At 46.8% G+C, this 144,179-nt stretch overlaps 4 protein-coding genes across 5 annotated transcripts; 3 read left to right on the top strand and 1 right to left on the bottom strand.

Moving 5' to 3' along the window:
* Positions 1-8,109: 8,109 nt before the first annotated feature.
* LOC122929049 (F-box only protein 42-like) lies at positions 8,110-34,942 on the top strand. The gene is made up of 10 exons (XM_044282491.1): positions 8,110-8,255; positions 12,334-12,591; positions 19,666-19,782; positions 21,497-21,631; positions 24,622-24,775; positions 30,490-30,600; positions 30,827-30,923; positions 31,002-31,058; positions 31,148-31,264; positions 31,469-34,942. Exons 1-10 carry the CDS (start codon positions 8,117-8,119, stop codon positions 32,525-32,527), a joined length of 2,244 nt encoding a protein of 747 aa, XP_044138426.1. The 5' UTR covers positions 8,110-8,116; the 3' UTR covers positions 32,528-34,942.
* Positions 34,943-48,683: 13,741 nt separating this feature from the next.
* LOC122927043 (ciliogenesis and planar polarity effector 2-like) lies at positions 48,684-51,769 on the top strand. Of its 2 annotated transcripts, XM_044278596.1 has the most exons (5): positions 48,684-49,054; positions 50,482-50,634; positions 50,916-51,040; positions 51,148-51,284; positions 51,418-51,769. In XM_044278596.1, the coding sequence occupies exons 1-5, from the start codon at positions 48,937-48,939 to the stop codon at positions 51,686-51,688; spliced, it is 804 nt and encodes a 267-aa protein (XP_044134531.1). In that variant the 5' UTR covers positions 48,684-48,936; the 3' UTR covers positions 51,689-51,769. The 2 variants fall into 2 exon arrangements, with proteins under 2 accessions (XP_044134531.1, XP_044134532.1); XM_044278597.1 differs by lacking the exon at positions 50,482-50,634.
* Positions 51,770-70,569: 18,800 nt separating this feature from the next.
* LOC122926335 (claudin-8-like) lies at positions 70,570-71,283 on the bottom strand. Its single transcript, XM_044277709.1, has one exon. The coding sequence runs from the start codon at positions 71,281-71,283 to the stop codon at positions 70,570-70,572; it is 714 nt and encodes a 237-aa protein (XP_044133644.1).
* A 7,386-nt stretch (positions 71,284-78,669) lies between these two features.
* On the top strand, positions 78,670-140,490 carry ANO7 (anoctamin 7). The gene is given in 23 exon segments (XM_044278595.1): positions 78,670-78,861; positions 78,915-79,029; positions 81,909-82,084; positions 82,444-82,551; positions 88,882-89,018; positions 90,299-90,356; positions 90,443-90,553; positions 90,878-91,043; positions 92,420-92,510; positions 92,597-92,693; positions 92,768-92,911; positions 93,104-93,241; positions 93,465-93,563; positions 93,913-94,015; positions 96,697-96,808; positions 96,950-97,004; positions 97,249-97,346; positions 128,541-128,677; positions 128,848-129,053; positions 129,141-129,283; positions 129,410-129,500; positions 129,742-129,876; positions 139,677-140,490. Coding segments are annotated over 23 exon segments (2,739 nt in total). The 3' UTR covers positions 139,704-140,490.
* The last annotated feature ends 3,689 nt before the right edge of the window (positions 140,491-144,179 follow it).

The following is a 144,179-nucleotide window of genomic DNA, read 5'->3' as shown; positions in this document are numbered from 1 at the left end:
TTAACCCTACTGCCTAGTGCAATGAGCTCGCCTCTCATGACCTGTTTATGTGTCTCCCAGACAGTAGCCAGTGGCATCCCATCAGTAGAGTTTTCAGCAAAGAACCACGTTAGTTTCTGACTGAGGGTATCTACATCTGATTGTTTATCTAGGAGTGTCTCATTTAGACGCCATTGTTTAGTTTGTGTAGGTAGCGTAGGGAAATGAAGCGAAGTCGACACCGGGGCATGGTCTGAGACCGTTATGGGCTCAATGGTAGACTGCTCCACCCTGTCAGCACAGCTGCCCGAGATCAGGACATAATCCAGCCTCTTATGAGTATTATGCGGTGCCGAGAAGAAAGTGTAGTCTCTGTCAGCAGGGTGAAGCAACCGCCAGGAGTCCACTAAATTTACCTCCGCTAGATAGGCATTAACTCTACCTAGAGCCACCTGGGTCAATTGGGAAGAGCCATCGGACGCATCCATTATGGGGTTCAGCGTCATGTTGAGATCTCCGCCTATTAATCTAATTCCTTCAGCAAAGGAGGCAAACGTCTTCAAGGTATTGATGAGCCATTTCGTTTGACCTCGATTTGGGCAATATAGACTGGCTAATGTCACTACCTGGGTGCCTATTGAACCCTTAACAAATACATATCGCCCTTCTGGGTCATCCTGTACGCATGATAACCGGAAGGGAACTGTCTTTGATATGGCAATGCCGACTCCCCTAGCTGCACTACTGAACGTGCTGGTGAACCAATGCTGGAAGTAGGACTTAGGGAGAGTAGGCACATGTGCCGACTTGAAATGTAATTCCTGTAGAAAACATATGTCAGTGTGAGATTTTTTCAACATACGAACAACCTGTGACCTCTTCTGCGGTGTATTAAAACCTCTGACATTAAGGGAAGTACACTTAATCGATGCCATGACGTATTACAAGTGTAGACCTTAGAGCTGCTAGTTGCTTAAAATCATGCGTGTGACCAGGGAAACAAAATGGAGTATCCAACTTCAAGAACAACCGGGAAGTGGAGAAAATCTCCAACATAGGGTTTGGGTGGCTTGTGCCTAGCGCGCAGCCCAGCAAAGCAAGGCAAAGCGCGAATGGCCCAAGCCAGCCAATTGTAAGGCGCTTGCACCAGGGTTGCGCCAGTAAGTTCCTGGTGAGTGCCATAATGGTCTAGGGCAAGCGGCTATACGGGGGGAGTAAGCCTGCTTGTCCTGTGAGCCATAGCAAACATAACATTAATAACAATAAGCTGGTTCGCAGCCATTAGATGAATGGCCTGACTGAACTAGAGGCCAGTCACAAGGACTAACACTCCTTACAGCCACGCCATAGCTATCAGACCAGTACGCTCATAAACATATGCAGTATAGACATGCATGCTAAACATGTGGAACCTGTGGATGTGCACAAACCACTGCAGTAGTGACGTGCCGATACAACAGTGGCTCACGGATCGCCCCGTGGGGCCGACCTGACCTAAGAGTCCACCGCCCGCGGTCCAACTGCTCAGGGCCACTCAGAACGAGCCCCTACCTATCCGACCACCGCCGGCTAACTGAGGTAGGCCACAAACAAACTGAAAAAGGCTCAGACGGCCGCCACTAATGCTCAGGGACCCGGAGATCGTCTGTAACGTCCAGCAGTCCAGCAGCAGTAGCCCAGTGAGCTACCGTCCATGAGTGAAATAGACATCTGCAAACCGTGCGGCAGACCTCACGGCCTGTTGTTGGACTTTCTTTTAGTAGAAGCTTTAACCCACTTCTGCTCTTCTGGCAAATCAGGCAGAGGGACTCCTGTGTCAGCCGACGGGAGCCATGATGGTATATCCAGGGGGGTCGTCTGGAGCAGAGTCCACGCCGCAGGCAAGTCCGCTGGTGTGCGGATCGTGCACCTCTTTCCCTCCGATGCGAAAGTCAGACCAAACGGGAATAGCCATTTGTAGGGCATTTTAACAGCCCTCAGATGATCCGTAAGCGGTCGTAGGATCCTTCGCTTACTCAAAGTAGAGGGTGCTAGGTCTTGGAATAAGAGGATCTTGGCTCCTTCGTAGAGCGGTTCCTTCTGTTCTCTTGCCGCCTTTAGGATCGCTGCTGTGTCCACATATCGTAGCAAACCGCAGACCACATCCCTCGGTGGGTCATTGTCCCTCGGTTTCGGCCTGAGCGCTCTGTGGATGCGCTCCACGCAGATTTCAGCTGCTCTTTCTGCACCTAGCAGGCCGGAAAAGATGGCGGACGCCGCCTCAGGCAGTGCTTCATGCAGTACCCGCTCTGGGAGACCTCGCAGCCGGATATTCTTACGTCGGCTGCGGTTCTCTTGGTCTTCTATCAGGGCGTAAGCTGTATCTAAAGAGGCAGCGAGTGCGGCACTGTTGTCGCCCAGCGTGTGAGCAAAAGTCAGGATGGCTGCCTGCGTGTGCTCCAGCTTCTCCACGCGGTGCCCGATGTGCTTCACGTCGCACTTGATTTCGGTGAGATCTTGAATCACCGGGGCTAATGCCGACGATAGGGCTTGTTGGATGAATTGGCGTGAAATAGGCGCCGAGGTGGAGGCGCGGGGTCCGGCATCCAGATCTGATGAGACGCCGTCCGCCCCCTCCGCTTCCTGTGGCCAGTCCTCCTGCTCCAGAGGCGCCATCTTGGCGGCCCTCACGGCCGGAGCCTTCTTATGTAGAAATTTGTCCATTTCTTGCGGACCGCGGTCCGATCTCAGGTGTTCAGGCGTTTCACTGGGTATGTACCGACCCACTTTGCCCATTCTTTCAAAGCTAGGTAGCAAAATTAACTAGTTTGCTGGCTCACATGGAGAGGAGCTCTCTCACATGCGTCTGGCTTGGCCGGAAGTCAAGCTCCGCCCCATAGTAGTTATATTCTTGTACATAGGAGGCAGTATTATAGTGGTTATATTCTTGTACGTAGGAGGCAGTATTATAGTAGTTATATTCTTGTACATAGGAGCAGTATTATAGTGGTTATATTCTTGTATGTAGGAGGCAGTATTATAGTAGTTATATTCTTGTATGTAGGAGGCAGTATTATAGTAGTTATATTCTTGTAAATATGAGCAGTATTATAGTAGTTATATTCTTATACATAGGAGAAGTATTATAGTAGTTATATTCTTGTACATAGGAGGCAGTATTATAGTAGTTATATTCTTGTACATAGGGGCAGTATTATAGTAGTTATATTCTTGTACATAGGAGCAGTATTATAGTAGTTATATTCTTGTAGATAGGAGCAGTATTATAGTAGTTAGTAGATATTACTTTATCTCCAGAGCTTGTGTTTGCCCCAAGCAGAGCAGATACGTGTTTGGTAGTTTAGGATCACAGTATGTAATTATTTTCTTGGTCATTATAAATAGCTTTATATCATTTAGTTACAATGTGTGGGTAGAGGAATAGCACAATGTCTCTGCTTAATATAGAGGACATTAAATATTGGCAGGATTCCCCGGTTGAAGAGGCTATGCTGTATTTCTTCTGCCCTCTCTGTCATTGCTGAGGACAGACAGTGGCCATCATTCAAAAACATCCTATTTAATTTTAATGCCCAGATCAATAAATGGAAAATTACATAAAGTTTGATACAGCAGAAAGCAGCACTGAATAGACTGGACATATGCCATATTCTATAATATTATTGTGTTATATCCATAGGGGGCAGTAGATTAGTTTTATACCAGTTCACTTCTCTTCCTAACGATGAAAATGAGCAGCTCCTACTCTTCCCATTCAGAGATCCCGACCTGTTAATAAGGGCTCATGCCCACGACCATATGCCCTCCGAGACATACGGTCCGTGAGCGGGCTATATGTCCCGAAGCGGCATACATCGTGCGCACAGGAGCACACAGCATCATAGACTACAATGATGCTGTGCACGTCGGGTCGCCCGCGGGGCCATTGTCCCGCACAAATAAGATCATATGAATACGGGACAATAGCCCCGTGGGCGGCCCAACGTGCACAGCATCATTGTAATCTATGATGCTGTGTGCTCCCGTGCGCACGATCAATGCCGCTCCGGGACATATGGCCCGCATGTGTCGGAGGGCATACGGTCGTGTGCATGAGCCCTTTAGCAGATCCAGATTCTGATTAAGAAGATTAGGTTGGAGGGGTCGGCAAAAGATTGAAGTTTACCACCTATCCGCAGACTAGGTGATCAGTTGAGAAAAGCCAGGTAGCATTGGAACAGGAACGGGGGAATGGTAAAGTTAGTATGGCTTTTTTTATTTTTTTTATTGTATGGAGCTTTTACAATTGAAATGGTTGGAAACCCCCTTTAAGGAAGTTGGCCCAACACTGATAAGTATCACTTATCTGCAGAATAGTTGTACGTTTATGTTCAGTGGGTGTCCAATTGCTGGGACCGCAGCTGATTGTGAAAACAGGGTTCACTGAGTCCCTATGTGAATGGATGTGCATTAAAGGGGTTCTCTGGGGCTTTACCTAAATTCTCTATTTTAGCTAACCTATGGAAGGAAGAGACTTTCCGCAATACTTACCCCTCCATCATGCTGCCGATTCAGCAATCTCGACTGTAATCACGTGACTGGCTGCAGGCTCCTCCGACTGGATGTGCTCCTGTTCAGCTGCATCATGTAAATACAGCTCAACAGAAGAGCCCGCAGCCAGTCGGGCAGTCCCATGGTCACAGCCGAGATTGTTGAATTGGCGGCGCAACGGAAGGGTAAGTACTTCTGAAATTCTCTCCCCTCCACAGGTGAGGTGAGTCAGAGAATTTACATAATGTCCTGGAGAACCCTTTAAACTCTGTAGGGCTGCTGGGATTAGCCAAGTGCTGTACTTGGCTATCTCTTGCAGCTCCATAGAGTTAGGCCTCATGCACACAACAGTATTTTTTCACGGTCCGCAAAACGGGGTTCTGTTGTTCTGTGATCCGTGTCTGTTTTTTCTTCCGTGTGTCTTCCTTGATTTTTGGAGAATCACCAGACATGAAGGAAAGTAAAAAAAAAGTCGTTTTAGTGTCCGCCTGGCTGTGCGGAGCCAAACGGATCCTTCCTGACTTACAATGCAAGTCAATGGGGACAGATCCGTTTGACGTTGACACAATATGGTGCAATTGCAAACGGATCCGTCCCCCATTGACTTTCAATGTAAAGTCAGGAGTCCCTATCTGAGTTTTCTCCAATCCGATGGTATATTTTAACTTGAAGCGTCCCCATCACCATGGGAACGCCTCTATGTTAGAATATACCATCGGATTTGAGTTAGATCGTGAAAACTCAGATCCGACAGTATATTATAACCCAGAGGCGTTCCCATAGTGATGGGGACGCTTCAAGTTAGAATATATTAAGAACTGTGTACATGACTGCCCCCTGCTGCCTGGCAGCACCCTATCTCTTACAGGGGGCTGTGATCCGCACAATTAACCCCTCAGGTCCCTCCCCAGTTTTAAATTCATTGGTGGCCAGTGCGGCCCCCCCTCCCTCCCCAGTATTAAATTCATTCGTGGCCAGTGCGGCCCCCCCCCCTCCCTCCCCTGTATTAAATTCATTGGTGGCCAGTGCGCCCCCCTCTCCCCCCCCCTAATTAAAATCACCCCCCCCCATCATTGGTGGCAGCGGAGAGTTCCGATGGGAGTCCCAGTTTAATCGCTGGGGCTCCGATCGGTTACCATGGCAGCCAGAACGCTACTGCAGTTCTGGCTGCCATGGTTACTTAGCAATTTTAGAAGCATTATACTTACCTGCGCTGTCTGTGGCCGGCCGGGCGCTCCTCTTACTGGTAAGTGAAAGGTCTGTGCGGCGCATTGCTTATAGCACAGACCTGTCACTTACCAGTAGGAGGAGCGACCGGCCGGCCACAGACAGCGCAGGTAAGTATAATGCTTCTAAAATTCGGAACTCTCCGCTGCCACCAATGATTGGGGGGGTGATTTTAATTAGGGGGGGGGGGGGGAGGGGGCCGCAATGGTCACCAATGAATTTAATAGAGGGGAGGGAGGGGGGCCGCACTGGCCACCAATAAATTTAAAACTGGGGAGGAAGGGGGGTCTGCCCCCTGCTGCCTGGCAGCACCCGATCTCTTACAGGGGGCTATGATATGCACAATTGTTAATTGTGGGGGTTAATTGTGCGGATTACAGCCCCCTTTAAGAGATCAGGTGCTGCCAGGAAGCAGGGGGCAGTTATGTCCACAGTTCTTAGTATATTCTAACTTGAAGCGTCCCCATCACCATGGGAACGCCTCTGTGTTAGAATATACTGTCGGATCTGAGTTTTCACGATGTGAAAACTCAGATCTGAAAAGCTGTTATGCAGACGGATCTGCGGATCCGTCTGTGCGAAAGTAGCCTATGGATCACGGACGCGGAAGAGAATCTTGTGTGCCTCCGTGTTTTTTCACGGACCCATTGACTTGAATGGGTCCGCGAACCGTTGTCCGTCAAAAAAATAGGACAGGAAACACGGATCACGGACGCGGATGACAAACGGTGCATTTTCCGAGTTTTGAAATGACCCATTGAAAGTCAATGAGTCCGCAGAAAATCACGGAAAACGGAACAACGGACAGGGATGCACACAACGGTCGTGTGCATGAGGCCTTAAATGGAGCTTGACTGCCACTCCATTCAGACTAGGAACATGGGGGCCCCAGCAGTCCGACCCCAGCCAATCAGAAACATTTTACTTTTCCTGTGGATAGGTGATCATTTTCAGTCTTGGGCCTACCTCCTTAAAGGGACCATCCAAACATTTAGGGGCACATTTATTAAGACTGGCGTTTTAGACGCTAGTCTTAATAAAGACCCATAGCTGGTGGTGAATCCTCTCCTGCATAACGGAAACGGGACAGATCCGTTATGCAGCCCATAGGCTTCTATTATGACGGAATAAATAACCTCCGTTATAGAATTGCGTTATGGTCCGTGGTAACGGAATCCATAACACAATTCACCTTTTACCAGTAAACGAATCGCAAACTAATTTCATAACTGGAAATTCGCTCATCTCTAGATGCGACATTTCGGTTAAACAAGGCCTTTTTCAAGCATTTTCGCTGCAGAAGTGTCTGGTGGCGGCTTACTTGCCTCTACACATTGAAGCGTACATGTGAGGCCGAGCTGAGCGTGCGTGTTTATGGGGGAGTCTCAGAAGAGACCCCTGTCTTATGTGTATTCCCAGCATTTCTTCTGCTCGTTCAGTATCTGGATCATACATGATGATAATGTGCATTCAGGCCGCACACTGCACCGTGGTATCGGGTTTAGCAGCTTGTAGGTTTCCTCCAGACTTGGCTAAGGGCTGAATTGTTGGCTCACCTTCTATTCATTGTCATATATACGGAAGTGGGTGCATGGCCATGTATCACACAGCCCCCCTGACTCTTCAAGTCTTTTTTTTTTTTGCTAGAAGCTAAGATTTTTTTACATTTCTTTAAACCTGTAGCTGTCACTTTTGGATACACTTTGACTGTGTGCACTATGGTGGTCATTTATAATAGCAATATGGCTATCACTGTTAGGGAGGTACTGTGGCTGTCAGGGTATGGAGGTAATTGGGGCGCCACTGTGAAAGGAGCATTGTGGCTGTCATTCTTTGTGGGGTCTCCACAGCTACCATTCATTGCAGAAGCACTATGGCGGTCATTCACTGTGACGGCACTGTGGCTATTATTTATGGGGGGCATTGTGGCTTTAATTCAGGTTGGGGACACCTTGGCTGATTGTGGGGGCACTGTTGCTGTCACTGATTATGGGGGCATTGTTCCTGTCATTCATGGTGGGGGCACTACTCCTGTCACTGATTGTGGGGGCACTGTTCCTGTCACTGATTGTGGGGGCCCTGTGGGTGTCATTTATTGTGGGGGAACTCTTCCTGTCATTCATGGTGGGGGCACTGTAACTATTATGGGGGCTCAGGCTGAGTGGTTGATACAGTTAAAGAAAGGGATAAGAATTATCCCCTATTGTAACCCGCTTATAGTGAATGTTTTCTGATTCATTACTAGTCTTCAGCCTTTGACCTTCCCAATATGGCGCCTCAGCCATCCGGGTTGTACAGCGCATGCGCGCGTCAGGCGATCGACCAGCTCTTCGTGGCGTTGGCGAGCGCGGTGGACGTTCTCCGTGCGACGTGCGTGTGAATGCTGACGCATGTACGTGCGCGCCCCCCGGCCGGCTCTGGCCCTTCCTCTTCTGTCGCCGCTTATGCTACTGAAGATGGCGGCTCCGTGACCAGGGAGGAAACCGGCACCAAGGCTGGGAGAGAGCGCGCCTCGCCAGGTGAGAGAGTGCAGCCTGAGGCGGGATGCCTCCTGTCATACATGTCTCTGGTAGCCGCCTCGTCTCTGCTGACTGTCTCATCCACGGCGGCTGTCTCTTCGTGGCCGGTCATAGCTCCCCATCCCCTTAGTCACCGTCTCTCTCCATCGGTGTCTATTGGTTAGTCTTCATCTTCTGACTGTCTCTTCCCCTCAGTGACTGTCTCTTTAAACATTTGGTCTGTCTCTGGCTGTGAATCCATTCTGTCTAATTTATGGATGTCTAGGAATCTGGCTCTTGTCAAGTAGATGCTGGAAGCGATGTGTCAGCCTATGGCCACATACCTGCTGTGGTGGGTTGTCAGATTTGTCAGGGGGGGGGGGGGGGGGGGGGGTTGTCAGGTGTAAACTATGGTGTCAGTCTGCCAGGGGAAGGGGGTTGTCAGGTGTAAACTATGGTGTCAGTCTGCCAGGGGAAGGGGGTTGTCAGGTGTAAACTATGGTGTCAGTCTGCCAGGGGAAGGGGGTTGTCAGGTGTAAACTATGGTGGCAGTCTGCCAGGGGAAGGGGGTTGTCAGGTGTAAACTATGGTGGCAGTCCGCCAGGGGAAGGGGGTTGTCAGGTGTAAACTATGGTGGCAGTCTGCCAGGGGAACGGGGTTGTCAGGTGTAAACTATGGTGTCAGTCTGCCAGGGGAAGGGGGTTGTCAGGTGTAAACTATGGTGGCAGTCCGCCAGGGGAAGGGGGTTGTCAGGTGTAAACTATGGTGGCAGTCTGCCAGGGGAAGGGGGTTGTCAGGTGTAAACTATGGTGGCAGTCTGCCAGGGGAAGGGGGTTGTCAGGTGTAAACTATGGTGGCAGTCTGCCAGGGGAAGGGGGTTGTCAGGTGTAAACTATGGTGGCAGTCTGCCAGGGGAAGGGGGTTGTCAGGTGTAAACTATGGTGGCAGTCCGCCAGGGGAAGGGGGTTGTCAGGTGTAAACTATGGTGGCAGTCTGCCAGGGGAACGGGGTTGTCAGGTGTAAACTATGGTGGCAGTCTGCCAGGGGAAGGGGGTTGTCAGGTGTAAACTATGGTGTCAGTCTGCCAGGGGAAGGGGGTTGTCAGGTGTAAACTATGGTGGCAGTCCGCCAGGGGAAGGGGGTTGTCAGGTGTAAACTATGGTGGCAGTCTGCCAGGGGAAGGGGGTTGTCAGGTGTAAACTATGGTGGCAGTCTGCCAGGGGAAGGGGGTTGTCAGGTGTAAACTATGGTGGCAGTCTGCCAGGGGAAGGGGGTTGTCAGGTGTAAACTATGGTGGCAGTTTTCTGGGTGCAGTTTGTCAGATGGAAGCTACATCCTCATCCTGCTGGGGTGTTGTCAGACGTGGCACCCGTGGGTAGGTTGGTTGCTCAATGTCGGCTTTGTATGCCTGTGGGTGGCTGGTTCCGGATTGTAGTTTTCCAGTGAGTTCTCAGATGTTGGCTCCATGCTCCACCGTTCCGGAAAGTTGTCAGATATGGACTCCATGCTCAGCCTGCCGGGGGGAAGGTTCTCAGATTTGACTATATTTCCTGCCAGGACTGGGGTTGTCGTGTATTAACTACATCCGCTTGCTGGGGTGTTGTCACCTATAAACAGACTTCTGGGTGTAAGGTGCCAGATGTGCGCCTCCCCGAGGGGTTGTCAGATATCGGTTCGATACTCAGCCAGCCTAGAAAGTTGTCAAATATCGACTGCATGCTCCGATTGCAGACGGGAGGTCAGATTTTACTATGTGAGGGTTGTCAGATGTCAATTATGTATTCGGGCTGCTGGGGGTGTTGTCAGATGTCGCTGAGTTGTTGGCTCTGGGGGTGTTGTCAGATGTCGCTGAGTTGTTGGCTCTGGGGGTGTTGTCAGATGTCGCTGAGTTGTCGGCTCTGGGGGTGTTGTCAGATGTCGCTGAGTTGTCGGCTCTGGGGGTGTTGTCAGATGTCGCTGAGTTGTCGGCTCTGGGGGTGTTGTCAGATGTCGCTGAGTTGTCGGCTCTGGGGGTGTTGTCAGATGTCGCTGAGTTGTCGGCTCTGGGGGTGTTGTCAGATGTCGCTGAGTTGTCGGCTCTGGGGGTGTTGTCAGATGTCGCTGAGTTGTCGGCTCTGGGGGTGTTGTCAGATGTCGCTGAGTTGTCGGCTCTGGGGGTGTTGTCAGATGTCGCTGAGTTGTCGGCTCTGGTGGGTTGTCAGATGTCAGCTTCGTAATCCACATCTGATTAAAATGTTGTCCTGGTCAGAAACCTTTGTCTGCAGAGATGTCTCTTTGTTATTCCAGCAGGATAGTTGTCAGCGCTCAGTCAGGTGTCAGCCGATGCCAGGAGCCCTCTGATTGGCTCGCATGTCTGTTTCCCAGCCGGGCTGCCCCCTGGTGGCACATACCTTGTATCGGTCACTTACTTTAGGTCCCGGGTCTCAGTCGTGGAGGATGGCACGGCCTGACACCCTCATCACCTTTCTGATTTTAAGGAAATCCCGTGTTTGGTGTCTAAGCTCCTGTGCTGTGTAATGTATAGGAGCCTCGCTCTCTGTAGGGTTTCTATTTGGCGCGTATTCATACCGTACATGGGGTCCGGTGTCACAACCGCTCCGTGGTAAAGATTGCAAAATTTGGGACCCAGCTCGGAGCACCTCTGGTAGATTTTGGCCCCTTATTTTTATGGTGTAAAACAGGAACCTCTCGTCTATTATTGTGCGGCTTTCTCAGGGCGCAGTCTGCGGGCCCCCCTTGTACCCCTCCGTTTTCCCTTGCAGTGTAGAGTCAGGGCGGGTATGGAGCCATCAGATGTGGGCACTTTCGTTATCATCGGTGCTAATTACCATCCTGTCTTTCCTTTGTCCCCGGCAGCGGCTCAGCCCCGTCAGATGTCCCTGCCGAGTATATTGTCCCCCCAGCTGTGCGGTTCACTGTGCTCGCTGCGCAGGAGGCCGCTCCGTCCTGCCGCCGGCCAATGCACATGGTGTACTACAGCACCGGCCGAGGAATGGCTCTTGTGGGCCAATTTACATGCACTCCTCCCCCGCAATAATTAGATCTTTAGTGGTTGCGACTTTCTGAGACCTTTTATATACTTTAGAGTTTTAAAGGGGCAGTCCAGGATTATAAAAAAAACATGGCTGGTGTCTTCTTAAAGGGCTTGCCCACAGGGTAGGGGATAAGGGTATGAATGGAGGGGATCTGACTGCTGGGGCTGGTCACCAGAACCCCCATTTGAATAATGCATTGGACTCGCTCCCTTCAACTTTGTGGGACCCCCGGAGATAGCAGAGTGCTTGTACCCTGCTGTCTCTGCCAGTCCCATAGAGCTGAATGGACTGCCGCACCTGCCTGCGGGTAATGACTACACCTCATCTATTGAGGTGGCGCTGTTTTTGGAAGAAAGCAGCCATGTTTGTGTAATCCTGAACCAGCGATAACTTCTGTGTCTTCATGAGACGATTGCCGAGTTGAAGGGCACGTGCCACTCTGCGCCTCTAATCAAGTAGTCCCAGCTGTGGGCATGCTTATACTTGTGGTACCACGGCCGCTGCTGGTGCCATCTCCTGTCTTTCACTACTTTCCCACGGAAGATCATCGACGTGCCCGGGCAGATAACGCCGTCTGATTGTGTTCAGAGCCGGCATCTGTGTGTGCCAGGACTCGAGGGCACAATTAGTATGTTTGAGTGACAGGGCAGTCACCTGCAGTTCAGTCAGACGATCAGAAGGGCTGGAGGTGAGTGCAGCCGATGCTTGATGTGCCCGCTCGTAGGGACAGGAGTGGTGGTCAGATCGCACGGGCAGTTGGGGGGGTCATCTACTTCTCGCTATATTGTGCCGTGTTCTTCCGTTTGCATTTAAACAAATGTGCAAAATGGGCGGTTCATACAGCCAGTCATATGAGCTGTATGCGAAGAAAGAAAGCTTGGACCCCGTGCCCTCGGTCTGCTGGTTTGGGCATAGAAAATCAGCACTGGGTGTCAGGATGCAGTTGCTATTAGCGGGCTTCAGCACTAGAGGGAGCTGTACTGCAGTGTTACTATCTGTCTTCAGTCTCGGAGAACCCCTTTAACTCAGTGCCTTTTTATATTAACGTTTCGTTTCACTTGCAGGACGTGTGTGGAATGCCATGGCCAGCTCTTCTGAGAGCGAGGATGACGCGTTCATGGCCATTGACAGAGAGGATGCTGTAGACGGGACCATGGAGCAGGAGGAAGAGCCACAGGCGACAGCTGAGGTGACCAAACACCACCGCTCAATGTCTGAGCTGCCGGAGGAGGTCCTGGAATACATCCTGTCCTTCCTGTCTCCATATCAGGAACATAAAACTGCAGCCCTAGTGTGTAAGCAGTGGTATCGGCTCATTAAAGGTAAGACATGGTGTGCACACGGTCCGAGCAGCAGCATGTCCTACACACCACACCGCCAGAGCGCACGTTACCCATAGCCATGTCTATATAGCCTAAATTCAGCTTTTCGTGATCTCTGTTCAGAAACCGTTTTAGTACATGAGTGTCGGTGCTATTTAACCCTTTCAAGCCTGTATTTTTTTTCTTTTTTTTCGCGTTTTCATTTTGCGCTCCCTGCCTTCCCAGAGCCATAACTTTTTTTTATTTGTCTGTTCATGAAGACATATGAGGCTTGTTTTTTTTTCAGGACAAGTTGTACTTTCCAACGCCACCATTTAATATTGCATATGATGTAGTGGAAAGCAGGGAAACAATTCCAAATAGGGTGAAATAAAAAAAAAAAAAGGCAATTCCACCACAGTTTAGATTTTTTTATTTACATTTGTGCGATAAAACTTTTATTCTACAGGTCAGTACGAATCCAGCGATACCTTATATGTATAGTTTTTCTTAGGTTTTGTTAGTGATAAAAAATTAAAAAGTGGGGAAAAAAATCAGTTTTTTTTCTTTTGTCGCCCTATAACGTTTTTGTAATTATGTATACGGAGCTGTATGGGGGCTAATTTTTTGCAGGGTGATCTGAACTTTTCATTAATACCATTCTGGGGTGTGTATGACTTTTTGATCACTTTTTATTAAATTTTTTGTACAAAATGAAGCGACCAAAAACAGTGAATTGGCCATTTTTTTCCGTTTTGCTGTTTGCCGTATGGGGAATATTTTTTTACTATGGGCGTTTTCGCACATCGCGCCCCCCCCCCCCCCATGAAGTGTATTTTTTTTTTTTATCTTTACACCTTTTTTTTTTTTTTTTATAGTTCCCATAGGAAACTATAACATGCAGTCATTTGATTGCTATTATCATAGACTCTGGAATCTCTGATTTTAGTACTTTCCTATGGAGCCCTATTACAGGCAAGGGCTCCATAGGAAATACTATGCAGCAGCCTCCTGTCATTCATAAAGACAGAGGCTGCTGCATACACACTTCGGCTCCTCCGATCGCCACACAGGGGAGCTGGGGCATAACCGATAGCTTTTGCTTACGGTTTAAAGCGCGCGCAGATGCCGTGGTCAGGGTTGACCACGGCATCTGAGGAGTCAAATGTCCGCGATCGGCATTCATGCCGGTGCGGACATTATCCGCGGTTGTTTGCTAAAAGAAGCAGACGGCCACCCGCGGCTAAGGCGCCATCTTTAAACACACGCCTGATGACGTACATGTACGTCATCGGGCGTGAATGGGTTAAAGGGGTTCTCTGAGACCTAAAACCACTCCTATCTCCAGTGCTGAGCTTCCTGCTCCTCTGATTCCAGTTCCAGCGTGATGTAGAAACATAGGATGTGTCGGCAGATAAGAACCATTTGGCCCATCTAGTCTGCCCAATATACTGAATACTATGGATAGCCCCTGGCCCTATCTTATATGAAGGATGGCCTTATGCCTATCCCATGCATGATTAAACTCCTCCACTGTATTTGCAGCTACCACTTCTGCAGGAAGGCTATTCCCTGCATCCACTACTCTCTCAGTAAAGTAATACTTCCTGATATTACTTTTAAACCTTTCCTCCCCTCTAATTTAATACTATGTCCTCTTGTACCTTCTACATGTGTGTCTCCGCAGCCGGCCCATCAGCGGCATCACTGTGACATATGCAGACACCACGTGACTGCTGCCACCACTGAGGCCATGGACGGCATGTCTCAGTCTCGCAACAGAAGCACAACAGAAAGAGGGAGTTTTTTTTTTTTAACCCTGCACTCTGCTTGGCCACTGAAGAATCTCTTTAAGGCCTCATGCACACAGCCGTTGCCCGGCAGGTGCCGTATTGCAGCCTGCAAACAGCAGGTCCGCAATATGCGGGCACCGGCCGTGTGCTCCCCGCTTGAATCCGGAGCTGCGGTGTGGAACGGAGGCACGGAACCCCATGGAAGCACTACGGAGTGCTTCCGTGGGGTTTCTCTCCGTGCCTCTGCACCGCAAAAAAATAGAACATGTTCTATTTTCTTGCGGTGCGGATGGTCGATGGATCTCCAATGCACATCTATCAGGTGAACTATGGTTTCAAGATGAAAGCACTTGGGGTACGACCACACGGCGTGGTCATGAGACAATTTGGCCTCAGCAGCCTCATATTTATTGAAGTCTTCATTGTTAATGGCTGCGCTGCACCTTCAACACCCTCTATACAGTGCAGTCTTCATTAGTTCAATAAGGGCGGGTTCACATAAACGTGTTGAATTCCGTTATAGCATTCCATTATAACGCATATAATGGAAAATAACCGAAGCCAAAAGGAACGCTGTCTGTTTTAATCTGTCCTAATATAGTTGAATGGAGAATAAATAATGGAACCCGGAATTCCGTCTGATTTCTGTCCTGCAGGCACCTGAGGTCTAATTAGTTGTGCAGCTCTCGAACGCAGCTGGCCACACCCTGAACAGCTCGCGACCACTCAGTGTGGTCATGCCCTTAGGACTCTTGCACACGACTGTTGTGTGCCTGTGGCCGTATTGCGGCCCGTATAAGGCGGGTCTGCAATACACGGGCACCGGCCCGTGTGCGCTCCGCATCACGGATTTGGACCCATATGCGGAATGGAAGCACGGATCGGAACCCCACGGAAGCACTACGGAGTGCTTCCATGGTGTTTCTGTCCATGCCTCCGTACCGCAACAAAATCGAACTTGCTCTATTTTTTTTTTTGCGGTGCGGACGGATTACGGACCCATTCAAGTTGAATGGGTCTCGATCCATCCCAGCCGCCGCACGGAATGGCCGCACAACGGCCGTGTGCAAGAGGCCTTATGCTGTAAACTCTAGTGTGTTTTGCCCACATGTCTCCTGGTGAGTGCATAGGATGCTTACCATCTGTCCACGCTGGAGGGCACAGCGATGCACGTGTGCCATCTCGCCAGTCCCATTGTGTATGGCTGATATTCCGTCTGCGGTATTGGGTTCTGTGAACGTCTCTCCTCGTCTGGCACTCCCTTCACAAGGTGCTGTGTGTATTCTATGAGGCTTTCAGATTATTCAGCTTTCAGACTTTTTGTATTTCAATTCCTCTCTGTTTTTAAGATCGGTTTGCTATCGGTGAATGGAAACCTTATTCAGACTGAAAAACTGCCCAGATACAGAAAATACTTACTTGTATCTCTGCACCAAAGTACATGTGAAATATGCCCAAAAGTGTGTCCTGTTGATTTGAATGGGAAATGCATGCGTTCATACAGCATATATTTTTACTCTGCTGATTTGAAATCCACAAAAAAGGCTAACCTGTAACCTGTGATGTGCATTTCACGTGTCCCAGGCAAAAGGGGGAATTGATATGCGTCAAATACATTTGCATTGCTGATTTCTATTGTACTCGGCATCATATTTTCAGCTTAAAAAAACTTGGGATTTTCAGTCATTGTGTTTTCATTTTCTACTACTTGCCTACCCGGAGCCATGACCTTTTTTATTTTTTCGTTTACATCGCCATATGAGGGCTTGTTTTTTGCAGGACAAGTTACACTTTTTAATGGCACCATTTACTATGGCATACAGTGGGAAGCTGGAAAAAAATTCCAAATGGGGTGGAATTAGAAAAAAAAACGCAATTCCACCACAGTTTTTTTATAGGTTTCATTTTTACAGCTGTTCGCTATGCAGTAAAACTCAATTCTTGGGGTCAGTGCAATGACAATATCAGATTTATATAGTATTTCTTGTTTTTTAATACTGGGGAAAAAAAACTTTGGAAAAAAATTGCCATATCCCGACCCCCATAACTGTTTTTAAAATTTGTATCTACAGAGCTGTGTGGGGGCTTATTTTTTGCGGGGCGATCTGTAGTTTTTATTGATGCTATATTAAGAGCGTGTGACTTTTTTTTTTTTTTTTTTTTCGGTTATTTAATTTTTAATTTTTTTTAATGTATATTTTTTAAATAAACTTTTAGTTTTGTACTTTTTTTTTTATATTTTTTTTTTAAGTCACCCTAGGTAACTATAACATGCAATGTTTAGATCACTACTTGTATTCTGTAATAATATCTGTGCATTACTAGGCTCTATCTGAACCCGATTTGTTGTGCACAGAAATGTATGGGCTCCGCTGAGGCCTGGCAAATCTTGCTGCAAATAACGCATGACTTTCTTCGTCTCTCGTCTTTTTTTTATGCACATAAATTACTGTTCGAAGATGGAAAGCGGCTTCGTAAGGGTCCATTCACACGACCGTAAGTGTTTTGCGGTCCGCACATGGCCAGTGCTATATAGAGAATGCCTATTCTTGTCCGCAACCACGGACAAGAATAGGACATGCTCCATATTTTTTGCGGGTCCGTGGAACGGAACAACCGCGTGCTATCCGCATCTTATGCGGCCCCATTGAAATTAATTGGTCCACATTCGTTCTGCAAAATTGTGGAACGGATGCGGATCCATTTATATGGTCGTGTGAATGCACCCTTAATGAGATTTTGGAACAGTAATTTAAATTTGTTTATGCTTTCAAACTAATTGGATTCAGATAGAGCAATCTGACTCGCTCAAGCCTAAATGTGACATCACTGGCCTAGGAAGAAGGCGTAGTGGGTCTCTACATTCAGCTGGTCGGTGGGGGTGCTGGAATCGGATCCCTACTGATCAGATACTGATCACCTGTTGGGTCATCCATATTAGGTATATTAACAGGCAGACATGCTGCACAGGGTATGCGGCTGCCTTACTGTCTGATAATTGCCGGTTCCTTACCGGCAGCACTACTACGGTGAGCTGGTGACCCGTGACCACTAGCTCTCTGTAGTATGGCTTCTAATAAATCTATAAAGGCATAGGGTATTAGTGTGACGTCTGAGCTGCACAGCTCCATGCATTGTATAATGGACAGAACTGGTCACCCAGTGAAGTGAAGGGGAGCAGCGCAGCAGTGACCAGCACCATCCACTACACAATGGACAGAGCGGTGTAGTTCCGGTGCTGGTGCTCCTCTAGGTGCGTGTTACTTCCGCTGCCTCCTCTTCTGGATAACCTACAGAGAGAGTAACACATGACTGCAGTCAGACTAGACAGGGTTTGTTTGTAGTCTGTAGCCATGAGACACACAGGTCTGCTTGGGAGCTGTATACTCAAATCGGAAAGTTGTTTTCTTAATCAAGATTATTTGTAAAGTTGCTTCCTTTTGGATGCATTGGTGCAATAATGGAAAAAAAAAAAAACTGGTTTCAAGAGTCTATATACTCTTTAAAGTCCATCTGTCAGCAGATTTGTCCCTATGACACTGGCTGACCTGTTACATGTGCGCTTGGCAGCTGAAGACATCTGTGTTGGTCCCATGTGCCCGTATGGCTGAGAAAGATGATGTTTTAATATATGCAAATGAGCTTCTAGGAGCAAAGGGGGTGTTGTCATTACACCTAGAGGCTTTTACATTGACAGGACCAGGTGTGATGATGTTGTCACACCTGACCCTGACTTCTCCTAAAGTGAAGAGGGCTCAGCAGTTACAGAGCCTCTAGGTGTAATGGTAATGCCCCCGTTGCTCCTAGAGGCTCATTTGCATATATTAAAACATAATTTTTCTCAGCAATGCGGGCACATATGACCATGGGACTAACACAGATGCCGACCGCTGCCAAGTGCACATGCAACAGCTCAGTCAGCGTCATAGGTATAAATCTGCTGAAAGATGCCCTTTAAATGAGTGTAACCTCTCAGTTTTTCTGGTCGCTTTGCAGCTAAACTGAATGTTTTCCGCAGTTACCATTTCAGACAGTGTTTCTCCCCAGGATTATTTTTTCCATGTCTGTGTTCAGGCTCCTTACCATTTATAGTCTATAGTAATAATATCCGTGCAGCTCGTATTCTGCACCTCCGCCAGACGCACCAACAGCTTCTTATTTTATCCCGACTCCTGGGAGTCTCCAGAATGTAACTGGGAGCTCCATGTTGTTGCCCCCCCTCATTTCAGGATAGCCCTAAATAGCCTTCTGTAGCCTGTGATACATGAAGACAGAGGAGCGGGGATGTGGGCGCAATCGTAGACATCACCATTTCATTCACCCAGTGTTCGCTTTTCCTGTCCATTATAATGGACGTTCCCTCCTGCATGCGTGACATTTGATGAGCAGAGAATGACGACTGACCAGGAGATGTGGGTGACTGAGGGTAAGACTATTCACCCCATAGGCTTAGTTTTGTGGGACGCCCTGGAAATTATATCCGATTATTCCTGTTACAACCTAAGCTGGCAACACACGTAGATGTCAGCTGAACCCACCAGTTTTTAGCAGGGCCAGCCTTCCATCTAATGTGTATATGTGCCGCCAGATTCTCATGCAACGGCAGACTCTGGGGCAGATAGATAGGACTGTTAGCTTTCAGCATGCCTGATCCAAGATCTGGTAGCAGGCTACTCTCTTTTGCATGATCTCCCCTATGGTGCGGGGCATTTAAAGAAGCAACTGTATCTTCTCCCGACACAACTGTTTTAGAAACTACTTGCTACTAGTTGAAGGGGGGGTTGTTCCTGCACAGTCTGGCACTGGCAGCACCTGATTGGATAATGTCAGACTTTGCAGAGCCCCCCCCCCCCCCTTCCCAACTGGTAACACCCATCTGGACCTTCATTGCAAACTGATAGCAATTCGTTCATAACTTCTAGCAGGAATAATAAAGGAATAGCACCAGAATTGTTATTACATGGGGAACACAAGTGGTAACTAAAACAGACAAGTCAGGAGAGGGGACAGGTCCTTTCATGAGTAAGGTTGTTACACTGCCCCCTTTGTTAATTACTTTATCCAGTGCTGCTCTCTGATCACATGGTGGCTCCTGCCAGGCACAGTTCATGGGAGAAAGCTGTCACAGTGGCTTGCGGGTGCACCAATGGAGCCCTGCATCAGGGACCTAGACATCTGAGTGATGGACACGGAGGTGGGACAGTGTAAAGTCTGGACCCTCCGCTGCAGTTGTTCAACTTCCCATCCAAAATGTCTGTGTGCCACAAAGCATCTCTGTAATAATCCCTTTTTCTTCCACCAGGGGTCGCTCACCAGTGTTACCACGGATTCATTAAAGCTGTCCACGATGGAAATATTCAGTGGGAAAGCAGGACCTACCCCTACCCCGGGACCCCAATTACTCAGCGCTTCTCACACAGTGAGTGTCCTTGCTTGTCGTGTTTGACCCATGTGAGACTTTTTTTCAGGCTACATGTGGAGCCCTGGACACCCAACCCATCAGAACTGACATGTTACTGTCACTCTAAGGGTCCATTCACACGTCCGTGGAATGGGTCCACATCCGTTCCGCAATATCCGGAACAGGTGCAGACCCATTCATTCTCCATTGGGCAGGAATGGATGCGGAGAGCACACTATGTGCTATCCGCATTTCCGGAGTGCGGCCCTGATCATCGGTCCGCAGCTCCGTAAAAGGATAGAACATGTCCTATTCATGTCCGCAATTGCGGACAAGAATAGGCAGTTCTTTGGGGGTGCCGGCCGGGTGTATTGGGGATCCGCAAATTGCAATACACCACGGACGTGTGAATGGACCATAAGCCACAATTAAAGAGGACCTTTCATGGGTCCAGACTTTATAAGATAAGTAGCACGTTAGGTAGGGCATAAAGCAGGGATCCTATAGTGCTTATTATTCCTGGGTGCGCGCTCCATTCGCCCGCTGTGTCCTCCGGTATTTTCCCCACTCAGTATGCCAATTACTAGCATCGGAACAGGGCGGAAGAGACGCCAGGGTTTCTCAGTGGGCGTCTCCTTCTCCCTGGCTGTAGCGCGCTGTCCAATCGCAGTGCAGAGCGTCACAGCGGACGAGCTGGGGGGTCTTTTAAAAAAACAGCCATGGCATCAGTGGCGGTGGGGACAGCCCTATAAGGTAACACCCTAATTAGACTTTTGCAAAACTGATGAAACCTTCTCTTTACCCTGGGTTCACACCTGAGCGTTTCTGAGACGCGCATTTTACGCGCGCATTTGTAACGCGTTTTTATGCACGTTTTTTGCATCAGTAAACGCGCGTTTGACGCGCGTTTGTCTGACTGCAGTGTTGTCCAGTGAGTCTATGGCCAAAACGCGCGACAAACGCCCCAAAAAAAGCTCAAGAACTTGTTTATGCGTCGGGCGTTTTACAGCGCGTTCAAACGCGCTGTAAAACGCTCAAGTGTGAACCAGGGCCATCGGGAAGCAATGGTTTTCACGTGTTGAGCGTTTTACAGCGCGTTTGAACGCGCTGTAAAACGCTCAGGTGTGAACTTAGGGTCAAGGTGACCTGATGAATGTTCTAGATCAGTGTTTCCCAACCAGTGTGCCTCCAGCTGTTGCAAAACTACAACTCCCAGCATGCCTTGACAGCCTTTGGCAGTGCAGGCATGCTGGGAGTTGTGGTTTTGCAACAGCTGGAGGCACACTGGTTGGGAAACACTGTTCTAGATTATCAGAAGGTATATCCATGTAGATAGAGAATCTCCTGTATAGCAGTCCAGGGTCACTGCTGCCGTCTACTGCTATCATTACATGGTACAGTTGAAAAAAGACATAAGTCCACCAAGGGATAGGTGGTGATGGGGATTAAGGAAAGGGGAGTGAAAACCAGACTGCTACACATTTACCTCAGCATCGAAGGGGTTGTGTCATCTCAGACATATGCCCCCATCGCCTGATAGGTGCGGGACGTGCACCTATATCGAGAACTCAGTCTTCTGCTTTTAGATTGTGAGGATTATTTGTCTTGTGTCTTCTTTATTCATTTTGTTTATGGATAGATGGATATTATGACCACAACCTCCACGTTACACACTGGGTTCTAGTAGTGCCCTATAAAACAGTAATAAGGATTTATGTTTTACTTTTGTCAGGTGCTTGTTACTACGACTCTAACCAGTCCATGTATGTGTTTGGCGGGTGCACACAGAGTAGCTGTAACGCTGCCTTCAATGACTTGTGGCGGCTGGACCTCAACAGCAAAGAATGGATCCGACCTCTGGCGTCAGGTGAGTGTGTGGCTTCCGTGGTGGTGGTCCAGGGAAGCGGCAGATTTAGATGCTGTTTTTTATAACTGTCTTTTCTGTCGCTGCAGCAGCTTATAAATAGTAGACAAAGGTCATAGCCGGAGATGATGAGAATCCGTTTTGCAGCAGTTTGCGTCGCTGTAGTTTGCACCATATTTATCAAATGTCGCACATTGTTTGATAAATTTGATGCATCTTTAAAAGTGTTCTCCAGTTGATATCCTGCAAACACCTCACCCCCAACAGCTGTTCTGCAGTGGCACTAGTACTGGAACATTGTGCAATTCATGGAGCTGGTTATTGCAGCTGCTCCCATTCATATCAGTTGCAGCAGCGCTGCCGTAACCAGCTCTATCTACTGCACCGTGGACAGAGCTGTAGAACAAGCTGATTATCAGGGCTGCAGGTTGTTGGACAATCCCTTTTAAAAGCGTTATCTGAGTGATGGCTAACCTCTGGCACGCCAGCTGTGGTGAAACTACAACTCCCAGCATGCTCCATTCATTTCTTTGGAGTTTTGAGAACAGCCAAGCAAATGTTAATTTTGGGAGTTGTAGTTTTGCCATAGCTGGAGTGCCGGAGGTCAGCCATCACAGGGTTTTCCCATGACAGTCTTTCTAACAAAGCTAGAACCAGACCTGTACCTCACATGGCCCAGAGATGTCTCAATTAAGGTCTCCAATTGCTCTGCTAGACTTTTTTTGGACTGACAGCTCAGGGGCGCGTCCTTTCCGCTGTAGCGCTTTGCCTATAACTGATGCAGCTGGTGACAGTTGAAGATTTAAACTGAGTACGTGCGACCACCTCAGTGAGGTGGACGTAGAAAACTGAGAAAAGAACAAGCAACATGTGGCGCTATACAGATTCATTTTATTGAATATCAAGTGGCTATACTATACTACATTTTTAATTGCATGCAGTTACAAAAGTATTCGGATCCAGGTGCTGGTTTGAAAAATGTTGAATATTTTTCATGGCACAATCCCTTTAAGTCTAACTCTTCTGACTTAGGATGTTACTCCACTTTCTACTTCACTATTCTCTACTGAAGCTCAATTGTGGCAAATTTTTGGACTCTTTGCAGTTGATAAATCGGGCTTACATCAGCGCAACACCCACTTTTCAGAACTGGAGTGAGTGACATAAAAGTGCCAAATTTTTGTGCAAATAAGTCCAAAAAATCTGAGCACTATTTTGGGACTCTTAAAAACAGAATTCCGGAGAGCAAGGCTTGAGAAATTGCCGCCCCCCCCACTCACCATCTCCATTGATTTTGCATGTAATTACCATTGTCATGTGACAGCTGTGATGTCATCACTCCTCATATTTGTGGTACAGATCGAGGACTAATTTTGTACCGGATGCTACTGTTCTGCAGGGGCATAAATTGTCCTGACTGTAATCATGCAATATACCCGTGTGGGGTGGTTCAGGGGATGACGCATCTATCATTTGTCAGGGACAGGCTGCTTTCTTGTCACAGATTACACATTACCTTGTCCTATAGCAACGTGAGCGAGAGATTATTATTCCCAGCTCTCTGCCTGAGAATACGCTGCTGAGCGATATCCCACGGGAGGGGCCGCACCACAATCCCACCCTGCTGTCAGGACAAGGCCGGGCTGCGGGCAGGTTTGCAGTCATTAGCTCATAGTCTCTGGAAAGCTGCCCAGGAGTTGTGTGTCATAACTTGTGCCCAGGTAGAGCGTCTTACCCATCCCGACATGGAGTCTGAAGGCTGGTGTTTTATAACGGCAGGGCTCAGGCCTCCCGCTGTGGGAAGCACCTCTGTTGTTTAGGATGGAAGGAGGGGTGTAAGAAGTGGTTACATGATGGATTTCACTTTTAGGCAATAGATTTCGTCCTAGTTACAATGGGTTCTGCATTTTCCTTGTAAATACAGAGCAGCCAGTGGTTGGCGCTGATGGAGCAGAATTAATTGCAGCCCCAATGAGACATTTCCCACAGCCAAACCCTGTGTCTTAGGGCTCATGCACATGACCATATGTATTTTGCGGTCTGCAAAACACTGATCTGTAAAAAATATGGATGACGTATGCATTCCGTATTTTGCAGAACGGAACAGCTGGCCCCTAATAGAACTGTCTTATCCTTGTCCATTATGCAGACAATAATAGGACATGTTTTAAATTTTTTTGCGGAACGGACATACAGAAACGGAATGCACACAGAGTAAATTCCATAATTTTTTTTTATTTTTTTTTATTTTTTTTATGGTCCGCAAAAAACCGGAATGGACACTTAAAGAAAATAAGTTCATGTGCACGAGCCCTAAGGGATTATTGGGAAATCCCCGGACCTTCCCGCCCCCCCACATCCTAAGCAAAATGCGGGCCTCAATGCACGAGCACAGTCCGTGGGGCAGCGGATCGCGGACCCATTCACTTTAATAGGTCCGCGATCCGGCCGTTCTATCTTTTTGCGGAACGGAAGTACGGGACGAAACCCCACGGAAGCACTCCATAGTGCTTCCGTAGGGTTCCGTTCTGTGCTTTGGTTCCGCATCTCCGGATTTGCGGACCCATAGAAGTGAATGGGTCCACATCCGTGATGCGGAATGCCCACTGAACGGCACCCGTGTATTGCGGCTCCGCAATACGGCAACAGGGCGCACACGCTCGTGTGCAAAAGGCCTTATACTGGGCGCTCAGATTTGCCTCCCTCACCCCAGCATATATATAATATAATCTCCTGGGACCTGGGCAGGATTGTTTCCCACCACTTGCTGGCATGAGTGCTTTCATAATGGTCCTGTCTGGATTCCTGTCTGGGAGCGGCAGGGGAGGGGGTCACTATATTTAGGCCATTCAGTACAGAAGACTTGCACTGCACCTATGCGTAAAGGCAGAGATAATGCCGGTGAATTACACATATACACGGTGAATGATGTGTATGCTTCTTATAATATCACCACTTTGCTCCTATTTCTAACTCCTGGTGTGTTTTCACAGGTTCCTATCCCTCTCCAAAGGCAGGGGCCACACTTGTTGTATACAAGGAGCTGCTAGTTCTGTTTGGTGGATGGACGCGCCCTAGCCCGTATCCCTTACATCAGCCCGAACGCTTCTTTGATGAGATTCATACATACTCCCCATCTAAAAACTGGTAAGATGTGATTTTTTTCTGTCATGGCATGCGGAGAGGGTAACCGCCATCTGCTTGTAAATGGTGACCTGAGATCTGCAGAGTCAGTGACAGACTGCCAGTTTCCAGTATGTGATCTGTAGCAGTGCCCCAGACAAAAAAAAAAAAAAAAAGAATACCTAGGAGCCAGAAAATAATTTGTCACCAAATTTAAAAGGGTTTTCTTAGATCTTTATACTGATGACCTATTGCAGCTCAGCCTCTTTCACTTCAATGGGGCTGAGCTGCTCCTAGACCATGTGACCAATAAACGTATCTGATCGGTGGTCTAACGACTAGGAACCCCACTGATCAGCTATTTGAGAAGGCAGTAGTGCCACGGCCTTCTTTCAGCTCACCAAGCACAGTGCCACCAATTTGATAGCGGCTGTGCTTGGTATAATAGCTCGGCCTCATTCACTTCAATAGGGCTGAGCTCCACCTACGCCATGTGACCAATAAATAATTTCCAGCCTCGGATAACCCCTTTAATGTTAGTATTATTAACCCCTTGACTCGACTGCCCACTGACTATATACCCCGTGCAGATAGCAGCATGTACAGGTCCTTCTAAAAAAATTAGCATATTGTGATAAAGTTCATTATTTTCTGTAATGTACTGATAAACATTAGACTTTCATATATTTTAGATTCATTACACACCAACTAAAGTAGTTCAAGCCTTTTATTGTTTTAATAATGATGATTTTGGCATACAGCTCATGAAAACCCAAATTTCCTATCTCAAAAAATTAGCATATCATGAAAAGGTTCTCTAAACGAGCTATTAACCTAATCATCTGAATCAACTAATTAACTCTAAACACCTGCAAAAGATTTCTGAGGCTTTTAAAAACTCCCAGCCTGGTTCATTACTCAAAACCGCAATCATGGGTAAGACTGCCGACCTGACTGCTGTCCAGAAGGCCATCATTGACACCCTCAAGCAAGAGGGTAAGACACAGAAAGAAATTTCTGAACGAATAGGCTGTTCCCAGAGTGCTGTATCAAGGCACCTCAGTGGGAAGTCTGTGGGAAGGAAAAAGTGTGGCAGAAAACGCTGCACAACGAGAAGAGGTGACCGGACCCTGAGGAAGATTGTGGAGAAGGACCGATTCCAGACCTTGGGGGACCTGCGGAAGCAGTGGACTGAGTCTGGAGTAGAAACATCCAGAGCCACCGTGTACAGGCGTGTGCAGGAAATGGGCTACAGGTGCCGCATTCCCCAGAAACAGCGGCAGAAGCGCCTGACCTGGGCTACAGAGAAGCAGCACTGGACTGTTGCATGTCATTCGGAAATCAAGGTGCCAGAGTCTGGAGGAAGACTGGGGAGAGGGAAATGCCAAAATGCCTGAAGTCCAGTGTCAAGTACCCACAGTCAGTGATGGTCTGGGGTGCCATGTCAGCTGCTGGTGTTGGTCCACTGTGTTTTATCAAGGGCAGGGTCAATGCAGCTAGCTATCAGGAGATTTTGGAGCACTTCATGCTTCCATCTGCTGAAAAGCTTTATGGAGATGAAGATGTCATTTTTCAGCACAACCTGGCACCTGCTCACAGCGCCAACACCACTGGTAAATGGTTTACTGACCATGGTATTACTGTGCTCAATTGGCCTGCCAACTCTCCTGACCTGAACCCCATAGAGAATCTGTGGGATATTGGGAAGAGAAAGTTGAGAGACGCAAGACCCAACACTCTGGATGAGCTTAAGGCCGCTATCGAAGCATCCTGGGCCTCCATAACACCTCAGCAGTGCCACAGGCTGATTGCCTCCATGCCACGCCGCATTGAAGCAGTCATTTCTGCAAAAGGATTCCCGACCAAGTATTGAGTGCAGAACTGAACCTAATTATTTGAAGGTTGACTTTTTTTTTGTATTAAAAACACTTTTCTTTTATTGGTTGGATGAAATATGCAAATTTTTTTAGATAGGAAATTTGGGTTTTCATGAGCTGTATGCCAAAATCATTAATATTAAAACAATAAAAGGCTTGAACTACTTCAGTTGTGTGTAATGAATCTAAAATATATGAAAGTCTAATGTTTATCAGTACATTACAGAAAATAATGAACTTTATCACAATATGCTAATTTTTTGAGAAGGACCTGTATATAAACAGTCAGGCAGCTCTTTAATCCTAGCGCTGGGGTTAAACTCCTGCAATCTAGCAGGAGCAGGTCGGGTCCTGGCTGTCGGACACAGCGGGTACCTTGAGGAGAAGACGGGAACGGTTTATTACCGCTCTTGTCTTCTCCAGTGCCGACAGAAGAGCGCTGCATGAGCTTCCTTTATTAGTCCTGGCGGTCATGTGACCGCCGGGTGTCTCTGGGCAGGAGCAGAGCTGCAGGGTCTTAAGAAGACCCTGATCAGCTCTGCCTGTGTAATGCCCCCACAGGGGGCTTTTTTCCCCATGTAACTGGGGCTACTGTGGAGCCCCAGTTTTCCCCAAATTAAACCTAAAAGGGGGGAGAATCTAAAAAATAATCATAATAATAAAAAGCCCTAAGTGTCAAATAAAACACATTGCAAAAATTATTTTAGTAGACAAATAAAGTTAGGGTCACTAAACCACCACGTGCACAAAATCGTGAAATATTGCCTGGACATTCAGGCCTTTTTTAGGTCTGCTCATGAAAGGGTTGAGGATAACTGTGTAGAGCCCAACTGTACAGAACTTTGAAATGGAACTCACAAGTGATGGCCTATCTGATCAGCGGGGGTCCGACACCCTGAACACCTGCCAATCAGCTGTTCTCTAGTGACTCCGACACCCAGCTACACGGCTCCCTCCATTGTGTAGTGGTCAGAGACGGTTACTGCAACGCTGCTTTAATTGAAGCAATTGGTAACCAGCTCCATCCACTTGTTGGGGTGTAGTAATTCAATTAAGAATTATTAATTATGGTCATGAAAATAATTAACCATAAAAAAATAAAATGTATAAAATTTGTCATAAATTCTAAAAATCATGACCTGGTGAATTGTAGACAAACTAATCTATAGAATTCACATCTGAGTCCGACTATTTCCTCAGATAAATAAGTTCTTTTGACTTGAGATGACGTTAATGATAAACATGTAGTTCTGCATTATACAATAATACACAGGTATAAAAATATGCAGATTTATTGGTTACAAGATTATAAACATATATAAGTAAATAAACACAATGATACATGCAAATTAATATATATAGCGTTAATATAAAGCATTACAAGCTTAACAATACATGTGAGTGGAAATAACTTGTCACATTATAACCAAGCTATTATTAGGTTAGGATATCAAAATATGAACATAAGTTATATACATTACTACTGTTCAGAGAAAACCTCATGATATCAGGACGGGCATGTCTAATCCTAGACATCAATATGGAATGCTAAATACATTCCACCCCCCCCTCTAACCAACTACACATCACATGACTTCAGGCATGGGAAAATCCATCCAAGGATATAACTTAGAAGAGATAACTGTATCCTTCCGCCCCATCCTGGACTATTTTCACACATATAACTTTGGTAAGACCATTAAGACAAATAACAGGCATCTAGGATCTTTAGATTATGAGTCTAGTTTCTTCTGCAGGTAGAATGAAGTCTCACAATATCCTAAGACTACATCTCAATATGGAGATGATCAATTAATTTCATTATTTATTTATTCGCCAATCTAGATGGTATAATTTCACCCACACTATCAAATTAGTCTTAATAAAATAAAATATAATTTTCTGTGTCTATTACCAAGTCCTAGTAGGAATCTCACTTCTGCTCCTAGGAAAGCTGGGTGGTCCCTTGATAGACCCCTCTAGAGAGCTCCACTTGTTTTCTCTTTCTCCTCCCTCTGTGTATGTTTTATTATCACAAACTTATCAGTTAGACACACCTTCCTAGTTTGGAACTTTCCAATCATTGTCGGATGGGCGTGACCATTGATAAAAAAATGTGACATCATAACCTTACCCAGAATGCACTTTTGCTACTGTTGTAATGTCACCTACTGATACCTAGGTGGCACTGCTGTATAAGCTATTTGCATCATAGTATAAAGAGTTAACTTATGTAAGTCTGAATACAATGTATTTTATACGTTTGACCTTAGAAGCTTTAATTCAAAGCTATAGGGATTAATTCTGACACTTGTAGCAATTAGAGACAGACCTCTAGGCGTCTCTCTGAATGTTTCTCACACTGTTGATTTATGTATCATAATGATATGAATGGCCTTGTTTTCTCACAGAGATATCAGTACCTCCTGTCATACCAAAGATGTGATTAATTGTTACAGAACACACATCTTTACAGGCACTCTTTTAGAGACAAATATTCTCCTAATGAGAAATATATATAATATACTGGATACATGTTGTCTTTGTAACATATAATAATATAATATATATATATATATATATATATATATATATATATATATATATATATATATATATAATATATATATATATTATATCCTACTGATTGTCTTATGCTAAGGACTAACTAAGGCTCATTAAATGAATACATACATATTATATATTTAGCTTCATTAATAAATACCTAATTGTATAGGTAATTATCACCAGCTGCATAGAGCTTATCTTTATCTCCCGTCATAAATGTATACGTTGACAAGGAGGATTCTTCTCAGACTGGTACATTCATGAGAAGAATAACAATAAAAAGCAGAAACCTTTGTACGACCTTACTTTGGCCTACTCAAGACATACAAAATTGTAACTATACTCGAGCATGGGTCTTAAAGGCAATGAACATCCATCTTGACTAGAATAAATTGGATATCAATGCATTTACCTATGAAAAGGCACAACACACTACAGAACGTAGCTGTTCCAGAAGAACGGATCCGCTCTGTTTTATTAGAGGTAAAGGCATTTATTTATTTTTATATCATTTTAGCTTTATAATATGCCCCCCAAGGGGTTTTCAAAAGACCTCTGGGAGGGCTTTTTTTAATAAATTTTGTTTCGTTCGGATCCGGCACTTCTTTTTTTCTGGCATTGCGGTATTTTAAAAGCCGGATTCGGCACTAATACATCCCTATTGGGGAAAAAAATGACAGATCCGGTGTTTGCTGCAGTATTATCTCTGTCCTGAACAGTCAAAATGACTGAACTGAAGACATCCTGAACCGATTACTCTCCTCTCAGAATGCATGGGGATATACATGATCAGTTATTTTCTGGTATTGAGCCCCTGTGACGGAACTCTATGCCGGAAAAAAAAAACGCTAGTGTGAAAGTACCCTAAGGCCTTGCAGCTCTGCTATACACGAGACACTTGACGATCACATAATCGCCAAGTTCATTAGGGGAAGCAGCACTTTCTCTGTTCGCCGCATAGCACTCATTGATCGCTATGTACTAAGGAAATGAGAAGGTAAAAGCAGTAATAAACCACTGCTGTCTTCTCTGGTCCCTGGCTGTCATAGTGCAGGAACTTTTGCATGTTCTGTGGCCCAGATTAAAGTCCAGCACATGTACGGCGCTTGGTCACTGTGAGGGCAAGCAGATGGTGACAAAACTGTAAATTATTTTCGCCGGTTGCAAACTTGGTTGCGTTTTGGTCGCCATTTGGAGGCCTTTGTAGTGAGGTGAACATTGGCTTCCACACTGTCTCACCTGATATGCCAGCATTAGTTTATCATTGTAATTAACCTCAAGGCATCTTTCCAGGTGGAACTGCATTGTGACCACCCATGGGCCTCCGCCGATGGCTGGGCATTCATCCTGCGTTATCGGTGATAAGATGATCGTCTTCGGGGGATCTCTTGGTTCTCGGCAAATGTAAGTTGACATCCACTATATTCATCTACTGGAAATGTCCACACCAGAGTGCATATGCCATTACTTACTGCTCCTGTATGAGACGGACCAGTCATATGTATACTGCCATATCCCGCCGTTCTTGATACACATCTCTTCCCCCTGGAATTCATACAAGCTGCCCTTGAAATGTAAAGAGTTTGTAACCTGTGAGCAGTAAATGAATAATAATATGCTGGTCTTTCAGGAGCAATGATGTCTGGGTGCTCGACATGGAGCAGTGGTCTTGGTCCAAACCAAACATCTCCAGGCCTAGCCCCCACCCCCGAGGAGGACAGTCTCAGGTACGCTTTTGTCTTTATGTCCCCTCTTACACATTGGTTAATATGAGATGATAATGTCATTGACCTTCCCGCTTATAGATTATTATCGACAGCGAGACTATCCTGATCCTGGGTGGCTGCGGAGGACCCAATGCTGTGAGTACCCAATGTGCCGTAGTCCAGCCCTTTGTGCTCTGCTGCGTAGTGTTACATTCTGTGACTATCGTCATGTTACTCCCTTTCAGCTTTTTAAAGATGCCTGGCTGCTGCACATGAACACAAATCCCTGGACCTGGCAGCAACTGAAAGTGGAAAATGAGGATCATGGAGCCCCAGAACTGTGGTGCCATCCAGCCTGTAGGGTACGTCCTCCATGGTTGCCCATGGCCACCTAAATTTTATTTGCCTTGTCCATTGGCCATAGGACTTTTATGCAGCTAATTAGTGGATTCTAGGGCCATTAATCTTAGTACATTTTTGGTCTAAATTCTGTATTGTTATCACACACAGTCTGATCCCTCATATATATACAGAGTAGTAATGATGCTCTCTCCCCTTTCCTGTAGGTGGGTCAGTGTGTGGTGGTGTTCAGTCAGGCACCCAGTGGTCGCGCTCCTCTTAGTCCAAGCTTGAATTCCCGTCCTTCACCAATCAGTGCAACTCCACCTGCCCTGGCGCCTGAGACTAGAGAGTACAGATCACACTCCCCGGTCCGTGCATCCGATGAAGCCCCTTGTGTAAATGGACGCTGGGGGACCCTCAGACCCCGACCTCCGAGGCACACTGGAGGTGGGTCCCGTGAAGGAAGCCTTTCTCCAGCTAGGGGTGATGGCCTATCACCTGTCCTTAATGGGGGCAGTGTGTCTCCCGCTGCAGCTTTGGACAGCCCCTTGCAGGTCATTTCCCCCCCTGCCGCTGAGAGCTGTGAGCATAAGGCACCTCCCCTGCCTCCTGCCCGTCGAGGATCCCTTCCAGAGCAAAAGGATTTATGTCTCAGTGCAGAAGACTGCACATGGAAAAGGGGGGATTTAGATTTGGACCCTACAAGTAGAAACCTGCCTGAACAGACAAATGGAGTCCACACTCCCCCGCACATTACTTCCACGTTTTCTGGAGCCGTGTCGCCTGGAGCACTTCGTCGGGGACTGGAAGCTGTTCGAGCATTTGTAACTTCCTCACCTTCCTCCTCTTCATCACATGGGGGAACTAACCCCACCAGCCCACCTACCCTCACCTCCCCTGGTTCTCCCAGCAGCGGCTCTGAAGCAGCCTCAACACGTCCAGTCCCGGCCCAAAGTGATGGCCATTCCTTGCCCCCTATCGCCCGTCGTCTAGGACATCACCCTCCTCAGTCGCTCAACGTGGGGAAGCCCTTATATCAGAACGTGAACTGCAAGCCTATGCAGATGTATGCCTTGGACATTCAGGGAACCCGGGAATGGGGTCGTGTAAAATGGAAGATTTTCAGCAACAGCTCTGTGGTGGGACCCCCCGAGACCAGTCTACATACTGTTGTGCAGGGTCGAGGGGAGCTTATCATTTTTGGTGGTCTCATGGACAAAAAACAGAACGTGAAATATTACCCCAAAACCAACGCCTTGTATTTTGTAGGAGCTAAGAGATAATGTGGACGTCAGAGACTGTTACCTGGAGATGTCCCCCACCCAACTCCCTTTTTACACTACTTGACCCCTTGTGATATGGTCCCTTAGATCTTGGATAGGAGTCAGTGCATAAAATAGGGCCTTGGGGTTGAGGTGACAGTCGTGTCTCTCCCTGCCCCCCTCCTGATATGACACCTCTCTGCTATGGGCTCCTGCAACACCTGTGTAAAGCTTCTTAGTCAGTGCTGCAATCTATTATATCGGAGGGTTGGACGGGCTTGAAAGTGGGGTGGTCACTGGGCTGCTGGGAGTCCCAGTCCTGATATACATAACTGACCTGTGGCTATCCACTTTCCTATTAGTAATGGTTGCTACAATCCACCCCTTTAGTTCTAAATGGAAGCTGTAAGAGTGGCTGCAACTCTCTGGTGATTTTAAAACCTCAGCACCCATCTTCCCCTGGCATGCAGGTCGCTGGATGGGTGCAGGGTGTGAGAGGAATGTTCTATTTTGCAAGATTTACATTTAAATAAAGCCAAATTCACAAAACGAGCTGAGGATTTCCCTGCAGGAGCCTCTCTGAGGGGTTGTCTTTATGTGTTGGGTCTGTACAGGAATACAAGATGGATTTTATCTAGTGGGGACCTGATGCCGCAGTGATTCGCACACCGCTCTGTATACTAGTCATAAAGCAAACCCGCCATATACTGATAGAGCAGAGTCCACAGTCCCAGAGACTTCTTTCACATTGTGACCAGATGGTTGTATATGCCGGGAAAGGTCTGGACACATACATAAAACAGATGCATAGGCCTGGACAGAGGCTAAGAGCGCCATTTTGGCCTCCGTTCTATCACTGCATGGCGTGGTTACTGTTTTTTGCGGCATGAAATAGCGCAGCAGACTGCAAAAAGAGTACTACATAGGATATGGATGCCACTAAATGCCATTTGTGAAAAGGGTTTATCCGGTGCCAGGAGGAAACCAGACAACTCAAGATCAGCCTGCTGTAAAGAACTGGTAAGTACTTACCTGACAGATCACGCCCCGTTACTTAGGTTTTCCCGGCTGGACTCTATTTACCAAGCTGCAGCGGTGACGTAACGTCGACAACACATGACCGCTGCAGCCAGGTAAACAGCCCATCTGGGAGAACCAAAGTAACACTGTGTGATCTGTCAGGTAAGTACTTGCTAGTTCTTTATTCCCAAGGGTTAAATGGCGATAGCCCCTTTAAATGTGTATCTCCTGAGGTCTCCGTCATTGAGCTGTGCACTGCCACATGTTGTGGCAGGTCCACTTTAAAGAGACAGGGTTGTGAGGTGGGATATCCTGATCCCATCCAAGTACCTACTGGGTGGAGTAGTTCTTTATTATTCTCCTTCCAGATGCAAAGACTATAGGTGAGGGGGCTTACAGGCTCGGTGAAGTTGCAGAGCAGCCATGTTGTGTTGCAGCTTCCCTGTGCAGAGCGGAGGATAATCTCTGGGGGCAGCAGTGGAGCGCTCTCCACACACCAGGGATGCTGGGGGTCTATGGTGCCTACATACACTATGGGCACAAACCATGAAGAGGTTCACAGCTCCTGACCTCCTTTTTGGGGATTTCACCCCAGATCAGAGGAGGAGAAGGGATACTTTTCAGCTGATTACATTATTGCTACAGTATTTTATACAGTCTTGATGCATGGTCCTCCACTCCCCCCATAATCCACTTCCCCTCCCCTCCTCACTCAAGCAGTCAGATAGCAGCTGCTGCGGACCTTCTCACACAGGGATTGGCACTATACATGGGCAACTTTTTGACACTTGCCCCTGATGGGGGATGGATTGCAATAAAGTTCCCCGATTCTCAGCTTTCCTTGCCACACTGGCTTTCTTTTTGTCATTAGGGTTAATGGTGGCATGAGTGGCAGACCCCCTGATTGGTAGGGGAGGATTTAAGTGTCCAGCCTGATGCGCAGCGACGGGTGTTTCCAGAAGCAGCGGTGCATTGGCACACACTGTGTTGTGTCCGCTACTGCAGCATTATGGACTATGTTGGATGCACCTCCATCTGACTGGCCTAAGGAAAGGTCTTTAGGGGATATTCCTAAAACCAGGAAGTTAAAGATTGGGCTGAGCACTCAAATACTGGGATTCTGCATATATAAGGTAATACATTAATAATATTTATTCTCTGCAAGGCATACACAATAAAAGCAATATAAAACTAACATGTATAACAAATACGGACATATACGTACCGAACCTTGCTGATTCTACTACTTCACGTATTTTAACCCCTTCATGTGAGAGGATCAACTGATATTACATTGCAATATATCGCCACATTTATTTGGATCCATTTACTGCAGAGTTTATTTTAGGGCGTATATGTTTGTTATATGTCAGTTTTATATTGCTTTTATTGTGTATGCCTTGCAGAGAATAAATATTAATTTATTACCTTATATATGCAGTATTCCAGTATTTGAGTGCTCAGCCCAATCTTTAACTTCCTTTTATATATAATTGAGTTGGTTGGGTGGATCAACGGGGCTTTGTAGCGCCACTCCTTTGTTAAAGGTACAGTAAGCCACTATTACCGTTGTCTTTTCCCGATATTCCTAAAACCACCTCCCCATTTTCTGAAACTGTATGGCGGCTACAATCCTGGCCTGACTGGGGGTCATGTGTGCCATACAACAAATATCCAGGACTAATGTCTGCCATCGGCGGTAAAGCCGATCACAGGAATTTAACACTTCAGATGCTGTGATCAAATGTGCCAACGTAATCTGAGCACAAAACCCAGAAGTGCTGCAATTCCGACCTTGGAACAGCTCCCCAATGTGACGATTGGGGGGAGCTGTTTATTGCCAGTGAAAGGCAAGGGCATGCTGCGGCTCTGATGCTTTTCGCAAGAATATTCCAATGTAGGCCTGCAGGTGGCAGCACTACATTGCAATATACTGAATCTATATGTTCAATGGATTTATTTCCATTGACACTTAGAAGCGGTAATATAACGATTGTATGATGTTTGGGCGCCTACAACCTAGTAGAAAAAAAAAGCTATAAAAATAACAAACGACTGGCATAGCAACATGTGTAAAAACACCCCTACCATTAAAATATTCAGTGTAACAGAAAAAAAAAAAAAAAAAAAGTTGCTATTTTTTCTCACTTCAACTCCCACAAAAAAGTAATAAAAAGTTACATCCACAAAATGGTATTAATAAAAACTACCGACCATCCTGCAAAAAATGAGCCCTCACTCAGCCCTGTGGACATAACAAAAAAAAAAAAGTTATGGGGGTCAAATTATGGCGATAAAAATAAAACATACACATTATATTATATATAATTTTCAAATACAAGAAAAACTGTGTGTGGTATATGTAATTGTACTGACCCAGAGAATGAAGGGCACAGGTTGGTTTTACCGTATAGTAAACGCCATAAAAACAAAACTGGTGGAATTTTTTTTTTTTTCCAGCTTCCTACTTTGTTGTATGAAATAATAAATGGTGCCATTAGAAAGTACAACCTGTTCTGCAAAAAAACAAGCCCTCAATCGTCTGTGAATAGAGAAATAAAAAAGGTATTGGTCCGGGTAGGCAAGGAGAGAAAAATGAAAAAAGCGGAGAATTGCCAGGGGTAGAAGGGGTGTCATATATCTTCTATATAAAAAGAATCTTCATATAAGGGCCCATTCACACGACCGTATGTACGGATCCGTAGCTGTTCGGCGGAAGGTCTGCTGATATATTCATTTCTATGGGCCCTCAAAGGATGTGGAAAGCACACTGTGTGCTGTCCGCGTCTGTTATTCCGTACTGTGGCTCTGCAGAAAACATAGAACATGTCCTATTCCTATAGGCATTTTCTATTATGGTTGCGGCCATGTGCGGTCCGCAAATTGCGGAACACTCATGGCCGGTGTCCGTGTTTTGCGGATCGCAAAGCCATACAGTCGTGTGAATGGGCCCTAAAAGAGGATAAAATAAATAAAAATTATATATATATATATATATATATATATATATAGCAGCACTCCAAATTGTGATGAAAGAAAGTGGACGGTTTATTCACCCATCTAGCAGCAACGTTTCAGCTCTCTCATTGGAGCCTTTGTCCAGCTGAATAACGTGTGCATAGTGGCATACATAAATAGTGCAAACAATTTCATAATTACAAATCAATAATTAAACAATAAAGTGCAAGTGCGTCAAGAATACAACAGTGTTAAAAATACAATTCATCTGTCGCCATGAATATATCCCAACTAGCTGTGAACATGATCATATAAAATACATATCGTGATCGGTACAGTGAAAAAAAAAAATCTATAAACATACATGATTGCCAATCCAATATAGTAAAGTGTACACAGTGTATGGCAATGACAAATCAATTAAAACATTAAAAAACTTTGAATGAGTCACGTTGAATCACAGAGACCTGGTGGAATCTGCTGGCGTCCGGAAAGGCAATCGGCGCATGCGCCGCTCCATGTGCTCTCGTGAGACACGTGATAATGGCAGAGAGTACGGGAACCACAGTAAAGATGGCCGCTGTCCAGCTTTGCACCAGGGCGCATGCTCATGCCCATACAGGCCGGCAGGTTCCCTGTACAGAATCACAAGACACGCTTACAGTGTCCAGAGCTCCGCAGTTTAAAGCAGATAAAACCAATCCACAAACGAAAGATCGGCGGGTGAGCACCAGTCTCCGTAGCGGAATGGCCGTATCAGGGGGGCATCACGGCCTGTCAAACCGCGTACACACCTCTGTCCAGTTCACAACTAGTTGGGATATAATCATGGCGACAGATGAATTGTATTTTTAACACTTGTATTCTTGACGCACTTGCACTTTATTGTTTAATTATTGATTTGTAATTATGAATTGGTTTGCACTATTTATGTATGCCACTATGCACATGTTATTCAGCTGGACAAAGGCTCCAATGAGAGAGCTGAAACGTTGCTGCTAGATGGGTGAATAAACCGTCCACTTTTTTTCATCACAATTTGGAGTGCTGCCTTTTTTCTTCTATATTCATTTGGGACCTTGGCCTCAGGCCCCCAGGAGGACTTGCACCCGTGTTCAATGTGTGCTGCTTTTTTTCTATATATATATATATATATATATATATATATACACACACACACCTTTTAAGTTCTTTTATTGAGAATCTTAATTTGTGCAAGCAGTGAAACAAAGGGACAATTGTATATGCAAAATATGTCGTTTATTATAAAACAAAGAATATAAAATCAATACAATTGCAAAACAAACTATGAAGTTACAAAATAATACCTAAAATATGCCACACGGTGGTGCTATCACACCCCTATCTCACCAGCACAGTATAACTTAATTATATGACAAACCAATAATTTATATACCAAGAGAAACCTGTTTATCAAACAGGTTATAACAATAAAACACTGGTTATACAGGAAAATAAATGTTATCCCTTGACTCTGTTTCCTTATGACCAATTAAAAATATATGATATTAATATGATAAAAAAATTCAGCTCGACAATCAGACTATGGAAAATAACTTTCCAAGGGTTTAGTTCTCTTTTCAAATAATGTCAGATCTTCCATTAACACTATGCATCTTTGCTAAGAGAATAATCTGCATTATGGAGGCGCCTAACACTATATATTCCCACAGTATGGGAACTCTTGGCTTTATACCGAGAGAAATATCTTATTAATATCACGAGCAGTAAACACAATATACGTTACCGGGTCAGAGGTAGACAGAGTTCAGATTGGACCAGTTCTCAAGAACTTTCCTAGTAATTCCAAAAAAAAATCCAAGTTTTCTTCTGGTACAGATTTCTTTTTTATTTTTTATTTTTTTTCTTCTTGATTGAATGGATCTATCCTTTGATGCTCTGCACACGAGTAATTATTCCCCACCTTATCTAAGAAACATCCCCTTCTAGATTAGGGATTTCGAATTAGGTAAGGTGGGTGTATTTGCAAGCTAATAACACAATGATGTCATATTAACCCTTGACATGGAAAAAAAAAAGGAATTATAATATAATATTGTGCATCTCCAGATGGCACTTTGGTACTGCAGATGAATATCACAACCTTAAACATTAATTCTAAATACCTAATAATATGTTCACATGACCTTCTTAACCTTTTTAATATACATCATTGAGGAAGGTCTTTTCTTGACACTTTTAATTACCTATAACCTAGACTTGAATATATGTTAACTTGATAACGATATATATAACGGCCTGGATACTCGGCATCGGGACTTGTATATTTTACTTATCTACATGGATGAATAACTATCGTCTGAAATAACATTCTTCTCAGAAATCCAATTACCAGAAACTTACTTCAGTGTTTCTAAATCTTCTACAGGATTCGTTCTAAATGACATATACATGGTATAATATATATATATACACCTATACATTGTTACACATCAATAACACATTATACAAATTATTGGTTAAAATATGTTGTAAAACTAAATATACCATACAGAAATATATTGAATTTAATTATGAATGTGAATTGAACGTCATACAGCAGGTGCGCCTTAAGGATATGAATTCTTATCTTCTCATGGCTTATCCATGAAACAACATTGTTCCCTTCAGACAGACATGTCTGAAGAAGCCAGTATACTCCTCATAGATAAACCCATATCTTTAGCAATAATTTTTAAAATACAATGTCCGTTCATATTCACAATTATTCTTATATAAACTGAACTTGCCATGAACTCATCTTGGCCTCTTCAGTCACATAACAGAACTTTGGTTCAAGCTGATTTCCTCTTAAAGGCAATGAGCATTAATTTATGCTATAATATCATTTGATAATATTGTATACTTATGAAAATGCACAACAGGGGTTAAATTAAATGCAAAAATGGCAGTTGGGCATAATTGGTGACTCTTTGTTCTGTTCAGGAGCGTCATTGTTTCTTTACTAAGGCTTTTTTTTTCTGTATACTAAACCATTCATTTGAATGGTTCCGCAAAAAAAAAAATGGAATGTACTCCGTATGCATTCCGTATTTTCGTTCCGTTAAAAGATAGAATGTCCTATTATTGCCAGCAAATCACGTTTCGTGGCTCCATTCAAGTCAATGGGTTCGCAAAAATAAAAACAAAAAAACTGAACACATACGGAAATGAATCCGTATGTCTTCCGTATCCTTTCCGTTTTTGCGGAACCATCTATTGAAAATTTTTTACCCAGCCCAATTTTTTCTATGTATTTACTTTATATGCCGTATGGAAAAACTGAACAGAAACGAAAACACAACGGAAACAAAAAACAAATCCAGTAAAAATGGCCCGCAAAACACTGAAAAGCCATACGGTCGTGTGAAAGAGGCCTAACAGGAAGTGTATAACATAGCCCGAACACGCAAGCTATTGCACGGAGGGAAGCGTTCTGCTCGCTAGAAGGGGAGATCGCTGTGCCATCGCTCCTCCCCAGTGGTTTGCTGCCGGCAGGCTGTAATTGGCCAGCACAATCTGCCGCTAAGTCCTGACCGTTTGCTCGTTCATTGTGCAATCAGCGGCAGTATTACACCGCAAGATGATCGCTAACGAGCGAGCAATAATCGGGCAGAAAATCTTCCCGTCTAATACACGCTTTACACAGAAGTGTCCATTGATTTATTTATTTTTCCTCTGCATTTCAAATGTATGACTGCCACATTTCAGCCCCCGTGTGGTTTCATTTTTCGCTCCCTGTCTTTCTGGAGCCATAGCTTTCTTTATTTTTCCATTCACATAGCCGTATGAGGGCTTGTTTCATGCAGGATATATACACCATACAGATCAGATACGTATACTATCTATAACTCGTCTCAGAAACATGTACATATAGACTGTATACCGATCAGATGCATGTACACAGATACACTGTCTATAGCTCAGATATGTACACAGCATCCATACACCGTATACAGGTCACGTGCCTACACCCATCCATATGTAGAGACTGTATACAAGTCACGTGCCTACACCCATCAATACGTAGAGACCGTATACAGGTCATGTGCCTACAACCGTCCGTACGCAGAGACCGTATACAGGTCACGTGCCTACACCCGTCCGTACGCAGAGACCGTATACAGGTCACGTGCCTACGCCCATCCATACGTAGAGACCGTATACAGGTCACGTGCCTACACCCGTCCGTACGCAGAGACCGTATACAGGTCACGTGTCTACAACCGTCCGTACGCAGAGACCGTATACAGGTCACGTGCCTACAACCGTCCGTACGCAGAGACCGTATACAGGTCACGTGCCTACAACCGTCCGTACGCAGAGACCGTATACAGGTCACGTGCCTACAACCGTCCGTACGCAGAGACCGTATACAGGTCACGTGCCTACAACCGTCCGTACGCAGAGACCGTATACAGGTCACGTGCCTACACCCATCCGTACGCAGAGACTGTATACAGGTCACGTGCCTACACCCATCCGTACGCAGAGACTGTATACAGGTCACGTGCCTACAACAATCCGTACGCAGAGACCGTATACAGGTCACGTGCCTACAACCATCCGTACGTAGAGACCGTATACAGGTCACGTGCCTACACCCATCCATATGTAGAGACTGTATACAAGTCACGTGCCTACACCCATCAATACGTAGAGACCGTATACAGGTCATGTGCCTACGCCCATCAATACGTAGAGACCGTATACAGGTCACGTGCCTACGCCCATCCGTACGTAGAGACAGTATACAGGTCACGTGCCTACACCCGTCCGTACGTAGAGACCGTATACAGGTCACGTGCCTACAACCGTCCGTACGTAGAGACCGTATACAGGTCACGTGCCTACAACCGTCCGTACGCAGAGACCGTATACAGGTCACGTGCCTACAACCGTCCGTACGCAGAGACCGTATACAGGTCACGTGCCTACAACCGTCCGTACGCAGAGACCGTATACAGGTCACGTGCCTACAACCGTCCGTACGCAGAGACCGTATACAGGTCACGTGCCTACACCCATCCGTACGCAGAGACCGTATACAGGTCACGTGCCTACAACAATCCGTACGCAGAGACCGTATACAGGTCACGTGCCTACAACAATCCGTACGCAGAGACCGTATACAGGTCACGTGCCTACAACCATCCGTACGTAGAGACCGTATACAGGTCACGTGCCTACAACCATCTGTACGTAGAGACCGTATACAGGTCACGTGCCTACAACCATCCGTACGTAGAGACCGTATACAGGTCACGTGCCTACGCCCATCCGTATGTAGAGACCGCATACAGGTCACCTACATAGACCCATCCGTACGTAGACTGTATACAGGTGACATACAATCCCAATGCCAGAAAAGTTGGTTTCTGTGTAAAATGTAAATAAAACCAGGCAGTGATTTGTAAATCTCATAGATCCAGATTTATTCACAGGAGATCATAGAACTCGTATCCGATGCTGAAAGTCAGACATTCTACCAGGTCATTAAAAAATGAACTCATTTACAACTTGATGGCAGCAAAGCAACCGAAAGATGGGAAATGTACACAACATTGATCCTGTATACAGGTCAGATACATACATGGATGTCATACGTATATACCGTACACAGGTCACATATTTGCACATCATATACACTACACAAGTCACATGCACATGGTTATACGTATAGAGATCAGGTCACATGCACGTTATACATATACACAGGTCAGATACATACAGGTTATATATACACCTCATACACACTATGTACCGGTCACATACATGCACCTCATACTGTGTACAGGTCACATACATGCACCTCAGACACTATGTACAGGTCACATACATGCACCTTATACTGTGTATAGGTCACATACAGTACAGACCAAAAGTTTGGACACACCTTCTCATTCAAAGAGTTTTCTTTATTTTCATGACTATGAAAATTGTAGATTCACACTGAAGGCATCAAAACTATGAATTAACACATATGGAGTTATATACATAACAAAAAAAGTGTGAAACAACTGAAAATATGTCATATTCCAGGTTCTTCAAAGTAGCCACCTTTTGCTTTGATTACTGCTTTGCACACTCTTGGCATTCTCTTGATGAGCTTCAAGAGGTAGTCACCTGAAATGGTTTTCACTTCACAGGTGTGCCCTGTCAGGTTTAATAAGTGGGATTTCTTGCCTTATAAATGGAGTTGGGACCATCAGTTGCGTTGTGGAGAAGTCAGGTGGATACACAGCTGATAGTCCTACTGAATAGACTGCTAGAATTTGTATTATGGCAAGAAAAAAGCAGCTAAGTAAAGAAAAACGAGTGGCCATCATTACTTTAAGAAATGAAGGTCAGTCAGTCCGAAAAATTGGGAAAACTTTGAAAGTGTCCCCAAGTGCAGTCACAAAAACCATCAAGCGCTACAAAGAAACTGGCTCACATGCGAACCGCCCCAGGAAAGGAAGACCAAGAGTCACCTCTGCTACGGAGGATAAGTTCATCCGAGTCACCAGCCTCAGAAATCGCAGGTTAACAGCAGCTCAGATTAGAGACCAGGTCAATGCCACACAGAGTTCTAGCAGCAGACACATCTCTAGAACAACTGTTAAGAGGAGACTGTGTGAATCAGGCCTTCATGGTAGAATATCTGCTAGGAAACCACTGCTAAGGACAGGCAACAAGCAGAAGAGACTTGTTTGGGCTAAAGAACACAAGGAATGGACATTAGACCAGTGGAAATCTGTGCTTTGGTCTGATGAGTCCACATTTGAGATCTTTGGTTCCAACCACCGTGTCTTTGTGCGACACAGAAAAGGTGAACGGATGGACTCTACATGCCTGGTTCCCACCGTGAAGCATGGAGGAGGAGGTGTGATGGTGGGGGTGCTTTGCTGGTGACACTGTTGGGGATTTATTCAGAATTGAAGGCATACTGAACCAGCATGGCTACCACAGCATCTTGCAGCGGCATGCTATTCCATCCGGTTTGCGTTTAGTTGGACCATCATTTATTTTTCAACAGGACAATGACCCCAAACACACCTCCAGGCTGTGTAAGGGCTATTTGACCATGAAGGAGAGTGATGGGGTGCTGCGCCAGATGACCTGGCCTCCACAGTCACCGGACCTGAACCCAATCGAGATGGTTTGGGGTGAGCTGGACCGCAGAGTGAAGGCAAAAGGGCCAACAAGTGCTAAGCATCTCTGGGAACTCCTTCAAGACTGTTGGAAGACCATTTCAGGTGACTACCTCTTGAAGCTCATCAAGAGAATGCCAAGAGTGTGCAAAGCAGTAATCAAAGCAAAAGGTGGCTACTTTGAAGAACCTAGAATATGACATATTTTCAGTTGTTTCACACTTTTTTGTTATGTATATAATTCCACATGTGTTAATTCATAGTTTTGATGCCTTCAGTGTGAATCTACAACTTTCATAGTCATGAAAATAAAGAAAACGCTTTGAATGAGAACGTGTGTCCAAACTTTTGGTCTGTACTGTACATGCACCTCATACACACTATATACAGGTCACATACATGCACCTTATACACACTATATACAGGTCACATACATGCACCTCATACACACTATATACAGGTCACATACATGCACCTCATACACACTATGTACAGGTCACATACATGCACCTCATACACACTATGTACAGGTCACATACATGCATCTCATACACACTATATACAGGTCACATACATACAGGTTATATATACACCTCAGACACTATGTACAGGTCACATATATACACCTCATACACTGTGCACAGGTCACATACATGCACCTCATACACACTATATACAGGTCACATACATGCACCTCATACACACTATATACAGGTCACATACATGCACCTCATACACACTGTGTACAGGTCACATACATGCACCTCATACACACTATGTACAGGTCACATACATGCACCTTATACACACTATATACAGGTCACATACATGCACCTCATACACACTATATACAGGTCACATACATGCACCTCATACACTATGTACAGGTCACATACATGCACCTCATACACACTATGTACAGGTCACATACATGCACCTCATACACACTATGTACAGGTCACATACAGTACAGACCAAAAGTTTGGACACACCTTCTCATTCAAAGAGTTTTCTTTATTTTTATGACTATGAAAATTGTAGATTCAAACTGAAGGCATCAAAACTATGAATTAACACATGTGGAATTATATGCATAACAAAAAAGTGTGAAACAACTGAAAATATGTCATATTCTAGGTTCTTCAAAGTAGCCACCTTTTGCTTTGATTACTGCTTTGCACACTCTTGGCATTCTCTTCATGAGCTTCAAGAGGCAGTCACCTGAAATGGTCTTCCAACAGTCTTGAAGGAGTTCCCAGAGATGCTTAGCACTTATTGGCCTTTTTGCCTTCACTCTGCGGTCCAGCTCACCCCAAATTATCTCGATTGGGTTCTGGTCCGGTGACTGTGGAGGCCAGGTCATCTGGCGCAGCACCCCATCACTCTCCTTCATGGTCAAATAGCCCTTACACAGCCTGGAGGTGTGTTTGGGGTCATTGTCCTGTTGAAAAATAAATGATGGTCCAACTACACGCAAACCGGATGGAATAGCATGCCGCTGCAAGATGCTGTGGTAGCCATGCTGGTTCAGTATGCCTTCAATTTTGAATAAATCCCCAACAGTGTCACCAGCAAAGCACCCCCACACCATCACACCTCCTCCTCCATGCTTCACGGTGGGAACCAGGCATGTAGAGTCCATCCGTTCACCTTTTCTGCGTCGCACAAAAACACGGTGGTTGGAACCAAAGATCTAAAATTTGGACTCATCAGACCAAAGCACAGATTTCCACTGGTCTAATCTCCATTCCTTGTGTTCTTTAGCCCAAACAAGTCTCTTCTGCTTGTTGCCTGTCCTTAGCAGTGGTTTCCTAGCAGATATTCTACCATGAAGGCCTGATTCACACAGTCTCCTCTTAACAGTTGTTCTAGAGATGTGTCTGCTGCTAGAACTCTGTGTGGCATTGACCTGGTCTCTAATCTGAGCTGCTGTTAACCTGCGATTTCTGAGGCTGGTGACTCGGATGAACTTATCCTCCGCAGCAGAGGTGACTCTTGGTCTTCCTTTCCTGGGGCGGTCCGCATGTGAGCCAGTTTCTTTGTAGCGCTTGATGGTTTTTGTGACTGCACTTGGGGACACTTTCAAAGTTTTCCCAATTTTTCAGACTGACTGACCTTCATTTCTTAAAGTAATGATGGCCACTCGTTTTTCTTTTCTTAGCTGCTTTTTTCTTGCCATAATACTTATTCTAGCAGTCTATTCAGTAGGACTATCAGCTGTGTATCCACCTGACTTCTCCACAACGCAACTGATGGTCCCAACCCCATTTATAAGGCAAGAAATCCCACTTATTAAACCTGACAGGACACACCTGTGAAGTGAAAACCATTTCAGGTGACTACCTCTTGAAGCTCATCAAGAGAATGCCAAGAGTGTGCAAAGCAGTAATCAAAGCAAAAAGGTGGCTACTTTGAAGAACCTAGAATATGACATATTTTCAGTTTCACACTTTTTTGTTATGTATATAATTCCACATGTGTTAATTCATAGTTTTGATGCCTTCAGTGTGAATCTACAATTTTCATAGTCATGAAAATAAAGAAAACTCTTTGAATGAGAAGGTGTGTCCAAACTTTCGGTCTGTACTGTACATGCACCTCATACACACTATGTACAGGTCACATACATGCACCTCATACACACTATGTACAGGTCACATACATGCACCTCATACACTATGTACAGGTCACATACATGCACCTCATACACACTATGTACAGGTCACATACATGCACCTCATACACACTATGTACAGGTCACATACATGCACCTCATACACACTATGTACAGGTCACATACATGCACCTCATACACACTATGTACAGGTCACATACATGCACCTCATACACTATATACAGGCCACATACATGCACCTCATACACACTATGTACAGGTCACATACATGCACCTCATACACACTATGTACAGGTCACATACATGCACCTCATACACACTATATACAGGCCACATACATGCACCTCATACACACTATATACAGGTCACATACATGCACCTCATACACTATGTACAGGTCACATACATGCACCTCATACACTATGTACAGGTCACATACATGCACCTCATACACTATGTACAGGTCACATACATGCACCTCATACACTATGTACAGGTCACATACATGCACCTCATAGACACTATGTACAGGTCACATACATGCACCTCATACACACTATATACAGGCCACATACATGCACCTCATACACACTATATACAGGTCACATACATGCACCTCATACACACTATATACAGGTCACATACATGCACCTCATACACTATGTACAGGTCACATACATGCACCTCATACACTATGTACAGGTCACATACATGCACCTCATACACTATGTACAGGTCACATACATGCACCTCATACACACTATATACAGGTCACATACATGCACCTCATAGACACTATGTACAGGTCACATACATGCACCTCATACACTATATACAGGTCACATACATGCACCTCATACACACAGGTCACATACATGCACCTCATACACTATGTACAGGTCACATACATGCACCTCATACACACTATACACAGGTCACATACATGCACCTCATACACACTATACACAGGTCACATACATGCACCTTATACACACTATGTACAGGTCACATACATGCACCTCATACACACTATACACAGGTCACATACATGCACCTTATACACACTATATAAAGGTCACATACATGCACCTCATACACACTATATACAGGTCACATACATGCACCTCATACACACAGGTCACATACATGCACCTCATACACACTATATACAGGTCACATACATGCACCTCATACACTATGTACAGGTCACATAACATGCACCTCATACACACTATGTACAGGTCACATACATGCACCTCATACACACTATGTACAGGTCACATACATGCACCTCATACACTATGTACAGGTCACATACATGCACCTCATACACACTATATACAGGTCACATACATGCACCTCATACACACTATATACAGGTCACATACATGCACCTCATACACTATGTACAGGTCACATACATGCACCTCATACACACTATATACAGGTCACATACATGCACCTCATACACTATGTACAGGTCACATACATGCACCTCATACACACTATGTACAGGTCACATACATGCACCTCATACACTATATACAGGTCACATACATGCACCTCATACACACTATACACAGGTCACATACATGCACCTCATACACACTATACACAGGTCACATACATGTACCTCATAGACACTATGTACAGGTCACATACATGCACCTCATACACACTATATACAGGTCACATACATGCACCTCATACACACAGGTCACATACATGCACCTCATACACACTATATACAGGTCACATACATGCACCTCATACACTATGTACAGGTCACATACATGCACCTCATACACACTATGTACAGGTCACATACATGCACCTCATACACTATGTACAGGTCACATACATGCACCTCATACACACTATATACAGGTCACATACATGCACCTCATACACACTATGTACAGGTCACATACATGCACCTCATACACACTATATACAGGTCACATACATGCACCTCATACACACTATGTACAGGTCACATACATGCACCTCATACACTATGTACAGGTCACATACATGCACCTCATACACACTATATACAGGTCACATACATGCACCTCATACACACTATATACAGGTCACATACATGCACCTCATACACACTATATACAGGTCACATACATGCACCTCATACACACTATATACAGGTCACATACATGCACCTCATACACACTATATACAGGTCACATACATGCACCTCATACACTATGTACAGGTCACATACATGCACCTCATACACACTATATACAGGTCACATACATGCACCTCATACACTATGTACAGGTCACATACATGCACCTCATACACACTATGTACAGGTCACATACATGCACCTCATACACTATGTACAGGTCACATACATGCACCTCATACACACTATATACAGGTCACATACATGCACCTCATACACACTATGTACAGGTCACATACATGCACCTCATACACACTATATACAGGTCTCGCGCACATCAGTATTAAACACAAAGACGTCTTAATAAATCGGGGTGGCGGCCATGACCACCTGTGCGTCACATGATTAACTGGACGGTTCTCCACAATCACGTGATCTGGTGCACTGCACCCTTGACGTCAGGACGCTGCGACAGTTCCCTGGTTGCAGTCGTTTTCCGGATGTTCGATCGGCTATGTATTCGGTCCCTGTCCCCAGACCGGGGACACTGATTATACCGGACTGGCTGCAGTCAAGTGACGGCCGGGACTATCTCACCTGCATCCTGCGCAAGAAGAAGAGGAGGACGTTCGGTAAATCAAGAACACCGGCTTCTTGCTGGTTTATCTGACATTACTCTCCGGTCTAATGTAGCCACACTGCCATCTGCTGGTGCGTGTGTGATATTACACCTCAGGTCTAGTATAGCCACACTGCCATCTGCTGGTCCGTGTGATACTACATCTCCGGTCTAGTATAGCTACACTGCCATCTGCTGGTCTGTCTGATATCACAACTTCGGTCTAGTGTAGGTACACTGCCATCTTCTGGTCTGTCTGATATCACAACTTCGGTCTAGTATAGCTATCCTCATGATCTTTATTATGTATTTTTATATCACATCGTTTTTTATACCACACTGTTCCGTCTAGCACATTTACGCTGCCCCTCCAATATTACAACTTGTGTCTGTTATTTTCATTATATCCATACTGCCATCTGCTGGTCCAATAGATATTAGGGCTCTTTCACACTTGCGTTGTTCTTTTCCGGCATAGAGTTCCGTCGTCGGGGCTCTATGTCGGAAGAATCCTGATCAGTTTTATCCTAATGCATTCTGAATGGAGAGAAATCCGTTCAGGATGCATCAGGATGTCTTCAGTTCCGGACCGGAACGTTTTTTGGCCGGAGAAAATACCACAGCATGCTGCGCTTTTTGCTCCGGCCAAAAATCCTGAACACTTGCCGCAAGGCCGGATCCGGAATAAATGCCCATTGAAAGGCATTAATCCGGATCCGGCCTTAAGCTAAACGTTGTTTCGGCGCATTGCCGGATCCGACGTTTAGCTTTTTCTGAATGGTTACCATGGCTGCCAGGACGCTAAAGTCCTAGCAGCCATGGTAAAGTGTAGTGGGGAGCGGGGGTGCAGCATACTTACCATCCGTGCGGCTCCCGGGGCGCTCCAGAGTGACGTCAGGGCACTCCACGCGCATGGATGACGTGATCGCATGGCACGTCATCCATGCGCATGGGGCGCTCTGACGTCATTCTGGAGCGCCCCGGGAGCCGCACGGACTGTAAGTATACCGCTCCCCCGCTCCTACTATGGCAACCAGGACTTTAATAGCGTCCTGGCTGCCATAGTAACACTGAATGCATTTTGAAGACGGATCCGTCTTCAAATGCTTTCAGTTCACTTGCGGTGTTACGGATCCGGCAGGCACTTCCGGCAAATGGAGTACACGACGGATCCGGACAACGCAAGTGTGAAAGAGCCCTTACAGAGTTTGTCTATTCTATCCACACTGCCCTCTGCTGGTCTTCCATCTGTTATTACATCACTTGTCTATTGTCATATCCGCACTGCCCTCTACTGAAGTATCTGATGACACAGCATTCTTCTATTGTCATAGCCACACTGCCCTCTGCTGGTCCATCTGATATTACATCTCTCATATATTATATTATGGCTGCATTTAGTGACCCTCATTTTGCTGTACTGTCCCGTATCCCCCACAGGGCTGCTCGAGAGGCCGTCTCTCCCCCCACAGCTTCCCGCAGATCTTGCCAGCTACAAAGTCTTTGTCTGTGGGAAAAGCGGTGTAGGAAAGACGTCCCTTATTGCTAAACTGTGCGGCTTGGAGGTTCCCACCATGCACCATGAAACCACAGGTGAGGTCCAGAGGATGCAGAAGGTGACTGATAATGCTGCATTATAGACCCCCCGTCAGATAGGAGAGTCTCCGTCTTTATCAGTACTTGGTGACTCCAGTTCAGCTGGTGTCCTTTGGAGAGTGATATCAGTCTCCTCCCCTGACTCACCAGAGGCTTAGGCTACTGCCACCATGCTTTATACTACAGCATAGCTCGTTCACCTGGTTGCTATGTATCAGTGCATTGTGGTGGGGAGGACAGGATGATTGTAAACTGTCAGTTATTTTCTCTCCACTCAGGAATCCAGACGTCCTGCCTGTTTTGGCCGGTGCGCCCCAGGGACAGTGCCCGCCCCATCATCTTCGCCTTCCAGTTCTGGGATTGTGGGGAGTCGGCGCTAAAGAAGTTTGATCACGTTTTGCCTGTAGGTACCGTCCATGCTGGATTGAGTCTTTGGAAATGACTGATTAGGAGATGATTGGGTTCTGCTCCTGCGCTGGCATTTGGATGATGTGAATTCTGCCTCCACAGGCCTGTAAGGAAAAAGCCGATGCCATCCTCTTCCTCTTCTCCTTCACTGATCGCTCCTCATTCGAGGATGTACCAGCCCTGATATCCCGGACCATGAGCCAAGAAGAGAACGCGGCACGCGTGGTGATTGGCACCAAGTATCCTTGCACAGAATCGGGTGCGGGCACAGACATAATTCATTCTCGCCCGTGGGTGTGTATATTTATTGCTTCCCCTTTAGGGACCTATCCGGAGTGCATCGATCCAGTTCATTCCTTAACCCACCACCAGATTGGACCAGTTCATGCACACAGACGTCACAGAGCAGGACATCAGGGACTTCCAGCAGACGTGGCAGCTGCCAGTCATGCGGGTGAGGAGCGTCAATGGTCCACGGCTCAGCGATGGTCGCAGCCTGGACGGAGGGGCAGAACTGGCGGATGCTGCTCCGGTGCTGAACGGGTTGGCTGAGGTCCTTTGGCACAGAGACCAGATCACTGCCGGACTGGTTGACATCGGAGAGTGTAGATCACAGGAGGAGACTAGTGACCAGCGGTCATGATCATCGCCCAGGTCATGTGACCCCTGCAAGATGACATATCATTAATTTATTGGTATTTAATAGATTAATTTATTTTACGTATTCTGTATTTTTGAGAATTATTATTGTCTGATAATGTAGAGGATATTTTCCAGGCCGCGTTCCTCGCTCTCACCTTAGTGTGTCTTCTGACGTGTGACGCAGTCCCAGGTAGTCGCGGTGGCTGATATCACCTCGGTCCATACACTCTGCAGCAATGTCCCCATTGATTTTACTGCCACCATATGACAAGGACTTGTCCGTGACAGAAGCCTCAGAGCTTTACTGCCTTGATTTTGGAATTGGCGGGCGTCGAAGTCTCCTGCCCTGCACCTGTTTAAGGCTGTGGGCCCCCGAAAGCTTTCCAAGCACAGGTCAGACCGATTGACTTGAATGGGGCTGAGCTGCAGCTAGGCCATGTGACCGATGTGCAGTGACGTCATATGGCCCAGGAAGAGGCCGCGGGCGCTCACAAAGTGCAGGCCTCTTCTAACAACTGGTCGGCGCTGGTCCCCATCGATCCGGAGGAAAGGTCATCCGTATAAATTCCCAGAAGCACTTTGCGTCTTTATGTCGCCTCCGTTTCTTGCTCCATCTTGTGCTGAATTCACACCTGGCAGATTCACAGAAATTGGAGCTGATTTTCAGTCTTAAAAATCCGCTGCTTGTGAATTAGGGATCGACCGATATAGATTTTTTAGAGCCGATACCGATAATCTGTGACCTTTCAGGCCGATAGCCGATGATTTATAACGATATTTTATATCTCATAATATATATTATATTAGTTGGTAGTCACTGAGATGGTGGAAATGTGCATTTGGCTCTAGTATTATATATATTATAAATGTACGGTAAATTATAAATTAATAAAGCCCTTAGTTTGTAGTCAATTTATAATTTACATTTATAATATACTAGTGCCAAATGCCAATTTCCACACCATCCCCCCTTCTCCCCCCTTTATTAACCCCTATTAGACCTCGGATCAGACTCTATTTAACCCCTATCAGACCTCAGATCAGACTCTATTTAACCCCTATCAGACCTCAGATCAGACTTTATTTAACCCCTATCAGACCTCAGGTCAGACTTTATTTAACCCCTATTAGACCTCAGATCAGACTTTAACCCTTATCAGACTTCAGATGAATAAAATAAAAACTACTCACCTCTCCTGCGCCGCGGCTCTTAATCTCCGGGTCCGGAGTCTGACTCCCCTGCCTTCTCCTGCCCGCGGTGCACTGTCACCTGACAACGGGCAGCGTCAGGTCATAGTGCGCGCACTACGTCCTGACTCTGTACGGGGTCAGGACTGTGCAGCGCGGGCCCCATCAAAGAAGACCAGGGAGGGTGAGTATCGGAAGCGCTTGCTGCGCTTCTTCCCTGCTTCCGGCACCCGATGCATACTAGTGAGTGCTTCCATAAGCGCTCACTAGTATTCGCTTTATACGCATTATCGGCATATCGGCAAGGTTAGATACCGATACCAATAATGTTCAAAATCCTTAATATTGGCCGATAATATCGGTACTTCCGATAATCGGTCGATCCCTATTATGAATATCCCCTTGTGGGGTACTATCTCTCCTTACAAAGAGCTCCTTAATCAGTATGAGGAGAGTTATAGGCCATACGTGATCCTCTGGAATACTGTGAAGAAGTGGATGCAAATGAGCTCTTGGCAAGATCTTCCTTTAATGTCACAAGATGTCAATGTTTGACCCTTTAAATAGGCCTTGAGACATGACTTGGATAATAAATAAGTCAGCATCTCATCTGCAGACAGCTGTTTCAGGGAGCATGTATGACCTACAAGTCTCCTCATACTGATTAAGGCTCTCTCTGTAAGGAGAGATAGTATCCCTGAAATCCTCACCTAGGCCTCTCATCCAGTTAAGCCAGTACTCTCTGCACTGATGAGGGGCAGTCACCCCGAGGTGCTGGCTTATTTATTATCCAAGTCATGTCTCAAGGCCTATTTAAAGGGTCGTACATTGACTTGTAGGATAGCTTCCTCACATCTGGTGGCATAAGAGGCGGAGCTTGCTAAGAGCTCATTTGCATCCCTTTCTTCCCAGAAATCCAGAGGAGCATGTATGGCCTATAAGTCTCCTCATGCCGATTAAGGTGCTCTCCCCAACGAGAGAATAGTAACCCCCAAATCCTGACCTAGGCCTCTCACCCAATAATAACTGCTCTGCACTGATGAGGGGAAATCACCCTGAAACAGCTGTCTGCAGATGAGATACTGGCTTGTTTATCATCCAAGTCATGTCTCAAGGCTTATTTAAAGTGTCGAACATTGACTTATAGGATGACTGCCTCACATCGAGTAGCATTTGAGGCAGAGCTTGCTAAGAGCTCATTTGCATCCCTTATCCCCTTGTGGTCATTTTCTGCTACCTAATCAGTATTTCAACATATGCACTGGGACCAGCACTGGGGTGAGGGGTCTCTGGGACCAGCATCGGAGTGAGGGGTCTCCTCACACTGTCATGGCTGATCGGAGACCCTCTACTTGCACTAGGGCTGGAGTGACAATTTTATATCTGTTGGCGCCATCAGGCGGTTTGGGGCAGCTGAGTTGGATTTTATTTGCCACCCTCCATTGTTTTCTCTCTCGTGCCATCGCCTTCCCCTACCCCACAGCTATAAATGACACCCAGACTAAACTATGCGTCTTTTTATGAAACACGGGTCCGCCTGCCGCCCTCCATCATAAGATTTGTGGCAGTCTTTACATCCTCCTCTATCCCGAGCGCTAACACCTAAATCTGCCATAAAACTGAGCCGCATCTGGGGAGATTAGGAGGCTCAGATAAGTCTACAGGTTAAAGAACCCCGCCCAGATACCGGCCTCAGCTTGTTCTGTTCTCATCCCCTCCCCACCATTTTTATGGACCTGCCCTTCAGACTCCAGTTCTGTCATCGTATTCAGAATCACAGAATCATAGTCTTTAAATCATTGTATAGAAAAACCTAGCGGATCCCAGCTTCCATTACTGCGTCCAGAAGCTTTCCACACACAGCGAAGACGCGCGAATCTGCATTCAGTAGAGATCTTCTTGACTATTTCTTAGTGTCAGTCTTCACTGTCAATTTAGCATTTTCTTCATGAACCAGGAGGCTCAGGATGAGTGGAGTTGCATGTGCCAGGTAGTAAAGAACTGCAGAGTAAGGGATTATGGGATCTAATTTCTTCGCCTCAGCATTCCTCCTGCATCCCTCTTGGGTGACGTATTGTCAGTAACACATCATTAACCCTTCCCGTGACCCACATTGTAAATGCGATATATGACAGGCATCCGGACATATGTGGGTGAGGAGATCTGCGCTGCTTTGACCTGGTGTCATCAATAAACAATCTGTGCTGCTGTAAATATTCCGATATTTTTTGGGAACGTGCCTTCAGCTACTGTGACACGTGTGAAATAATCATATATGCAGTATTACTACGCGACCTCTCCCTGTGATGTGTCCCTGCACTCAGGACCTGGGGATCAATACAATCACATGTGATTCAGCCATTTATGGGGTGACTCAGGGTCCAGGGAGAGTTCTGTATCTGGCCGAGCAGCACAGACAACAACATTAAGCGTCCCATTATATGCAGAGTGATTATACCTCATCTGTCAGGTGACATCACATCTCAGACATCCAGCCGGGAATGTGCACACAATAATAATAATAATGTTATAAATCTATATATGGGTAAGTGTGTCACACACAGCCTGACAGCAAACATACAGGACAGGAGAAGTGGTACTGTGCAGTGTCCATATATACAGAATAAGAGCAGATACTGAGGATTACACCCAGTATACAGGACAGGAGAAGTGGTACTGTGCAGTGTCCGTATATACAGAATAAGGGCAGATACTGAGGATTACACCCAGTATACAGGACAGGAGAAGTGGTACTGTGCAGTGTTCATATATACACCCAGTATACAGGACAGGAGAAGTGGTACTGTGCAGTGTCCATATATACAGAATAAGGGCAGATACTGAGGATTACACCCAGTATACAGGACAGGAGAAGTGGTACTGTGCAGTGTCCATATATACAGGATAAGAGCAGATACTGAGGATTACACCCAGTATACAGGACAGGAGAAGTGGTACTGTGCAGTGTCCATATATACAGGATAAGAGCAGATACTGAGGATTACACCCAGTATACAGGAGAGGAGAAGTGGTACTGTGCAGTGTCCATATATACAGAATAAGAGCAGATACTGAGGAACTCTTTTTAATTTTATACAAAAATACAAAAAATTTGCCATAAAATTTCCAAACAATATATAAAACAAGTATATACACTTACCCTACTGGCCCAGCTCCATGCATACTATCTCATTCATACCTACTAAAAAGAGAAAATGAAACCTAGCCTAACGTAAACATCCGATCCGGCTGAACCCTGACTATATACAAATTTATACAAATTGTTTCTAACAGAAAAAAAGCCAACTTGTCACAATAAATAATCATACTAAAAATATAAAAAAAAATTTAAAAAAAACACACACATATGAGAAAAACAAAAACAAACCTATACTAACCCTACCAATCTATCTATCCCATCACCTTCACCCAGGGCCAACCTCCGCCTCTTGTCCCTCCATGAGGCCAGCCCTTCCTCCACCACCCACACCCAGCCCCTCGCCTCATGTCCTCCTATGTCCGCATAGTCCAGGGTTGAATGCAGGCCTCCCCACACGAAAATAAATAAATATGAACCCCCCCCCCACCCCATCCCACCCAACCTAACTACACCCCACTTACCCTATCATACAATATATACATCTTATAACAACCATATCTATCTATACAAACCAATATTAAAATCCACCCGAAGGCCCAAGTTCAGTCATTTGCAAACCTTTCTTCAAAAACTCATCTTAAATACAAAACAAAAACCTAATGTGAAAGCCTCAGCCCAACACCAGGAAAAGTGCTACTGAGGCTAAGGTACATCAAAGGTGAAGCCTCTCCAGAGGTAAGAGACCCCATCCGTACCCACCTTCTCGCACTCAAGAGAGCGAACCTTCGCCAGGTCACCTAGAATGTTCCTACACACCTCTTCCACAGGGAGGACTTTCTGCTGGGTTGAAAATAAACACTGTGCGTTCCATGTGAAGTACCTGACCACTATGCTAACTACAAAAGCTGTGCATGGGTCCCTTCTTCCCAAACCTTTGAATGCTCCATAAGCCCATTCCGCATAGGAGAGGTTGGCTAGCCTAGGCCAGCCAATGGATGCGCCCACCCGTTTGTATACCTCTGTATTAAAGGGACACTGAAGCAGGAAGTGCTCCATACTTTCCAGTATGTCGCCACACTCCTCCCGGGGACAACCCCTTTCATCAGAGTTCCTATACCTCAAGTTGCCCCTTACATACAGCTTCCCGTGAAGGCAGCGCCAAGCCAAGTCCCAAAACTTCAAGGGGATCCTTGCCGAATTTAACAACTGTAAACCCCTGTCTAGATCCCGGCTTGGGCAATCCTTAAGGGCCAGGGGCTTTCGGAAGTGGGTCAACAAGACCCTCTCGTCAAGGGATCTCCTTGACTGGGTCTTGATTTCCCTCACTCCCAAACCCCACCGGCGGATCACCTTCTTCAGAATCGGGGTGACATAAGCCGGAAGATATCCGTGAGGTGTACGCAAATCCTTCACTTGCCCTCCTGTCTCCCACTCCTGGAAGAAAGGCCGAAACCAACTCCTGCAAGAGACTACCCACGGAGGAGCCCTCTCTTTCCAGAGGTTTGCCAGGTTGATCTTAACAAAGGTGTTCACGAGGAACACCACTGGGTTGACCATACCCAACCCCCCTAATCTCCTCGTACGGTATGTCACCTCTCTCTTGACTAGGTTCAGCCTATTCCCCCATAACAGTTGAAAGAACAGACTGTAAACCCGAGTCCAGAGAGGTTCTGGCAAGACACATACACTGGCCAAATAGATAAGCAAAGGGAGAAGGTAAGTCTTGATCAGGTTCACCCTTTCCCTGAGGGTCAAAGACCAACCCTTCCACTGGTCAACCTTCTGAGCGGCGATCGTGAGCCTGCTGTCCCAATTTTGGGTGGGATAATCCCCATGGCCGAATTGAACGCCTAGGACTTTGGCTGACGACTGGGGCTCTGGGAGGGTGTCCGGGAGACCGAAAGATGGATCACCCCCTCCCAGCCAGAGACTCTCACACTTATCCCGGTTAATCACGGACCCGGAAACTTCCGAGTAGCGTTCTACCTCCGACATCACGTATTCCCCCTCCCCTCCCGAGGACACGAAAACAGTGACGTCATCGGCATACGCCACCACCCTCAGAGTGGCTTCCGGCTCCTCCAGACTCATCCTGACTCCCGCCAACGGTCCTCGATCAATCCTCCTAATAAAAGGATCAATTGCAAACACGTATAAGAGCGGGCTCAATGGACAACCCTGGCGGACTCCAGACCCGACCTCAAAAGGGCTGCCAGACCAACCGTTCACCAGAGGGAAACTCTCTGCCCCTGCATACAAGATCTTTAACCAATCGACAAACCCCCCCGGCAGGCCATATTTCAGAAGGACTGCCCAGAGGTACTCGTGGTCAACCCGATCAAAAGCCTGATCTAAAGCCAGCATGTACCCCTTCCAGTTACCCGCCCTACTCTGCTCCACTGCCTCTCGGACACCGAGCACAGCACTAAACGTGCTTCGGCCTGGAACTGAGCAATGTTGGGTCTCCGAAAGGAGCCGGGGCGCAAACTGCACCAACCGTTTAAACAGTATCTTGGCCAGGATCTTTCTGTCCGTATTGAGAAGCGCTATGGGACGCCAATTCTCAATACGGCTCGGATCTTTACCCTTAGATATATCTGGTTGCCAGATATAGAGCTTCCTGCCTGGACTTCTATACTGACCCACTGGAGCTGTGTTGCTGCGTTCTCTGGTTGTTGGTCCAGAACGTTTCCCTCCGGATCCCTGTTGGACCTTTGTGGTCTGCTGTGGTCGCCCACCTGGGTTTATGTGTTTGTCTGTATTGTCTGTCCTCTCCCTGGTGTTTCCCTCTTAGTGTCAGTGGTGCGGACTAGCGATCCCACCGGCCCGTTCACTATCTAGGGCTATTAGGGAAACTGGTAACCAGGTTGTTGCGGAACCCAAGGTCATGACAGATTTTCTGGGGGAAGGGACAAGTTTTTGACATTCCGTGAGGCCTGTAAATTATATTTTAAACTGCGCCCTTACTCCTCTGGTAATGAAGAACAGCGGGTGGGGGTTGTTATTTCCCTGCTGCAGGGGTACCCGCAGTCCTGGGCGTTCTCTTTACCCACTGTTTCCCAGGCTCTCCGGTCAGTGGATGAGTTTTTCGGGGCCTTGGGTCTCATATATGACGACCCTGACCGAGTCGCACTGGCTGAATCAAGATTACGGAGACTCCTACAAGGAGAGCGGCCGGTAGAGGAGTATTGCTCTGACTTCCGTAGGTGGGCTACGGATACCCAATGGAACGACCCGGCTCTCAGGAGTCAGTTCTGCTCTGGGTTATCCGAAAGGGTTAAAGAGGACCTTTCACCAGGAAAAAGTATGTAAACTGACTATACCGACATGTAGAGCGGCGCCCAGGGATCCCCCTGCACTTACTGTTATCCCCGGGCGCCGCTCCGTTCTCCGGTTATAGCCTCCGGTATATTCCTACTTAGGCTCCACCCGGGGGAACTTAGGCTCCACCCAGGGGAACCTGCCGCGGTCTCTTTCTCCTATGCTGTAGCGCTGGCCAATCGCAGCACTCAGCTCACAGCCAGGCTATGAGCTGAGCGCTGCGATTGGCCAGCGCTACAGCATAGGAGCGCCGGCCGGAGGCAGAGAGGCATACCTGCAATGAGGAGATGGAGTGGTCCCGCTCCCAGTCTGGGCGGCAGTCAAACTGGCTGGAGGTGGAGGATGCGGAGCATACAGCAAAGCTGCGTGCTGCTGGGCCTGGCAGCGCTGCTGGAGTGTGGGCGCGCAGACGTTCAAGTGGCTGTGAGGGGAGGGCTGGCTGACTCTGGGACTGGTAAAAAGAGTCCTGGACCATTATATCTGGGGAGGAGGAGGGAGCTGCACCCTGGAGGTCTGGACCAGTACATTTAAGGAGAAGTGGGAAGCAGGACCCTGGAGGTCTGGACCAGTACATTTAAGGAGAAGGGGGGAGCAGGACCCTGGAGGTCTGGTCTGGTCTGGAGCATTATATAGGGGGGAACAGGACACTGGAGGTCTGGACCATTATATCTGGGGAGGAGGGGGGGAGTGGGACCCTGGAGGTCTGGACCATTATATTTAAGGAGAAGGGGGGATCAGGACCCTGGAGGTCTGGACCATTATATTTAAGAAGGGGGGAGCAGGACCCTGGAGGTCTGGACCATTATATAGGGGGGAACAGGACACTGGAGGTCTGGACCATTATATATTGGGAGTAGGGGGAAGCAGGATCCTGGAGGTCTGAACCATTATATATGGGGAGTAGGGGGAAGCAGGATCCTGGAGGTCTGGACCATAATATATGGTGAGTAGGGGGAAGCATGAACCTGGAGGTCTGGACCATTATATAGGCAGGAGGGGGGAGCAGGACACTTGATGTCTGGACCATTATATCTGGAGACTGGTGGTGGGAGATTCAGGGTGGGGGTGGGAGGTCTAGGAGGGGTGTGGGGATGTTGGGATGTTGGGGTGGGAGGTCCTGGAAGGGTGTTTGGGTGGGAGCTCTGGAAGGGGTGGGGGTCTGAGAGGTATGTCGGGGTGGGAGATCAGGGAGGGGGGCCCATAAAATATTTTTGCTATGGGGCCCAGTCATTTCTAGCTACGCCCCTGCTCCATACGTACATCGCAATTTGTGTTGCCAGCGGTTATTGTTTTTGGTGTTAAGACGGAGACTATTTCTTTCTTTCTAGACAGTGGAGCAGGGGTAAATTTGATAGATGCCCATTTTGCCCGCACTATGGGTTTGTCTCTCTGTACACTACAGAGACCTATTCCCATATTCGCTATTGATTCTGCTCCTCTGTCTCAGAGAAACCTCACCCACATTGTTCATAATTTACACCTTCGGGTAGGGGACCACCATAACGAGATGCTTTCATGTTATGTTCTGGAGGGGCTTCCCACTCCGGTAGTGCTGGGTCTTCCCTGGTTGGTAGCGCACAATCCAGTGGTGGATTGGCAGGCCAGGGTGATATCCGAATGGAGTGAGCATTGCAGAGAAAATTGCTTAAATAGCAATTGCTTAGTTGCCTCCATAACTACCCTACCTACATTTATTTCGGATTTTGAGGACATTTTTTCGGAAAAGGGTTGTCAGAAGTTACCACCTCACGTCCTTATGATTGCCCGGTTAACCTTATTCCCGGCGCAAAATTACCCAAGACCAGGTTATATAATCTTTCGGGTCCAGAGAGACAAGCCATGAAAGATTATATCTCCGAGAGTTTGGCTAAGGGACACATCAGACCCTCTTCTTCACCCGTGGCTGCAGGGTTTTTCTTCGTTAAAAAGAAAGATGGGGGTCTGCGTCCTTGCCTAGATTTTCGCGAATTAAATCGGATAACCATCCGAGACCCATACCCTCTTCCTCTCATTCCTGACCTGTTTAACCAGATTTACGGGTGCTAGGTGGTTCTCCAAACTTGATCTTAGGGGGGCCTACAATCTGATTCGTATCAAGGAGGGGGATGAGTGGAAGACAGCTTTTAACACCCCTGAGGGGCATTATGAAAATCTAGTTATGCCTTTCGGTCTGACCAATGCTCCTGCCGTCTTTCAACATTTCGTTAATGACATTTTTAGTCATCTAATCGGCAGGTTTGTGGTTATATACCTAGATGATATTTTAATTTATTCGTCTGATCTGAGAACACATGAGGCGCATGTCAGACAAGTACTGCAGGTCCTACGGACGAATGAATTATATGCTAAGATTGAAAAATGTGTCTTCGCCGTTCAGGAGATACAATTCCTGGGTTATTTTTTATCTGCGTCAGGTTTCCGTATGGATCCTAGGAAGGTCCAGGCAATTTTAGATTGGGATCTTCCTGAGAACCTCAAAGCACTACAACGGTTCTTGGGCTTCGCGAATTTCTATAGGAAATTCATAAAAAATTATTCAGTTATTGTAAAACCCCTTACTGACATGACTAGGAAGGGGACTGATTTTTCTAAATGGTCTGACGCCGCTAAAGTTGCTTTTTCCTCTCTAAAAGAGAGGTTTACCTCGGCACCTGTACTAGTCCAACCTGATGTCTCTCAGCCTTTTATTGTTGAAGTCGATGCGTCAGAGGTGGGAGTGGGGGCTGTACTGTCTCAGGGTCCGTCTCCTGGCAAATAGCGTCCTTGTGCTTTCTTTTCTAAAAAACTATCTGCAGCAGAAAAGAACTACGATATTGGCAATAGGGAACTATTAGCTATTAAACTAGCGTTTGAAGAATGGCGTCACTTTTTAGAGGGGGCAGTCCACCCCGTCACTGTGATTACGGACCACAAAAATCTTCTGTACCTCGAATCAGCTAAGCGTCTCACTCCTAGACAGGCTAGGTGGTCGCTATTTTTTACCAGGTTTAACTTTGTTATTACCGATCGTCCTGGGGCAAAAAATACCAAGGCTGATGCACTATCTCGTTGTTTCCCTGGAGGGAATGTGAGTGATCCGGTACCCATTCTACAAAGAGGAGTGGTTGTCTCTGCGGTACACTCTGCTCTGGAGGGGAAGGTGTTAGAGGCCCAGGGGGACGCCCCGGTCTCTTGCCCCTCAGAGAAATTGTTTGTACCGTTGAACCTGCGTTTCGAAATATTAAAGGAACATCATAATTCGGCACTTGCTGGGCACCCGGGTAGTAAAGCAACCTTGGAGCTATTGTCTCGTCGTTTTTGGTGGCCAAGGTTGCGTCAGGATGTATTGGATTTTGTGTCTTCTTGTTCTACCTGTGCGCGCGCAAAAGTTTTGCATACACGTCCTGCAGGGTCTCTATTACCACTCGTCATTCCCAATAGACCATGGACACATCTGTCAATGGATTTTATCACTGTCTTACCTTTGTCTGCGGGTAAAACAGTCATTTTGGTAGTTGTGGACAGGTTTAGCAAAATGGTACACTTCATTGCGTTACCCGCACTACCTAATGCTAAGACTCTTGCTCAGGTATTCATCAGTGAAATCGTGAAGCTTCACGGGGTCCCTTCCGATGTTGTTTCGGATCGGGGTACCCAGTTTATTTCTAAATTTTGGAAACCTTTTTTTCCCGTTTGGGGGTACACTTGTCGTTTTCCTCAGCTTTCCATTCTCAGTCGAATGGACAGACTGAGCGTACCAACCAAAACCTTGAGACATATCTAAGATGTTTTGTGTCTGAAAACCAAGAGTTGTGGTCATCATATTTACCGTTAGCTGAGTTTGCCATAAATATTCGTCGTCAGGAATCCACTGGCAAGTCACCATTTCTTGGTGCATATGGTTTTCATCCTCAATTCTGTACTTTCAAAGAGGGGGGGTCTTCTGGGGTTCCCGAAGAGGAACGGTTTTTGTCATCTTTCATCGGTATGGCAGAAGGTGCAAGCTAACTTGAAAAATATGGGAGGTAAATACAAATGCATGGCTGATAAGAGACGGTCGTCAGGTCTGGACCTAGGAGTGAATGACTATGTGTGGTTGTCTACTAGGAATATTAAATTAAAGGTTCCCTCTTGGAAACTGGGTCCTAGGTTCATTGGCCCTTACAAAATTGTAGCCATCATCAACCCCGTGGCTTTTCGCCTGGAGCTACCTCAGACTTTTAAAATCCATAACGTCTTTCATAAGTCGTTACTCAAAAAATATGTTCCACCTCTAGAACCGTCACCGCTGCCACCCCCTCCTGTTGTTGTGGATGGTAATCTAGAGTTTCAGATATCCAAAATTGTTAATTCTCGTCGGGTCCGCCGCTCTCTTCAATATCTGGTGCATTGGAGAGGTTACGGTCCCGAGGAAAGAATGTGGGTTCCTGCGTCGGAGGTAAACGCCGACAGGCTAGTTCGGGCTTTTCATGCCTCTCATCCTGAAAGACCTGGTCCTGAGTGTCCGGAGGCCCCTCCTAGAGAGGGGGGTACTGTCACGAGGGTGTCAAGACCCACGCCTGACTCCGTTATACCCGGGGTCAGGAAGTCGCAGCGGTTGGCTGCGCGCTCTATGTAAGATAGGGCTGTTTCCTTATGGTAGCTTTCTGGGTTTGCTTTGCAACCCTTTTTGGCTCACTCAGGGATCCGTAGCTCCTTCTCCTCAGCTGTTCCTTGTCCAGCACTCCCAACCTCCTTATATTCCCCTCTCACACTTCTCTGGTTGCCAGATATAGAGCTTCCTGCCTGTACTTCTATACTGACCCACTGGAGCTGTGTTGCTGCGTTCTCTGGTTGTTGGTCCAGAACGTTTCCCTCCGGATCCCTGTTGGACCTTTGTGGTCTGCTGTGGTCGCCCACCTGGGTTTATGTGTTTGTCTGTATTGTCTGTCCTCTCCCTGGTGTTTCCCTCTTAGTGTCAGTGGTGCGGACTAGCGATCCCACCGGCCCGTTCACTATCTAGGGCTCATTTTAGGGAAAGCCAGGGTTTAGGCACGTGATTGCCGCACGGGTGAGGAACCCGTCTAGGGACGTCAGGGCAGTCAGGTGCAAGCCGCAAGGTGAGTCAGGGGTCACCACCTTTCCCTCTCCCTTGGGCAGGGCTTTCCCTTTTCCCTCCCTGTGCGTGACGCCGGTCATTACACCCGATCTTTGAATATCTCCCACCACTCAGACTTAGTGTCACAAAGATCCAGCAACTCTACCTGACTCTGAAGGAAGTCCTTAAAGGATTGTCTCACCTCTGCTTCCTCCAGGAGGGCCGAATTTAGCTTCCAATAGCCTCTTCCCATTTGGGGGGATTCTGCAACATTCAAAGAGAACATAATTAGGGTCCATTCACACGTCCTGTTTTTTTTCATCCTGAAAAACGGTCCGTTTTTTGCGGATCCGTTGTTCCTGAAAATGTTTCCGTATGTCATCCGTTTTTTGCGGATCCGCAAAAAACGGAAACATGTATACATTTCAATAATCAAATAAAGTTGTTTGGATTTCTTTGAAAAAAAATTGAAAAAATAAAAATAAAAAAAATAAATAAAATTTGTTATGTGTTTCCAGGAACGGAATCCGCAAAAAACGGATGACATACGGAATGACATCCGAATGTCATCCGTTTTTTGCGGATCCATTGACTTTGTATTGTACCAGGATCCGATTTTTCAGGACAAGAATAGGACATGTTTTATATTTAAACGGACATGCGGAACGGAACAACGGAAACGGACAGCACACATTGTGCTGTCCGATTTTTTCCAGGACCCATTGAAAATGAATGGGTCCAGATCTGGTCCTGATCTGTTCCTGAAAAAACGGAACAGATCAGGAAAGAAAAAACGGACGTGTGAATGGACCCTTAGACAGTGATCAGAGAATTCCACCTCTACCACCTCTAAAGGTGAAAAAGTAGTCTCCTCCTTTAAATAAAACCTGTCTATTCTAGACCTAATCTGACTACCTCTATAATAAGTGAAACCACCGTGGCCTGGGGCGTGCCTAATGTGGACATCCACCAGGCGAGCCTCGCTAGCTATGCTATTCAGGGATACACTATCATAAGCCAGCCGGTTTCTGGCGCCTCTCCGGTCTTGGGACCTTGTGACTGTATTAAAGTCCCCGCCAAAGACCACCTGCCGACTCGTAAAAAGGAAAGGTTTGATCCTCATAAAGAGACGCTTCCGATCCCACCTGGTTTGGGGACCATAGATGTTTATCAGGCGAAGCTCTTGACCCTTCATGAGGACATCTAAAATCAAACACCTCCCCATTTCTAACTCAATCACTCGTCAGCTTTCTACTGTTGCAGTAAAAAGAACCGCCACTCCGCTATACGGCTCAGCCACAAGAGAACAATATGATGGACCACACCTCCACTCCTTTTTTGCTTTATACACAGCCGCCAAATCTGGCAGCCTGGTCTCTTGCAAAAATAAAATGTCAGCTTCAACCCGGCTGAGAAAATCAAAGGCTGCAAACCTAGCCGCATCCGATTTAATACTGGCGACATTAATGATCGCCAGCGTCAACGGAGAGAGTGCCGCCATATAGAGTGATTAAGTTAGACGGCCTTCTTCCTTCCCTTCCCCTTCTTGTTCTTCTTCTTACCCCTCTTAGGGCTACCCCCTAAGGTGGCACGATCTCTTTTGAGAGAGACAGTGGTGTCCATCTCATTAGTCACCACCGCCTCCCCCTTCGCACCACCCTTGTCATTCCCATTCCCAGTGTCTGGACCCGCCCCACCTCCCGAGGACCTTGCATCCTCACCGGGGGGAGGCGCGGGCCCTTCTAGAGGCTCCTTTTCTTGCCCCTCCGGCTCCCCACCTTCAACCTCCTCTCCGGAAGAAGAGGAGGCGGAGATCTCATCCAAGGTGGGGTACCGGTTGGAAAGATCCAGGGGAAGAGAGTCACGATTAGAGAGGTCCAGGGGGGAGCTGGCTTTGCCTTCCACAGGCACTCTAGTCGGGCTAGATCTTTTTTTGGTCAGACGTTTCCTTCTTGTTCTTTTAGACTCTGTCTCACTCTCCTCTGTTGCACTCTCGTAGCAAGAGGACAGAGTCACCTCGGAACGGTCTAGTCTCCTGAGTTCCTCATTCACCTCGATATTCCCCAGGGTCTCTGCTCTAGGAGAGGCATTCTCTTGGGAGGGCACAGGCATCACCCCAGGACAGGGTTCCACCTGCCCCCTCTCCATTTGACGCCTCTCCCTCCGTCTCTGCTGGGACGGGCTGTCTTTTCTCTTCATTGACCCCACTGCCCTGTCGCCTTCGCCAGCACTCACCTCGGCAGTGGGGGCCTCCCGGCTCGCCTCCGCGCGTGCACGAGCCATTTTGGCGACAGAGCGAGGGCAACGATTGAACGGGTGCCCTAGCTCACCACACAGGTTGCATCTAATCTGCCCACAAGATGCAGCTAGATGGCCTTCACCCCCGCACAACGCGCACCTCTGCACTCGGCAGCTGGCGCTGAAGTGCGAAGGGCTGCCGCACTTGTAACACAGCTTAGGCTGCCCCCTGTAGAACACCATGATCCTATCCCGACCAAGGAAAGCAGATGACGGTATGTGGGAAACCGACCCCCCTGAATGTTTCAACTTAATCTGAAACGTCCAGGCACCCGACAAGATGCCAAACTCATCCAGGTTCTTGCTAGAAAGACCCTGGACGTCCCCGTACCTGCTCAACCAGGTCAAGATGTCAACACAAGAAAGTGACTCATTACGGGTCAGAACGGTCACTTTCTTGACCTCATTCTGGCGGGTTATCGCTTGCACAAAAAAACCCTGCCAGTCCGGCTGGTCTTTTGCCAGTTCGTACCCAGACCAGAAAAGTTCAAGACCCTCTGGCCGGGCAAAACTGACATCAAACTCCCGTGCCATACGGATGTATCAGGGCAAAGATGTCACATGCCCTGATGCCCATCTGAAAGAGAAGCTCTGCCACCCTCTTGCTGGTAGGGCACGCCTCATTGCCTCTCCATTTCAGACAGACAACATTCCGTCTGGTTGACCCGGGGCCGGTTGTAGGTGAGGGCCAGGTGGTCTCGCCCCCGCCTTTCTCTCGGAAAGCATGCAGGCCATGCCTGTCTATCCAGAAGGATAGATCTACCTGCTGCCCCCCTACTGTAATGGAATTCTCCCCTCTCCTAAGAGCCTCTAGAAGTTGCCGCTGCAAGTAACCGTCACCAGACATTGGTAATGGGGAGGACAATGGGGACCACCCCTCCCCCCCTGCGCTGGCGACCACACCAGCATAACTTCTGCCAGGCGTAACCGACGCAGGAGGGGCAGCCGGACCGGGCCCACCCCCCCCCCCCCCCCAGACCTATCTACAGCAGGTACCACTCCAGACCCCTCTGAAGGGGCTACATGAGGCGCACCGGCCACTTGTACAGTGGTCGGCCGACCTCCAACATTCACCCCTCCATCAGGGCCCGGGGCAACACCACTAACATAAACTGTATTCACACAAGTGACCACTTCTTCAGTGGCCACTACCACACTCTCCCCTCCCCCCACACACACTGCTGGGCCAGAGGGGACAGAGGTCACGTTATTCATTCGTTTTGTCCAGCATTTCCTTGCTGGACACATCTTTTACAGTCTTTCCTGGTTTTTCGGGCCGGCGGGCTGTAGAACCACTGGTCCCAGCCACGCCGGCCTTATCCACTTGATGGACAGTGCAGGAGGGAGGGGCGGTGCGCACCACACTAGCATCAGGACCGCCCCCTCCCTCTCTGCCTACAGACACACTGCTCTGAGCTCCTTTGTGGATATCCAAAGCCCCACCCCCTCCACCCCTGACCACTCCCACTGCGCCTCCACTCCCCGCCGCCACAACAATACCAGCGAAAGGGACTGAAGCGGAGCAGACCGGGGCAGAGGAGACTGGAACCCCGGCAAGGACGTGGGCACACAACTTGGGAGGGGTGGAGGCAGCCACCTCGCACCCTCCCCCTGCAACTCCGGATCGGGACACCGCTGTACCTGTGTTATGCCATTATAAGGCCTCTTGCACGCAGCTGTTGTGGGTCTATTTCGTGCATTAGGGACCGCAATTTGCGGTCCCCAATGCACGGGCAACATCCGTGCGGTGGCCGTGATCCGTCCGCACCGCAAAAAAATAGAGCAAGTTCGATTTTGTTGCGGTGCGGAGGCACAGACAGAAACACCATGGAAGCACTCCGTAGTGCTTCTGTGGGGTTCCGATCCGTGCTTCCATTCTGCATGTCCGTGAATGGGTCCACATCCGCAATACAGCCACAGGCACACAACAGTCGTGTGCAAGAGTCCTAAGGGCATGACCACACGGAGTGGTCGTGAGCTGTTCAGGGTGTGGCCAGCTGCGTTCGAGAGCTGCACAACTAATTAGACCTCAGGTGCCCGCAGGACAGAAATCAGACGGAATTCCGGGTTCCATTATTTATTCTCCATTCAACTATATTAGGACAATTTAAAACAGACAGCGTTCCTTTTGGTTTCCGTTATTTTCCATTATACGCGTTATAATGGAATGCTATAACGGAATTCAACAGGCTTATGTGAACCCCCTTATTGAACTAATGAAGACTGCACTGTATAGAGGGTGTTGAAGGTGCAGCGCAGCCATTAACAATGAAGACTTCAATAAATATGAGGCTGCTGAGGCCGAATTGTCTCATGACCACGCCGTGTGGTCGTACCCCAAGTGCTTTCATCTTGAAACCATAGTTCACCTGATAGATGTGCATGGGAGATCCATCGCCCCATCCAGTCCCGGACATTCCTGATGGGGGAGAGATCTGGCGATCAGGCTGCCGGGGGAGCACATTGTGTAGTGTGGGCAGTGTGTGCACGGATGTTAGGACATTATCTTGTTGGACACCACGTCTCCTAACTGAGCCGAAAAGGCAGTAGGACTGGTCCCATGATGTCTTGGATATACCAAAGACTGGTCAATGTCAATGGTAGCTAATGACGCCCCCACACCATGACACCTGGTGTTGGTCCTCTGTGTCTCCGCACTATGCATGATGGCAGTTGGTGCTCTCCAGTAATGCAGCCATCATTACTATCTATTGTATGCCATTGATGGCCACATCAGAGTTTATGAAAGTCACCTCTTTTCTTATTTTATCACATAACTCAGACATCTCATTGTATGTTAGACCTCCTGCACACGTCACGTCCTGTGCGATTCTGCCCCCTGTACAGCTATAGTGTATAAGCGCGGAGGCCTGATCCCGGGGCCATACCCAGACAGGAGCGGAGGCTGCTAGAGTGGGGGTCACCTTTAAATTTGATGGCCACTCCCTAGGCTAGATCGGTGGGCTTCTGACTCCCCCCACTGTCGTTACCAGAAAAACCCTTTCAAGTGGTCAGAAAATTTATGAAAATAAGAACACAACTCCACGGGACTACCTCTCCCATCATCTTTAATAACATTACATTGCAGTTTATTACATCCAGTTATGATAATAAATAAAGTATTGCACAATCTCCATTCACGAAACACGCACGGCACGGGGAAAGGGTTCAAGATGAGGACACAGGTCTGTCTCTGTGTGAGAGGATGCACTCTGTTGTTCCCTGTTATCAGCCATTTCGAGCTGGGGAAAAGCTGACTGTCATGTTCTTCAGTGGGATAAGTGACATGAAGTATACCTCACGACCCTGACCCCCATGATCACTACTTTCACATGTCTCCACAAGTCACATATCTGCAGTGCTGAGAACCTCCAGAGACATATCCATCCATATCAGCCGCTTCTCTTATGACGCTCCTGACTATTATAAACCGTGGACAGATGAACATACGGATTATGGGCCATAGCTACTGTACTGAGCTCTGTTAAGTACACATCTAGAATAAAACTGAAGCCACAAAAGTCAATTGGAATCTGCTGACCTACTTGCTGATGGTTTCCACGCAGCAGATGTTTAAGTCTACACAGAAATGTAATAAAGATAAATAATAGTATAGTACACAGTAAATAATAACATCATAGGACTTTACGGTAAGATTTGGCAAGGTCAGCAGCGCCATTCTGCTCCTCTACATATTATACAGCTTCCTACACTTACACATTATGCTGCCATATAGTGGTGCTGCTATAGGGGGAGCTGTGGCTGCACTCTGGAGTGCACACTGTGACATCATGGAGCGCAGGGGGGTGACCAGAAATTTGTGTCCAGCCAGTGCATTCACCTGGCTTAGCTACAATACATTCTGCTCCATCTGTATTCACAGCAGCAAGTAAGTCTGTCCTGAAGAGTGTCTCTGTCCTCATAGATACTCCATGCGGGGGCTGCAGTTAGATCGCTCCTCTTTAGCCGGGTGCTCCTTGTACACGGTCTGTTTGCAGGGCTCCCTGGTACAGCACGTGCTCATGGAGCAGAAGCAGCAGAGGAAGGTCAGTATTGTCCCCCCTATGAGGAGGAAGGCGATATTGGGCCACGCCAGCAGCAGTGCTTGTCCTATCTCGATGCGCACAGCCCCCCTGGTGAATGCGGCGTCATAGGCACGACGAGAAATGTTGACCGTGGTCCAGACGACAGGGATGATGACGAGGATGGCGCTGAGGAAGTACATGAGTCCGGCAGTCAGGGTGAGGCAGTGGTTTTCACTATCTCTGTCGTCACAACATCGGCAGCACTGGCTGACAATGAAGCCAATCAAAGAGAATATGAAGGCGATGACGGACAGGGCGACGGCGAAGCTCATTAAGATTCTGGCAGCCTTCAGGTCAGCGGTGAGGGACACCATGGAGCCGTAGTCGTTACACTCCATATTTATCCGAAGCTGCTTCAGACATGTGAGCCACAGACCATCCCAGCGGCTGATCCACTCCCCGTCAATGCGGCCACCTTCAATGACCAGACCGTTGTTCTCAGCCAATACAACCAACCTCCAGTAAGGCATGATGGTGACGATCCAGGTGAGGATCATACCAATGGTCCCGAAGATGAGGCCAATAATATGGACCAGGCAGAAGATCATGGCTGTGAGGTAGGAGATTCTCCCAAAGAAACTGCGGAGCACGACCTGCAGACAACGACTGAACTTGTCCCATCCAGGGACACACATTTATTCATTGGGTCACGTGCAGGAAACAATGAAAGGAATGACAAGAGGATGACTACACCACAGAATGAGGACACCAATTATCTCAGACAATGGGAGCCACAAGATGCAGGGAGGGAGACAACCATTAGAGGGAACCCCCAGGGCACCAAAACTTACTAACTCACCTGTGATGGGGCCAAAAACTCAGGACCTAGCTCACCTGTGCTGGGGCCAAAAAGTCTTCACTGTTATTTATGTCTTTGTTTTCAGTTCTTTAAGAGTTACTAATTTCAGGAATTTCCTTCAGGTGACACAGGGCGGGAACCTCATAAACATATCAAGGGATTCTGAAGAAACAGAAGAATAGAAGCTGATTGTAGTGAAGCTTTGCTGAGAGGACCACCTGAAACCTCAACCTCGTAGATCAATTGTCCTTAGGTCCAGTCTTCAACACCTGTCCTCAGCCCCAGCTGTCAAACCAAGTCATCAGGTCCAGTATTCAGCTCTAGTCCTCAAGTCCAGATCTCTGATCCTGTCGTCAGGTCTAGTCCTTAAGTCCAATCCTCTGATTCAGTCCTTTGGTCCAGTTCTGAGGTACATTCCTTGAGTTCAGTCCTGAGCTCTATTCCTTGAGTCCAGTCCTGAGTTCCAGTTCTCAATTCTCATCCTCAGCATCATCCTCAAGTCAAACCCAAAGTTCCATTCCTTGGGTCCAGTCCTTAGCTTTAGTTCCCAAGTTCAATTCTCATGTCCAGTCTTCAGCTCTAGTGCTCAAACCCAATCTTCTGGTCCAGTCCTCACTCCAGTCTTTGGATCCAGTTCTCAGCTCCAGTCCTGAGCTCCATTCCTTTGGTCCAGTCTTGAGTTCCAGTCCTCAACTCCAGTCCTTACATCTAATCCTCTTGTCCAATCCACAAGCTCCTGTCCTTGGGTCCAGTCTTCAGATCTCGTCCTTATATCCAGACCACATGTCTAGTACTGAGTTCCAGTTCATAGCTCCATTCCTTTGGTCCAGTCCTCAGTTTCATTCCTTAGGTCCAGTCCTCAGCTCCAGTTCCCACATCGTCTTGATCTCCATTCCTTGGGTCCAGTCCTGAGCTACATTCCTCTGGTCCACTTCTTAGTTCCAGTCCTCAACTACATTCCTTGGGTCCAGTGCTCTGCTCCCATCTTCAGCTCCAGTTCTCAGTTCCAACCGTAATTTCCAGTCTTAAGGTCCAGTGCTCAGCTTCCTTCTTCAGCCCTATTCTTTAGTTCGATTCTTCTGTTCTAACCCTCAGGTCCAAAGCTCAGCTCCCAACTTCAGCTCCACTCCTCAGCTCCAGTCCGTAGCCCTTATCTTCAGGTCCACTCTTCTGGTCCACTCCTCAGCTCCATTTCTCAGGTCCAGCTTCCATATTCAGCTCCCATCTAGCTTCACTTACTGGGTTGTCATCAGGTCCACTTCTCTGCTTCAGCTATCCAGTCGACACTTCCACCCTCTATAGGGGGCGCTCCTCTCAATGACATGACTAATATACACAGGATATGAGGAACAGGAATGAGAGGAGTGATACATGAGTCTCTATTTACTAATGTGAGTGCACCTAGACTTTGGGGTAAATTGCAGCAACAAGTGGGGCAATTTGGCGTATCTAGGTTTCGAGACTGTTTCTACACCTAGTCCGAAAAGGGGTGTAGCTCCCTTTTGCACCAAGGAGTACCCCCTAATGTTTGTGTCATCTACAGGCTTAGTAAATTTGCTCCATTGTGTGAGAAAGGGAGACTGGACTGTGAGCGCCTGAGGACACGGATGATGGGAGTGTTACATTGTACAGGCAAAACATAAACAACTTCCCAAACTGGAAAAACTGTGCAACTGACAACCTCATCACTGTCTAGGAGCGCCGAGGGTGGAAATGTCGCCTCCGTCACGTTTTCCTCAGATATCGCTGTGATAAGAGGTGACAAGAAGACAAAGCAGACATTCCTGCCATCAGATTCCAGAATATTACAGCGGGAGGGTGACAATCCAGTGATGGGTGTAGTAGTCACACGTCAGTCACTGGGACAATGGAGGCGCTGAGCCACAGAGCGGGAATCCTCATTACCCACAAGCCTCCTCTGCTATAAGTGACACTGTGTATACAGAGGAGACGGTGATACGGCTGTCATCTCATTACAACACCTCTAATCTGTCATCTGCTACTCCAGAAAGTCTGCTTACCAAGGACAGAACTGCAGAGAGAGAAGCAATACGGAAATAGCAGATTATGGGCTCCGATAATCCAGAATATCCAGGACCATTATTTCTGGATCAACGAATTTTACCATTTATTTCATGACATTCAGTAACATACAAGGCAGGTTTAGATACTGTGGAACAGGAAGCAGTATCACGCAGGTTTAGGCCTCACGCGCACGACAGTTGTTTTGGTCCGCATCCGAGCCAGAGTTTTTGCGGCTCGGACTCATTCACTGCAATGGGGCCGCAAAAGATGCGGACAGCATTCCGCGTGATGTCCGTTTCTCCGCTCCGTGGCCCCGCAAAAAAAATATAACCTGTCCTATTCTTGTCCGTTTTGCGGACAAGAATAGGCAGTTATATCAATGGCTGTCCTCGCCGTTCCGAAAATTGCGGAACGCACACGGACGCTATCTGTGCTTTGCGGATTTACAATTTGTATCGCACATGATAGGATTAGATACACAGCTCAGCAGACTGTATCACACATTATAGGATTAGATACAGTGACTCAGCAGACAGTATCACACATGATAGGATTAGATACAGCAGCTCAGCAGACAGTATCACGCATGACAGGATTAGATACAGCAGCTCAGCAGGCAGTATCACACATGATAGGATTAGATACAGCAGCTCAGCGGACAGTATCACACATGGTAGGATTAGATACACAGCTCAGCAGACAGTATCACACATGATAGGATTAGATACAGCAGCTCAGCAGGCAGTATCACACATGATAGGATTAGATACAGTGACTCAGCAGACAGTATCACACATGATAGGATTAGATACAGCATCTCAGCAGACAGTATCACACATAATAGGATTAGATACAGCGTCTCAGCAGACAGTATCACACAGGATAGGATTAGATACAGTAGCTCAGCAGACAGTATCACACATTATAGGCTTAGATACAGTGACTCAGCAGACAGTATCACACATGATAGGATTAGATACAGTAGCTCAGCAGACAGTATCACACATGATAGGATTAGATACAGCAGCTCAGCAGGCAGTATCACACATGATAGGATTAGATACAGTGACTCAGCAGACAGTATCACACATGATAGGATTAGATACAGCAGCTCAGCAGACAGTATCACACATGATAGGATTAGATACAACAGCTCAGCGGACAGTATCACACATGATAGGATTAGATACAGCAGCTCAGCAGGCAGTATCACACATGATAGGATTAGATACAGTGACTCAGCAGACAGTATCACACATGATAGGATTAGATACAGCAGCTCAGCAGACAGTATCACACATAATAGGATTAGATACAGCGGCTCAGCAGACAGTATCACACAGGATATGATTAGATACAGCAGCTCAGCAGACAGTATCACACATGATAGGATTAGATACAGCAGCTCAGCAGACAGTATCACACATGATAGGATTAGATACAGCAGCTCAGCAGACAGTATCACACATGATAGGCTTAGATACAGTGACTCAGCAGACAGTATCACACATGATAGGATTCGATACAGCAGCTCAGCAGACAGTATCACACATGATAGGATTAGATACAGTGGCTCAGCAGACAGTATCACACAGGATAGGATTAGATACAGTGACTCAGCAGACAGTATCACACATGATAGGATTAGATACAGCAGACAGTATCACACATGATAGGATTAGATACAGCGGCTCAGCAGACAGTATCACACAGGATAGGATTAGATACAGTAGCTCAGCAGACAGTATCACACATTATAGGCTTAGATACAGTGACTCAGCAGACAGTATCACACATTATAGGCTTAGATACAGTGACTCAGCAGACAGTATCAGATGATTTTGGGATCTCAGCATTGGTAACTGTACAGTGTCCAGGGTGAGGGGTGGCGGTACAGTCCTCAGTCACACAGCACTGCACAGAGCGGCTCAGCATCCTCAGCGCTGTGAGGGAGGAGGGGGTGATGGCCGCCTCTCTCCTCCTACAGCTGAGCTGGGAATTCTCCGCTGCCAGTCTCTGCAATTACTGCGCTCTCCCCGGGAGACCGGACTGCGGCAGCTGCACCTCACAGCCATCCAGGCCGGAGCTCAGGTAAGGAGCACACCCTGACACCCCACACCCGCCGGGTCACCCTCTCACCCTGTATCGTCTATCTCCCTCACCCAGCATAACTGTCCTCTGCATCTCATCAGTGACCTTCCCCAGACTTCTCTTCTTGTCTGATACAGTATTGGGCACAGGGCCCCATACAGTATCAGTTACAGGGCCCCATACAGTATCAGTTACAGGGCCCCATACAGCACTGGTTACAGGGCCCCATACAGTATCAGTTACAGGGCCCCATACAGTATCAGTTACAGGGCCCCATACAGTACTGGTTACAGGGCCCCATACAGTATTAGTTACAGGGCCCCATACAGTATCAGTTACAGGGCCCCATACAGTATCAGTTACAGGGCCCCATACAGCACTGGTTACAGGGCCCCATACAGTATCAGTTACAGGGCCCCATACAGTATCAGTTACATGGCCCCATACAGTACTCGTTACAGGGCCCCATACAGTATCAGTTTACAGGGCCCCATACAGCACTGGTTACAGGGCCCCATACGTATCAGTTACAGGGCCCCATACAGTATCAGTTACAGGGCCCCATACAGTATCAGTTACAGGGCCCCATACAGTATCAGTTACAGGGCCCCATACAGCACTGGTTACAGGGCCCCATACAGTATCAGTTACAGGGCCCCATACAGTACTGGTTACAGGGCCCATACAGTACCGGTTACAGGGCCCCATACAGTATCAGTTACAGGGCCCCATACAGTACTGGTTACAGGGCCCCATACAGTACTGGTTACAGGGCCCCATACAGTATCAGTTACAGGGCCCCATACAGTATCAGTTACAGGGCCCCATACAGTACTGGTTACAGGGCCCCATACAGTACTGGTTACAGGGCTCCATACAGTATCAGTTACAGGGCCCCATACAGTATCAGTTACAGGGCCCCATGCAGTAACGGTTACAGAGCCCCATACAGTATCAGTTACAGGGCCCTATACAGTACCGGTTACAGGGCCCCATACAGTACCAGTTACAGGGCCCCCAAACAGTACAGGTTACAGGGCCCCCATACAGACTGGTTACAGGGACCCATACAGTACTGGTTACAGGGCCCCATACAGTACTGGTTACAGGGCCTCATACATTACCGGTTACAGGGCCCCATACAGTGCCAGTTACAGGGCCCCATACAGTGCCAGTTACAGGGCTCCCATACAGTACTGGTTACAGGGCCCCATACAGCACTGGTTACAGGGCCCCCAAACAGTACCGGTTACAGGGCCCCATACAGTACTGGTTACAGGGCCCCCATACAGTACTGGTTACAGGGCCCCCAAACAGTACCCGTTACAGGGCCCCATACAGTACTGGTTACAGGGCCCCCAAACAGTACCGGTTACGGGGCTCCATACAGTACCGGTTACAGGGCCCCCAAACAGTACCGGTTACAGGGCCCCCAAACAGTACCGGTTACAGGGCCCCCAAATAGTACCGGTTACAGGGCCCCCAAACAGTTCCGGTTACAGGGCCCCCAAACAGGACCGGTTACAGGGCCCCCAAACAGTACCGGTTACAGGGCCCCATACAGTACCGGTTACAGGGCCCCCAAACAGTATAGGTTACAGGGCCCCCAAACAGTACTGGTTACAGGGCCCCCAAACAGTACCTGTTACAGAGCCCCCAAACAGTACCGGTTACAGGGCCCCATACAGTGCTGGTTACAGGGCCCCCAAACAGTACAGGTTACACGGCCCCCAAACAGTACCAGTTACAGGTCCCTCAAACAGTACTGGTTACAGGGGCCACAAACAGTACTAGTTATAGGGCCCCCAATACCGTACCAGTTAAAGGGCCCCAAATACAGTACAAGTTACAGGGCCCACAATGGAGTACTAGTTACAGGGGCCCAATACTGTACTAGTTACAGGGCCCCCAATACAGTACTAGTTACAGGGCCCCCATACAGTATCGGTTACAGTGCCCTCATAAAGTGCTGGCTACAGGGCTCCATACAGTACAGGCTACAGGGTCCCCAATACAGCGCTAGTTATAGGGCCCCCATACAGTACTGGTTACAGCACTCCCAATACAGTAATGGTTACAGGGCCCCCATACACTACTGGTTACAGAGTCCCCATACAGTACCGGTTACAGGGCCCTATACAGTACTGGTTACAGGGCCCCCAAACAGTACTGGTTACAGGGCCCCATACAGTGCTGGTTAAATGGCCCCTGAACAGTACTGGTTACAGGGCCCCCAAACAGTACCAGTTACAGGACCCTTAAACAGGACTGGTTATAGGGCCCACATACAGTACTGGCTACAGGGCTCCATACAGTAATAGTTACAGGGCCCCCAATACAGTACCAGTTACAGGGCCCCCAATACAGTACTAGTTACAGGGCCCCCAATACAGTACTAGTTACAGGGCCCCCATACAGTACTGGTTACAGCACCCCCAATACAGTACTGGTTACAGGGCCCCTATACAGTGCTGGCTACAGGACCCCCATATAGTGCTGACTACAAGCACTCCCAGATAGTACTGGTTACAGGGCCCCTGTACAGTGCTGGCTACAGGACCCCCATATAGTGCTGACTACAAGCACTCCCAGATAGTACTGGTTACAGGGCCCCTGTACAGTGCTGGCTACAGGACCCCCATATAGTGCTGACTACAAGCACTCCCAGATAGTACTGGTTACAGGGCCCCTGTACAGTGCTGGCTACAGGACCCCCATATAGTGCTGACTACAAGCACTCCCAGATAGTACTGGTTACAGGGCCCCTGTACAGTGCTGGTTACAGGACTCCCAAACAGTGCTGGCTACAAGGACCCCCATACAGTACTGGTTACAGGACCCCCAAACAGTGCTGGCTACAAGGACCGCCATGCAGTACTGGTTACAGGACCCCCAAACAGTGCTGGCTACAAGGACCCCCATACAGTACTGTTACAAGTATATGCAGAGTATGTGCAGTCACCTCACCTCATCTTTACCTCCAGCCTAAATATCCCGGGCACGTAGCTAAGAGGCAGACATGTTTAGGAGAAAGCTGTCGGACTGGTCGGATCTGGACACCAGTTCACTGGTTGACCTGGAGAGAGACGGTGAAGAAATACTTGGCGAGTCCCCAGGAACCTGCGCATAATGGAGGTGGTGACTATGTAAGCAGATATACATATATATATATATATATGTGATAAAAGGTGGAAACGTGAGCACCTGGAGCATGGGGATGTACACTGATGCTGTGCAGTGGAGCGTTCAGTAATATATCATGACTTTTTCTGTGTGCAGTATGGAGAGGATGACGAAGATCCAATATACATCCCATGTACAGACTTCTACAGGCCTCAGCAGAGCGCAAACTTCTTCAAAGATGGGGAAACGCCAATTGGTGAGTGAAGTAATGGAACTGGGAGCATTTATGTGAGATGTACCCAACATAGAGAAGAATGGAAGTGTACAGGACAGGAGAAGCGGTACTGTGCAGTGTCCATATACAGGATAAGAGCAGATACTGAGGATTACACCCAGTATACAGGACAGGAGAAGTGGTACTGTGCAGTGTCCATATATACAGGATAAGAGCAGATACTGAGGATTACACCCAGTATACAGGAGAAGTGGTACTGTGCAGTGTTCATATACAGGATAAGAGCAGATACTGAGGATTACACCCAGTATACAGGACAGGAGAAGTGGTACTGTGCAGTGTCCATATATACAGGATAAGAGCAGGTACTGAGGATTACACCCAGTATACAGGACAGGAGAAGTGGTACTGTGCAGTGTCCATATATACAGAATAAGAGCAGATACTGAGGATTACACCCCGTATACAGGACAGGAGAAGTGGTACTGTGCAGTGTCCATATATACAGGATAAGAGCAGATACTGAGGATTACACCCAGTATACAGGACAGGAGAAGTGGTACTGTGCAGTGTCCATATATACAGGATAAGAGCAGATACTGAGGATTACACCCAGTATACAGGACAGGAGAAGTGGTACTGTGCAGTGTCCATATATACAGAATAAGAGCAGATACTGAGGATTACACCCAGTATACAGGACAGGAGAAGTGGTACTGTGCAGTGTCCATATATACAGAATAAGAGCAGATACTGAGAATTACACCCAGTATACAGGACAGGAGAAGTGGTACTGTGCAGTGTCCATATATACATAGTAAGAACAGATACTGAGGATTACACTCAGCATACAGGACAGGAGAAGTGGTACTGTGCAGTGTCCATATATACAGGATAAGAGCAGATACTGAGGATTACACCCAGTGAACAGGACAGGAGAAGTGGTACTGTGCAGTGTCCATATATACAGAATAAGAGCAGATACTGAGGATTACACCCAGTATACAGGACAGGAGAAGTGGTACTGTGCAGTGCCCATATATACAGAAAAGAGCAGATACTGAGGATTACACCCAGTATACAGGAGAGAAGTGGTACTGTGCAGTGTCCATATATACAGAATAAGAGCAGATACTGAGGATTACACCCAGTATACAGGACAGGAGAAGTGGTACTGTGCAGTGTCCATATATACATAGTAAGAACAGTTACTGAGGATTACATCCCACATACAGAATATAAATAAAATAACATTCAGGATACTAGCCTATGGGATACACCCAAAGCTATTAAAATAGCTCAGCGGTGAACTAGCAAAACCATTAACAGATTTATTTAACCAATCACTGGCAACAGGAGTCGTCCCAGAAGATTGGAAATGAGCAAATGTTGTGCCCATTCACAAGAAAGGTAGTAGGGAGGAATCGGGCAACTATAGGCCAGTAAGCCTGACATCAATAGTGGGGAAATTAATGGAAACCATACTTAAGGAGAGGATTGTGGAACATCTAAAATCCCATGGATTGAAAGATGAAAAACAGCATGGGTTTACTTCAGGGAGATCATGTCAAACTAATCTTATTGATTTTTTTGATTGGGCGACTAAAATAATAGATGGCGGAGGTGCAGTAGACATCGCTTATCTAGACTTTAGTAAGGCTTTTGATACTGTCCCACATAGAAGGCTTATCAATAAAGTGCAGTCTTTGGGCTTGGACTCCCATATTGTTGAATGGATTAGGCAGTGGCTGAGGGACAGACAACAGAGGGTTGTAGTCAACGGAGTATATTCAGACCAAGGTCTTGTTACCAGTGGGGTACCTCAGGGATCTGTTCTGGGACCCATATTGTTTAATATCTTTATCAGCGAAATTGCAGAAGGCCTCGATGGTAAGGTGTGTCTTTTTGCTGATGACACAAAGATTTGTAACAGGGTTGATGTTCCTGGAGGGATACACCAAATGGAAAAGGACTTAGGAAAACTAGAGGAATGGTCAAAAATCTGGCAACTAAAATTTAATGTTGATAAGTGCAAAATAATGCACCTGGGACGTAAAAACCCAAGAGCAGAATATAAAATCAGTGATACAGTCCTAACCTCAGTATCTGAGGAAAGGGATTTAGGGGTCATTATTTCAGAAGACTTAAAGGTAGGCAGACAATGTCATAGAGCAGCAGGAAATGCTAGCAGAATGCTGGGGTGTATAGGGAGAGGCATTACCAGTAGACAGAGGGAGGCGCTCATGCCGTTCTACAGAGCACTAGTGAGACCTTATTTGGAGTATTGTGCTCAGTACTGGAGACCATATCTCCAGAAGGATATTGATACTTTGGAGAGAGTTCAGAGAAGAGCTACTAAACTGGTACATGGATTGCAGGATAAAACTTACCAGGAAAGATTAAAGGACCTTAACATGTATAGCTTGGAAGAAAGACGAGACAGAGGGGATATGATAGAAACTGCTAAATACATAAAGGGAATCAACAAGGTAAAAGAGGAGAGAATATTTAAAAGAAGAAAAACTGCTACAAGAGGACATAGTTTTAAATTAGCGGGGCAAAGGTTTAAAAGTAATATCAGGAAGTATTACTTTACTGAGAGAGTAGTGGATGCAGGGAATAGCCTTCCTGCAGAAGTGGTAGCTGCAAATACAGTGGAGGAGTTTAAGCATGCATGGGATAGGCATAAGGCCATCCTTCATATAAGATAGGGCCAGGGGCTATCCATAGTATTCAGTATATTGGGCAGACTAGATGGGCCAAATGGTTCTTATCTGCCGACACATCCTATGTTTCTATGTAGCCTGAGGCAGTGATACTGTATCCGCCATCATTATTACAGACACAGAGGTTTTTCCATTCTATGAGAAGGTGTAGGTGACATTGTTGGCTCTTTGCAGACTTCATCCTGGTTTGGGAGGAGAAAATTCCTTCCAAGAAGCACAAGACACAGAGCTCCTCCAAGGGGTCTGATCAGCGCGGACAGGGGGGCAGAGCGAGGGGAAAGGCCGCTTATGAAAATTACCGTAAACGCTTCCACCGCAACCTGCTGAAAGCCGGCCTCCTGTGTGAGAAGGTGGGATACCTGAAATTGCCACATGGGGGGGTCCACAATGTACCCCATAGAATTGTGGTGCTCCCGTCTGTGACCGGTACATGAGGTATCATTTGCACTGTGCAGACATGATTCGTATATTTCGCATCAGTCCTGAGAGCGGATTGCAAGCAGTTTCTTCTCATTCTGCATAGTGTGAATGAGGCCTCATGGGATAATGGACATCTCCCTCTAGGTCTGGAGTATGTGGGAGTTACACTGTCACAGAAATCACACAGAGAGATCTAGATGATGTAAATGTGATGATATCCAGTACTGTGTATATAACCCCTGGTTAGATGGATTATGTATGCTGTAGCAATGTGAATGTCCTTCCACAGGAGCAGACTCTCAGCGAGCGAAGATCTCTGCACTACCTGAAACTCAACGCTCCCTGGGACGTCCTGGTCTACTACGCGGAGGAGCTGTGTATGAGGGCTCCGCTTCAGGTCTGCACCTTTCACATCCTTGCATTGCCTCATGGTATTGCATTATATCCTACCCAGGGGCCTAACAAGTAACCATGGGCCACAAATGCTAAATTTGGATGGCTTCCCACTTTGCTGTGAGCACTATCACTAGTAAACAAGTTCAGAGAAGGTTGTGAATATTACAGTCTTGACTACTCCAGTTCTCCTGACTTCCTTGGCCTCTTCTTCTTCTTACACTTACCTCTCTGATACCATTATCTACAGGGCTTAGTAGTGCCCCTCACGTCTGAGGTCCCCCTTCCAGTAGGGTGACCACTTTCATAAACCCCATAAGGAGGACATCATACCCAGGACTGGGGGTGATGATACAACACACAAAATGGAAACGTAATCTATATACCACCGTCAGCGGACATTACAGGAAGGAAGGACTGCAACTTCCAGCATGTCCAGATCGTTATTATGGGATATCAGAGGTAATTTCAGGGGGGAGGTATAAGATCAGCATGTCCAGGCTGTTATTATGAGATGTCAAAGGATATTTAAAAAAGGGGAGGACTACAACTCCCAGCATGTCCAGTCAGGTATTATGGGATAACAGAGGACAATTCAGAGAGGGAGTATAAGAGGCGTGCACTACAACTCCCAGCATGTCCAGGATGTTATTATGAGATGTCAAGGGATATGTCAGGGAGGGGCTATACAGGGAGGACTACAATTCTCGGCATGTCCAGGCAGTTATTATGGGATAATAGAGGACAATTCAGAGTGGGAGTATAAGAGGAAAGAACTACAACTCCCAGCATATCCAGGCCATTATTATCAGAGGAACTCAGAGGACAATTCAGACATAGAGTATAAGAGAAGAGGACTACTGCTGAACTCTAACCCCCTATGATGGTGACATCTTACAGGTCCTTACCACTTCTCCCCACTGCTGAGCTCTGGCCTCCCTGCACTTATCACATGATGGTGACCTCATCACAGGTCGTTACCACTTCTCCCCACTGCTGAGCTCTGGCCTCCCTGCACTTATCACATGATGGTGACCTCATCACAGGTCGTTACCACTTCTCCCAACTGCTGAACTCCACCCCAGCTAGGGTTGCCACCCGGACGGTATCTTACCGGTATTTTAGTGGCCCTGCTGGTGCCGGTAATTTTTTTTCTACCTGCCGGTATTTTCCTGTTACTAATGAGCGCTTCCATTGTGGAGCGCTCATTAGTACAGCCCTTACTCCCTCACCTCCTCGATTTGTTCGAGCTGCTCACTGGAAGCTCAGGACAGGACCTGTGAGACGTCATCACGCTGGAGTGCAGGTCCTGTCCTGAGCTTCCAGTCAGCAGGGAGCGTTAACTGCGGTGTGAGAAAATTGAGGAAGTGACAGTTTTTTTTTTGCAGAAGCAGAGAAGGGGGCACTAATGGGGGCATTATTTTTACTGGGGGACACTAATGGGGGACATTATTCTAACTGGGGGGCACTAATGGGGGGCATTATTCTAACTGGGGGTATTATTTTAACTTGGGCACTAATGGGGGCATTATTCTAATGGGGGCATTATTATTACTGGGGGGCACTAATGGGGGCATTATTCTTCCTGGGGGCACTAATGGGGGCATTATTCTTCCTGGGGGCACTAATGGGGGCATTATTCTTCCTGGGGGGAACTAATGGGGGCATTATTCTTCCTGGGGGGAACTAATGGGGGCATTATCCTTTCTGGGGGGCACTAATGGGGGCATTATCCTTTCTGGGGGGCCCTAATGGGGGCATTATTCTTCCTGATGGGCACAAATAGGGTCATTATACTTCCTGGGGGCACAAATGGGGGGCATTATTCTTCCTGGGGGGCACTAATGGGGGCATTTTTTTTACTGGGGGCATTTTTTTTACTGGGGGCACTAATGGGCCCATTACTCTTACTGGGGGGAACTAATGGGGGGCATTACTATTACTGGGGGAACTAATGGGGGCATTAATATTATTGGGAGCCACAGTATGATAGCGACTTAACACTCCGTGTTAAACCATGCCCCAGACATTTTTGGTAATTTATAAAGCTGGGCAATTTTTTTAGGTCCCAGAAAGAGAACATGTGCAGAAAAAGAGAACTTATGGTCACCCTAACTTCCAGTTACTGGACTCCGTAGCATCTCCTTTACCTGTTACTCTGCTGTGTACTAATCTCGGCGGATCTGGGCCGTGTGAGGAGCAGGAGATTCTGTCAGCATGATCAAACCTATTAAACTACGCATTCTGCCTGGTAGGTTTGATCATGCTGCTTAAAACAATGCCTTTCTTTTGTCTGTATGTTAAACAGCTGCAGAGTTATCTGCATTTTTTTCATATAAAAATTAACACATTTGAGCACCAGAGGGAAGGACTGAATCCTTGGAGTGCTGATTTTGTAAAACCCCTACGAAAATCAGAATAGGGGGTTTCTATGCTTAGAAAGCTAGTACATATTACTGGTTTATTTAAAGGCACAATATACGATTATAAGGACATCAGTAATATGTATTAGCTTTCTAAGTATAGAATACCTCTATTCTCAATATAGTTGGAGTATAGCCTTTTATCACACATTAATTAAAGCAGAGAAAAAAATCTCTCTCCATATAAATAAGGAAGTACTGTATATATATGTGTGTGTGTGTGTGTGTGTATGTATGTTCCACGATCACTAAAAAACACAACCATCGATTTCAACGAAACTTGGTATACACATCCCTTGCTACCTGGAAATAAATCTTGTGGGGGTCATACCCCCCTACACAGCAGCAGCATGGAGTTTGTATGTTCCAACTGTTTTTGCTACACACATATTGCTCTGTAACCTGCCGGCGTCTCATTCTCCCATGCTGTAGCGCTGGCCAATCGCAGCGCTCAGCTCATAGCCTGAGAGAGAAAAAAGCCTCTCAGGCTATGAGCTGAGCGCTGTCATTGGCCAGCGCTACAGCATGGGAGAATGAGACGCCGGCAGGTTCCCCTGGGTGGAGCCTAACTATGAAGATACCGGGGGCTATAACGGGAGAACGGAGCGGTGCCCAGGTATAACACTAAGTGCAGGGGGATCACTGGGCGCCGCTCTACATGTCTGTATAGTTAGTTTAGATGTTTTATTCTGGTGAAAGGTCCTCTTTAAGAAATGTTTTGCTTCTGCTCCCATTCTGATGCAATCTGATGTGTCTCAACTCAACTCTATTGTGGAGGTTGACGCGTCAGAAGTGGGAGTCGGAGCAGTCTTGTCGCAGATTCCCTCTCCTAGCAAATGGCGCCCGTGTGCTTTTTTCTCCAAGAAACACTCGGCCTCCAAAAGAAATTATGATGTTGGGAATAGAGAATTGTTGGCCATCAAATTGGCCTTTGAAGAGTGGCATCATTGGCTAGAAGGGGCTACCCATCCGATTACAGTATTTACTGACCATAAGAATCTGGCTTACCTGCAATCTGCAAAGCGTTTAAATACCAGGCAGGCTAGATGGTCATTGTTTTTTACCAGGTTCAATTTTGTGGTCACCTATCGCCATGGGATTAAAAACGTCAAAGCGGATGCGTTGTCACATAGCTTTCAGGGGGAAGGGGGATTCGGAGGTCCCCGCTCAGATTTTGGCTATGGGGGTGGTGGTTTCTGCTCTTTACCCCGAGCTGGAGACGGAAGTGTTGGGGGCTCAAGAGGAGGCACCTGATTCTTGTCCTCCAGGCAAGTTGTTTGTTCCTTCTGAACTGCGATACAAGGTGTTCAAGGCACATCATGATACTGTCCTTGCGGGACATCCTGGAAGTAGATCCACTGTAGATTCTGGTGGCCGGGGTTGCGTAAAAGTGTTGAGGGTTATGTAGCAGCTTGTGAGACCTGTGCACACGCGAAAGTGGTTCACACTCCATGAACTTCATTACTGATTTGCAGAGTTTCTCTGGGAAAACTGTGATTTTGGTGGTAGTGGACCGCTTCAGCAAGATTGCTCACTTTGTACCATTATCAGGTTATCACAATGCGAAAACTCTCGCGCAGGTTTTTATTGATAACATTGTGAAATTACATGGCATTCCCTCTGATGTGGTGTCTGATAGGGGAACACAATTTGTTTCCAGGTTTTGGAGGGCGTTTTGTTCTCGTCTGGGTATTCAGTTGTCTTTCTCTTCGGCTTTTTATCCTCAGTTGAATGGTCAAACTGAGCGTACTAACCAAAACCTGGAGACCTATTTGAGGTGTTTTGTTGCGGAGAATCAGGATGAGTGGTCCTCGTTCTTGTCTTTAGCTGAGATTGCCTTGAATAACCTTAGGCAGGAGTCAACTAAGTTAATTTGAAAAAAATGGGTGAAAGATATAAACGAATGGCTGACAAGAGATGTTTGACTGGTCCGGACCTGTGTGTGGGTGATTTGGTGTGGTTGTCCACTAAAAAAATTAACCTGAAGGTGCCCTCTGGGAAATTGGGTCCAATATTTATTGGCCCTTAGAAAATCTCGGCCATTGTCAATCCGGTGGCGTTTCATCTGGAACTTCCGCAGGCCTGGAAGATCCATAATGTGTTTTCACAGCGCAAAATGTTTCATCAGATCTCCCTACCCCTGAGTGCGCACGCACCCACACATCATCAGTTACAGTTCATCCTTACCGCAGAGCTGACTGTTGGATACCGAGCTCACCACATAGTAGAGCTGAACTGCAACTGATGATTTGTGGGCGCGTGCGCACTCAGGGGTAGGGATATCTGATGAAACATTTTGCGCTGCAAAATCTATTTACCCCTAAGTGCGCATGCGCGGTGTACGAAGTACTTCTATCGCGGCGCTGCAATAATTCTTTGCTAAGCCGGTGGATGTGCGCTTGCGCAACGCTGCGCACACCCTGCTCCAGCTGATTCCTTGGCGGCATCTTCACTTCCGGTGCGGCCGCGTCACTTCCGGTATAGACTTTTGGCAAGGTATAGAGATTTGGCAGAACACCCCCTTAACAGTAACATCCACAGTGAACGCCCCTTCAACAGTGACTTCCACAGTGCCCACCCCTTTAACAGTGACCTCCACAGCAGCTGCCCCTTTAATAGTGGCCCCTGCCCCTTTAACAATGACCTCCACTGTAGCTGCCCCTTTAATAGTGGCCCCTGCCCCCTTAACAGTGACCTTCTCTTTAAGGCTAAGGCTACATGACTATGTGTCGTGTGGCATTTTGTCACACCAATGTCGTGCAACAATTTTTATAATGATAGGCTATGGTGTCAAACTGCGACATGCAACATGCTGCGACTGCGACACGACAGTCGCAAAAAATCCATCCAAGATGGATGCATGCAGCAGTGTAGTTGTGCCTTATGTGTCATGCAACTTAGTGTTGTCGTGTAGCCCTAGCCTAAAGCTGACCTACAGCAGTGAAGAAAAATGGCTGGGTTGTTATAGAAACCTGGAGTAAAACTGGGTGTATGTGTAGACTAAGCCTATGAGCTTCTATTGGCTGATAAGGGACATGTGACCGTGTGTATGGCAGTTGGGATTTGAAGAGAAAGACTTGCAGGCTTGTATTGGCTAATGCAGGTCATTTTTTGGGAATGTCTCAGGAACGGTAAGTCCTAGAGAGCTGAGACCCGGTCTAAAACCTTCCCGGACACCTGATGTACCTGTGTGCCAAATTTGGTGAAGATCAGTCCAGTCGTTTGGTCGCGCATAAAGAACAGACAGACAGACAGACGTCGGGACAGACAGAAACTCATTTTTATAATATAAGAGATATTGTGAACAAACCAGTAATATGGATTAGCTTTCTATTCACCATGGTAAAGCTATAGTAACTAGTGTACATGATATGTATATGCTAGGACACAGCTCTGCGCTCAGCATGCTGATGTCTAGTTCTGTCAATCAAGGGAGGGGGCAGTGTGCAGAGCACAGGATTAGAAAAGCAGTGCTCCAAGGACTCAGCCTCACCCCCTGGTGCGCCAACGCGTTCATTTGCATATGAAGAAAAACGCTGATATCTTTGCAGCAGTTTAACACGCAGACAAAAGAAAGGTATCATTATATATATAATGGAAAAAAAGGGAAAATTGCAGCACGGACACCAGCCTGGACACGGCTGTTTCTTTGAACTTGTAAAAATCGATAAGAAAATCCAGCTCTTTTAAACAACAGGAAATACTATATATATGATGCGGTAAAAACTTTCCAATCCTCATACGCAAGAAACAATATATATATATTTTAAAATGTGGCCCCTAATGGGTTTTCACGGTAGTAAAATTTAGATCTTAAATCTCTGTTTCCCATCCAGGGAGACTCTAGACAATCTCTTCTGCCCCTGTCTTCTTAATACTTTTTTCCAGCCATTTCTTGTGTTCTCCATCAGGCTCAGGCAAATCCAGATAACAACACATCAGACAGATTTCTCCAGAAGCTGTACCTTCCCAACCCCATGTACCAGCACGTCCCAAACAAACCGCTGGATTATTACACCTGTGCGTTCCGCAAGTCCAAGTTGCAGAGGTGAGTGGGGATCTGACTTTTATTATGCTATATGGGTGATGTTTAGAAAATCTGACAACTGCAAATATAATCAAAAGAATAGGGACTAGCGAAGATCACAGCAAAAACGAAAACTGTTATAAATCATCACATTCCAATACACATTGCTATAATAGAGAATATAAAGTTCTTGTAAAAGTGGAATTACTACGTACATACATTACATATCCTATACTGACCCTGAGTTACAACCTGTACACCAGAGCTGCACTCACTATTCTGCTGGTGCAGTCACTGTGTACATACATTACATTTCTTATCCTGTACTGATCCTGAGTTACATCTTGTATTATACTCCAGAGCTGCACTCACTATTCTGCTGGTGCAGTCACTGTGTACATACATTACTTATCCTGTACTGATCCTGAGTTACATCCTGTATTATACTCCAGAGCTGCACTCACTATTCTGCTGGTGGAGTCACTGTGTACACACATTACTTATCCTGTACTGATCCTGAGTTACATCCTGTATTATACTCCAGAGCTGCACTCACTATTCTGCTGGTTGAGTCACTGTGTACAAACATTACATTACTTATCCTGTACTGATCCTAAGTTACATCCTGTATTATACTCCAGAGCTGCACTCACTATTCTGCTGGTGCAGTCACTGTGTACATACATTACATTACTTATCCTGTACTGATCCTGAGTTACATCCTGTATTATACTCCAGAGCTGCACTCACTGTTGTGCTGGTGCAGTCACTGTGTACATACATTACACTGCTTATCCTATATTGATCCTGAGTCACATCCTGTATTATACTCCAGAGCTGCACTCACTATTCTGCTGGTGGAGTCACTGTGTACATACATTACATTACTTATCCTGTACTGATCCTGAGTTATATCCGGTATTATACTCCAGAGCTGCACTCACTATTCTGCTGGTGCAGTCACTGAGTACATACATTACATTACTTATCCTGTACCGATCCTGAGTTACATCCTGTATTATGCTCCAGAGCTGCACTCACTATTCTGCTGGTGCAGTCACTGTGTACATACATTACATTACTTATCCTGTACCGATCCTGAGTTACATCTTGTATTATGCTCCAGAGCTGCACTCACTATTCTGCTGGTGCAGACTTTGGTTTAAATACACCTTTAAAAGGGCATTCAGATTATCGATCATACATTCCAATTGCACAAGATTCTAGAAGTTGTTTTATTTTTATTATCCGGCTCTATATTCTGCAGATTCTGAATCATTTCCTTCATTTTTTGTCCTCAGGTTTCTGGGCAGTGAGTGTCAAGCAACGTATTTCACAAACACCCAAAGAAGCCGGATTGTGAGTGGATAGCTATGCGGTGCAGCATTGTTCAGACTGCTGAACTCGCTGGTAACTTTCCCCATATCCCCCCCTTTGTTCTTCAGCTTTATGAGATCCTTTCACGCACTCTGTATGGGAAACGCAAGCACGCAGAGGTCGGCATTGAGCGGATGATAAAGGAAGGGATATACACAGCAGCGTTCCCCCTTCATGAGGTGAGCAGCTCCATGGCAGAGCTATGCGTCTACTACATGGGAGCAGCCTACAAAACAACCTTGTGCAGTCTGATTGTCCCGGCATACTTCCATCTGTCCTCTACTTCTTACTGTATGCACATTTGGTAGTATAGCAGGGAGAAGAGGACAGATGGATGGCGGTATGACTGCAGGGTACATTGACTCACATAGCTCTGCATAGGAGCTGTAGACAAATTCAGATTTTCAAAGACTATTTGTACCGTTCCTTCATTGCATTGTAGAAAATACAATGTAAAAATATACATCCCTTGATGCAACTAATCCATTATCATCTTATTACAGGGTCCTTATGAGCTACCAGACTATAAGGTGGCCCCAGAAAGCCTCAACCCGCGCCAGATCCTCTTCCAGTACTGGTCCCACTGGTCTCAGTGGTATAAGTATCAGCCCTTGGACCACATTCGGGAGTATTTTGGGGAGAAGGTGGCTATATACTTCGCCTGGCTGGGTACATATAATATATTCTAAGTACAGATTTCTGCAGACTTAGGGCTCATGCACACAAGTGTAAGCGTTCAGTGCCCGCATTGTGGACCATAAATGGTCAGGTCCACAATATACAGGCACTGGCCGTGTGCACTCCGTGGTGGACCCGTTGACTTGAATGGGTCCGCATCTGCCAGATATGACCGAAGATAGGACTTCACCTATCTTTTGCGATAGGAGAGGCACAGATCGGAAGCCCATGGAAGCACTACGAATTGCTTCAGTGGGATTTTGGTCTGTGCCTTCGCACGGCAAAAAAATAAAACATGTCCTATTTTTTGCAGTGCAGACCGTCTCTTGTGGATCGAGGACCCATTCAAGTCAGGGGGTCCACATCCTCAAATGGCGTGAACACAAATGATGCCTGTGCATTGCAGAACGCTAGCATGGGCACGGGGGACACAGCCCTAAGAGCTCCCAGTCCTTATTAGATCCTGTTTATTTTGTTGTAATGACATGAAACTCGCACTGGGTGGCGCTAACATCTCCAGTACAACCGCACCAGATCCAGACATAACATTCACAGGATGTGAATTTTTCTGTTGTCTTCACTTTTTTCTTCCAGTATTCTGAAGGGAGATCTTAAACTTTTTAGCTTGTCATTTATACGAAGGAAGATGTCCTTTTTGGCTTGGTTTCTGCATGGAAAGTGTGCCAGGTGTTAACAAGTGGACTAGCTCCATTGAATTTGGCTAATCCGCAGTCAGAGAAACTACACGACAAGCTGGTAGTCCGCTGCAGAAATTCGAGGGTCAGTCTCAAATTTCTGTTATGGATTTCACAGCCAAGACATTAACATACAGCATTGTAGTTTATGTCGATTTTTTGCGTGGATTTTCGTGTGGTGTTCATTGCATTTCCCTACCAAAGTCTGCGGATTTTGATGTGGATTTGCCCCACTTCTGCACTGAAAATCTGCACAAACAATTAGCATGCTGCTGATTTCAAAACAGGTCAATTTCCACATGTGTAACAATCTCATCTGCTTACCATGTGCATTTGACGCACATTACGAGGACCCGATTTTGGTTCAGCCCCATTAAATAGCGCTAAAGCAGGAGCAGACTCTTGCCGGTGTCCTGTGTGTCTGTGTGGAAACCGCTGCCAAAACATTTGTTGGTGCAGTCTGGAAAACCATAAATAACCTGCGGATGCATGAACGACAATGTAGACTCCCAAATGAAAAAAGTGGGAGTGGGAGTGGCATGCAGTGGCTTTACTCCGTAGTCATCCCACTCCATTGTCTGCAACTGTGGAAAGCTGCTCATATCGGGGAGGACATCATCATGATGGTTGGCATTATTTATATATTGTCCTTCTCTTCTCCTCGTCTTCTAGGATTCTACACAGCCTGGTTGCTTCCAGCTGCTGTGATTGGGACGTGTGTCTTCATCTCTGGTGTCCTGACAATGGGTACTAACAGAGCAGCGTGAGTGTGAGAGCATCAACAAGTCTTGAACCCAGTGGGTGATACTGACAGAAGATTAACAGAAAACTGTATGTTGCGCTCCACAGGCAGGAGATATGTCAGAGTGAGGAGAAGTACCTGATGTGTCCCTTATGTGACACCTGTAAAAACTGGTATATCTCCGAGATCTGTCCCATGGCCAAGGTACGTCTTCTGGTCACTTCCAACAGTCATCTGATTCCTGGGGTTTGGCATTATAATATGTGTGCCTTCTTCAGGTCGGTTACCTGTTTGATCACCCTGGGACTGTGTTCTTCAGCATCTTCATGTCCTTCTGGGCAGTCACCTTCTTGGAATACTGGAAGAGGAAGAACGCCACGTTGGCTCATCACTGGGACTGCATGGACTTCCAAGAAGATGAGGTGAATTGAGAATTGATGAGTCTCTGTGTAGCTGACCGGTGGATGTGTGGTTTCATGTCATCCCTGACTGGTGTAGGGTAACATTTCTATTCACTGGCATGCCATGGACTTGGTGCCACAATGTTCAAGGACCACACTTATCCCAATGTTTTCTTTGACGTTCATATCAATTTCTTTTCTCTCTTTAACAAGGAACGTCCCCGTCCAGAGTTTGCTGCGATGGCACCTCAAATGGAGCAGAACCCAGTTACTGGGGTCAAAGAACCGTATTTTCCACAGAGGGACCGTCTCTCTAGGATCCTCACTGGTTCCATGGTGATTGTGATCATGGTGAGACAATATGACGTGTAAACTGGTATATATGTGTCAATATTTTGATTTGTAGGTATCTGGAGTGCCCTTCTAAGATATACAACCCGCAGGATATGACATCATCACCCATACATTTCCAGTAGTGATGTCATCAGTTATTTTATTTGCCAGGATAAGAAGGAGGTGGCCTCAGCTAGATAGAGGGTCTAGGAGAAATTGTCAACTTCTCTCCTCTTCACAGCTCTGCGTGGTCATGATCTTCTTGGTGTCGGTCATCATGTATAGGGGGATAGTCAGTATGATGATGTATCACACAGGAAACAGCATCCTCATGACACAGGTATGACCTGGGCACAACCAGGGACCCCACTCACCAAAGTTCTCAAGTATCAGCTGTTTAGGCTCTTTAATTGATAAGTGGGTGTTATATACTGCCCCATGGATATGAGTTGCGTTGTATATGGTGCTGTTGTAATTGATGGTATTGTATATGGCCACATTGATACGAATGGCAGAGTACATGGCCCTGCTGATATGAGTGGTAGAGTATATGGTCCTGTTGATATGGATGGCAGAGTATATGGTGCTGTTGATATGAGTAGATCTGTATATGGCCTCACTGATCAAAATGAGGTTATATACTGCTCCATTTAGTGATTTTTGTATTTTGTTGTTTTCTGTATTTTCAGGCTGGAAACATTGCAAATATCAGCAGCTCAATGGTGAATTTAGTCCTTATCCTTCTAATGAGTCAGGTCTACACCTCACTGGCTGAGAAGCTAACCCGCTGGGGTGAGAAGTACACATGTATTTAGTACATAATCATGTATTATATGGTGGGGGAGTAGTATACATGTAATAGATCATGTAGAAATAGAATACATGTGATAGATGATGGGAAGGAGTATACATGTGGTAGAGAATGAGGAAATAGATCCAGTAAATATGTGATCATGGGGAGTAATATACATGTCATAGATCATGAGGAGTAGTATACATGTCATAGATGATGGGAAGTGATATACATATGATAAATGATGGGGAGTAGTATATGTGATAGGTAATGTGCAGTGGTATACATGTGATAGATGATTGGAAAATAGTATACATGTGATAGATGATGTGGAGTAGTATATGTGATAGATAATTTGAGAGTAGTATACATGTGATAGATGATGAGAAGTAATATACACCTGATAGATGATGGGGGAGTTTATGTGATAAATGATGGGGGAGTAGTATAATTGTAATAGATCATCAGAAGTAGTATACATGTGATAGATAATGGGGAGTAGTATACAAGTGATAGATAATGGGGAGTAGTATACAAGTGATAGATAATGGGGAGTAGTATACAAGTGATAGATAATGGGGAGTAGTATACAAGTGATAGATAATGGGGGGTAGTATACAAGTGATAGATAATGGGGAGTAGTATACAAGTGATAGATAATGGGGAGTAGTATACAAGTGATAGATAATGGGGAGTAGTATACAAGTGATAGATAATGGGGAGTAGTATACAAGTGATAGATAATGGGGAGTAGTATACAAGTGATAGATAATGGGAGAGTATTTTACACGTGATAAATGATGGGGAGTAATATACATGTGATAGATAATGGAGAGGTAGTACACAAGTGATAGATAATGGGGGAGTTGTATACATTTGATAGTTAATGGGGGAGTAGTATACATGTGGATCTGGTAGAATTCCTAATATTTAAATTAATGACATTGACACATCAGTCATGCACCACAGGAGCTTACACTCTATATTCTTACAATCATTCTGAGCTGTGGACGGATGCTGGAGAACAGTTGAGTAATTGTAGCACCATAAATTATCAGCTTTCCCGTAAATTGACAGATAAACATGAGAATTATGAGAATTGAGCCTACTGCATCCCTTACACGTGTGTGTGATATGTAACAGCACGGTGTCACCTTCTTGTAACCAAATGTCAATTCTAATGTCCCCGCATCATCTTAACCTGTAGGGGGAGCTGCATATTATTTATGTGCAGTGCAAGGGTGACAGGCCTTTAGAGGGCGCTACATACTCTGGATGTGCAATGAGCGATGTTGCTGGAGGCTCAATAACTGCATCAGTGGCAGCTGCTGGGAATGTGATGATTTACCGTAGACCCTGTTCCTTTATATAGCTTTGCTCTGCGGGGACCCGGCCCTCGTCCTGCAGCATTTTGGATGCGTCTCTGCAGAATCTCCAATAAACTCTTTACATCTGTTAAAACTGCAACGAATGTTACAAATCCCAGACGTTCTTTTGCCCCGATTCTAATTAATAATATCAACACCAGCATAATGAGACAATCTGCAGATTTAATATATATTTTTTAATTCTTCACCATTGTCAAGATCTCTGTTTGCTGTCAGATTTTTGCTGCTGATGTGCTGTACTTTTATTAGCACTCTGTAAATACAGGAGAGCGAATGTCAATATCAGAAAAGACGCAGACGGCCAACAGGTCAAACACCAGGACCTGGACCTATGTTGGTTGCATTTGTTCAGGCCACATGGCAGCCCCCACCGCACTGATGTTTTCACCTGCAGACAGAAGGAGACAGGCCCATATAACAGGACATGCTGCACATCTGTCATATTAAAGGGCTTCTGTCAGCCCACTAAACCGTTTTTTTTTTGGTTTACTTATAATCCCTATAGTGCGATTTCTGCATACATAAGCTAAATAATCATTTCGGTTCAGTAGAATTTGTTAAAAACGTAATTTTAAAATATGCAAATTACCTTGCTACCAGCAAGTAGAGCAGCTACTTGCTGGTAGCAGCCGCATCCTCCGATCCTAAAGATGCCCCCTCCGCATGTTGATTGACAAGGCCAGGGAACGGGATCGTCCTCTGCTGGCCCTGTCTGCTATCAAGATTTCGCGCCTACGCCGTAACGGTATTCAGTCGGCGCAGGGGCACTGAGAGGCGGCCGCTCGCTCGGCCGCTCAATCCTCAATGCGCCTGCGCCGATGACGTCACATCTACACCCGGCGCAGGCGCATTGAGGATGGAGCGGCCGAGCGAGCGGCCGCCTCTCAGTGCGCCTGCGCCAATTGAAGACAGGTACGGCGCAGGCGCGAGATTTTGAATTCAAACAGGGCCAGCAGAGAACGATCCCGTTCCCTGGCCCTGTCAATCAACATGCGGAGGGGGCATCTTTAGGATTGGAGGATGCGGCTGCTACCAGCAAGTAGCCGTCCTACTTGCTGGTAGCAAGGTAATTTGCATATTTTAAAATTACGTTTTTAACAAATTCTACTGAACCGAAATGATTATTTAGCTTATGTATGCAGAAATCGCACTATAGGGATTATAAGTAAACAAAAAAAAAAGAAACGGTTTAGTGGGGTGACAGAAGCCCCAAAGGGACACTCCATACATGCTGAATGTTTTACTGCAATGAATGGTTGTGGCTGACACATTGATGTGATTCCTCCTCACAGAGATGCATCGCACTCAGTCCTTGCATGAAGACGCCTTCACCTTCAAAGTTTTTATCTTCCAGTTTGTGAATTTCTACTCATCCCCGTTCTATGTGGCTTTCTTCAAGGGCAGGTGAGATGGTTCTAGAGGGCCAAATATCCCCTGGAGGGTTTCTGCCGCAGTGTGTGAATGGGATTTCCAAAAACAATCAATGTAACACGGAGTAGATGTAACGTGTGACGAACCTGAGATGTGTCTGTTTGTGTTCTTCAGATTTGTGGGATATCCCGGGGAGTACGGCAAACTGATGGGCATGAGAAATGAAGACGTGAGTAGAGAGGGAACAGACCCTTCTTCATTTCTTTTATTTCCCTGTTGTATCTGGTAAATGTTCCATTAACCGACCTCACAGATCATTTGTTTGGGATTAAAGAGCAGGGTCTGCTTTCTCTCCAGACCATTCTCTTGAATGCCAGACTCATCAACATACCATACTGTATATTGTTACGTTATTAAACATGATGGGTAGAGTTGTCCTTTAACTTGACATGTACGTATTTGTCTTGTGGCAGTGCGGTCCTGGCGGATGTCTCATAGAACTTGCTCAGCAGCTCTTCATTATAATGGTTGGGAAGCAGATTGTCAGCAATGTGCAGGAATTTCTCGTACCGTAAGTTTGCTCCACAATAATCCATCCACTGCATTAAGGGGGTTTTCCAGGACCCATCGAACCTTTAAAAGGGTTTTTCAAGAATAATAATATTTTTCAGCAAGTGCCCTCAGCCTGCCCCTTAAAATAGAAGATTCATACTTACGTGCTCCACGCCGCTTCGTTCCTCGGCACAATCCCTGCAATGCTTTATTCTGGCGGTGCATGGGCATGGTCACCTGCACCACTCTAGGCAATGCCTGACTTCAACGGTGTTCTGGCCACATGCATCATTTTACCAATGAAACCAGTCATTTGCTGGAGCGGTTCATGTGACCATGCCCTTGCACTGCCGGAAGATAACAGTGCGGGGACTGGAAGATGGAGACTGCAGAGGCAATGCCGAGGACCAGAGTTGCAAGGAGCAGGTAAGCATGAATCTTATGTTTCAGAGGGCAGGCTGCAGGCACTTGCTAAAACATCATTACTCTTGGAAAAGCCCTTTAAAGGAGTTTTCTGAGAGTATTTTTAATGATGACCTATCTTTTGGATAGGTCATCAGTATCTGATCAGTGGTGGTCCAACACCTGGGACCCCCACCGATCAGCTGTTTGAGAAGGCACCAGTGCTCGCTGTGGTGCTGAGCCTTCTATAGCTTTGCCTAGGCCAACGTCACATTCATCTGTCACGTGGCCTAGACGCAGCTCAGCCCCATTGAAGTGAATTGGGTCGAGCTGCGATACCAAGCACAGCCACTATACAATGTACGACACTGTGCTTGGTGAGGTGAGAGAAGACTGCTGCGCTCACAGGAGTGCTGGTGCCTTCTCAAACAGCTGATTGGCGGAGTTCAGGTGTCCCATAATCTGTGACCCCCACAGATCAGATACTGATGAACTATCCAGGTCTTCTGAAGGCTTCGAGGCCTGTCATAGCCAAACTTTCTATGGAGCCATAGTGAACCTCCCCTAGGCTGCAATGTTAAATCAGATGATCGCATGTTAAAGGGGTTATCCAAAGTCTAACACATGCCCCCAATGCCCAGGTCCCTCATATAGATTATACTTACCCTGCTCCCCAGCACCCATGTCGCTCCTGATCAACTCATGGCTGCTGCTGCATCTCCCCGGGCTGAGCAGGTAATAGCAGGCCATGACGGGGATGAGCCACCCTAGTTTTGCAAGTGACGCTAGGGAGTAGAGATGAGCGAATTTCTAAAAAATTCGATTTGGCAGGTTCGACGAATTTTCAGAAAAGATTAGATCCGAATTTATTTGCGGCGAATCGCATAAAAAAACAGCTGTTTCCTGCCTGTATATTGGTGTAGAACACTGTGCCTTGCAGTAACACGCATAGGGAGTCTGCTGTGGTAGTGAAACAATACTGTGAGTCAGTATGACGTATGACAGTCGTTGCTCTTAGAATAACTGCACACTTCACTTATTTGGGCAGTTACGGGGCCAAAACTGACCAAAAAACTCCAGTGTGAACTCAGCCTTACAGGTCGATGTTAGCGCCAGTTATAAAGAGCCGTGCAGAGGCTCAAGATCCTACTATACCGTCGTCAGCTAATTCCACATAGATTTCTAGAGGACCTGTTGTATTAAATGCTTATACAAGTAGAGTCCACCTGACAGAGTGGAGAGCAGTAAGTTTGTGTTGACGTCACTGATTATTTTGCCCTTCCTCTGATCCATCAGAACAGTAATCCCCCAAAAAACGGATCCTGTCTGTTGAGCATCCGCCTTCACTCGGTCAGCATTTGGTCAGTAATCCATCAGTATTGCTAAAGCCCAAAAAAACATTAGTGGATCCAAAACAGAGATGGAATATTGAATGAAATATTTGCATGTCTTCTGTGTTTTGTACGCACTAATGCTTTTGGCTACCAAATCTTAAGCCAATTCTGATGCACCATGCAGGCCTTACAGCTGCTACACAGACAGGATCCATTGTGCGTCTCATTTTTCCTTCCTTCTGACAGATCAGAAGAAGGGTCAAATATATGATGATGTCAACCAGGCCAAGAAAGGCAAAATAGTGGCCCAGTCATGGAGTGGGGATGGTGGGAGAACAGCTTGAGAAGTCCACAGAGTGGCCCAATGACATAGTGTTGAGGTAGCAGCAGCATGAGGAGACCACAGAGTGGCCCAGTGACATAGTGGGGAGGTGGCAGCAGCAGCAACATCATGAGGAGACCACAGAGTGGCCCATTTACATTGTGTTAAGGTGGCAGCAGCATGAGGAAGCCACAGAGTGGCCCAGTGACATAGTGTTGAGTTAGCAGCATCATGAGGAGGCCACAGACTGGCAAGGTGACATAGTGTGGAGGTGGCAGCAGCAGCATCAGGAGGCCACAGAGTGGCCCAGTGACATAATGTTGATTTAGCAGCAGCATGAGGAGACCACAGAGTGGCAAAGTGAATTAGTGTGGATGTGGCAGCAGCAGCATGAATAGACCACAGAGTGGCAAGGTGACATAGTGTGGAGGTGGCAGCAGCATAAGGAGGCCACAGAAACATAGAACCATTTGGCCCATCTAGTCTGCCCAATATACTAAATACTATGAATAGCCCTTGGCCCTATCTTATATGAAGGATAGCCTTATGCCTATCCCATGCATGTTTAAACTCCTTCACTGTATTTGCAGCTACCGCCTCTGCAGGAAGGCTATTCTATGCATCCACTACTCTCTCAGTAAAGTAATACATGTTAAGGTCCTTTAATCTTTCTTGGTAAGTTTTATCCTGCAATCCATGTACTAGTTTAGTAGCTCTTCTCTGAACTCTCTCCAAAGTATCAATATCCTTCTGGAGATATGGTCTCCAGTACTGCGCACAATACTCCAGATGAGGTCTCACTAGTGCTCTGTAGAGCGGCATGAGCACCTCCCTCTGTCTACTGGTAATGCCTCTCCCTATACACCCAAGCATTCTGCTGGCATTTCCTGCTGCTCTATGACATTGTCTGCCTACCTTTAAGTCTCTGAAATAATGATCCCTAAATCCCTTTCCTCAGATACTGAGGTTAGGACTGTATCACTGATTTTATATTCTGCTCTTGGGTTTTTACGCCCCAGGTGCATTATCTTGCACTTATCAACATTAAATTTTAGTTGCCAGATTTTTGAACATTTGTTACCAGATTTTTGACCATTCACAGAGTGGCAAGGTAACATAGTGTGAGGTGGCAGCAGCATAAGGAGCCCACAGAGTGGCCTTGTGACACAGTGTTGCTTTAGCAGCAGCATGAGAAGGCCATAGAGTGGCAAGGTGACATAGTGTGGAGGTGGCAGCAGCATGAGGAGGCCACAGACTGGCAAGGTGACATAGTGTAAAGGTGGCAGCAGTAGCAGCATGAGGAGGCCACAGAGTGACCCAGTGACATAGCGTGGGGGTGGCAGCAGCATGAGGAGACCACAAAGTGGCAAGATGACATAGTGTGGAAGTGGCAGAAGCAGCATGAGAAGGCCACAGAGTGGCCCAGTGACATAGTGTTGATTTAGCAGCAGCATGAGGAGGCCACAGACTGGCAAGGTGACATAGTGTGGAGGTGGCAGCAGCAGCATGGGGAGGCAACAGAGTGGCACAATGACAGAGTGTGGAGGTGGCAGCAGCATGAGAAGACCACAAAGTAGCCCAGAGACAGAGTTGTGAGTTGGCAGCAGCATGAGGAGACCACAGAGTGGCGAGGTGGTAGCAGCATTAGGAGGCCACAGAGTGACCCAGTGACATAGTGTTGATTTAGTAGCAGCATGAGGAGACCACAGAGTGGTAATATGACATAGTGTAGATTTAGTAGCAGCATGAGGAGACCACAGAGTGGCAAGGTGATATAGTGTGGAGGTGGCAGCAGCATAAGGATAACACAGAGTGGCCCATTTACATAGTGTTGAGGTGGCAGCAGCATGAGGAAGCCACAGAGTGGCCTAGTGACATAGTGTTGAGTTAGCAGCGGCATGAAGAGGCCACAGACTGGCAAGGTGACATAGTGTGGAGGTGGCAGCAGCATGAGGAGGCCACGGATTGGCAAGATGACATAGTGTGGAGGTGGCAGCAGCAGAATGAGGATGCCACAGAGTGGCACAATGATAGAGTGTGGAGGTGGCAGCATCACAAAGAGACCATATAGTGGCCCAGAGACAGAGATGTGAGTTGGCAGCAGCATGATGAGACCACAGAGTGGCAAGGTGATATAGTGTGGAGGTGGCAGCAGCATAAGGAGGCCACAGAGTGGCCTAGTGACATAGTGTTGCTTTAGCAGCAGCATGAGAAGGCCATAGAGTGGCAAGGTGACATAGTGTGGAGGTGGCAGCAGCATGAGGAGGCCACAGACTGGCAAGGTGACATAGTGTAAAGGTGGCAGCAGTAGCAGCATGAGGAGGCCACAGAGTGACCCACTGACATAGCGTGGAGGTGGCAGCAGCATGAGGAGACCACAAAGTGGCAAGGTGACATAGTGTGGAAGTGGCAGAAGCAGCATGAGAAGGCCACAGAGTGGCCCAGTGACATAGTGTTGATTTAGCAGCAGCATGAGGAGGCCACAGACTGGCAAGGTGACAGTGTAAAGGTGGCAGCAGTAGCAGCATGAGGAGGCCACAGAGTGACCCACTGACATAGCGTGGAGGTGGCAGCAGCATGAGGAGACCACAAAGTGGCAAGGTGACATAGTGTGGAAGTGGCAGAAGCAGCATGAGGAGGCCACAGAGTGGCCCAGTGACATAGTGTTGATTTAGCAGCAGCATGAGGAGGCCACAGACTGGCAAGGTGACATAGTGTGGAGGTGGCAGCAGCAGCATGGGGAGGCAACAGAGTGGCACAATGACAGAGTGTGGAGGTGGCAGCAGCATGAGGAGGCCACAGAGTGACCCACTGACATAGCGTGGAGATGGCAGCAGCATGAGGAGACCACAAAGTGGCAAGGTGACATAGTGTAGAAGTGGCAGAAGCAGCATGAGGAGGCCACAGAGTGGCCCAGTGACATAGTGTTGATTTTGCAGCAGCATGAGGAGGCCACAGACTGGCAAGGTGACATAGTGTGGAGGTGGCAGCAGCAGCATGGGGGGGCAACAGAGTGGCGCAATGACAGACTGTGGAGGTGGCAGCAGCATGAGAAGACCACAGAGTAGCCCAGAGACAGAGTTGTGAGTTGGCAGCAGCATGAGGAGACCACAGAGTGGCGAGGTGGTAGCAGCATTAGGAGGCCACAGAGTGACCCAGTGACATAGTGTTGATTTAGCAGCAGCATGAGGAGACCACAGAGTGGTAATATGACATAGTGTAGATTTAGTAGCAGCATAAGGAGACCACAGAGTGGCAAGGTGATATAGTGTGGAGGTGGCAGCAGCATAAGGATAACACAGAGTGGCCTATTTAACCACTTCAGCCCCGCTAGGTGAAACCCCCTTCATGACCAGAGCACTTTTTACACTTCGGCACTACACTCCTTTCACCGTTTATCGCTCGGTCATGCAACTTACCACCCAAATGAATTTTACCTCCTTTTCTTCTCACTAATGGAGCTTTCATTTGGTGGTATTTTATTGCTGCTGACATTTTTACTTTTTTTGTTATTAATCAAAATGTAACGATTTTTTAGCAAAAAAATGAAATTTTTCACTTTCAGCTGTAAAATTTTGCAAAAAAAAACGACATCAATATATAAATTTTTCGCCAAATTTATTGTTCTACATGTCTTTGATAAAAAAATAATGTTTGGGCAAAAAAAAAATGGTTTGGGTAAAAGTTATAGCATTTACAAACTATGGTACAAAAATGTGAATTTCCGCTTTTTGAAACAGCTCTGACTTTCTGAGCACCTGTCATGATTCCTGAGGTTCTACAATGCCCAAACAGTAGAAAACCCCCACAAATGACCCCATTTCGGAAAGTAGACACCCTAAGGTATTCGCTGATGGGCATAGTGAGTTCATAGAACTTTTTATTTTTTGTCACAAGTTAGCGGAAAATGATGATGATTTTATTTATTTATTTTTTTCTTACAAAGTCTCATATTCCACTAACTTGCGACAAAAAATAAAAAATTCTAGGAACTCGCCATGCCCCTCACGGAATACCTTGGGGTGTCTTCTTTCCAAAATGGGGTCACTTGTGGCATAGTTATACTGCCCTGGCAATTTAGGGGCCCAAATGTGTGAGAAGAACTTTGCAATCAAAATGTGTAAAAAATGACCGGTGAAATCCAAAAGGTGCACTTTGGAATATGTGCCCCTTTGCCCACCTTGGCAGCAAAAAAGTGTCACACATCTGGTATCGTCGTACTCAGGAGAAGTTGGGGAATGTGTTTTGGGGTGTCATTTTACATATACCCATGCTGGGTGAGAAAAATATCTTGGTCAAATGCCAACTTTGTATAAAAAAATGGGAAAAGTTGTCTTTTGCCAAGATATTTCTCTCATCCAGCATGGGTATATGTAAAATGACACCCCAAAACACATTCCCCAACTTCTCCTGAGTACGGCGATACCAGATGTGTCACACTTTTTTGCTGCCAAGGTGGGCAAAGGGGCACATATTCCAAAGTGCACCTTTCAGATTTTGCAGGCCATTGTTTACACATTTTGATTGCAAGGTACTTCTCACACATTTGGGCCCCTAAATTGCCAGGGCAGTATAACTACGCCACAAGTGACCCCATTTTGGAAAGAAGACACCCCAAGGTATTCCGTGAGGGGCATGGCAAGTTCCTAGAATTTTTTATTTTTTGTCACAAGTTAGCGGAAAATGATGATTTATTTTTTTTTCTCTTTTTTCCTTACAAAGTCTCATATTCCACTAACTTGCGACAAAAAAAAAAAAATTCTAGGAACTCGCCATGCCCCTCACGGAATACCTTGGGGTGTCTTCTTTAAAAAAAGGGGTCACTTGTGGCGTAGTTATACTGCCCTGGCAATTTAGGGGCCCAAATGTGTGAGAAGAACTTTGCAATCAAAATGTGTAAAAAATGACCGGTGAAATCCAAAAGGTGCACTTTGGAATGTGGGTCCCTTTGCCCACCTTGGCAGCAAAAAAGTGTCACACATCTGGTATCGCCGTACTCAGGAGAAGTTGGGGAATGTGTTTTGGGGTGTCATTTTACATATACCCATGCTGGATGAGAGAAATATCTTGGCAAAAGACAACTTTTCCCATTTTTTTATACAAAGTTGGCATTTGACCAAGATATTTTTCTCATCCAGCATGGGTATATGTAAAATGACACCCCAAAACACATTCCCCAACTTCTCCTGAGTACGGCGATACCAGATGTGTGACACTTTTTTGCTGCCAAGGTGGGCAAAGGGGCACATATTCCAAAGTGCACCTTTCAGATTTTGCAGGCCATTTTTTACACATTTTGATTGCAAGGTACTTCTCACACATTTGGGCCCCTAAATTGCCAGGGCAGTATAACTACGCCACAAGTGACCCCATTTTGGAAAGAAGACACCCCAAGGTATTCCGTGAGGGGCATGGCGAGTTCCTAGAATCTTTTATTTTTTGTCGCAAGTTAGTGGAATATGAGACTTTGTAAGGAAAAAAGAAAAAAAAAGAAAAATCATAATTTTCCGCTAACTTGTGACAAAAAATAAAAAATTCTAGGAACTCGCCATGCCCCTCACGGAATACCTTGGGGTGTCTTCTTTCCAAAATGGGGTCACTTGTGGCGTAGTTATACTGCCCTGGCAATTTAGGGGCCCAAATGTGTAAGAAGTACCTTGCAATCAAAATCTGTAAAAAATGGCCTGTGAAATCCGAAAGGTGCACTTTGGAATATGCGCCCCTTTGCCCACCTTGGCTGAAAAAAAGTGACACACATCTGGTATCGCCGTACTCAGGAGAAGTTGGGGAATGTGTTTTGGGGTGTCATTTTACATATACCCATGCTGGGTGAGAGAAATATCTTGGCAAAAGACAACTTTTCCTATTTTTTTATACAAAGTTGGCATTTGACCAAGATATTTTTCTCACCCAGCATGGGTATATGTAAAATGACACCCCAAAACACATTCCCCAACTTCTCCTGAGTACGGCGATACCAGATGTGTGACACTTTTTTGCAGCCTAGATGCGCAAAGGGGCCCAAATTCCTTTTAGGAGGGCATTTTTAGACATTTGGATCCCAGACTTCTTCTCACACTTTCGGGCCCCTAAAAAGCCAGGGCAGTATAAATACCCCACATGTGACCCCACTTTGGAAAGAAGACACCCCAAGGTATTCAATGAGGGGCCTGGCGAGTTCCTAGAAATTTTTTATTTTTTGCATAAGTTAGCGGAAATTGATTTTTTTGGTTTTTTTCTCACAAAGTCTCACTTTCCGCTAACTTAGGACAAAAATTTCAATCTTTCATGGACTCAATATGCCCCTCAGCGAATACCTTGGGGTGTCTTCTTTCCGAAATGGGGTCACATGTGGGGTATTTATACTGCCCTGGCTTTTTAGGGGCCCTAAAGCGTGAGAAGAAGTCTGGAATATAAATGTCTAAAAATGTTTACGCATTTGGATTCCGTGAGGGGTATGGTGAGTTCATGGGAGATTTTATTTTTTGACACAAGTTAGTGGAATATGAGACTTAGTAAGAAAAAACAAAAAATTTCCGCTAACTTGTGCCAAAAAAAATGTCTGAATGGAGCCTTACGGGGGGGGGTGATCAATGACAGGGGGGTGATCAATGACAGGGGGGGTGATCAATGACAGGGGGGTGATCAATGACAGGGGGGTAATCACCCATATAGACTCCCGGATCACCCCCCTGTCATTGATCACCCCCCTGGTAAGGCTCCATTCAGACGTCCGTATAATTTTTACGGATCCATGGATCGGATCCGCAAAACACATGCGGACGTCTGAATGGAGCCTTACAGGGAGGTTATCAATGACAGGGGGTGATCAGGGTGATCACCCCCCTGTCACTGATCACCCCCCCTGTAAGGCTCCATTCAGACATCCGCATGATTTTTTACGGAATAATGGATACATGGATCGGATCCACAAAACACATGCAGACATCTGAATGGAGCCTTACAGGGGGTTTATCAATGACAGGGGGTGATCAGGGTGATCACCCCCCTGTCACTGATCACCCCCCCTGTAAGGCTCCATTCAGACATCCGCATGATTTTTTACGGATCCATGGATACATGGATCGGATCCACAAAACACATGCGGACGTCTGAATGGAGCCTTACAGGGAGGTTATCAATGACAGGGGATGATCAGGGTGATCAGGGTGATCACCCCCCTGTCACTGATCACCCCCCCGTAAGGCTCCATTCAGACATCCGCATGATTTTTTACGGATCCATGGATACATGGATCGGATCCACAAAACACATGCGGACGTCTGAATGGAGCCTTACAGGGGGGTTATCAATGACAGGGGGTGATCAGGGTGATCACCCCCCTGTCACTGATCACCCCCCTTGTAAGGCTCCATTCAGACATCCGCATGATTTTTTACGGATCCATGGATACATGGATCGGATCCACAAAACACATGCGGACGTCTGAATGGAGCCTTACAGGGAGGTTATCAATGACAGGGGGTGATCAGGGTGATCACCCCCCTGTCACTGATCACCCCCCCTGTAAGGCTCCATTCAGACATCCGCATGATTTTTTACGGATCCATGGATACATGGATCGGATCCACAAAACACATGCAGACGTCTGAATGGAGCCTTACAGGGGGGTTATCAATGACAGGGGGTGATCAGGGTGATCAGGGTGATCACCCCCCTGTCACTGATCACCCCCCTGTAAGGCTCCATTCAGACATCCGCATGATTTTTTACGGATACATGGATACATGGATCGGATCCACAAAACACATGCGGACGTCTGAATGGAGCCTTACAGGGGGGTGATCAATGACAGGGGGGTGATCAGGGAGTGTATATGGGTGATCACCCGCCTGTCATTGATCACCCCCTGTAAGGCTCCATTCAGACGTCCGCATGTGTTTTGCGGATCCGATCCATGTATCCATGGATCCGTAAAAATCATGCGGACGTCTGAATGGAGCCTTACAGGGGGGTGATCAATGACAGGGGGTGATCAGGGAGTGTATATGGGTGATCACCCGCCTGTCATTGATCACCCCCCTGTAACGCTCCTTTCAGACGTCCGCATGATTTTTACGGATCCATGGATACATGGATCGGATCCACAAAACACATGCGGACGTCTGAATGGAGCCTTACAGGGGGGTGATCAATGACAGGGGGGTGATCAGGGAGTGTATATGGGTGATCACCCGCCTGTCATTGATCACCCCCTGTAAGGCTCCATTCAGACGTCCGCATGTGTTTTGCGGATCCGATCCATGTATCCATGGATCCGTAAAAATCATGCGGACGTCTGAATGGAGCCTTACAGGGGGGTGATCAATGACAGGGGGGTGATCAATGACAGGGGGTGATCAGGGAGTGTATATGGGTGATCACCCGCCTGTCATTGATCACCCCCCTGTAAGGCTCCATTTAGACGTCCGTATGCGTTTTGCGGATCCGATCCATGTATCCGTGGATCCGTAAAAATCATACGGACGTCTGAACGGAGCCTGACAGGGCGGTGATCAATGACAGGGCGGTGATCAATGACAGGGGGGTGATCAGGGAGTTTATATGGGGTGATCATGGGTGATCAGGGGTTTATAAGGGGTTAATAAGTGACGGGGGGGGGTGTAGTGTAGTGTGGTGTTTGGTGCGACTGTACTGACCTAACAAAAGGGACCACCAGAGGACCAGGTAGGAGGTATATTAGACGCTGTTATGAAAACAGCGTCTAATATACCTGTTAGGGGTTAAAAAATTCGGATCTCCAGCCTGCCAGCGAACGATCGCCGCTGGCAGGCTGGAGATCCACTCGCTTACCTTCCGTTCCTGTGCGCGCGCGTTCACAGGAAATCTCGCGTCTCGCGAGATTACGCATATATGCGTGACTGTGCGCAGGGCTGCCACCTCCGGAACGCGAATCTGCGTTAGGCGGTCCGGAGGTGGTTAAATAGTGTTGAGGTGGCAGCAGCATGAGGAAGCCACAGAGTGGCCTAGTGACATAGTGTTGAGTTAGCAGCAGCATGAAGAGGCCACAGACTGGCAAGGTGACATAGTGTGGAGGTGGCAGCAGCAGCATGAGGAGGCCAGAGAGTTGCACAATGACAGTGTGGAGGTGGCAGCAACATGAGGAGACCACAGAGTGGCCTAGAGACAGAGTTGTGAGTTGGAAGCAGCATGAGGAGACCACAGAGTGTCAAGGTGACATAGTGTGGAGGTGGCAGCAGCAGAAGCAGCACGAGGAGGCCACAGAGTGACCCAGTGACATAATGTTGATTTAGGAGCAGCATGAGGAGACCACAGAGTGGCAAGGTGACTTAGTGTGGAGGTGGCAGCAGCAGCATGAGGAGGCCACAGAGTGGCAAGGTGACATAGTGTGGAGGTGGCAGCAACAGCAGCATGAGGAGGCCACAGAGTGACCTAGTGACAGTGTTGATTTAGCAGCAGCATGAGAAGGCCACAGAGTGGTAAGGTGACATAGTGTGGAGGTGACAGCAGCATGAATATTGTAGGCTTACTTAAGTCCAAAGAGAGGCAGTATATTTAGTGTTAGGGACCCATCTGCGGAAGCCACCTTGATGCCTGGTAGATCTGCCCGACACATGTTTGAGCAAATATGTGTGCTAAGAGCTTCCATTAACTCATTTATAGTCGGTATTGTACCACTGTTATTTAGAATGACCCCATTTCTTAGCTCTATTGTTTGTATGTATAATGGTGTGCAGCCATTTTGTTTATTTGTAATTATGTTTGCTTCATGGATATGCACCTGTGATTCTGAATGTTCTAGTCTAAATTCTCTTGTAGTATATATTGAGGGTAGCGCCTCTTTTAGACTGAACACGCCCATCTACCTGGGACTTCTGAGCAGAGTAGGTATGTAGCTGGTCTCTACACTGCCCTGAATATTGTAGGCTTAAAGGGGTTGTCCCACTTCATTAAATAGGTTTTATCTAATGTATTTACCCCCACAGAACATATCTTCCTATCTATGTCATAATCAAAAAGCTACCTTTCTTACAAAAAATCCTGTTATGCGATCCCTTTGTTGATTTCGGTATCCCATGGATACGGCCTCTTTCGTCCGGCCGCATCGCTGTGCCGCGCCTGCGCACAACAGCTGAACAAGTACTCGGGCCGCCTCTCCATTCCTACGAGTACGCGCACGTCCGCGCATGCGCAAATACAGGAGGCGGGTGCCGGAATCAAATAGCCGGCACCCGACCTCTATGACAGGGAGCGGGACCTTAGGGGTTAACTGCCGCTGATCGCAGGCCCCTATCATAGAGGTCGGGTGCCGGCTATTTCACTCCGGCACCCACCTCCTGCATTTGTATTAACATTGGTGGCGCAGTGCGCCCCCTCCCCCCCAGTATAATATACATTGAGTGCGGCCACCCCCCCCAGTATAATATACATTGAGTGCGGCCACCCCCCCCCCAGTATAATATACATTGAGTGCGGCCACCCCCCCCAGTATAATATACATTGAGTGCGGCCACCCCCCCCCCAGTATAATATACATTGAGTGCGGCCACCCCCCCCAGTATAATATACATTGAGTGCGGCCACCCCCCCCCCCAGTATAATATACATTGAGTGCGGCCACCCCCCCAGTATAATAAACATTGGTGGCGCAGTGGGAAGTGCCAATGAGGGTTAAAAAAATAAAAAATAAATTAACTCACCTCCACCAATTGATCGCGCAGCTGCCGGTCTCCTGTTCTTTCTTTAGGACCTGTGAAAGGACCTGTGGTGACATCACTGTGGTCATCACATGGTACATCATATGATCCATCACCATGGTAATGGACCATGTGATTAGCTCAGTGACGTCACCACAGGTCCTGAAGCAAGAACAGGAGACCGGCAGCTGCGCGATCAATTGGTGGAGGTAAGTTAATTTTTTATTTATTTTTTTAACCCTCATTGGCACTTCCCACTGCGCCACCAATGTTTATTATACTGGGGGGGGCCGCACTCAATGTATATTATACTGGGGGGGGGGGTGGCCGCACTCAATGTATATTATACTGGGGGGGGGGGTGGCCGCACTCAATGTATATTATACTGGGGGGGGGTGGCCGCACTCAATGTATATTATACTGGGGGGGGGTGGCCGCACTCAATGTATATTATACTGGGGGGGGGTGACCGCACTCAATGTATATTATACTGGGGGGGGCGCACTCAATGTATATTATACTGGGGGGGTGGCCGCACTCAATGTATATTATACTGGGGGGGCCGCACTCAATGTTTATTATACTGGGGGGGGGGGCCGCATTCAATGTTTATTATACTGGGGGGGGGGCGGGACCTCTCATACATTGTCGGCTCCATGTGGATGACTCATCCACATGAACGAGCACGCAAGGACTGAGCTCTCAGGGTGAGTCATGAGGAGGCGTGGCCGGCCTTCACTCAACTACAGGAGCCGAACCAGGAAGTTATCAGGACATCTACTGCTGGTAAGATTGAAATAGCAAAGTGGGACAACCCCTTTAAGTAAGTCCAAAGAGAGGCAGTATATTTAGTGTTAGGGACCCATCTGCGGAAGCCACCTTGATGCCTGGTAGATGGGCCCGACACATGTTTGAGCAAATATGTGCGCTAAGAGCTTCCATTAACTCATTTATAGTCGGTATTGTACCACTTTTATTTAAACTTTTATTTCTTAGCTCTATTATTTGTATGTATAATGGTGTGCAGCCATCTTGTTTTTTTTAGCAGCATAAGGAGGCCACAGACTGGCAAGGTGACATAGTGTGGAGGTGGCAATAGCAGAAGCATGAGGAGGCCACAGAGTGGCACAATGACAGAGTGTGGAGGTGGAAGCAGCACAAAGAGGTCACAGAGTGACCCAGTGACATAGTGTGGAGGTGGCAGCAGCATGAGGAGACCACAGAGTGGCAAGGTGACATAGTGTGGAGGTGGCAGCAACAGCAGCAGCTGTCATAGAAGGTGTACAGGAAGCAAGACAACACAAAATGAATATACGACTCACTGGATCCAAAACTAAGGAACAAAAGGGAGACCCCTGCATCAGACCTGGCTCTTTCCCTTACTGCTCAGCCTATGCGATAATCCCAATGGTAGATGATCGCATATCCTCGTACCTCGACTGTATAACACCTGAACACCCTATAATAGTGAGGGGACACGACCACCGGCTCCCTACACTAGATTCGGAGAGAGTCAGGGTCACCTGGGATCCAGCAAACAGAAAAACACAAATGAATGCACAACACTTATCTTGTAGAAGACTGTGAAGTAGGATCAGCATGCACACACACTCCAGGAAGTAATATAAACCGCACACTGATGCACTATGGGGAGGAATTTAAAGGGATGCAATCAGTCCAACTACATGACAGCTGAGAGAGGCTAACGAGATGAGGAACTGAAAGCAAAACAAAGGAAGCTCAAGGAGGAGGTTCTGAAAGGCATCTGTCAGAGCTTCTCAGATGTCTGGTGGTGACAGTACCCCTCCTTCTACAAGTGGACTCCGGACACTCAGAGCCCACCTTCTCAGGATGGGACCTATGGAAAGCCCTGATGAGACGAGTGGCCTTAATGTCCGTCACTGGGACCCACATCCTCTCCTCAGGACCATAACCCTCCCAATGAATGAGGTACTGGAGAGAACCGCGGACAACACGAGAATCCACAATCCTAGAGACCTGAAATTCAAGATTACCATCAACCATAATCGGAGGAGGAGGCAAAGACGGGGGTACAATGGGTTGGACATAAGGTTTTAATAAGGACTTATGAAAAACATTATGGATCTTCCAAGTCTGAGGAAGATCAAGACGGTAAGCAACAGGATTGATGACAGACAAGATTTTGTAAGGCCCAATAAACTTAGGACCCAACTTCCAGGAGGGAACCTTCAATTTGATATTCTTCGTAGACAACCACACCAGATCACTGTAACAATACAGCCTGGACCGCAGCGGCTCCCTGTGACGATACGCTGGCTTGCGCTCCAGCGTGGAACGCACCGGCCGTCTGCGATGATACGCTGGCTTGCGTTCCAGCGTGGAACGCAGCGACCGCCTGTGTTGTTACGCTGGCTTGCGCTCCAGCGTGGAACGCAGTGGCCGCCGGGCCTTCTGTGACTCCGCCCACTTACCATTCAGCCCTTAAATTGAAGACAGGTGCTAAGCAGGGTGTTCCACTAATGGAGTGCGCACCCTGCTAGCTCCATGGTATCTGAAGACTCTGTCCACATATCCAAACCTGGATGCCTAACTACATCGTGAAGGACTGTCTACCTTCTTGCCACTGGCTTTCTAGCCAGGACCAACTAACCGCAAGTATATGCCTGTTACCTGCTCTGATTAATGTCCTGGAACACAGAGTGAACCTACTGCATAGTGTATACCAAACTGTGGACATGCTATACTAACTCTGAACCTACTGCATAGTGTATACCAAACTGTGGACATGCTATACTAACTCTGAACCTACTGCATAGTATATACCAAACTGTGGACATGCTATACAAACTCTGAACCTACTGTATAGTATATACCAAACTGTGGACATGCTATACAAACTCTGAACCTACTGCATAGTATATATCAAACTGTGGACATGCTATACTAACTCTAAACCTACTGCATAGTATATATCAAACTGTGGACATGCTTTACTAACTCTGAACCTACTGCATAGTATATATCAAACTGTGGACATGCTATACAAACTCTGAACCTACTGCATAATATATATTAAACTGTGGACATGCTATACTAACTCTGAACCTACTGCATAGTGTATACTAAACTATGGACATGCTATACTAACTCTGATCCTATGGTATACTATATACTAAACTGAGGACATGCTATATACTAACTCTGAAGCTATTGCATATTAGATGCTAACTCTGAACGTTGCACAAGCTTATACTAACTCGTGACTCCTGTAATTCTGAGAGTCCCTCCTTACCATCAGTAAAACTAATTAGATGGATAGCGGTAAATGATTTTGTTACCCCAAACTCTCCGCCTAAGACTGAGAGTGACGCCTGGGGTACATACTGAGTAACCGCGAATCCCACAGCCAAACACAAGGGTGGTGGGATAATAGTGGATGTCCATTGCTTCCGCAGTTGAGATCCTAACTGATCAACTAGGTGCGTTACATATTAGTGGAACCCAGATGGATCCAGCGGAGGTTGCAGGTCACCTCGTCACCCTCACTAAGAGGGTGGAGACCCTCAATGTGACTGTACAACATCTCCAGCTAGAAAACCAGGCACTACGGCAACTTGTCACTCAGGGGCCGGGACACCACCGTGATGGACCTGAACCCAAAGTAAGCCCACCTGAGTTATTCTCGGGTGACCGAAGACAGTTCAGGGATTTCCTGAACGCATGCAAATTAATGTTTGAGATGCAGCCCCGGACATACCTAACTGACAGATCAAAAGTACTTACCATGATCTCATACCTCAGGGGGGAGCCCAGAGCATGGGCCAATACTTATTTAGAAAAAGAAGACCCAGTCCTGGAATCCTTTCCTCTGTTCCTTGAAAAAATGGCCCTTCTCTACGAGGACCATAGTAAACAGCTGACCGCTGAGACCGCTATACGCAGCCTTAAACAAGGGAAACGACCTGTAGAAGACTTTATTGCGGAATACACTCGCTGGGCCCGGGAGACTGAATGGAATGATATCACTCTCAGGAATCAGTTCCGCCTAGGTCTTTCTGAGGCCCTGAAGGACGAATTAGCCCGAGGAGAATTACCACTTACACTTAATGCCTTGATGCAGAAGGCCACCACCATTGACAGACGGCTGAGGGAACGCAGAGCCGAGAGAGTCTCAGGCTTCACACCCAACCCAAGACCGTTCTGCCAGGGTCCTGCTGTAGAGATGATGGAGATTGGGGCGATCCGAGGACCTCTGACCGAGAGAGAGAAAGCCCGGAGACGTAACCTTAAGCTCTGTCTATACTGTGCGTCTGCTGACCATACCGTTGACGGATGTCCCGCGATACGTAAGAAGTGCGAAGGTAAGAGCGGCACGTCTTGTACCATAGGCAGTACAAAAAATAGTACTGGTGGTTACATTTACACGTCTCTCACCTTACAGTGGGACCAAAACCGGATTACCGTTGAAGCCATGGTGGACACGGGAGCTTCGGGGAATTTTATCGACACGCATCTGGTCGAGCGAAATAAAATTCCCCACATGAGAAAAAACGTTCCGATATCCGTGAGTTTCATTGACGGTACCACTTCTAGTTCTATCCACAGTCAGACTCAACCCCTCATGGTGACATGTGAAAATAACCACACAGAATTCTTATCCCTTGATATCATACACTCTCCATTGTTTCCCGTGATTCTTGGGTTGCCATGGTTGCAAATACACCAGCCAACCCTCCTATGGAAACAGGGGAGAGTACAGTTCACGTCACCTTATTGTATGGAGACCTGTTTTCCCCTTAAATCTCTCATGCACGTGGGAGTGAACCAGGTCCCCAGCCAATACGCAGACTTTGCTGAGGTGTTCAGCGCAAAGAAGGCGGAATCTCTTCCGCCCCATAGATCTTACGATTGCCCCATAGACTTGCTGCCGGGTAGTGAGATACCCACGGGTAGAATTTATCCATTGGCACAACCAGAACTTGTTCACCTCAAACAGTACCTAGAAGAGAACTTACGAAAAGGTTTTATTCAGCCTTCAACCTCCCCGGCAGCAGCAGGGATGTTCTTCGTGAGAAACAAAGATTCAAGCTTAAGGCCCATTATAGATTACAGAGCCTTGAACAAAGTAACAATCAAAAATCGCTACCCCTTGCCGCTAATATCCGAACTCATAGAAAGATTACAAACAGCAACAATCTACACCAAGCTGGATTTGAGAGGCGCATACAACTTAATTAGGATCAGAAAAGGGGATGAATGGAAGACAGCTTTCCGCACTCGGTATGGACTCTTCGAGTATACAGTGATGCCCTTCGGGTTGTGCAATGCCCCTGCCACATTCCAAAATTTTATTAACGACATCTTTAGGGATCTACTGGACGTATGTGTAATCATCTATCTTGATGATATACTAGTGTATTCTGATAACTTACACGATCACAGGAAACATGTCCGTTGGGTTCTCGCACGGTTAAGTGTTCATCGTTTATACATCAAACAGGAAAAATGTGTATTCGAGACTACCTCTCTTCCCTTTCTCGGATACATAATTTCACCCAAAGGTATCCAGATGGATCCCTCAAAAATCACTTGCATCCAAAATTGGCCGATTCCGGATTCCAGGAAAGCTCTTCAACGGTTCCTGGGGTTCTCAAACTTCTATAGGAAATTTATTAAGGATTTCTCCGCTACCACTAAGCCACTAACCCGTTTAACTAGTGTCAACACGAAGTTCGTTTGGTCCAAGGACGCCCAATCAGCGTTTGAGTTATTAAAGAACAGGTTCACTACGGCACCGATACTGACTCTCCCAAATCCGAACCATCACTACGTGCTGGAAGTAGACGCATCCCAGGCAGCCATAGGAGCTGTTCTGTCCCAGCGAAGCTCTTTTTCAACTCCGTTACATCCTATCGGCTTCTACTCCCAGACGCTAAATACCGCCGAATTCAATTACCCCATAGGCGAAAAGGAACTCCTCGCCATAAAATGCTCCCTGGAAAATTGGAGGCATTTACTAGAAGGATCAATACACCCCATCACAATTTATACGGATCACCGTAATCTACAATACCTGAAAACCAATAAAACATTATCAGGCCGTCAAGTACGGTGGATTTTTTTTTTTGACAGGTTTAACTTCCAAATTACATACCGACCAGGCTACAAAAATGGGAAGGCCGACGACTTGTCACGACTGGCTGAAATTCGCACCTCAGACACGGCCCCCACATGGATCATTCCACCGAAGAAACTCGTCCTTGCCACCATAACGTTGGAAACCCAGCTCAAGGATGCTCTAATTAATGACCATGCTAATACCCCCCCTGGTCTTTCGCAGAATCAACAGGGTCTCCTTTACAAGGACAGCCAACTGTATATACCACCCTCCCTCACCAATCAGGTGATCAAACTTTGCCATGATTTACCCCTCGCGGGACATCCCGGCATTGCTAAAACCACAACCCTGATACGCAGGAACTTCTGGTGGCCAAAGATGACCAAACAAATTGAGGAATACGTTTCCACGTGCGAGACCTGTGCCTCATGTAAAACTGACAGGAACAGACCTTATGGTCTCCTAATGAGTCTTCCCATCGCCAACAGACCCTGGGAATGGGTCTCGATGGATTTCATAGTTGAACTTCCCCTTTCCAGAGGAAACAACACCATCATGGTGGTAGTGGATTTGCTGACTAAAATGGCACACTTCGTGCCCCTCAAGAAGTTACCCTCCTCCAAGGACACGGCCGTGGTATTCCTGTCTAATATTATTAAGTTACATGGAATTCCTAGCCAGGTCATATCAGACAGGGGTTCGCAATTCGTATCCAAATTCTGGAGAGCACTTTGTTCCAGACTTCAAATCGACCACAGAATGTCTACCGCCTATCACCCCCAAACTAATGGGCAGACTGAAAGGGTGAATCAGTGTCTGGAACAGTTTCTCAGATGTCACTGCTCATTTCTCCAGGATGACTGGGAGGGCCTACTTCCTCTCGCTGAATTCGCCTATAATAATTCTACGAATTCCTCCACATTACATACTCCATTCTTTGCTAATTACGGATTTCACCCTAGGTCTCTTCCTCAAACCAGCCTTCCCACAAACGTTCCAGCCACAGACGATTATCTGACCACTTTGCAAACTACCCTTAAGACGCTAAAAGACAATCTTCAACGGGCAAAAGAAAGACAGAAGCGTTACTACGACCGTCATAGGAGAGAAAGTCCTCCCTACCAGGTCGGGGACTCGGTTTGGTTATCAACAAAAAACCTTCGGTTGGGGGTACCTTCCAAGAAATTGGGAAGACAATTCCTGGGTCCTTTTCCGATAGAAAGGATTATTAACCCCAACACGGTGAGACTCACCCTTCCTCCTCGATTACAGGTACATCCCACATTTCACGTGTCACTACTGAAGCCGTTTAGACCTAGACCATTCCCATCAAATGACCCTCGACCCTTGCCTCCGATAGAGGTCCAAGGAGAAGAAGAGTTTGAAGTTGAGCAGCTCATTGATTCCAGAAGAAGACGGGGGAAGATCCAGTATCTCGTTAGATGGAAGGGGTATGGTCCCCAGGATGACTCTTGGGAAGATGTGCAAAACGTTCATGCTCCCAGACTCCAAAGATTGTTCCATAGAAGATTTCCCAACCGACCCTCTCCTAGCGGGGTACCCCGGAGGGGTCCCTTAAAGGGGGGGGGGGTACTGTAACAATACAGCCTGGACCGCAGCGGCTCCCTGTGACGATACGCTGGCTTGCGCTCCAGCGTGGAACGCACTGGCCGTCTGCGATGATACGCTGGCTTGCGTCCAGCGTGGAACGCAGCGACCGCCTGTGTTGTTACGCTGGCTTGGAACGCAGTGGCCGCCGGGCCTTCTGTGACTCCGCCCACTTACCATTCAGCCCTTAAATTGAAGACAGGTGCTAAGCAGGGTGTTCCACTAATGGAGTGCGCACCCTGCTAGCTCCATGGTATCTGAAGACTCTGTCCACATATCCAAACCTGGATGCCTAACTACATTGTGAAGGACTGTCTACCTTCTTGCCACTGGCTTTCTAGCCAGGACCAACTAACCGCAAGTATATGCCTGTTACCTGCTCTGATTAATGTCCTGGAACACAGAGTGAACCTACTGCATAGTGTATACCAAACTGTGGACATGCTATACTAACTCTGAACCTACTGCATAGTGTATACCAAACTGTGGACTTGCTATACTAACTCTGAACCTACTGCATAGTATATACCAAACTGTGGACATGCTATACAAACTCTGAACCTACTGTATAGTATATACCAAACTGTGGACATGCTATACAAACTCTGAACCTACTGCATAGTATATATCAAACTGTGGACATGCTATACTAACTCTGAACCTACTGCATAGTATATATCAAACTGTGGACATGCTTTATTAACTCTGAACCTACTGCATAGTATATATCAAACTGTGGACATGCTATACAAACTCTGAACCTACTGCATAATATATATTAAACTGTGGACATGCTATACTAACTCTGAACCTACTGCATAGTGTATACTAAACTATGGACATGCTATACTAACTCTGAACCTATGGCATACTATATACTAAACTGAGGACATGCTATATACTAACTCTGAAGCTATTGCATATTAGATGCTAACTCTGAACGTTGCACAAGCTTATACTAACTTGTGACTCCTGTAATTCTGAGAGTCCCTCCTTACCATCAGTAAAACTAATTAGATGGATAGCGGTAAATGATTTTGTTACCCCAAACTCTCCGCCTAAGACTGAGAGTGACGCCTGGGGTACATACTGAGTAACCGCGAATCCCACAGCCAAACACAAGGGTGGTGGGATAATAGTGGATGTCCATTGCTTCCGCAGTTGAGATCCTAACTGATCAACTAGGTGCGTTACAATCACCAACATTCAGGTCCGGACCAGGCACACGTCTCTTATCCGCCACACGCTTATATCTCTCACTCATGCTCTTTAGATTATCCTGAATCTTTTGCCAAATAGAAGACAAAGACGAGGAGAATCTGTCCTCATCAGGTAAACCAGAAGACCCCTCTCCCGAGAATGTCCCAAACTGCGGATGAAACCCATATGCACCAAAAAATGGTGACTTATCAGAGGACTTCTGACGACGGTTATTTAAAGCAAACTCAGCAAGGGACAAAAAAGAACACCAATCCTCCTGATTCTCCGCCACAAAACAGCGCAGATATGTCTCCAGATTCTGATTGACGCGCTCTGTCTGGCCATTCGACTGCGGGTGGAAAGCAGAAGAGAATGACAACCGAACCCCCAAGCGAGAACAGAAAGCCTTCCAGAATCTGGAAACAAACTGCGTGCCCCTATCAGAGACTATGTCTGAAGGAATACCATGCAATTTGACAATGTGATCAATAAATGCCTGCGCCAGCATCTTAGCATTGGGCAAGCCAGGAAAAGGGATGAAATGCACCATTTTTCTAAAACGGTCCACCACCACCAGAATCACAGTCTTCCCCGAGGAACGAGGCAGGTCCGTTATGAAGTCCATGGACAGATGTGTCCAAGGACGGGAAGGAATGGGTAAGGGAAGGAGAGGACCTGATGGCCGTGAATGAGGGACTTTGGCACGAGCGCAGGTCTCGCAGGCTGCCACAAAACCCTCAACCGACTTACGAAGCGCCGGCCACCAGAATCTCCGAGCGATGAGATCCACTGTGGCTCTTGCCCCCGGGTGCCCAGCAAGGACCGTATCGTGGTGTCTTAAAGGGAGAGGCACAAACAACCTCCCAGGAGGACAAAGATCAGGAGCCTCTGACTTGGCTACCTGCACCTCTGCCTCCAATTCAGGATAAAGAGCAGAGACCACCACACCTTCAGCCAAAATGGGACCCGGGTCTTCAAAATTCCCACCTCCCGGAAAACAACGTGACAGGGCATCTGCCTTCACATTCTTAACCCCAGGGCGGAACGTGACAACAAAATTAAACCTTGAAAAGAACAAAGACCATCTGGCCTGTCTCGGGTTCAGACGCTTGGCTGACTCCAAGTAGGCCAGATTTTTATGTCAGTAAACACGGTAATAGGGTGTCTGGCTCCCTCTAGCCAATGGCGCCATTCCTCAAAAGCCAACTTGATGGCCAACAACTCCCTATCTCCCACATCGTAATTTTCTCTCTGCGGAGGAGAGTTTCTTTGAGAAAAAGGCACACGGTCGCCATTTGGCAGGAGAGGAACCCTGAGACAAGACCGCACCCACACCCACCTCAGAAGCATCAACCTCAACTATGAAGGGTAGAGAAATATCAGGTTGTACCAAGATGGGAGCGGAAGCAAAACTCTCCTTGATATTAGAAAAGGCCTTAGGCGCCTCTACCGACCAGGAAGAAAAATCTACCCCCTTTCTGGTCATATCAGTGAGTGGTTTAACAACAGAGGAATAATTCAAAATAAACTTCCTGTAATAATTGGCAAAGCCAAAAAAACGCATCAGCGCCTTCTGATTCTCAGGAAGTTCCCACTCAAGCACAGCGCGGACCTTCTCGGGGTCCATGCGAAAAGCAGAAGCGGAGAGAAGAAACCCCAGAAATTGAATTTCTGGAACCGCAAACACACATTTTTCCAGTTTCGCGTATAATTTATTCTCCCGCAGGATGAGCAAGACCTGACGTAAGTGTTCCTTATGAGTTTTGAAATCAGGAGAAAAAATCTAAATGTCATCCAAATACACTAATACAAATTTCCCCATTAAATGATAAAAAATGCTGTTCACGAAATGCTGAAAAACGGCTGGGGCATTCATCAAACCAAAAGGCATAACCAAATTCTCAAAATGGCCCTCAGGGGTATTGAAGGCCGTCTTCCATTCGTCTCCTTCTCTGACCCTGATCAGGCTGTATGCCCCTCTTAGATCTAATTTGGAAAAAACTTTAGCCCCAACAATCTGGTTAAACAGGTCCGGGATCAGAGGAAGCGGCTAAGGGTCACGAATTGTGATACTGATCAGCTCCCTGAAATCCAGACAAGGTCTTAAAGAACCATCTTTTTTCTTAACAAAGAAAAAAACAGCGGCAACAGGTGACTTCGAGGGTCGTATGTGTCCTTTTCTCAGACTCTCAGAGATATAAGCACGCATAGCGACCCTTTCAGGTTGGGAGATATTGTATAAACGAGATTTAGGCAGCTTGGCGCCTGGGATGAGATTAATAGGGCAATCGTACTCCCTGTGCGGGGGCAAATCCTGAACACCACTCTCAGAGAACACATCCGAAAATTCAGAGAAAACACTGATTTCGTTACACATTGCTTGTGCTCCAATGTCCTCCTCTTCCAGTTCAGCCCCCCAGGGCTCATGTGGCCGTGAGATGTAGGTGCCACGTCTCCAGTCCCCTGACCAGCCAGATGTACCAGCATCTATCTGTTCCAGGATATGAAGCAGTTCTGGGATTGAGTATGACAGGAAGGAGTGATCTCTCTTCTCTCTCTAAGACGCCTGTCAATACGAACGGCCCGAGACATGGCAGAGTCCAAGGAGGTAGGCCTCTCATGAAAGGCAAATGCATCTTTCAATCCCTCTGAAAGACCATGGCAAAATTGCATTCGGAGTGCAGCATCATTCCAACCAGTATCAGCTGCCCATCTCCGAAATTCTGAGCAGTATATCTCTGCGGATTGTTTACCCTGGCATAACAGACGTAGTCTAGACTCAGCCAAAGCAATACGATCCGGATCATCATATATCTGACCCAGGGCTAAAAAGAATTCATCCACTGAACGGAGGGGCCGTGCCCCCACCGGCAGCGAAAAGGCCCAGGACTGAGCGTTATCCCTGAGCAGCGATATAATGATCCCCACCCTCCGTTCCTCATCACCAGAGGAATGGGGAAGAAGGCGAAAATGGAGTTTGCAAGCCTCTCTAAAACGCACAAAATTCTCACTACCCCCCGGAGAACGTATCCGGGAGCGAGATCTTAGGCTCAGAACAAACTCCAGGAACGCAAGCTGAACCGGTCACTTGAAACTGAGAAAGAGTCTTACGGAGATCTGCTACCTCCAATAAAAGACCCTGCAAGCGTTCAGTCAAAAGTGAAACCGGATCCATGCTTGAGACGGTTTTGGCGGTTTATAATGTCACGGAAGGTGTACAGGAAACAAGACAACACAAAATGAATATACGACTCACTGGATCCAAAACTAAGGAACAAAAGGGAGACCCCTGCATCAGACCTGGCTCTCTCCCTTACTGCTCAGCCTATGCGATAATCCCAATGGTAGATGATCACATATCCTCGTACCTCTACTGTATAACACCTGAACACCCTATAATAGTGAGGGGACACGACCACCGGCTCCCTACACTAGATTCGGAGAGAGTCAGGGTCACCTGGGATACAGCAAACAGAAAAACACAAATGAATGCACAACACTTATCTTGTTGAAGACTGGGAAGTAGGATCAGCATGCACACACACTCCAGGAAGTAATATAAACCGCACACTGATGCACTATGGGGAGGAATTTAAAGGGATGCAATCAGTCCAACTACATGACAGCTGAGAGAGGCTAACGAGATGAGGGACTGAAAGCAAAACAAAGGAAGCTCAAGGAGGAGGTTCTGAAAGGCATCTGTCAGAGCTTCTCAGATGTCTGGTGGTGACAGCAGCATGAGGAGGCCAGAGAGTGGCCTAGTGAAATAGTGTTGATTTAGCAGAAGCATGAGGAGGCCACAGAGTGGCAAGGTGACATAGTGTGGAGGTGGCAGCAGCATGAGGAGGCCACAGACTGACAAGGTGACATAGTGTGGAGGTGGCAGCAGCAGAATGAAGATGCCACAGAGTGGCACAATGACAGAGTGTGGAGGTGGAAGCAGCACGAAGAGGCCACAGAGTGATCCAGTGACATAGTGTGGAGGTGGCAGCAGCATGAGGAGACCACAGAGTGGCAAGGTGACATAGTGTGGAGGTGGCAGCAACAGCAGCAGCATGAGGAGGCCACAGAGTGGCAAGGTGACATAGTGTGGAGGTGGCGGCAGCAGCATGAGGAGGCCACAGAGTGGCAAAGTGACATAGTGTGGAGGTGGCAGCAGCAGGATGCCACAGAGTGGCACAATGATAGAGTGTGGAGGAGGCAGCATTACGAGGAGACCACTTAGTGGCCCAGAGATGTGAGTTGGCAGCAGCATGAGGAGACCACAGAATGGCAAGGTGACATAGTGTGGAGGTGGAAGCAGCATGAGGAGGCCACAGAGTGACCCAGTGACGTAGTGTTGATTTAGCAGCAGCATGAGAAGACCACAGAGTGGCAAGGTGACATAGTGTGGAGGTGGCAGCAGCATGAGTAGGCCACAGAGTGGCAAGGTGACATAGTGTGGAAGTGGCAGAAGCAGCACCAAGAGGAGGCCACAGAGTGGCACAATGACAAAATGTGGCAGTGGCAGCAGCAGCATGAGAAGACCTGAGTGGTGAGGTGGCAGCAGCATCAGGAGACCACAGTGACCCTGTGACAGAGTGGGGAAGTGGGTGGCAATAACAGTACCCGCTGATGATGGTGTGTGTAAGAAGGAGCATCAGATGTGTGGCATCAGGTGGGTGGCAGCATCAGAATAGTAGCTGAGGCAGGTAGCCAGAAGAAACCGGTCTCTTTTGTCAAGGTTTGGGTGAGGCAGCATGGATGATCGAACCTGATGCATCAGGCATTGGTGGGTGGAAATCCTGGCTGATCCACGCCTGATTCATCTTGACAAAATTCAGTCTTTCTACATTTTGGGTGGAGAGGCGAGTTCTCCTTGGGGTAACTATGGCCCCCGCCACACAAAACACCTGCTCTGATGCCACTCTACTGGCCAGCAGGACAGCTTTTCCAGAGCAAACTCAGCCAGTTGCGGCCACAAATCCAGTTTGGCTGCCCAGTAGTCCAGCGGATCTTCAATGTGGGGTGGCAGGGTGCTGTCCAATTATGTCACCATATGCTGGTTCAGGTTCTGCTGTAGGTCTAGCTGCTGATGCTGGTGAGTAGTTTCTTCACTAGGCGGATTAAGAAAGCTGCTCATCATCGACTCTAGACAAGCTGCTGCTGATGGAGCTGGTACTGCTCCTACCCCTCCACCCCGCCACAGCAGCCATGGCAGTGGAATGAGAACGCAAGGCCCCCCCCCCGGTCAGACCTGCGAGAGGATGGATGATGGCGCAGATATGCAGTGGCCAACTGACAACATAGGATGTCTCTATAGTAGTTCAGTTTGTCCTCCCTCTCAGCGTGTGTAACAAAGGCCTCCATTTTTGACCAGTAGCGAGGGTCCAACAAGGTGGAGAGCCAGAAGTCATCCCTCTGCCGAATGGTGACAATTCGGCTGTCACTACCCAAGCAAGTAAGCATGCAGCGGGCCATTTGCGCAAGTGACTTGGAGGGACTCCCTGCCTCCATCTCCGCTGCATACTGCAACAGTGTGTCTGGGTCCTCTGCCTCGTCTTCCTCATCTCCCTCTTGCTCCTCTGGCTGCTCTTGCTCCTCCTCTCCTGTCACCTGTGTAGAAAAAACACAGATTTCGTTACACATTGCTTGTGCTCCAATGTCCTCCTCTTCCAGTTCAGCCCCCCAGGGCTCATGTGGCCGTGAGATGTAGGTGCCACGTCTCCAGTCCCCTGACCAGCCAGATGTACCAGCATCTATCTGTTCCAGGATATGAAGCAGTTATTCATCCTGTAATCCTGGTGACTGACAAATAATGTGGCATCCTCAAAGGGCTGGCAGGTGTCACGCATGAGCTGCCACTGGCTGACATAAAAGGGGAGTACTCCTGTCCGCTTGGTTCATTAAGAAATAGTTTATGGCCTTTCTCTGTTCGTATAGTCGGTCCAACATATGGAGGGTGGAATTCCAAAGGGTGTAAACGTCGCATATCAGCCTATGTTGGGGGACCCCCGTTCTGCCACTGCAGCTCAAGGAGGGTGTGCTTAGCGGTGTATGAGTGGCTGAAGTGCATGCAAAGTTTCCATTTTTAGAACATACAGTATAACTGCACCGCACAAGGGCAAATAAGACTAGTGCTGCAGCTATCGACTATTTTTGTAATCGAGTATCCTATCGATTAATCAAACGATTAATCGAGCACTCTAATGACAAAAAACGAATTAAAAGAATCTTTTTCTTTACAAAAACTCATCAGCCCCACCAATGCCATCAGCTTCCTCCCCTAGTGCCATCAGCTGTCCCCCTAGTACCATCAGCTACCCTCCCAGTGCCATCAGCTGCCCCCCAGTGCCATCAGCTGTCCCCCAGTGCCATAAGCTGCCCCATTAGTGCCATAAGCTTCCCCCTCAGTGCCACCAGCTGCCACCCAGTGCCATCAGGCTCCCCCAGTGCCATCAGTTGCCCCCTCAGTGCCACCAGCTTGCCCCCTCAGTGCCACCAGCTTGTCCTCCAGTGCCACCAGCTTGCCCCCAGTGGCACCAACTGCCCCTCAGTGCCACCAGCTTGCCCCCAATGACACCATCTTGTCCCCAGTGCCACTAGCGGCCCCCCAGTGCCACCAGGTTCCCCCAGTGCCACCAGGTTCCCCCAGTGCCACCAGCTTGCCCCCACAGCTGCCCCCCCCAGTGCCACCAGCTTTCCCCCAATGCTACCAGCTTAACCCCTAGTGCCACCATTGCCCCCTCCTAGCCATGTCCCCAGCGCAAGTACTTACCTCTCCTGTAGGGGCACCGCTCCACAGCTCCTCATCATCATCTCTGCACTGTCGTCCTGACGTCACACAGCGTCGGGTCATATTGCGCGCTTACTTGCACTATGACCTGACAATGTGTCAGGATACAGAGCAGTGCGGGCCGGCAGGCGACCATGGAGCAGTGAGTAATAGCAAGCGCTTCACTGCCGCTATGTGGCCACATGACACAAACGAATCCTCGATGCAGAAAATTGCATTGAGGATTTTTTGGTGTCGAATTACGCGATTCAATCGAGTAATCATTTCAGCCCTAAATAAGACGTAGAAATATTTCCTAGTAATACACCCTGTTAATGGCTGTATCACACAGCACTTGCACCCCAATAAAAAAAAGGTTTGCTGGAACTACAGAGGTATCATCTATTGCAAACTTGAAAGCAGCAGTATAATGGCAATTTGGATCCCCAGTTAGTGCAGCAACTCTGCAATTCGACTGGGCATGCTCTCAATCAACGTCTGGGCCAATTCCTGACTGATAACAACCCATTCTTTCATAATCACTTCTTGGAGTTTGTCAGAATTAGTGTGTTTTTGTTTGTCCACCCGCCTCTTGAGGATTGACCACAAGTTCTCAATGGGATTAAGATCTGGGGAGTTTCCAGGCCATGGACCCAAAATGTCAATGTTTTGGTCCCCGAGTTATCACTTTTGCCTTATGGCACGGTGCTCCATCGTGCTGGAAAATGCATTGTTCTTCACCAAACTGTTGTTGGATTGTTGGAAGAAGTTGCTGTTGGAGGGTGTTTTGGTACCATTCTTTATTCATGGCTGTGTTTTTGGGCAAAATTGTGAGTGAGCCCACTCCCTTGGATGAGAAGCAACCCCACACATGAATGGTCTCAGGATGCTTTACTGTTGGCATGACACAGGACTGATGGTAGCGCTCACATTTTCTTCTCTGGACAAGCCTTTTTCCTGATAACCCAAACAATCGGAAAGAGGCTTCATCAGAGAATATGACTTTGCCCCAGTCCTCAGCAGTCCATTCACTATATTTTCTGCAGAAGATCAATCTGTCCCTGATGTTTTGTTTTTTAGAGAAGTGGCTTCTTTGCTGCCCTTCTTGACACCAGGCCATCTTCCAAAAGTCTTCGCCTCACTGTGCGTGCAGATGCGCTCACACCTGCCTGCTGCCATTCCTGAGCAAGCGCTGCACTGGTGGCACTCCGATCCCGCAGCTGTATCCTCTTTAGGAGACGATCCTGGCGCCTGCTGGACTTTCTTGGACGCCCTGAAGCCTTCTTAACAAGAATTGAACCTCTTTCCTTGAAGTTCTTGATGATCCTATAAATTGTTGATTGAGGTGCAATCTTAGTAGCCACAATATCCTTGCCTGTGAAGCCATTTTTATGCAACGCAATGATGGCTGCACGTGTTTCTTTGCAGGTCACCATGGTTAACAATGGAAGAACAATGATTTCAAGCATCACCCTCCTTTTAACAGGTCAAGTCTGCCATTTTAACCCAATCAGCCTGACATAATGATCTCCAGCTTTGTGCTTGTCACCATTCTCACCTGAGTTAACAAGACGATTACTGAAATGATCTCAGCAGGTCCTTTAATGACAGCAATGAAATGCAGTGGAAACTTTTTTTTGGGTAATAAGTTAAATTTCATGGCAAAGAAGGACTATGCAATTCATGTGATCACTCTTCATAACATTCTGGAGTATATGCAAATTGCTATTATAAAAACTTAAGCAGCAACTTTTCCAATTTCCAATATTTATGTAATTCTCAAAACTTTTGGCCACGACTGTACACTGGAAAATGGCTTAATCCAAGATTGCTGAGGTTATTTTTAGGGCTGTGACATCACAGGGCTGGCTGGCTGCTGATTGGCTGCATGCATGGCATTATGGGTGATCCCTCATTCCCAGAGTTCTTTGCTCCATGTCCTAACATGTGCAGCAGCCATTTTAGGAAAAAATGTGATTCATTACCATTAAGTGTGAAGAAATTCGGAGCAAATCCAATTTTTCCTGAAATTCGGATTGAATTCCACTTTGTCAGCTTTGATTCGCTCATCTCTACTAGGGAGGCTCGCTGGATGTTTTTATCCATGCGAGGGGGAGATGCAACGGCTGCCATGTGGGGATCATGAGAGACACGGGTCCCGGGGAGCAAGGTAAGTATAATCTATATGAGGGGCCCGGGCATTGGGGGTACATGTGTTAGACTTTGGATAACCCCTTTAAAGTATCCTAGGGGCACTTAAAATAGGTAAAAAAAGTGAAAAAAAGTTTAAAAAAATATAGAAAATAACATAAATTGCCTCTTTTCCCCATATAAAAAATATAAAAATAAACATAATTTGCATACCTGCGTCCTAAAACGCCATTGGAAAAAAATGGCCTTCCAAATTTTTTTTTTTTAAGTGTTTAAAAAGTCATACACATCCCAAAATGGTTTCAATAAAAGCTACAGTTCACCCATCAAAACAATGACCTCTTATACACCTCTGTAGATCGGAATATGGATATACAAATAAAAAAAATATTTTTTCCAAAGTTTTTTTTTTCTTTCAAGAATTAAAGCACAAGAAGAGCTATATAAATGAGGTATCACTTTAATTGTACTGACCCAGGGAATGAAGGTAACAAGTCAGTTTTACTGCATAGCGAACACCATAAAAATTAAGCCTATAAAACTTTTTTCCAAATCCACCCCAAGTTTTTCTGTTGTCTCAAATTACTTAAAGAGGCTGTCAACTTTAATGGACATACCCTCCCACGCCATAGTGAAACTAACCCCCATTATATTTCTGAACAGAAAAGTGAAATCCTGGCGGCAGCGAAGGCAGTTGGCTAAGGTGCGAGGAACCCAGATCTTGGAGGAACCTCAACACTGGGAAGAGGATTATGAGCTGATTGAATGTGAGGGTCTCTTTGAGGAGTACCTGGAGATGGGTGAGTCTTATGCAGTCTTCCAGGGGGGTTAGAGGCACTGATGATGAAGTTGGCATTTGCTCAGAGGTCATTGCGTGCATAACTATTACACTGACATCACTGCACTGTAGATAACCTGCCGTCGGTCATTGTATGGGCCAAGTGATCACCTAGGTATTTCTATGTCCCAGTCATACAGTTTGGTTTTATCACCATTTTCGTGGCTGCCTTCCCGCTCGCACCTCTTTTCGCCCTGCTTAACAACTGGGTTGAGATTCGTCTTGATGCCCAGAAGTTTGTGTGTGAATATCGGCGTCCAGTGGCAGAGCGGGCGCAACATATAGGAGTCTGGTTTCTTATTCTGGAGGCACTTTCTCAGCTTTCTGTTATAGTCAATGTAAGTAACCGGTGCCTTTCATAGTGATACGTGTGCCGCCAAGGTGAAGTTCATCAGGACATCCCGCCTTCTATTTTCTTATTGCAGGCCTTTCTCATTGCCTTCACCTCGGATTTTCTCCCACGTCTCCTCTACCAGTATGAGTATGACAGTCACCTGGAAGGATACCTAAATTTCAGTCTGTCATACTCTCCGCACAGCTACGTTGCAGCAAACCACACCTTGTGTAGGTGAGTCTGGTAGGTGACATCCTTTACAGGTATTGAGAAGAAGTCATGGTTTGTTCTTTCTGTCTATATAAATATACCTTATATAACCTGATAGGCTCTTCCTGCATCCTGCCCTTTATTCTGCAGGTATAAAGCTTTCCGGGATGAAGATGGGAAATACACGCTCTTCTACTGGAAGCTCCTCGCTGTGAGGCTCGGATTCATCATTGCGTTTGAGGTGAGTCTCCATTACTACTTTGATCTCAAAGTCAAGGTCCCATAGTTGAGGTCCTTTTGACATGAACTGGTTGGGCACCAGCTCTACCATTAAATGGCTGCCACTGAATCAGTCTCTGGTAACATCTGATCCTAGGAGAACTTATAATCCGTAAAATTAATTTCTTGGCGCCGTTAGTCAGTATAAGGGAGATCTTCAAGTGTTTGCATCTTCTGACTCCATTTTGTGTGTGTCCTTCTAGCATGTGGTCTTCTTCAGTCTCCGTTGTATCGACTGGATGGTCCCTGATATTCCTGCGTCGGTGGAGATTAAAGTGAAGAGAGAACGGTACTTGGCTAAGCAGGCGCTAGCAGATAACCAGGAGGTACTCCTGACGGTGAGTCCGTCCTCCAGCTCCCCAGGTCAGTCAGCGGCACAATGTGCATGTGTCGGTGTTGTGCAGTTAAAGCCTGCCTTGAGTATATGCGTTATGGTTGTGTCACGGTGTTGTGGTTGTGTCATGACGTTGTGGTTGTGTCATGACGTTGTGGTTTTGCCATGACATTGTGGTTGTATCGCTGTGTTGTGGTTGTGTCGCTGTGTTGTGGTTGTGTCGCTGTGTTGTGGTTGTGTTGCTGTGTTGTGGTGGCTGTTCTATAGGAATCTCTTCTCTACCTCTGACCGGAGGTCAGAACCGTCTCCTGGGAACCAGGTGAGTTCCATTGTGGATTTCCGTTTCCCTGACGCAGCGATAAAATGTCTGACAGAAAGCTGGAATCCACAATTGTGTATCTACCAGTAAATGTAGTGGTGAAGGGTCCACAAAAGAGGTGTAACTGATTGTGGCTGCTATTTATGAAGAGAAAGGATATAAAAGAGAAAGGACAAACATTTTAAAAGCCCAGGCCCCACACAGTGACCTCAAATCTATAGTTAAACAAAAGCTATAAAATCCTGCAATTTTCACCCTGGCCACTAAGCCCAATAATAGGCGCCACTTCTTGGTCTGTACAAATCCACTTTACTGCAGTAATCTGCTTATCTGTCATTCTAATCCTGCCTGGAATGATATCACCTCTGTGTATAGATAAGACAGGATCCACCATTCACGAATCTTCTCTATTCTTTCCTTGTACAATGACCTCTGCACATGCCACAGAGCGTGCGCAGAAAACTCTCCCATAGAAGTCAGTGAGGTCCCTTGCAGACCAATACACGTTTACAGCGCCACTTTTGTGAATTCTGCCATTTGTGTTTCTTAAAAGGCCAGTGTAGTCTTATGGAAAGTTTGACGAGTGTAAAATGAAATGTTTTCTCACTTTCTAATATACTGTGTTTCAATTTCTCAGCATTGACAAGATCTCTGCTTGCAGTCAGTGATAATACTTCTTGACCTAATACTTCTCCAGTTCATTGTATGTAAAAACGTATATAATCCTCAGCAGCACATAACGGTCTCCTGCCCTGGACTCCAGACTGATGGCTATTACTTGCACTGATACATTGCAACAGACCTTCAGTCCCCTATACCAGCGGGTTTTAGGGTCAGGATAGATATACAGTTCCTGATTGTAAACTTGGAATAGAATCCGTACTGCAAGGGTATTAAAGGGAGTCTGTCACCACATTTTAGCATGTTAGACTGTTAAAATAGGGTTATGTGATCCAGCCAGAACATAAAAACGGTACCTTTGTGGTAGAAAACGGACTTTTCAATTTGCAGAAAACGAACTTATAAGATTATCTTCTGAGCCCTCTCAAGTGCCCAGGGCGGTCTCTCAATCCTCGGAGCCCCAGGCAGGCACCTCCTAAACGGCTGATAACTCCGCCCTCCGTGCGCCTCTGCCCGCCCGTTTACTCCCCTCCCCTGTCCCTTTACACTGCGGCTGTGCGGTACAAATCGTAGCGGGCGCATGCGCAATAGGTATTGCGATGCCCTGCCAGGAGCGGGCATCGCATTGCGCATGCGCCCGCTACGATTTGTACCGCACAGCCGCAGTGGAAAGGGACAGGGGAGGGGAGTAAACGGGCGGGCAGAGGCGCACGGAGGGCGGAGTTATCAGCCGTTTAGGAGGTGCCTGCCTGGGGCTCCGAGGATTGAGAGACCGCCCTGGGCACTTGAGAGGGCTCAGAAGATAATCTTATAAGTTCGTTTTCTGCAAATTGAAAAGTCCGTTTTCTACCACAAAGGTACCGTTTTTATGTTCTGGCTGGATCACATAACCCTATTTTAACGGTCTAACATGCTAAAATGTGGTGACAGACTCCCTTTAAAGCAACTACTGAAAGTTCTCTCCCCTCTTTCAAATCATGTATTTTAAAAGTAGCAAAGCACACACATCTTATTCTCTAGATGCCAAATCTATATATGCAATAATTTCAATGCACATCCAAGACACCATAAAGATAATTTTCCAGTTCAGTATTGATATAAGTGAAGTCTAAAGGTGGTAGCAACAAGTCTATACAATAAGATTAAACCATCGATGTTTCCATTCATTGACAGTAAGCAGAGATCTTAAAAATGGTAAGGTTTAAAGACAAAGGTCTTGATATCCCCTGCGCTGCCAGAGGATGCACAGGCCTCATCATAAATTATGTGCATCCTCCAGCAGTTCGTGCACCTAAACAGAAATCTGCAGCAGGTCAGAGCTACCTTAGGCCCCTTTCACAAGGGCGTTGCGGGAAAATGTGCGGGTGCGTTCGGGCTTGGGATTGGTGTTCTGTAGATTGTATTATTTTCCCTTATAACATGGTTATAAGGGAAAATAATAGCATTCTGAATACAGAACGCATAGTCAAATAGCGCTGGAGGGGTTACATTTAAAAAAAAAAAAATTTAACTCACCTTAGTCCACTTGTTCGCGTAGCCGGCATCTCCTTCTGTCTCCTTTGCTGAACAGGACCTGGGGTGAGCATTAATTACATGAACAGGACCTGTGATGACGTCACTCCGGTCATCACATGGTCCGTCACATGATCTTTTACCATGGTGATGGATCATGTGACCGGAGTGATGTCATCAAAGGTCCTGTTCATGTAATTAATGCTCACCCCAGGTCCTGTTCAGCAAAGGAGACAGAAGGAGATGCCGGCCCCTCCAGCGCTATTGTACTATGCATTCTGTATTCAGAATGCTATTATTTCCCATTATAACCATGTTATAAGGGAAAATAATAATGATCGGGTCTCCATCCCGATCGTCTCCTAGCAACCGTGCGTGACAATCGCACCGCATCCGCACTTGCTTGCGGATGCTTGCGATTTTCACGCAACCCCATTCACTTCTATGAGGCCTGCGTTGCGTGGATTATCGCACCGCAACGCACAAAGAGGAGCATGCTCCGATTTTCACGCAACGCGTAAGTGATGCGTGAAAATCACTGCTCATGTGAACAGCCCCATAGAAATGAATGGGTCGGTATTCAGTGCGGGTGCAATGCGTTCAACTCACGCATCGCATCCGCGCGGAATACTCGCCCGTGTGAAAGGGGCCTTATATTTCTGACTTCATTTGTGTCCGAAAACTGGCGTAAATGAAGATACATTTGTTGGAGCAGCTGGCCACGTCCTTCCCACCTTTTGGAAATGTGCTGAGGGCGCCGTAAAAAAGCCACTTCTGGCGCACACTGAATGATAAATCTCCCCTAAAGTCTATTAGCAAGTTGTGGAACTTTTCATTATACACTTAGTAAAGGTAATCTGTCGCCGGATTTGTGGTGCTCTGTCTGATGGCGGCATAAAATGGCGATTGAAATGCTGGGTTGTTTACTGTTTTTGGCCAGCTCGTTATCTTAAAACCTATGACGAGAAGCCCCAGCATGAACCAAGCCCTGGAGTCCCAATATTCATGAGCTGCCAGTCAGTTTCTGGGGATGGGGAGCGCAGGAAGCTCGTGAACAGTGATGGCCAGTTCGCCGTGTTCGCTCGCGAACACATGCAGGCTGCCATCTTGACTCACAAGTCCGGCGATGCACAGGTAAGCCCTTACCTGTGCCGCGAGCCGGTCTGAAACAAATGCGGTCACCTGGAGCAAGCAGTTCCGAGAACAGCCCGATGAAGGCCCCCAGTTGCTGTTCTCGGAACTGCCTGCTCCCGGTGACCGCATTTGTTTCAGACCGGCTCGCGGCACAGGTAAGAGCTTACCTGTGCATCACCGGACTTGTGAGTTAAGATGGCAGCCCGCATGTGTTCGCAGGCGAACACGGCGAACTGGCCATCACTGCTCATGAATACGAGGACTCCTGAACTTGGGCATTGCACTGAACGAACTCCAACACTTGGGTCGCTTGGGAGTTACCCCATAAAGATTTTAAGAAAATGTCTGAGCCAAAAATAATAAGTAACCCAGCATTTTAATCAGGGTCTCTTTCACTAGGGCAGCGTAAAACTGGCTACAGATTCCCTTTAATTATCAATTTGCTGAATCTTAGTATATGTATTTTTATGTGTTACATTTTCAACAAATTAAAGGGCATCTCATAAAAAGATGGATAAATAGGTGTATATGGCGCTTGCTAGATGGAGAGTATGTACAAGGAACTCATACCGTGCTGCAGTGGTGTAGCATGGGTTGCCAGCACCTGGGGCAAGCCATGTATTGCACCCCTGCACCCCCCCCCCAACCTGTTTACATGCCCCTTTTTACAGATAATGTAGTAGTCCTATGTAACATCACAGATAATACTGTGATAATTCTCTAAGTACAGATAATGTAGTAGATGTAACCTGCAGTCCTATGTAACATCACAGATAATACAGTGATAATTCTCTAAGTACAGATAATGTAGTAGATGTAACCTGCAGTCCTACGTAACACCACAGATAATACAGTAAAAATTATCTAAGTACAGATAATGTAGATGTTACTTGCAGTCCTATGTAACACCACAGACAGGGTCGGTTCTAGGTGAAATGGGGCCCTGGGGCGAAAAACAATAAGATCCCCCCCCCCCCCCGACACTTGCTGACTTTAACGTCCCGTATTGACTCTGGAGATTTAATTTGTGGACGTTCATACAGAAGAAACTGTACATTGTGTGGCACAGTGTAGAGGTATACTGTATATTGTGTGGCACAGTGTAGCGGTATACTGTATATTGTGGGCCACAGTGTAGAGGTATACTGTATATTGTGTGGCACAGTGTAGAGGTATACTGTATATTGTGGGGCACAGTGCATGCTATATGTGTATAACAAACATATTTCACAAGAAAACTTACAGTTACTTGGCTTGGCCCTTGGGGATCTCAGACACCACTTCAGCACTTTGGCCGGGGTCTCGGTGGAGCTGATGTTGTATTTTATCCTAATGAGAAAGATTTCATAATAAGGAGAAGGGGCAGAGGGATAGCAGAGATGCTGGTGCTGGTACTAGGGGGTCATACTATGGGGGAGTAATAAAGCCCACCATAATTCCCCCCCAGTAGAAATAATTCTCCTTATAATGTTACAGTGCAAAAAATACCCCCTTTTAATGCCCCCAGTTGAGCTAATGTTCCAAATAGTGTCCCATAATGTGCCAGTATAAAATACCCCTATATAGTGCCCCCTGTAAATTCCCCCACAGTGCTCCTCTCCCCCCTCCCTCCTAGTGCCCCATAATGTACCAGTATAAAATGCCCCATATATAGTGCCCCAGTAGACACCCTCAGTGTCCCCCATAATTTACAAATATAAAATTCCCCTTCTTAGTTCCCCTGTAGATGACCCCATAGTACTCCTCTCCCCTTTCCCCATAGTACCCACCATAATGTGTCACAGTGTAAAATGCTACTGTACAGAGGCCCCTATATAAAATACCCCTTCTTTGTGGCCTCAGCCGATGCCCCTATAGTGCCCACCAATAATGTGCCAATAAGAAGTGCCCCCATAGATGCCCCCCAATCATGTGCCAGTAATAAGAGCCCCCCCATATCATGTGCCAGTAACAAGAGCCCCCTTATCATGTGCCAGTAGCCAAAGACCCCCCATCATGTGCCAGGAGTCAGAGCCCCCCCATATCATGTGCCAGTAGCCAGAGCCTCCCCCCATATCATGTGCCAGTAGCCAGAGCCCCCCCATATCATGTGCCAGTAACCAGAGCCCCCCATATCATGTGCCAGTAGCCAGAGCCCCCCCATATCATATGCCAGTAGCCAGAGCCCCCCTATAATGTGCCAGTAGCCAGAGGCCCCCCTATAATGTGCCAGTAGCCAAAGCCCCCCCCCCTATCATGTGCCAGTAGCCATAGCCCCCCCTATTATGTGCCAGTAGCCATAGGCCCCTCCTATCATGTGCCAGTAGCCAGAGTCCCCCTATCATGTGCCAGTAGCCAGAGCCCCCCTATCATGTGCCAGTAGCCAGAGCCCCCCTATCATGTGCCAGTAGCCAGAGTCCCCCCTCATCATGTGCCCGTAGCCAGAGCCCCCCCTATAATGTGCCAGTAGCCATAGCCCCCCCCTATTATGTGCCAGTAGCCATAGGCCCCCCTATCATGTGCCAGTAGCCATAGGCCCCCCTATCATGTGCCAGTAGCCATAGGCCCCCCTATTATGTGCCAGTAGCCATAGGCCCCCCTATCATGTTCTAGTAGCCAGAGCCCCCCCATCATGTGCCAGTAGCCAGAGCCCCCCCTATAATGTTCCAGTAGCCAGAGCCCCCCTATAATGTGCCAGTAGCCAGAGCCCCCCCTATAATGTGCCAGTAGCCAGAGTCCCCCTATAATGTGCCAGTAGCCAGAGCCCCCCCTATGATGTGCCAGTAGCCAGAGCCCCCCTATAATGTGCCAGTAGCCAGCGCCCCCCCATTATGTGCCAGTAGCCAGAGCCCCTCCTATCATGTGCCAGTAGCCAGAGCCACAACTATAATGTGCCAGTAGCCAGAGCCACAACTATAATGTGCCAGTAGCCAGAGCCCCCCCCCCCCCTCATATCAGTAGCCGCCAGTATTGTACACAAAAAAAACCCACTTATACTTACCTCCATATCAGCGATGCGATGCAGGCCTCTTCCGGCCTGTGTCCTGCGCTGTGCGGCTCAGTCGGCGCGATGACGTCATCACGCCGCCTGCGCCGGCCTCTGATAGGCTGCCGCCCTAGTGCCAGCAGCCTATCAGAGGAAAAGGGGAGGGACACACCTCTCCCTCCCCTGCCGCACAGCCATCTGTATCGCTGTCCTGAGGACAGCGATACAGATGACTATGGAGATGAGCGCTTCCACAATGGAAGCGCTCATCTCCCTGTGCCCTGCCGCCGCTGCCCCCACTTGCCGCCACGGGGGATGGGGCCCACGAAAATATATTTAGTTGCGGGCCGGCTGGGGCCTCTAGGACTTGGGGGCCCAGGGGCAATTGCCCCCCTTATCTTAATGGAAGCACCGGCCCTGACCACAGATAATACAGTGATAATTCTCTGAGTACAGATAAGGGTGGGTTCACACTAGCGTTAGGGATTCCGTCATGGCTTTCCGTTATAACATGGTTATAACGGAAAATAACGGAAAGCCCAGACAGAATGCAAAACGGAAGCCTTTAAAAGGCATTTCGTTTTCTTTCCGTCCTAATGGAGGTCTATGGGAAAGCATAACGGATCCGTCTGGGTCCCGTTATGCAAGACGGAAAACAAAGTCCTGTCCTTTGTTTTCCGTCTTGCATAACGGGACACAGACGGATCTGTTTTAATTCCCATAGACTTCTATTAGGACGGAGATCAAACGGAATGCCTTTTAAAGGCTTCCGTTTTGCATTCCGTCATAATACAAGTCTATGGGCAGAAGAACAGATCCGTCCTTCCGTCTTATGGATTCCGTTATTTTTCGTTATAACCATGTTATAACGGAAAGCCATAACGGAATCCCTAATGCTAGTGTGAACCCACCCTAATGTAGATGTCACCTGCAGTCCTATGTAACACCACATATAACACAGTGATAGCTCTCTGAGTACAGATAATGTAGTAGATGTCACCTGCAGTCCTATGTAACACCACAGATAACACAGTGATAGCTCTCTGAGTACAGATAATATAGTAGATGTCACCTGCAGTCCTATGTAACACCACAGATAACACAGTGATAGCTCTCTGAGTACAGATAATGTAGTAGATGGGTGTGAGGCCCCAGAATTCAGAACATGCACAGTGTGACCTGAAGTCTGGGGCCAGGATGCAGCAGGGTTGTCCAAATTCTCAATCCACCCCCCAACGCTACCGTGTAACAAATATGTGTTAGGACATTACATACATCACTACAAAATATACAGGAGAATACAGCACCACATATCTCATCCATCCGGTGATGTACACTTTCCTCAACCTCATTATTCGGAGATAGGACCGTCATGATACCTTCTTTCAGCTGCGTCTCTGCAGAGTTTGATTATTATTAGTTATTATTATTATATATAATGGCCCCCTCTGTAATATTAGGATATATAATGGGCCATTATATATTATACAGAGGGGCCATTATATATAATAATTATACAGGGGGGCATTATATATAATAATTATACAAGGGGGCCATTATATATAATAATTATACAGGGGGCCATTATATATAATAATTATACAGGGGGGCATTATATATAATAATTATACAGGGGGGCATTATATATAATAATTATACAGGGGGCCATTATATATAATAATTATACAGGGGGCCATTATATATTATAGTTATACAGAGGGGCCATTATATATAATAATTATACAGGGGGGCATTATATATTATACAGAGGGGCCATTAATAATGGGTCATCTGTATAATTATAATATATAATGGCCCCTCTGTATAATATACTGTATAACGGTCCCCATTCTTTCTAAATATAGCGGCCTCCTTTGTATCTCTTCTGCCTCCCCTCCTCCATAGTGCCCCCGGTATTGCCCCTAGTACATAAAAAAAAAATACTCCCCTCTCTTCATCGCCTCTTGTAGTCTTTGCTCGGGCTTCCCGGCGCAGGCGGTTAGGAACACATCACCGTGCCCTCCTGCGCCGTGTCATCGCATCTTTTCGTGACACCCGGCGCAGGAGGTCATGGTGCTGTAATCGTGATCTCCTGCGCCATTCTACTGCTTCATAGGCTTCAGGCCTGGCCTGAAGCTTATGAGGCAGAACAGCACACTGTCCCCAATAGGGCCAACAATCTAAGTGTGGGAGGAAGCCAGAGCACCCGGAGGAAACCCACGCAAACACGGGGAGAAGATACAAACTCCATGCAGATGTTGTCCTCAGTCAGATTCAAACCAAGGACCCCCAGCGCTGCAAGGCACCAGTGCTGACCACTGAGCCACCATGCTGCCCATTAGTTGGGGTTTCCTCCACATTAGTTGGGATTCCTCTTTTCACAGGATTCGTCTCCTCCTTTCATAGACACTTTTAGGACAAACAGATTAACATAAATTAAATGTGAAGGGCCTGGATGGACAATGGAGGCAGTGAGAGGCTCCGCAGCATACAGGAATGCTGAGCGCGGCATTGGAGTAATGGTATTATCCCACTAATCCTATTCTTTCTGCCGCTGTTTTCTTCCACGCACTTGAGGTCTTTTTTTTCAGGGTTCCTCTCGACGGCGATGAGGCCACATTGTAGGCTGTGCACTTTGCACTCTGACTCCTCTTTTGTATTGGGAGAATTTAAATATTCCCTTTCCAAATCCTATAATGGAAGCACATTCTTACCCCCCTCCCCAGCACATTCCTCATCTAAGGTCCAGCTGACGCGTCCTAGCCATTCACAGGTGCACAATTCGGGAGAAACCGATCAGCGCTTAGGATTCTGATCTAGTCCTGCATAATCACAGCTGCAGACACACCCGGACGAAATTCAACAGCCCTAGCTTTCAGACCAGAGGTGACGCAGTGACCGTTCTGTACCAGGACAGGACAGGACAAGTCAATGAATCAAGTCAACATCTGAATTGAAGTTTTGACCAAATAGTCCACGAAGGATATTTGCTGCAGATTGTGTGATGTGTGGAGATCTTCCCTTAAATATTATATTATCAGTTTGTTGCTGTCATTCACCACTGCTTGGGTGGTGTTTAGATGTCATTGTCACCTGTTCTCCAGTACTTACAATGCGTTGGATGCATTGATTTTCAGTTTCTCTGTAAGAATAAGGGGAAATTATTCACCCGTTGTGTTCTTTGGAGGTGATTCTCTCCTCTAGACCCATGTATCTTCCTTCACCAATCATTTCTGATTTTCCTTCCTGACAGCAAGTTGTGTTTCACCCTGCGGCCTGAACGAGAGACTCTGAGGAGCATGTGAGTCGGAGTCATCTGTGGTGGCTTCAGTGGTTGGCGTTTGGTCTATCCCAGGCGCAGAAGTCCGAAGGTGAGATAATGTAGAGGAGCCGCTGGTCCATCCGGAGATTTGGCAGCTAAACTCAAGTCTTCCATCCAGAGCAGAGGACAACTTCTTCTGATAACTGAGCGTCAATGTCACCACCATGTCTAGAAGGGTGATAATGTGATGGACTCTTGTGTAGAAACCACAATGTCCTTACGGCAACTGTCCAGGACAACTGCCGCTTGCTACTCAAACATACAGAAGCTTTTGCGCCTCACTGCAGCTTTAACCCAAGCACAAACCTAAAGCACAAAGAGACTTTAGACGTCTACATCGACTGCACGTTTAGTAGATGTGATTGTATAGCAGTAGAGGATGGAGAAACGTTAACTGACGCTTCCACCTCTGGTGCTACGAATGCTGTAATATAATTGATATGAAGGGTGTCTTACATATACATGTTGGTCCCGCAGCCGCCTTCACATAATTATCAGGGCGAGGGATCGGTCTTCCAGAGCCCATCCCGGGCCCACAAGCACAATGGAATAATATAATAATAAATAATTATAAAATTATAAAATTATAAAATTCTAGCGTATAGTCCATATATCCTACCGCCATCGTTGGGTCACCTGACCCCAGAGCACCACATGGATTGGTAGAAGGGACCTGTGATCTCAGTGGATTATGCTGTACACATCCCTTAGGCATGCAGAATGTAGTCAGCGTATTGCAAGTTCTATCGAGGTTATCACGCTAATGTAATCATGTATCTCACATCTTCGCACTCTAATTAAAAGAGGATGAAAAGAATAGGTGAAATAATAAAAAAAGGAATAAAAATATTTATTTGTTTCTTTATTTCTCTTTTGTTACAATATCTATATCATTTACAGATGATTAAATATTTTTAAAAAAAACTTTTTGGTTTTAAACAATTTTCTAATTATTGAATTTTATGTAAAAAAAAAAATAGCAGAATAATATTTTGTCATTTATTACTAAAAGGGAAAAAAGTAACTATCTATTGGAAAAATCTGCTGCATAGATGGGCTATGCTCAGTAACGAATTGTGGCAATAATCTGCATTAATGATTGGCTGCAGTAAGGGCACATGCACACGGCTAATGAGATTTTTTTAAATTTTCTACAAGGTCATAAGCTTGTGGTGCAGATTTTCAAATTTGCGGCATGTCAATTGTTTGTGCAGATTTTCAGCGCACATTTTATTCTTTGCATCGCAAAAGGTGAAAACCGGGGTGAATCTGCATAAAAATCTGCAAGTGACACATGTAGATTTGGCCTCATGCACACGACCAATTTTTTTTAAGGCCTGCAAAAACGTGGTCCGTAGGTCCGTGATCCGTGACCGTTTTTTCGTCCGTGGGTCTTCCTTGATTTTTGGAGGATCCACAGACATGAAAAATGAAAAAAAAAAATCTAAGTCAAGTTTGCCATTGAAATGATAGGAAAAAACGGACACGGATCACGGACACGGATCACGGACGCGGATGACAATCTTGTGTGCATCCGTGATTTTTCACGGACCCATTAACTTGAATGGGTCTGTAAACCGTTAGCCGTGAAAAAAAATAGGACAGGTCATATTTTTTTCACGGCCAGGAAAAACGGATCACGGATGCGGCTGCCAAACGGTGCATTTTCCGATTTTTCCACGGACCCATTGAAAGTCAATGGGTCCGTGAAAAAAAATGGAAAACGCCACAACGGCCACGGATGCACACAACGGTCGTGTGCATGAGGCCTTTGGCACACAAATGCAGAGAAAGGCCTCATGCACAAAACTGCGGCTCGAATGCGGACCCATTAACTTCAATGGGGCCGCAAAAAATGCGGACAGCACTCCGCTGTCCGCATCCGTTGCTCCGTTCCTTGGTCTGCAAAAAAAAATAAAAATAACCTGTCCTATTCTTGTCTGCGCTTTGCGGACAAGAATAGGCAGTTATATTGAAGGCTGTCCGTGCCTTTCCGCAAAATTACGGAACGCACACGGACACCATCCGTGTTTTGCGGACCGCAAAACGCACAGCAGTCGTGTGCATGAGGCCAAATCTGCACGAAAATCCATGTGGAAAATCTGCATGGACTGCACTGTCATGTGCACGTAGCCTAAGGGTATACGCAGACTGCGCGTGGTGCAATACAGAACCAGTTTGGAAATTTATCTGCATTATAGATTTTGAGATCTGCAGCAGGTCGACTGTTTCTGCGCCTTTTTTAGGGCAGATTTTACTCTTTGCACCTTTGGATGAGCTCTGGGGCAAATGCGCGGCAAAATAGTAATTTTGTAATTGCAAAAGTCAGTTCTAGAAAACGGTCTAATTCTGTTTACCTCTCAAATGTATCATATATTATTTGATTATATATTAGTCAGATTTTTTTTAATCAAAATTTTATGGATAAAACCATTTAGCAATATAAGGTACTGGGTGATTGAGGCACTAGGTTACCCCCCCCCCCCCTTCCATGAGACAGCTTACGATTGGCAATGCTGAGTGAGACATCACAGTAATCCGCTGCTGCGTCTGACGTACGCTGACACCCTGTCACACATTCAAGGCCAATTTACTGCTTTTGATCTTGATGCAGGTTGCACAAGCCTAAGAGCCTGCAAACAGGTTGTGACAGCCCCCCGCTGTGCCCCCCTCGCCTCCAAAATGTCATTGATGTTTCACTGAGGCCTGTAATCACAGAAATGAAGTGCACACGGGAGCTCTGAGGTATCGGTCACAGGAGTAGTGGAGGCTGGGAGCAGTCGCCCAGGGCTGGGGGTAGAGGCTACCATGGGGTGACAATAAGAACATGGGGGTCATTCCTAAACATAAGCTGTATTTCTGTTAGGATGGCCCTGCCATGGTTCAGGAGAACATACGTGTGCTCTGCGCTGACCTTTTATTCCGTGTAATATCCACAAACACTGTGTTCTGAGAACATGTTCCTACGGAGCCCCCAGGTCCAGGTGCTGCTCTGCGCGTCCCTCGTGTGAGAGCCCCGAGCGCATACTTCTAAAATCATAGTAATAAAATATTACCGGTAAATTCTGAATATAAAGTGCCGGGGTCTGGAATCCTCGCAGCTTCTCAGGTGTCATCTTCGTTTGTCTGCCAGGAGGATTGCAGCCAACATCGCGGATCCGTCTCCTTCTTTATATTTTGGGTCCGGTCTCCTGTTGATGAAGCCGAAAAGTTTGTCAGCTTCCTCTATGGCCAGAATTCTTACAAAAAAAAGTCCAAAAGAGACATTTTTTGAAGCACGCCCCTCCACTGTTACACAAGAATTGTGTGACTTTTTGTGATTTTACGCTGTTCTTGTAACTTTTAGGCCCCTTTCACACGGGCGTGAATTCCATGCGGATGCAATGCGTGATGTGAACGCATTGCACCCGCACTGAAGGACCCATTCACTTCAATGGGGCTGTTCAGATGAGCGGTGATTTTCACGCATCACTTGTGCGTTGCGTGAAAATCGCAGCATGTTCCATATTCTGCGTTTTTCACGCAACGCGGGCCCCATAGAAATGATACTGAGTTAGCATATATTAGCTGGTAGCATCTCCTCCCATTCAGGGCCATCCTAGGGCGTTCAGGAGGTTCCTGATACGGGATCGCCCCTATCGGGGCAGCTATTCGGTTTATAGGCAGGGCCTAAGAGATATAGGGCCAGCTCTAAGGTTAGAGCCCGCAGTATAATATACTTGGCCCACACCTGCCTACTCACTTATATCATACTTTTTTTTTCTTTTTCATCATTTTCTTAATATTATTATTTGAGTTTATTGGGGTTTTTGTTTTAATGGTATATAATAAAGGCTATGTTTTAGGGTGGTAGTCTGTGACTACTGAGAAGTTTATTTACCACCTCTGCAATATTATACCCACAGACGGTTTCTGTCTGAACTGTGAACTTTCTTAACACTTCCTAGACTGCAAATCACCAGAGCAAACTTAGTGCAGACACTGAACAAGCAGGCGGTGCTGGAAGATTTCTACTCTAAAACCAGGTAAATTGTGGCAGCAGATCTAGAGTATAATACAGGATGTAACTCAGGATCAGTACAGGATAAGTTATGTAATGTATGTACACAGTGACTTCACCAGCAGAATAGTGAGTGCAGCTCTGGAGTATAATACAGGATGTAACTCAGGATCAGTACAGGATAAGTTATGTAATGTATGTACACAGTGACTCCACCAGAAGAATAGTGAGTGCAGCTCTGGAGTATAATACAGGATGTAACTCAGGATCAGTACAGGATAAGTTATGTAATGTATGTACACAGTGACTGCACCAGCAGAATAGTGAGTGCAGCTCTGGAGTATAATACAGGATGTAACTCAGGATCAGCACAGGATAAGTTATGTAATGTCTGTACACAGTGACTCCACCAGCAGAATAGTGAGTGCAGCTCT

This window comes from Bufo gargarizans, chromosome 2, assembly GCF_014858855.1.
Source record: "Bufo gargarizans isolate SCDJY-AF-19 chromosome 2, ASM1485885v1, whole genome shotgun sequence".
NCBI lineage: Eukaryota > Metazoa > Chordata > Amphibia > Anura > Bufonidae > Bufo > Bufo gargarizans.
Note: the sequence above shows the minus strand (reverse complement) of the source record. Positions and strands in the feature narration are given on the sequence as shown.

Bases quoted from the DNA above. Each gene is read 5' to 3' on its own strand.
- LOC122929049 (XM_044282491.1), top strand. From the start codon at position 8,117: ATGCTGACGCATGTACGTGCGCGCCCCCCGGCCGGCTCTGGCCCTTCC. The intron at 12,592-19,665 runs GTAAGACATGGT...TTCTTCCACCAG, and splicing joins GTGGTATCGGCTCATTAAAG to GGGTCGCTCACCAGTGTTAC. The intron at 19,783-21,496 runs GTGAGTGTCCTT...TACTTTTGTCAG, and splicing joins TACTCAGCGCTTCTCACACA to GTGCTTGTTACTACGACTCT.
- LOC122927043 (XM_044278596.1), top strand. From the start codon at position 48,937: ATGTATTCGGTCCCTGTCCCCAGACCGGGGACACTGATTATACCGGAC. The intron at 50,635-50,915 runs GTGAGGTCCAGA...CTCTCCACTCAG, and splicing joins CATGCACCATGAAACCACAG to GAATCCAGACGTCCTGCCTG. The intron at 51,041-51,147 runs GTAGGTACCGTC...CTGCCTCCACAG, and splicing joins AGTTTGATCACGTTTTGCCT to GCCTGTAAGGAAAAAGCCGA.
- LOC122926335 (XM_044277709.1), bottom strand. From the start codon at position 71,283: ATGATCTTCTGCCTGGTCCATATTATTGGCCTCATCTTCGGGACCATT.